Source organism: Crocodylus siamensis, chromosome 14 (assembly GCF_052110815.1).
Source record: "Crocodylus siamensis isolate JL-2025a chromosome 14, ASM5211081v1, whole genome shotgun sequence".
NCBI lineage: Eukaryota > Metazoa > Chordata > Crocodylia > Crocodylidae > Crocodylus > Crocodylus siamensis.
Genome location: NC_143408.1, coordinates 2,012,911 through 2,134,223, shown reverse-complemented (window position 1 = coordinate 2,134,223; position 121,313 = coordinate 2,012,911). Strand labels below are relative to the sequence as shown.

General features: G+C 63.4%; 13 protein-coding genes across 39 annotated transcripts; 7 read left to right on the top strand and 6 right to left on the bottom strand.

Moving 5' to 3' along the window:
* Positions 1 to 3,773: 3,773 nt before the first annotated feature.
* Positions 3,774 to 7,743, top strand: RPS15 (ribosomal protein S15). Its single transcript, XM_090027522.1, has 4 exons — positions 3,774 to 3,841; positions 4,339 to 4,424; positions 5,387 to 5,621; positions 7,579 to 7,743. Exons 1-4 carry the CDS (start codon positions 3,839 to 3,841, stop codon positions 7,690 to 7,692), a joined length of 438 nt encoding a protein of 145 aa, XP_089883648.1. The 5' UTR covers positions 3,774 to 3,838; the 3' UTR covers positions 7,693 to 7,743.
* Positions 7,744 to 9,978: 2,235 nt separating this feature from the next.
* On the top strand, positions 9,979 to 25,981 carry APC2 (APC regulator of Wnt signaling pathway 2). 4 transcript variants are annotated; one of them, XM_090027111.1, is made up of 15 exons: positions 9,979 to 10,091; positions 14,064 to 14,222; positions 14,430 to 14,520; positions 14,704 to 14,893; positions 15,080 to 15,188; positions 15,269 to 15,382; positions 15,521 to 15,595; positions 17,270 to 17,362; positions 17,721 to 18,114; positions 18,593 to 18,688; positions 18,847 to 18,986; positions 19,125 to 19,202; positions 19,441 to 19,557; positions 19,694 to 19,908; positions 20,309 to 25,981. In XM_090027111.1, the coding sequence occupies exons 2-15, from the start codon at positions 14,082 to 14,084 to the stop codon at positions 25,827 to 25,829; spliced, it is 7,374 nt and encodes a 2,457-aa protein (XP_089883237.1). In that variant the 5' UTR covers positions 9,979 to 10,091; positions 14,064 to 14,081; the 3' UTR covers positions 25,830 to 25,981. The 4 variants fall into 4 exon arrangements, with proteins under 4 accessions (XP_089883237.1, XP_089883236.1, XP_089883235.1 ...); XM_090027110.1 differs by lacking the exon at positions 9,979 to 10,091 and adding an exon at positions 11,428 to 11,632 and having other exon boundaries at positions 17,724 to 18,114; XM_090027109.1 differs by lacking the exon at positions 9,979 to 10,091 and adding an exon at positions 11,428 to 11,632.
* A 6,624-nt stretch (positions 25,982 to 32,605) lies between these two features.
* Positions 32,606 to 36,245, bottom strand: GZMM (granzyme M). Its single transcript, XM_090027795.1, has 5 exons — positions 35,719 to 36,245; positions 35,335 to 35,491; positions 34,980 to 35,124; positions 33,915 to 34,169; positions 32,606 to 33,357 (listed from the first exon to the last, which is right to left on the bottom strand). The coding sequence occupies exons 1-5, from the start codon at positions 35,795 to 35,797 to the stop codon at positions 33,199 to 33,201; spliced, it is 795 nt and encodes a 264-aa protein (XP_089883921.1). The 5' UTR covers positions 35,798 to 36,245; the 3' UTR covers positions 32,606 to 33,198.
* A 1,270-nt stretch (positions 36,246 to 37,515) lies between these two features.
* On the bottom strand, positions 37,516 to 39,504 carry C14H19orf25 (chromosome 14 C19orf25 homolog). Of its 2 annotated transcripts, none has more exons than XM_090027796.1 (3): positions 39,474 to 39,504; positions 38,857 to 39,023; positions 37,516 to 37,877 (listed from the first exon to the last, which is right to left on the bottom strand). In XM_090027796.1, exons 2-3 carry the CDS (start codon positions 38,990 to 38,992, stop codon positions 37,681 to 37,683), a joined length of 333 nt encoding a protein of 110 aa, XP_089883922.1. In that variant the 5' UTR covers positions 38,993 to 39,023; positions 39,474 to 39,504; the 3' UTR covers positions 37,516 to 37,680. The 2 variants fall into 2 exon arrangements, with proteins under 2 accessions (XP_089883922.1, XP_089883923.1); XM_090027797.1 differs by lacking the exon at positions 39,474 to 39,504 and adding an exon at positions 39,364 to 39,457.
* Positions 39,505 to 40,326: 822 nt separating this feature from the next.
* On the bottom strand, positions 40,327 to 50,925 carry REEP6 (receptor accessory protein 6). The gene is made up of 5 exons (XM_090027227.1): positions 50,574 to 50,925; positions 45,564 to 45,657; positions 44,938 to 45,076; positions 44,258 to 44,426; positions 40,327 to 41,473 (listed from the first exon to the last, which is right to left on the bottom strand). Exons 1-5 carry the CDS (start codon positions 50,686 to 50,688, stop codon positions 41,424 to 41,426), a joined length of 567 nt encoding a protein of 188 aa, XP_089883353.1. The 5' UTR covers positions 50,689 to 50,925; the 3' UTR covers positions 40,327 to 41,423.
* Positions 50,926 to 52,282: 1,357 nt separating this feature from the next.
* PCSK4 (proprotein convertase subtilisin/kexin type 4) lies at positions 52,283 to 60,578 on the top strand. Its single transcript, XM_090027906.1, has 15 exons — positions 52,283 to 52,335; positions 53,410 to 53,557; positions 53,638 to 53,733; positions 53,992 to 54,120; positions 55,431 to 55,507; positions 56,056 to 56,144; positions 56,757 to 56,929; positions 57,066 to 57,278; positions 57,389 to 57,489; positions 57,641 to 57,744; positions 58,022 to 58,139; positions 58,647 to 58,826; positions 59,109 to 59,233; positions 59,497 to 59,616; positions 59,986 to 60,578. The coding sequence occupies exons 1-15, from the start codon at positions 52,283 to 52,285 to the stop codon at positions 60,456 to 60,458; spliced, it is 2,199 nt and encodes a 732-aa protein (XP_089884032.1). The 3' UTR covers positions 60,459 to 60,578.
* Positions 60,579 to 61,695: 1,117 nt separating this feature from the next.
* LOC149853125 (CTD small phosphatase-like protein 3) lies at positions 61,696 to 66,473 on the bottom strand. 6 transcript variants are annotated; one of them, XM_090027948.1, is made up of 10 exons: positions 66,336 to 66,473; positions 65,477 to 65,651; positions 65,288 to 65,386; positions 65,036 to 65,129; positions 64,844 to 64,949; positions 64,660 to 64,752; positions 64,128 to 64,549; positions 63,908 to 64,034; positions 63,253 to 63,348; positions 61,696 to 62,864 (listed from the first exon to the last, which is right to left on the bottom strand). In XM_090027948.1, exons 2-10 carry the CDS (start codon positions 65,637 to 65,639, stop codon positions 62,802 to 62,804), a joined length of 1,263 nt encoding a protein of 420 aa, XP_089884074.1. In that variant the 5' UTR covers positions 65,640 to 65,651; positions 66,336 to 66,473; the 3' UTR covers positions 61,696 to 62,801. The 6 variants fall into 6 exon arrangements, with proteins under 6 accessions (XP_089884074.1, XP_089884073.1, XP_089884076.1 ...); XM_090027947.1 differs by lacking the exon at positions 66,336 to 66,473 and adding an exon at positions 66,095 to 66,201; XM_090027950.1 differs by lacking the exon at positions 66,336 to 66,473 and having other exon boundaries at positions 64,128 to 64,207; positions 64,487 to 64,549; positions 65,477 to 65,644.
* A 481-nt stretch (positions 66,474 to 66,954) lies between these two features.
* On the bottom strand, positions 66,955 to 74,876 carry ADAMTSL5 (ADAMTS like 5). Of its 10 annotated transcripts, none has more exons than XM_090027937.1 (12): positions 73,785 to 74,876; positions 71,922 to 71,994; positions 70,630 to 70,739; positions 70,127 to 70,187; positions 69,712 to 69,820; positions 69,485 to 69,612; positions 69,281 to 69,404; positions 68,955 to 69,038; positions 68,647 to 68,810; positions 68,431 to 68,564; positions 68,223 to 68,386; positions 67,744 to 68,134 (listed from the first exon to the last, which is right to left on the bottom strand). In XM_090027937.1, exons 1-12 carry the CDS (start codon positions 74,735 to 74,737, stop codon positions 67,821 to 67,823), a joined length of 2,418 nt encoding a protein of 805 aa, XP_089884063.1. In that variant the 5' UTR covers positions 74,738 to 74,876; the 3' UTR covers positions 67,744 to 67,820. The 10 variants fall into 10 exon arrangements, with proteins under 10 accessions (XP_089884057.1, XP_089884053.1, XP_089884059.1 ...); XM_090027935.1 differs by having other exon boundaries at positions 68,223 to 68,294; positions 68,387 to 68,564; positions 73,785 to 74,866; XM_090027931.1 differs by lacking the exon at positions 69,281 to 69,404 and having other exon boundaries at positions 66,955 to 68,134; positions 68,223 to 68,294; positions 68,387 to 68,564; positions 69,485 to 69,548; positions 73,785 to 74,874.
* PLK5 (polo like kinase 5 (inactive)) lies at positions 74,757 to 80,171 on the top strand. Of its 4 annotated transcripts, XM_090027938.1 has the most exons (15): positions 74,757 to 75,114; positions 75,439 to 75,546; positions 75,654 to 75,770; positions 75,856 to 75,985; positions 76,199 to 76,286; positions 76,361 to 76,456; positions 76,668 to 76,866; positions 76,953 to 77,091; positions 77,168 to 77,395; positions 77,675 to 77,764; positions 77,989 to 78,151; positions 78,298 to 78,427; positions 78,603 to 78,713; positions 78,893 to 79,047; positions 79,853 to 80,171. In XM_090027938.1, exons 1-15 carry the CDS (start codon positions 74,896 to 74,898, stop codon positions 80,154 to 80,156), a joined length of 2,277 nt encoding a protein of 758 aa, XP_089884064.1. In that variant the 5' UTR covers positions 74,757 to 74,895; the 3' UTR covers positions 80,157 to 80,171. The 4 variants fall into 4 exon arrangements, with proteins under 4 accessions (XP_089884064.1, XP_089884067.1, XP_089884066.1 ...); XM_090027941.1 differs by lacking the exon at positions 76,953 to 77,091 and having other exon boundaries at positions 76,199 to 76,227; XM_090027940.1 differs by lacking the exon at positions 76,361 to 76,456.
* Positions 80,172 to 81,906: 1,735 nt separating this feature from the next.
* Positions 81,907 to 92,929, bottom strand: THOP1 (thimet oligopeptidase 1). 2 transcript variants are annotated; one of them, XM_090027943.1, is made up of 13 exons: positions 92,786 to 92,929; positions 92,135 to 92,338; positions 90,405 to 90,553; positions 89,711 to 89,818; positions 88,932 to 89,034; positions 88,379 to 88,539; positions 87,772 to 87,907; positions 87,319 to 87,685; positions 86,907 to 87,108; positions 86,001 to 86,187; positions 85,451 to 85,579; positions 84,806 to 84,942; positions 81,907 to 84,563 (listed from the first exon to the last, which is right to left on the bottom strand). In XM_090027943.1, exons 1-13 carry the CDS (start codon positions 92,799 to 92,801, stop codon positions 84,405 to 84,407), a joined length of 2,058 nt encoding a protein of 685 aa, XP_089884069.1. In that variant the 5' UTR covers positions 92,802 to 92,929; the 3' UTR covers positions 81,907 to 84,404. The 2 variants fall into 2 exon arrangements, 1 of the variants encoding a protein (XP_089884069.1); XR_016439199.1 differs by lacking the exon at positions 81,907 to 84,563 and having other exon boundaries at positions 85,236 to 85,579.
* Positions 92,930 to 93,238: 309 nt separating this feature from the next.
* SGTA (small glutamine rich tetratricopeptide repeat co-chaperone alpha) lies at positions 93,239 to 101,582 on the top strand. Of its 2 annotated transcripts, XM_090027955.1 has the most exons (12): positions 93,239 to 93,378; positions 94,563 to 94,700; positions 95,113 to 95,216; positions 95,430 to 95,514; positions 96,342 to 96,441; positions 97,272 to 97,376; positions 97,557 to 97,695; positions 98,482 to 98,544; positions 99,129 to 99,166; positions 99,687 to 99,776; positions 100,030 to 100,153; positions 100,597 to 101,582. In XM_090027955.1, the coding sequence occupies exons 2-11, from the start codon at positions 94,601 to 94,603 to the stop codon at positions 100,142 to 100,144; spliced, it is 939 nt and encodes a 312-aa protein (XP_089884081.1). In that variant the 5' UTR covers positions 93,239 to 93,378; positions 94,563 to 94,600; the 3' UTR covers positions 100,145 to 100,153; positions 100,597 to 101,582. The 2 variants fall into 2 exon arrangements, with proteins under 2 accessions (XP_089884081.1, XP_089884082.1); XM_090027956.1 differs by lacking the exon at positions 98,482 to 98,544.
* Positions 101,583 to 105,104: 3,522 nt separating this feature from the next.
* Positions 105,105 to 112,312, top strand: SLC39A3 (solute carrier family 39 member 3). 3 transcript variants are annotated; one of them, XM_090027946.1, is made up of 4 exons: positions 105,120 to 105,151; positions 105,485 to 105,630; positions 105,959 to 106,288; positions 106,740 to 112,312. In XM_090027946.1, exons 3-4 carry the CDS (start codon positions 106,079 to 106,081, stop codon positions 107,478 to 107,480), a joined length of 951 nt encoding a protein of 316 aa, XP_089884072.1. In that variant the 5' UTR covers positions 105,120 to 105,151; positions 105,485 to 105,630; positions 105,959 to 106,078; the 3' UTR covers positions 107,481 to 112,312. The 3 variants fall into 3 exon arrangements, with proteins under 3 accessions (XP_089884071.1, XP_089884072.1, XP_089884070.1); XM_090027945.1 differs by lacking the exon at positions 105,485 to 105,630 and having other exon boundaries at positions 105,105 to 105,151; XM_090027944.1 differs by lacking the exon at positions 105,120 to 105,151 and having other exon boundaries at positions 105,229 to 105,630.
* Positions 112,313 to 113,205: 893 nt separating this feature from the next.
* DIRAS1 (DIRAS family GTPase 1) lies at positions 113,206 to 120,887 on the top strand. Of its 2 annotated transcripts, none has more exons than XM_090027959.1 (2): positions 113,206 to 113,508; positions 117,568 to 120,887. In XM_090027959.1, the coding sequence occupies exon 2, from the start codon at positions 117,592 to 117,594 to the stop codon at positions 118,186 to 118,188; it is 597 nt and encodes a 198-aa protein (XP_089884085.1). In that variant the 5' UTR covers positions 113,206 to 113,508; positions 117,568 to 117,591; the 3' UTR covers positions 118,189 to 120,887. The 2 variants fall into 2 exon arrangements, with proteins under 2 accessions (XP_089884085.1, XP_089884086.1); XM_090027960.1 differs by lacking the exon at positions 113,206 to 113,508 and adding an exon at positions 113,675 to 114,052.
* Positions 120,888 to 121,313: the final 426 nt, after the last annotated feature.

Here is a 121,313-nt window from a genome sequence, read left to right as displayed (position 1 = left end):
CCTTTCAGAGATTAGACTCAATTCTGCGAGTCGGCCTCAGTATGAACACAATGCAATGTCGTCCACGTGGCGGCAGTTTCTTGTACCCCGTGCTGCCATCTCTCGTTTTATTGTGTAAATAGGAAGTTTGGGCCAAGTACCTGGTTCCTGTGACGGATCCAGTCTGCACTGGCCTGGCAACAAACAGTGCTGATCTGTGTTACCAAGGAAACGAGCACATTTGAGGAGCTACCTGTTTTTTGTTGGAACCTGGCTGAATTAGGTGTAAGCTTCTGAACACAAGTTAATGGAGTTCAGTGAACGTCAAAGCTTGATGTACAGCAGGCCCCAAAGGTGGGAAAAGATGTGTCTGAGCCACACTTGTAATCTGGATCTAAACGACCTCTGTGACTGTCCCACTAAGAGGATGGTTGGAGGAAATCGCAATGAGGCCTTGATGTGTACTTCCAGATAGCTATTATATTAACTCAACCCTTTGATCGCATTTTTTTTAAATCTCTGCTCTTGACAGTATAGAGGGCAAGGGGTCTGAATTATTGATGCTGATGTCACTTTAAGTGCAGTATGAGTCTTACCTGGCTCCAGCGCACTCTTTGCATTACAGAACAGGAAGGGGCCGCATCATCACCTCATTTCTTCCCAGCAGACATTGAAGCCAAATTCTGGATCCTTGAACCGCTAAACACTCGGTCTTTTCTCCTCTGCACCCAACCACTGCTTTGTTGTTCGCCTCTGATTCTCAAGACTGAAGGACATCCATTTAACTTGGTGCTTAGAAGAGCATCTGTAACTTAAGGTAGTTTTCAGATAATTGGGGCAAATTGCAGAATGGTCAAATGTCATTTTAAATACTCGGATTGGTTTGCTTTTTGGTGAATATTTCCTAACAATCCTAGAATTAACCTTGCTACACATTATTCAACACTTCTCTTCTTTCCAGAGGACAATGTAGCCCCCTCTGCACTTTTCATTGCATTTTTACGCCCCCTTGCACACCCATCCATACACACCAAATTCTTTGTGCAAAATGATGTCTGTCCTTGGGATGCATCTGTACATAGCCATGCTAGAATAATTTCCAAGGACTCTGTAAAGTTAAGCTTGTGTTGTCTAATGATTGATGTTAAATGAGGCGTGAAAACATCTCTTACCATAGCACTCTGCCCTATTCTGTCCACATTGCAAGCAGCAGCTCAGCAGGCAGTGGTAGAAAATGAGCTGTGAAAATTTTAAAGCAAAGCTGGATCATGGCCACTTCCCCCTGCTAAAGTAGAGCAGGAGAAACTTAGATGCAGCAATCGCTCTTCAAAAGATGAAGGCCTGGACCTGAATTTGAATATCTTGACTGCGCATCCCCTTGGCCCAGTTCCTCGGGTAGTCCATGGCCTGCTGGACATAACTTGGTGCATGCTAGTTCTGCTCTTTTTGAATGAAGAACCACTGTCATCACAGGTCTTACTTTGAGAGGGTGTCCAGTCTAACCTGCTAAGTGGGCCAGATTTTTCAGCTAGGCCCTTTTAGTGGGTTGAGCACTTAAAACAACTCGTCCAAGGATTCTCATCTAGGGTGCCACAGTATCCTGGGGTGCCTTGATCCTTTCAAGGCAAGGCTTTTTGGGTAGATGTGATGCATCTTTTATTAGACCAACTGAGCAGCTGGAAAAATGTTCAGATACAGTCACCCTTTGTCAGGCATACGGAGTCTTTGCTGGTCTTGATGCTTTCAAAGGTGTCATGCCATGCTAGCACTGTTAGGTTTGCAGACATGATCCACAAGATCCACCCAGAGATTCCAAATAGTTGTGCTCCTTCCAAGTGCTTTGCAACAGTTTTTGTTGTTTCCGCTAGCGGCCCTGGCATAACGAGGAATAACAGCCACAAGTTGTTGGAGGGGAGGTTTAGATTAGACATCCATAAGAACTACTTCACGGTCAGGGCGGCTAGGATCTGGAACCAACTTCCAAGAGAAGTGGTGCTGGCTCCTACCCTGGAGGTCTTTAAGAAGAGGCTTGATGCCTACCTGGCTGGAGTCATCTGAGCCCAGTTTTTTCTCCTGCCCAGGCAGGGGGTTGGACTTGAAGATCTACAAGGTCCCTTCTGACCCCGATTCTATGATTCTATGAATAGTAAAACTGCTCTTGGAATCATAGACAATGAGGGTGAAGGGACCTCAGGATGTCACATCCAGTCCAACCCCCTGCTCTAGCCAGGACCAGCCCCAACTCCATCACCCCGGTCTACCCAGGGCTTCGAAACCTCCAAGGATGGAGACTCCACCAGCTCTCTGGGTGACCTGTCCCAGTGCTTTACTACCCTCCTAGTGAGAGGTTGTTTTTCCTGATATCTAATTTAAATTTCCCATACTGCAACTGGCCTTCCTGGAGTCAAAAAGAGAAAACTAAGAGCTGGCATTTTTCAAGGGGTGCTGCTAGTCTATCCAGGGGTGCCACAGGTAGGAAACAGTTGAGAACCCACTGCATAGTTCCTCTGAGAAGACCTGGCCTATAGCTTACATTGAATATTCTTCCTTTTCATCTATGAACTCTTTTACTAGCACTGGAACTTAAAAGTACTTTTCACAGTTTTCCTTCTTATCCTTTCGCCAAGATACAGTGTAAAAACGGTAGCATTTTACACCTGATCACTTTAAACCCACCAGTTCAATCCTGCAGTTCTGACCTGGGAATCTTGGCTTGTATGACGATTGCAGTAGTACTGAAGAATCAGGCATATTAACTTCCTAGTTTTCTGTTTTAATTTCTAATTTTAACGTGGATTTTAGTTTGCATTTCACACAGCTTGGCTGTTTTAGTGCTGTAATCCAGGCTTGCTTTTCCAGTTCTGCACTTGTGTTTCAAACTGCACCAGGGATGGTCGCCAGTCAGAACTTTTTATTTGAAAGGTGTGGAAATCTAATCTAGGTCTAGAGATACCTGCCAGCTTTCACATTTGCTCGATTTGCACATCTGCATTTTAAAAAAGGGCTCCTGTCTTGCACAAAAAGCGGGTTGTCTGGGTTTTGTTTGAGGCGTACAATCTGAAATGCAGCTCTGCCCAGCAATGAACTGAATTGAGCGGAGTGCAGAGCTGAGCAAGCGTTTGCCTGCCACACCTTGGCTCCGTGCTTGTATATGAATCAGCTCTAAAAGCGCAATGGGCTGGAGACTTTCCAAACACAAGGAGGAGGCACAAATGGCCTACTTAGGGGAACCGGACTGCAGATCTCTAGACTTCCTTGGTTGCAGAGCTCACTCAGGTGGTAGTCACGGGGGAGGGTTAGCCTTTCCTGGGTAGGAGCAAGCCAGCTATGATCTAGGCCTGCCTGGGTTAGCATGTCTTCCCCTGTGTGTGGTCTCAACCCCCTCCTTGTCCTTCGTGCTGCTTTGAAAATTGTTGGAAATCTGGTCTTTCCTTGGGAGGCAATTGGGGAATGGGGACAGTGGAGCCTGGGCAAGGGAGAAGCCAGGATAGGAGCCTGAGTTGGCTCTGGAGCAAAGGCATACCGACTGTCTCCCTCCAGCTATGGAAGCCCTAGGGACTTGGCTGCCCGCTCCCTTTGCAGGGGAGGGGGGAAAAAAAGGGCCGGACCACCAGCCCTTCTCCATGCCTGCTGGGCGAGCGCCCTGTGGAAAGGGGTGGCAGTGTCCCATGCAGCACCCACCTGGGGTAAGGCTTTTGAAAAGGGAGCGAACAGGCGCGTACGGCCCCTTTAAGTCCCAGTGAGGGCGGAAAGCCGCCCTGAAGCCGCGGTTAGGCGGGGCTTCGGCCCTTTCCCGTGCTCTCGCGATATCAAGCACCTCCCGCACGGGATCAGCCCTTTCCGGAGAGACGCGGCCAAGATGGTGGGTACGAGCGGCGCAGAGCCCGGCCCGGGATCGGGCTCCATCCGCTGCCGAGCCGGCCCCGCCGGGGCCCTGCGCTCCGCTGCGGCCTGGGGGGCGGCGCTCCCCCCGCGACGGGGCCGAATGGGGCGCGGCGGGGGCCCGGCGGGGGTCTACGCCTGCCTAGGCCGCTCTAGGCCCTGGCGGGGTGGGAGCTGTGCATGCGCACTGGGGGGCATGGAGCTCACCTGTGCAGGGCCCTGCGTGGGGCATTGCTGGGGGGGCTCGTGCGTGCATTATTTACTGGCTCCTGTTCCTGGCTTGCCCAAGGGCGAGGGCCCCGGTTCTGCCCAGCCTGGGACTTCCATTGCCAGACTCCTCCGCACCCGCCCGGCTTCCTAGCAGCTGGGGAGGGGTGGATGTGGGGGAGCTGGGGCTGGGGTGCAGTGAAGACGCCCGGCGGTGCTTTGCGGCTGCTCCCACCCTCGCCCACCTTTACTTCGTTTCCCTCCCTCCAGGCAGAAGTGGAGCAGAAGAAGAAGCGCACCTTCAGGAAGTTCACCTACAGAGGTGTCGACCTGGACCAGCTTCTTGACATGTCCTAGTAAGAACCACCCCGCAGCCACCCGGCTGGCCTCTGCAGTGGCAGCCTGGCCCCGAGTGGTGGGAGAGCCAAGTGTGGTTCCCACCAGCTCCCCACACTTGCCATATGACTTGTACAATCATAGCAAATGAGGGTGGAAGGGACCTTGCGGGGGTCGTATCTAGTGCAGCCCCCTGCTCCAAGCAGGACCATCCCCAACTACAGCATCCCAGCCAAGGCTTTGTCTACCCGGGGCTTCAGGAATAGAGATCGCACTGCTTCTCTGGGTAGCCCGTTCCAGTGCTACACCACCCTCTAGCTCAGAGAGTTTTTCCTAATGTCCCATTTAAAGCTTCCTTGTGGCATCGTGAGACCATTGCTCCTTATTGACCGTGGTTAAGCTAGTTAGGCCCTGTCATCTGAGTGGAGGTTCCCTTATTTAACCAGGATTGAAAAAATGTCTTGCCTTCACACACTTTCTAACCGCGTTAAGGGGTCAGGCTGTGTCTGGCATCTGGGGACACGATCCTGTGCATCTGGTGTAACAGCTTTTGATGCTTTCTAGATAAGCACAGTGTTGTTTTTGGCTAATCTGCGTTACCCATTGGAAATAATTACTGGTCTCTTCCTTGAGGATATTAATTTGCTTGAGAGCCCTAATTTTGGGTTAATGCATCAACAAATGGATCTGGAATCTGTGGGTGCAGAGGTTTGGTTATCAGCTGTTGGACTCGGGCATCCCAACATTGACCGTGTTTGTTGGTGTCCCTTGCTCCAAGCTTGAGGGTGGGGGGTGAGATGGGACCCTGCCCCTTGCAGAATGTGGCCTATACTAGACTGAGGATTATTTTGCCTTGTGGATATTAGTGAATGATCAAATAATGATCGTCTGGTGTCCAGGCCTGTGCTTTGATCCTTTCCTGACTGTCTGTGCTCGTTCCTCTTGAGCATCCTCAAGCTGAAAGTTCCTCCTGCCCTTTCAGTGAGCAGCTGATGCAGCTGTACAGCGCTCGTCAGCGCAGGCGTCTGAACCGGGGCTTGCGCCGCAAGCAGCATTCCCTCCTGAAGCGCCTTCGCAAGGCAAAGAAGGAGGCGCCTCCCATGGAGAAGCCTGAGGTCGTCAAGACTCACCTACGGGACATGATCGTCCTCCCGGAGATGGTGGGCAGCATGGTCGGTGTGTACAATGGCAAGACCTTCAACCAGGTGGAAATCAAGGTGAGCTGTGGGGCAGCAAAGGCTGTAGTGCTGGCTGAGAGCGAGAGAAGCTGACCAGCATCCTGATGGCTGGGTCTCTGCTTTTTCTATCCACCAGGGACTTGCTATAAAGCAAGCCATTCATGGATGTTAGGGACTGGAAGGAACATTACGAGGTCATTGGGTCCAGCCCTTCTGCACTTGGCTGTTTCGAGTACATTTTTGAGCCATAGCTAGTCTGCCTTGGAGGAGGGCTTTATATCCAAAGAGGCATTTAAAGCCTACCAAAAGTGGGGTGATTTACAAAGCAAACCCTTGTATGATTATGATCGTACCATCCAAGAAGATGCTTTCTGGCTCTTTGCTAGGGCAGCACAGCTCACAGGTGTAAGAGAAACCTTGAGACCTCCACTAAGATCAGGTGGGTTAGCAAGGAGCTTGGCTCTGGCTTTGGAAATGTGTCATGTGTGAGGGTATATTTTCCACACTCCACCTGCCAGCCAAGGACAGGATGGTAGCTTCCCTCCCCAGCAGTGGCTTGCCCGTGGGGTCACTGAGTGGATGTATTGATTATGTATTCTGTTGTGAGCCGGGGAGGAGGGTGTGGGAAGGGTGAAAGGGCTGAGAACAACCCCGTGCCCTCTGCAGCCTGTGTGACACAGGCATTTCACACTCGGCTGCCTGGGTGGAGGGGAGCAGGGGGTCAGCTGTAAAATTTAAATGATCCGTTTTGCATTAGGGTGGGAGGTAGGAATGGGGCTTGCAACTGGAACAGGGAATGGAATAACATGGGTGTGGAGTGCAGCCTCGCAACATCTGCTGTTACACAGACGGATTAAATGACGCTTCCTTTGTTCGTGGTTGAAATCTAAGTCAACCTGAAAACACATTGAAAGACTTCTGGGTGGTTCTGCCTGCCCAGCCCCTCTGGAGGTGGGAGCATGTACATTTGTACATCTAAAGAGAACAGCAAGGGCACAGAGGACAGTCAGGGTGTAACCACCACTTGTGCCTTTCGGTGTCCTTGACTGCACGTCAGTGCAGCTGGCTGCATTCACTGCAGTGACCTGGCCTCTCCCAGATCCCTGTCTGTGCCGAGTAGGCTCTCGGTACAAGTACATCATGCTAGAAAAGCCTGCGCCTAGGCTGGTACAGCGTGTATACATGCATATTAATTACACCAATAAAATGGCAGCTTGCCGGTATCATTGTGTGCTGTCAAAGGCTTCTGCAGACACCAGGCTGGCCAGAGCTTGGCGTGAAGAGTTGTGGCCAGCAGAGCTGTGTTGGCAGAAGCCCATAGTGGCCTCACTCTAAGGGAGGAGGGGGAGCTTGCTTTGTGAGGTTGGAGGCAAAGGGGTTGAGTTGTGGGTGCAAAGGGAGCCAAGTGCACGTGCTGGGGCAGGGAAATCCTCAAGTGCTTGTGCCAGATCCTTGCTGGCATCAGTGATCACTCACTTAGTCCCTCTGGACATCTGCGAGTGCAGCGTTGTGCAGGTGTCCACACCTTTGCACCAGAAACACTGGGCGCATTCTCCCAAGCACTGTGTGGGGAGTCATCAATCGGTCAAAGAGCAGGGACAATCCCAGGGAATTTGATGACCGGTCACAGCGCAAATGGCAATTTGTGAGCAACGAATGCTCAGGGCAGCAGCAGCAGCAGCAGTGAATGGCTGGAGCCTGGAACACCGACCTTTCATCGACCTCACCAAAATCTGTCTGGAGAATTTGGGGCCGGAGGAAAGGGCAGCATTCATTGACTAAATTGTTGGCCGCGAGTAGTTCCCATGCCTCTGCTTGTGTGAAACCCCCAGCAGAGGTGTCGTGGTTTTAAAGGACAGAGAGGTTTAGTTCTAAACCACCAGCCTCGTGCTCTCTGCCAGGAAATCCAGCTGACATTGGGTTTCTCTTCAGGGAGTCTGCAGGGACTTTGCTGCCTGACGCGCCCTTTCTCAATGCTCCCTCCTTTCTCTTTCAGCCCGAGATGATCGGTCACTACCTGGGCGAGTTTTCCATCACCTACAAGCCAGTGAAACACGGCCGACCTGGCATCGGTGCCACCCACTCGTCCAGGTTCATTCCACTGAAGTAAGCGATGTTTGGGGATGGCGCTTCGTATATGTAAATAAAGATCGTTTCCCAACACCGTCTGATGAGCGTTTCCTTCTGCCTTGTGACACTTGGGGCTTCTCTGAGCCTTCGTAGTTTCATAGTTTCTGGGGTCAGAAGGGACCTGAACAGATCAAGTCTGACCTCCTGCCCTGAGCAGGCACAAGGGCTGGGATCGTAATACCCCAGCCAGATATCTGTCCAACTTCCTCTTGTATGTCAAGTGGCTGGATTGGACTCAGCAAGATGAAAGCCTTGATCTTACCTAGTTTTGCACCGATTCAGTCTCATCCTTTCCTTAAGGAAAGGTCTATTTCTCTGGTGTAATCTGGTTTTACTGACCTAGAAGATAACACTCAAGTCACGTTAAACTCTGTGGCTTTATTCAGATGGTTAATTTTGGAGTTATTTGTTGTTCACTAGAGAACTTAAGATTTTGAAAGATGCTCTTAATATCTAAGTTTTCTCCCTCGGGCTATAACTGTTCCTGTACTGTCCCTACTCTTGCTGCTACAGCCAAGATGCTCATCAGTCCAGAAGCCAATGACCGATATGTTTGCCCACTGTATCCAGGGGTAGCAATTTCCAGTTGAGCTGACATAGAAAAGACTTAAATGCACAGAGCTCTGTGGGCTTCTGTGTGTCTGGCAAAGGAGGCTAGCAAGCCGTCCTGTAGGCTGGTGATACGTCGCAGTGCTTTGAATCGCAACGGTATGGGACTGACTAGGGGAGATGCCCGGCATAACCCCAGCGAGGGCCTTGTGTGGCAGGGTTTGAAGGGTAACTAGTAGATGAATGGGATTGTATGAACCGCTGCTGGTGGCGTCACATGAAACCTGGCCTGGCCTCCCACAATAGTGTGCCCCAGCAGGATTGTTTCCCCTCTTGCCTAGCAATAGGAGGGTGGATCAGCAGTCCCCTCGGGGGGGGGGGGGGGGGCAAGGCTGTCTGCTCTAAGCTCTGATCCCAGCCAGGTTCAGTGAACCTTTGGCAGCTGCTGTGTGAAACCTAGTGACTAGGATTGGGAACTCCCCCTCCATGCCCTAAAGTGATGGGGTCTTGTGTCCCTCTGGAAAGGGGCATGTTTGGGGTCCTGTCGTGGTGACGCAGGGATCATGCCTGGGCCTGGAGCATCCCGATTCCTTCGCTCCTGCATTTCAACGAAGTCTGCCTTTATGAGCTGGGGCACTAGAGCTACGCGGCGTTGAGGGTGGTTACCTCGGATGCCGCCTTTCGCGCTTGATCTTGGCATTTGGGGTGAGTTTCTGGGAGCAGGTTGCACTCCTCCAGGCAGGGCTGTGCCTCCGTGGTGGGGAGAAAGGTGCTGTTGCTCACAGAAGGGTCCAGGCTGTCGTGTAAGCCCAGTTCCTGGTGCGAGGTCTGCCTCCCTGGCCATGCTGAACACCTGCCGCATCTGGAGGCACCCGCTTCGCAGGGATGTCAGGGGACAGGTAGTAGATGGCGTGTACTGACGACTGCATTGGGGTCTATGCCCTGCAGGGCTCGGTAAGGGGCACGGTGACCTCCTGCAGGCCAGGAGATGGCCAGTTCTGTTTCCTCATGGGCATTGGCCACGTTACCCATTGCACTGGCATGGTCAGGACTGCTCCCGTGGCAGGGCTGCAAGGCCAGCCACTGCGTGGGCAAGTGGATGGACTTCTAGGCTGCCCCCGGACCTGCGGGCAGGCCTTTCTCACTGCCTCCATTTCCCCACCTGTAAAACAGCCCGTTGATGCCCCACCCCTCCTAAGTGCTTTGAGAGTGACTGAGGTCCAGTGCTGTATCAATGTGGTACTTGAATGTGGCCTCTTCCCCTAGCACATCCTGACGCTGCAGCCTGGTACGCAACCCCTGGCTGGCTGCAGACTCGGCGGCCCTCTGCAATGCCTTCCTAGGAGCTGCTGGCTCCCACCGCCTGCCAAGGGGGCAGCAGGGCCTGCAGAAAGGGACCTTTGTGGCTCTTTGTAAAGAGCCTTTTCATGCTCCACCAGCTTTGTTCTTTTCTGCCGTCTCCTGGATTCAGAGTGTCTGTCTCCTCCCCTTCCCCCCCAGCCTTTCCTCCTTCCTGAATGACTTGGCCTGTCAAGGGGCTTAAATGGTAACAGAGAAACTTGAGGTCTTTGGGAACACGAGAGAGCCAGGCTGTCTAGTGCCAGGGCGTGCCTTGGAGCCAACCCCTGCCACGGAGGGGCGAGGGCAGGCAGTTGTGGTTGAAACCTGCTGCCCTGGCACGATGTTTTGCAGGTCCCTCGGTGATGCCTCCTGCGTGGAGCCCCTTTCCCCTGCCAGGAGAGACCGTTCCTGACGGCCCCGAGAGCTGCGAGACCGAGGGCCGGGGCTGGCCTCGCTGACCAAGCTCGGAGCAGCGTAATCTCCGAGGGGGTAGGTTTGTCCGCTTCCCTAGCACCACCTTCCCCTGCCTCCAACGTACGCAGGGCGTCCCGCGCGCCGTAGGCAGCTCACGTCTCGAGTGAAACGCTGGGCTGCCCGTCTGCACAAGCACAGCCAGAGCTCCCTGGGTTGTCCGCAGCTCCGGGGACCGTCCCAGCGGCCGATGCCCACAGGAGCGAAACCGCGTGACCCGGAGGCTGCCCCGTGCGACCCGGCGCGCTGGGGTCCTGGGGGGAAGGGGGGGCCTGCAGCCAGGCAGCTCTTTGCTTCCCAGCAGGTGTCGCTGTGAAATGCTGCGGGCCCGCCTGCCGTCGCAGAGGCTGGGAGGCTCGGGCAACGTGCCCAGGCAGCATTTGCATCGCAAAGCCTTCTCTTTTCGAGGCGGTGGCGCTTTGTTTAGCAGCGGGGTCGGCGCCTCCAGCCCTTCCTGAGCGGAGGAGGCTGAAACCAGAGCCCATCGCCGGGTTTGAGTTCACAGAGAAGGGCACAAAGTTTCCTAGCAGCCTGCCAGGGACCTCGGTGCCCGCAAGACCCAGGGGGGTCTCTGCCTGCAGCTTCAGGCACTGGCTTTGAAGGGCCCAAGCCTGGGGTGGAAAGAAGATGAAGTCTTCTGGGTCCATGCCTGCACTGGGCTGATCACACAGCTCCTTCCTGCCGGCACTGTGGGCTTGTGTCTGAGAGGACAGTAGCCCCGTGCTGCTGCCGGCTGGGGGAGTTGCCCCTCCTGCTCCTGCACTTGCTTGCACTTGGCGCTGCTTAGCCCCGGTTTCCTGAGCGCGTTTCTGGGCTGAGCCGTCCCTGCGCAGCCCAGGCCGCGGTGTGGCCTGTCACAGCTGGCAAGGCAGGAGGGAGGCCTGGGTTCAAGGCGCCCCGGCCCAGGCGAGCCGGCTGCTGGCAAGGGCGGGCCGTGCCTGTGCGGCGTGCGCGGCACGGCCGGGCGGGGGCCCAGAGAAGGAGCAGGGCACCAGCCGCCTCGGGGCCAGCAGCGCAGGGGCTGCACCGGGGAGAGAGAGAAGGGCACCTGGGGAAAGTGCAGGCCATGCCCCCACCCCGCCCGCCTGGCACCAGGGTGAAGAGCAGGGCCGGGCCGCCCCGCGCAGCTCCGTGCAGCCTGCGGGGAGGAGAGGCGGACGGGGGTCACAAGGCAGCGGAGGGGGACCCCCCCTCCCGGGCAGCGAGGGGCCCGATCCTGCCACCAGCATCACCTAGCCGGGCCGGGCCTCGCACTAGGAGCTGATGCCCGCCCTGTGCCGAGCCGCCGGGGGGGCTCCCCGGCCGGGCAGGGAGGGGGCTTTGTGGGCGGGGGTCTCCTGTCCCCCCCGCAGGGGCCCGGGCGCTCCCGCTCCCCCTCCCCCCGCGGCCGGGCGCTCGCGCCACCTGGCGGCAGGACCCGGCGCTGCCCGAAAAATTCCACTCGCGAGACGCGGGGGGGGGGCGGGGGCGGGCCGCGTCCGCGGGTGCTGCAGGATGCGGGCTCCATGGGACTGCTCTGGATCCTCTCCTTCCTGCACTCCGCCTTCTCCGGGGACGAGGTGCGGGCTGCGCTGGGGGGCTGGGGGCGGCGGCCCCCTCCCCGGGCGGCCGACGCCAGCTGCATGCTAAGCAGGGCGGCAGCCGCCCTGGCGCGGGGAGGGGGGGGGCGTGAGATGCTTGGGAGGGGTCTCCTGCAGGGGACCCCTTTGTGTTGGGAAGGGGCTCGTCCCCCGCCCTTCTGCTTGGAGGGAGCGCGGGGCGGGGGCCCCGGGGCTGGGGGGCTGCTTTGGCTTGGTGGGGCGCGCCGTGGGGGGGAGACGGGCCCGCGGCGGGCGGCCGCAGCCACCTGCATCACGGGGCTTGGGCCCCTGCGGCGGCGGCGGCGGCGGCGGCGGCGCGGGGCTCCCGTTGCGTAACGGGGAGCGCGGGCGCGGCGCGGCGGGGCGGGGCGGGGGGCTCCGGCTGCCCGGGGGCCGCGGGCGCAGATGCTGCACCCCGCGCTGCAGCTGCCCGTCGCCCCCGCCGGCGTGGGGGCTCGCTTCCCGTGCGCGGCTGCCCCCGGGTCGCGCCCGAGGGCTGCCGGCTCCGGGCACCGCGGTGCGGGTGCGGGGCGGGAGGCTTTGTCGTGCCGGGGGGGGGGCTGCGGCGCGCCCAGCACCGCCGCCGCCGCCGCCTCCCAGCCGCCTCGGGCGGCCCGCCGCCGGCGCCACACCGCGGGGCCGCCTCCCAGCAGGGCCGGGGCTCTCGCGGCACTGCCCCGGCGCGCGGTGGCGGCACCCCAGACCCCGGCGCGGCCCTGGGGTGCCGCCAGACAGCCGGGCGGGCGGCCCCCGGGCCGCAGGCCGCTCCGGCCGGCCGTGGCCCCGCCGCCGGCGGGCGGGGGCGGGGGCGGGCTCTCCCCCGGGGCTGCTTTGTGCTGCCGGCTGTCTCCCCCCGGGACCCGGCCCGCTGTCGTGTCAATTAGCGCAGCTGGTAACAACAGGCTGTTTGTTTAAGGCCCCCGGGGCCGGGGCCGGGGCAGCTGCCAGCGCCGGGCGGGCTCTGGGGAGAGGGCCCGGGGGCCCGGCGCGCCGGCCCCCCCGCGGCACCTCCCCCAGCCGGCCTGGGGGCTCTCCGTCGGGCCCGCACGCCCACGCTGTGCAGCAGCCCCCGGGGGGGGGGGGCAGGCCCGCTCAGCCCCTCAGCGTCCCCTGCCAGGGCAGCCTCGGTCGGGAAAGGCGCCGTGCCACGGCCGGGCCGCGCCGATGCGGCAGCGCCGGGAGAGCGGCACTGCTGGGCACGGCCAGGCGCCGCCCGCGCCCCGGAGAGGAGGATGAGCCTCCCGGCTCCCTGCCGCGGTTTCCCCAGCCCCAGCTGCAGGGGCTTCTCCGCGGTCTCGGCCGCCTGGGAGCTGGGCAGCGCTCCCAAGGGCACCGGCATGGGTTCATCCAAATCCTGCCCGGGCCAGCGGGCATCTGCCTGGCCCAGGACGGCGGGTTCTGCTCTGCCCAGATGCAGATGCAGATGCAGCCCCCGCCCGGAGCCGGAGCCGGAGCCGGAGCCGGGCCCGGGCCCTGCCCTCAGCTCCATGGCCGCCGGCGCCCAGGCCGCGGTGGCCGGCCTTGCTGGGAGCCCGGGATGGGAGCATGACTGTCCCGGCTTTTATAGCGCGGCTGCTGGCGCATGATTGGCTGTCTCCGTAGCAACCGGAGATCCTGGACCGGCCCGGGATTGGCTGCCTGCCTTGGCAGCATCTCCAGCGCTTCTCGTGATGGCCGTGATTTATTCACCGTCGCACGGGAATTGCCCCGACGCGAGCCGGTCGAGGCTTCCCGGGCCGGAGCCTTTGTCTCCTGCCAGGGCCGGGGTGTCTGGGCTGGCCCCCGCCCACGCCACGCCGAGCTGGGGGTGCTGCCTGGGGCGCTGGGGGCTGGGCCAAGGGGCCTTTTTCTTCCAGGGCCTCCCCGCACCGCTGGGGGGGCCCGAAAGCTGAGACGCGGGCGGGGGTCCTGGCAGGGGCGCTGGGGCCAGGCACCTGGTTCTTCTGCCCAGACGGAGGACACGGCTGTGGGTGGAAGTGGCTGGAGCCGGAGGGGTCGAGGCCAGGGATGGAGCGGTGGCTGCAGCTGACCAGTGCTGCGAGGAGCAGCAGTGCAGCCCGATGCCCAGGGCACAGGCTGGGGCTTTTGCTTCCCATCCTCATGTCCCCGTGCCTCAGTTTCCCCTTGCTGCCCCTTGGCATGCAGCAGGGGCGGCCTCACCCCCCTGGATCCACGCAGCACCCGATGCGGTGAGGCTGCCCTGCTGTGGCCCTTGTCTGGCCCCCGGTGCCCGGATCTGCAGCTGTTCAGTGCCTCGTGCCTGGGGAGACTGCTGGAGCTGGAGCTGGAGCTGGAGCAGCGAGGCCCGAGCCCGGCCATTGCTGGCCCCGGTGCTCCGGGGAAGGGGCCTCGCGGCGGGTGTGCTGCCCGCACCCATCCCCATCCCCATCCCCATCCCCTGTCTCCACAGGCCCTGGACGAGCTGAAGATGTCTGGCTCCATCGCATCATACGACCAGCTGGTGCGGCAGGTGGAGGCGCTGAAGAAGGAGAACACGCATCTGCGCCGGGAGCTGGAGGACAACTCCAACCACCTCTCCAAGCTGGAAAATGAGACCTCGGACATGAAGGTGGGGCCGGAGGGGGCTTCTGCACCGCTGCCAGGGGGTGGGTGGGGGTCGGGGCCGCCCAGCAGCTTGCAGACAAGGGACAACGGAGAAGCCCCCACCCTCTCCCAGAGGTGTCTGCTTCAGGGCCTGGGGTTGCTCCCATGCCCCCAGCCCTGCCCTGGAGGGGGTGCAAGCCTGGCCCTCACCCCGCACCGGCTCCATGTCTAGGAAGTCCTGAAGCACCTGCAGGGCAAGCTGGAGCAGGAGGCCCGTGTCATGGTGTCCTCCGGACAGACGGACGTGCTGGAGCAGCTGAAAGGTGGGCGAGGGGGCTGGCTTGTCAGGGGAGAGGGCTTGTTGCCCTTTGCCCCGGGCCTGGGAGCAGCCCCCGGGAGTCGGGACCCCTGGATTCGGCAGCGGGCTCCGGTGGGTGGAAGCAGCTGGGGGTCAGGACGCCTGGGTTGCAACCCCCTGGCTCACATGTCACCCCCGCCCCGCGCAGCGCTGCAGATGGACATCACCAGCCTCTACAACCTGAAGTTCCAGCCGCCCGCCCTGGCGCCCGAGCCGGCCTGCCCGGGCCGCAGCCCCGACGGCAGCCCCCTGCACGCCGCGCCGCTCCAGAAGAAGGACAGCATGGGGGACCTGAGCCGGGCCACCATCCGGCTGCTGGAGGAGCTGGACAGGGAGAGGTAGAGGCCCTGGGGGGAAGGGGAAGGGGAAGGGGCCGGTGCGGGCGCGGCTCTGAGCTCTCCATCCGTCCTGCCCGCTCCGGGGCTGCCTGCCCGGAGCAGGGGAATTAGGCTCCCCCAGCTCCTGCCTGGGACCGGGGCTGGGGTGGGGGGCAGCACAGCCGAGCGCCCACCCTGGCTTCCCAGGTGCTTCCTGCTGAGCGAGATCGAGAAGGAGGAGAAGGAGAAGCTGTGGTACTACACCCAGCTGCAGGGCCTCTCCAAGCGCCTGGACGAGCTCCCGCACGTCGAGACGGTGAGCGCCCGCCCCGGGCCGGGGGGTCCCGGTGCCCCGAGCCGGGCGGGCGCCGCTCACGCTCTGCTCCCCCCCCCCAGTTCTCCATGCAGATGGACCTGATCCGGCAGCAGCTGCAGTTCGAGGCCCAGCACATCCGCGCGCTCATGGAGGAGCGGTTCGGGACCACCGACGAGATGGTGCAGCGGGCGCAGGTGAGCGCGGGGCCGCCCAGGCAGTGGGGACCCACGCCAGCCCCTCCCCGGGCCGCGGGCAGCCCCTGGCCGGTCCCTGCCTGCAGCTCCCCCCACCCCCAGCCCCGGCGCCCCTGACCCCTGCTCCGGCCCCCACAGATCCGAGCCTCCCGCCTGGAGCAGATCGACAAGGAGCTGATGGAGGCGCAGGGCAAGGTGCAGACGGAGCCGCAGGTAACGGGCGGGGGCCGGGGGCCGGGGGGGCCGAGGCGGGTGGAAGCAGGCAGGTCCTGGCTGCTTCTGCTCACGTGGAGCCAAGCCTTTGTGTGCATCTCGGCACCGTGAAATGGGCAGTTGCCATGGAGATGAGAAGTAGGCCACGGGAAGGGGGGGATGCTGGCTGGCTCCGCGCCGGCGGTGGGAGCGCCGAGTCCATGGAGCTGCCGCGGGGGCATCTGCCTGGCACGGCTCGCCGGCCCCTTGCCGGGGTGGGGGCACAGCCCAGACCCTCGTATTAATGCCGCTGGGGCTGGATCCACGCGTATGAACCCCGCCAGACCCGAGGCGAGCCCGGGGTGCACCAGGCGACCCCGAAAGCAGCCAGGCTGGCTCACAACGCCCTTGTCCTGCGTGGAGGTGGCTTCCCTGGTGCAGTCGAGGCTTTCTTTTAAAGAGCTGCGCCGCCGTGTTCCCGGCGCACCGCAGCGTCCGTGCCAGAAACCCTCCCATCTCCTTCCAAATACTACAACGGTACTTTTTGATTAAAAAAATGCTGCCTTGACATGACAGCTCCTCCCAAATCGGGGGGGAGCACGCCCCGGCTTGAGTCATGAAAGGAGCTGCCTCCTAGGAGGAAGGCGACGCTAGTATTTTCAGCAGAGTATTAAAATACGGGGTTATTTCTTGCTTTGGAGCAGGGGGTGGGGTGGAGGTCCCTTCCCACCCTCCTTTTCTATGAACCTCTGACTCCAAGAAAAGCCTCTCCATTTCTAGTGGGGTGCTGGCTTTCCAAGAAGGGTCCTGTTGAGCAGGGAAAGAAAGATGCCCGCAGCACCATAATAACAATTGTGCATAAAGAAACTGCCGTGCGATAGGACACAATACCATAGCATCGTTAGGAAGAAAGCCTACAACATCCTAAATCAGGAGGAGGTTCCAATCCCCACCGGACGCTGCAAAACCCTGTGGCTTTGCTATAGAAATTCTGCTTTAAAGCAAAATGCGACAGTACCGAGGCACGCACAGGACTCCAGACACATTGTGCAGCGATAACCTCAGTCTTCCCGTGCCGCTGCGGCGGTGTGCATACCCGCTACACGACACGGCTGTGTTTGATCGGGGCCCGCAGCTGAAATGGCCACGCAGGGCACGTCCACACCTTCATGAATGCGCAGTGGTTACTGTGTGTTTAATTCAGTACCTGATTAATGAAGCACTGACTAGAAGCGGAGTAACTAGAGTTACTGTGCAGTAGCACCGGCGCACGCCCTTTTAGTGCCACTACTGTGCACTGCATGGCAGCGTGTTAGCGTGTGACAGTGTTATTCGGCTACTGTGCACTGGGCATCCCGTGCAGATGCGCCCGCGGTGTTTCTAAGGCCGTGCACGGGGCTCGTCCACGCAAAGGGAGCGTTGCCCCGGCAGTCGCTCCATCGCAGAGGCCCCTGGTTGGCTTTGGAGGCAGGTCATTGCACTGAACCCCCTTGGCCCAAAAAGAGCGGACATCGGTCAGGGTCATTCACCGGACAAAGGAGCTGGAGGGGACGTAGATGGCGGCAGCCCGGGTTGGCTCGCTGGGTGCTCGATGCTGCAGCCAGACAGGCCATGGCCGCCTGCCCTTGCCCCCGGGGGCTGCAGTGTCTCCCAGGCCGGGTCCTGAGCTCCTCCCCGTTGTGTCTGCCCTTGCAGCTGTGCGGGAAGCTGCAAGGCCTGGAGGGCGACGGCAGCCTGGATGTCCCGACGCATCCCGAGGACGGCGCGAGCCACGCGGGCAGCAGTAAGGTAACAGCGCTAGCCCTGGAGGGAGTCCCCGGGCTGGGGGGACCAGCGTCCTAGGAGCCGCGCAGCCTCGGGGGACTTCACTGCTCACGTCCCAAGCCCGGCTCTGCTGCTGTACAGGGCGCCCGGGGTGCTGAGCACAGTGAGCACCCCTCGAGCCAGTGGTTGGCACGAGTGTTAGCTCCAAGGGCTGGTTTGGGGGGTGGGAGCTAGGAGGGGTTTGGTCCCTTGGAGGAGATGGGGTTGGGGGTTAAGAGGAAGGGAGGTGGGTTGTGTGGGGGGATTGCCAATGGAGGGCGAGGGCTAGTGGGGCTACAAGGGGGGCAGGGGGATGCCGTGACCCAGCAGGCGCTTGCCCCAGCAGGTGGAAGTGGTCTTCTGGCTCCTGTCCATGCTGGCGACGCGGGACAAGGACGACATGTCGCGCACGCTGCTGGCCATGTCCAGCTCGCAGGAGAGCTGCCTGGCCATGCGCAAGTCGGGCTGCCTCCCGCTGCTTCTCCAAATCCTCCACGACGCGGCGCGGGACCCGGGCACGCCCCAGAGCCCTGGCGGGAGCGGGGGCAAGGATGCCCGTATGCGCGCCAACGCCGCCCTGCACAACATCGTCTTCTCGCAGCCCGACGAGGGCCAGGCCAAGCGGGAGATGCGGGTGCTGCACGTGCTGGAGCAGATCCGCTCCTACTCGGAGACCTGCTGGGACTGGCTGCAGATGCAGAGCAAGGACGGGGGCAAGGACCCCGAGGGCAGCGCGGGTACGGGGCAGGCTGGTTCTAGTGGCGGGCGCTGGGGGTTTCTTGGAGGAGGCAGGGGAGTGGACCCCAGGGCGGCTGCGTGGGAGAGACGGGCTTCTTGCGTGCAAGGGGGATATGAATACACGCGTGCTGCCATATAACTGTGAGCGTGCACGTCTGTGGGTGTCGGTGCCGGCGTGTGATTTCTGAGCGCAGGCACCCGTGCGAGCAGGATCACACCCCAGCGTGCATCTGCACCGTGTGCATCTGTGTGGGCAGGAGCGTGGGAGGGAGCACGTGCGGTGCCTGGGGCCGTGCGTGCTCTCCTGGAGGGGCGAGCAGACGGAGGGGGTCCGGGAGGGCCTAGGGGTGGTTCAACGCGGCTCGAGCTCTGGGGTGCTGATGGGGCCCCCGGAGTCTAGCCCAGCCCCTCTCCTTGCCCTTTGCTGCCTGGGCACCCGGGACCTGCTGGCCTCACTCGCCTCTGCTCCCCCCGCAGCCCCCGTGCCCATCGAGCCACAGATCTGCCAGGCCACCTGCGCCGTCATGAAGCTGTCCTTTGACGAGGAGTACCGGCGAGCCATGAACGAGCTGGGTAAGTGCCACCCGGCCTTCGGGAGCAGCCCAGACCCAGGGCTGTGCCCCCTGCCTCCTGGTGGGGGGCCGTGGGGGCAATGCAGATGGAAATATTTGGCCCTCCTGCCATGGGCCTGGCTCCAGGGATGAGCCCGCTCTCCTCCCGCACCACCCCAGGTGGGCTGCAGGCTGTCGCCGAGCTGCTGCAGGTGGACTACGAGATGCACAAGATGACGAGCGACCCCCTCAACCTGGCGCTGCGGCGATACGCGGGCATGGCGCTCACCAACCTCACCTTCGGGGACGTGGTGAACAAGGTGCCCGTTTCGGGGGGGGAGCTGGGCACTGGAGGGGCTCACCAAGGGAAGGCAGCTGAAGGGGGTGGCAGGGCTGGCACGGAGGGCACCAGGGAGGGTTGCCCGCATGATCTGACCCTGCACTCATCCCCGTGGCAGGCGACGCTGTGCTCCCGCCGGGGCTGCATGCAGGCCATCGTGGCCCAGCTGGCATCGGAGAGCGAGGAGCTGCACCAGGTAGGTGGGCCGGGGGGTCCCACCCACCCGGGTGCATACAGGGACTGGGCTACACAGTGCACCAGGCCCTTGCACACCTGCGCCTGGACCCAGGGCCACACACTGAGCCACAGGAGGGGCCAGTCCTAGCTCTGGGCACCTCTGGGCACAGCTGGAAGTCTGGGGCTGGACGTCTGGGCTGGGAGCCGCCAGGCTGTCGTGCCTGGGGCACGCGGCCACGCTCATCCCTCCTCCCCAGGTGGTGTCCAGCATCCTGAGGAACCTCTCGTGGAGAGCCGACATCAACAGCAAGAAGATCCTCCGGGAGGTGGGCAGCGTGACCGGGCTCATGCAGTGCGCCCTGCGTGCCACCAAGGTGAGACCCCCCATGCCTGCCCCGGGAGAGGGGTGGGGGCAAAGTCCTGCGTGGGCACACGCAACCATGCACCGGCCCCCCGCCCTCGTGCCACGTGCATTGCACAGGAGGCTGACACCGTGTCTGTCCCGGCCAGGAGTCCACGCTGAAGAGCGTGCTCAGCGCCCTGTGGAACCTGTCGGCCCACAGCACGGAGAACAAGGCGGCCATCTGCCTGGTGGAGGGGGCGCTGGGCTTCCTCGTCAGCACCCTCACCTACAAGTGCCAGAGCAACTCGCTGGCCATCATCGAGAGCGGGGGCGGCATCCTGCGCAACGTGTCCAGCCTCGTGGCCACGCGGGAGGACTACAGGTCAGGTTGCTTGCCCCTGCCCCATGCAGCTGCAGATGCAGCAGGACCAGGGTGGTGCCAGATGCAAGGGTTAAAATACACTGGACCCCAGGTGGAGGCCCTGTCTCTGCTACCCGCCCCCCTTGCCGTGCATATCCGTCTGCCCCGGGGGGAAAATTCCTTCTTGACCCCAAATACGGCAATTGGGCTGACGCTGAGCAGAGGGGCAAGACCCTTCAGCCGGGAGCCTCTGGGTTGACGTCCCAGCAGGAGCACGGGCAGAGCCCGGTCCGCATCCCCAGCCTGGCCGCAGCCAGCACCCTCCTTCCCCCCCGACACATGGGGCAGAAGTGGAGAGGGGGAGTGGGGGATTCTCCCCCAGCCCAGGCAAGCCGGCTGACGGCGCCGCCGCGTCTTGCAGGCAGGTGCTGCGGGATCACAACTGCCTGCAGACGCTGCTGCAGCACCTGAAGTCGCACAGCCTGACCATCGTGAGCAACGCCTGCGGCACCCTCTGGAACCTGTCCGCCCGCAGCCCCAAGGACCAGGAGCTGCTGTGGGACCTGGGCGCCGTGAGCATGCTGCGCAACCTCATCCACTCCAAGCACAAGATGATCGCCATGGGCAGCGCCGCCGCGCTGCGCAACCTGCTCACCCACCGGCCCCCCAAGTACAAGGATGCCGCCGTCATCTCCCCGGGGTCCTGCATGCCCTCCCTCTACGTGCGCAAGCAGAAGGCGCTGGAGGCTGAGCTGGATGCCAAGCACTTGGCCGAGACCTTCGACAGCATGGAGAAGCAGAGCCTCAAGGGCCAGAGCGTGAAGAAGCCGCTGCGGCACATGGAGAGCCTGGTGAAGGACTACGCCTCCGACTCCGGCTGCTTCGACGACGACGAGGTGCCCAACGTCTCCACCGGCGTGGACACGGGCAATGCCTCCGTCCTCTCCATGTTCCTCAACTCCTCCTTCCTCCAGGGGCAGGCCCTGCCCCGGGCCGTCACCCAGAGGAGGGGTCCGGAGCCAGAGAAGGATGAGAGCGGCAAGCCGGCCGAGCCCAAGAAGCCCCCGGCGCCCGCCGACGACGTCTCGCTGGCCGCCGAGAAGCTGGCCAACAAGATCTCCACCACGGTGGCCAAGATTGACAAGCTGGTGGAGGACATCTCCACCCTGCACACGTCCTCGGACGACAGCTTCAGCCTCAGCTCCGAGGACCACGGTCTGGACTGGCAGTACGGCTCTGACGAGCTGCACGAGGCCCGGGCCCAGTCCTGCTCCCCGTGCCGCCTCTCGGACGCCGGCGGCTTCGCCAAGCGCGAGAGCCTGAGCCGGGCGCGCACGCTGCTGCGGCTGAAGACGGCCTACACCAGCCTGTCCACCGACAGCCTCAACAGCGGCAGCACCAGCGACGGCTACTGCACCAAGGAGCACATGAAGCCTTGCACCCGCGCCTCCTTCCTGGGCTACAAGGAGGAGCTGCAGCGGTGCCAGAAGAGGCCCAGCCGCCTGGACCTGAAGAACATCCTCTCCAGCCGGCCCGAGAAGATGGAGCCGCCCGCCATGCGGGCCAAGGAGCCGGCCGAGCCGGAGGCGAGAGACCTGCACGAACGGGCCAAGAAAGCCGTCACCTTCCCCGGCCCGGGCATCCAGGACAAGGAGCCCGCGGGCACGCAGGAGGCAGGGGCCCAGCTCAGTGCCGACCCGCAGGTCCACACCATCAAGCTGTCCCCGTCCTACCAGCACGTGCCGCTCCTGGAGAGCCTGGCCAAGGGCGGCCCCGCCGCGAGCAGCACGGGGGGGCTCCCGGGGACCTCCTACCCCCCGACTCTCCCGGGCAGGAAGCAAGCCTGGCTGCCCCCCGGGCTTCTGCAGACCTCCGAGAGCCTGAGCAAGATCCCGGAGAAGCTGGCGGCCCCGGCCCCGGCCCCGGCCCCGGCCCCGGCCCCGGCGGCGCAGGAGTCGGTGCAGAAGTACTCGGTGGAAGACACCCCCATCTGCTTCTCCCGCTGCAGCTCCCTGTCGTCCCTCTCGTCCGCCGACAACGTGCTGGACGGGCAGAGCCACAGCGAGAACGAGATCGACAGCGACTCCTCCCTGGAGATCATCGAGGTGGACGAGGGCGCCGCGCCGGCCGAGGAGGCCGCGGGCAGGCGGGAGAAGGAGGCGGTGGTGGAGCCGGCCACGCCCGTGGGCATCTCCCAGCCCATCGCCATCCCCTTCGCGAAGCGGGACAAGGTCTTCCTGCGGGAGGCGTCCCCGTCCCGCCCGGAGGACCTCACCCCCTCCAGCTCCTCGGAGAACTACATCCAGGAGACGCCGCTGGTGATGAGCCGCTGCAGCTCCGTCAGCTCCCTGGGCAGCTTCGAAAGCCCATCCATCGCCAGCTCCATCCAGAGCGACCCTTGCAGCGAGATGATCAGCGGGACCGTCAGCCCCAGCGAGCTGCCCGACAGCCCCGGCCAGACCATGCCCCCCAGCCGCAGCAAGACGCCCCTCTTCGAGCTGGGCGCGCCCCCCGAGAAGGAGCCCAGCCAGTTCAACATCCAGTGGGAGAACAACGTCAAGAAGTTCATGGACATCACCGACTTCAAGGAGCGGTTCCAGCTGCCCCAGGACCTGGACTCCATGGTCTACTTCACGGTGGAGAAGCCCAACGAGAACTTCTCCTGCGCCTCCAGCCTCAGCGCCCTGCCCCTCCACGAGCACTACGTCCAGAAGGACGTGGAGCTGAAGCTCCTGCCCCCCTTCCCCGAGAAGACCGGCCTGAACTTCGTGGCGCAGGAGAAGCGGGAAGACCGGCGGGAGGAGCGGCGCCGGCCGGAGCACACCTCCGACGACGACATCGAGATCCTCAAGGAGTGCATCAACTCGGCCATGCCCTCCCGCTTCCGCAAGGTCAAGACCGCCCTCGTCTCGGGCCTGCCCGCCCCAGCCAAGAAGGCCGTGCACGTCCCGGTGTACATGCTGGTGCCCACCCACTCGGCCCTGGGCGTCCCGCGGCCGCTGCGTGCTGCCCCCCGCGAGCTCTTCAAGGACGACGACTCCTTCACCGACTCCGCCGAGGGGACCCCGGTTAACTTCTCCAGCGCCGCCTCGCTGAGCGACGAGACCCTCCGCTACCCCCTCAAGGAGGAGCCCGAGCTCCCGCGTGGCTCGGGGCGGCGGCCGGAGAGGAAGGAGGCCGCGGCGCCGGTGCCCGGGCGCAAGGCGATGGAGCCGCCCCACGAGCCGGGGAGCTCGGGTGCCCTCCCGGGCCGGCAGGCGTCTTCCAGCCACTCCACGCCCACCAAGGCGGGTGCGGGCTACAAGCCGAAGGCCGGCTCCAGCCGGGCCAGCCCCTTCCCCGCCGCCGAGGGGAGGAGGGGGCCAGCGCCCCTGAAGAACGGGCCCAGCCTGGAGCTCAGCATCGTCCGGCCCGGCGGCGCCAGAGCCCGCCCGGGGAAGGAGCCCCAGGCCGACGGCGCCCCGGGGAGCCTGGCTTTCCAGTCCCTGTGCCACACGACGCCCACCGAGGAAGCCGTCTACTGCTTCTACGAGAACGACTCCGACGGCCCGGCGCAGCCGGGCAGGGACGTGCCGCGCGGGCCGGCTCCGAGGAAGGACCGCTGGGGCGGCGCGGCCCCCAGGAAGGAGCCGGAGCCGAGCGCCCGGCAGCTGCTTCAGGCCAAGACCAAGTTGGCCGCCAAGCTGCAGAGCAACCTCATTGCGGACGAGACGCCGCCGTGCTACTCCCTCAGCTCCTCGCTCAGCTCCCTGAGCGACGTGGACCTCTACGAGGAGCGAGCGCCGGCCTACAGCAAAGCCGGGCGGGCGCTGGCCCTCAGCCGGGCGCCGGAGAGAGACCGGGACAGCTCGCCCAGCTCCCTCAGCTTCAACTCGGACGACGACCTGCTGCAGAAGTGCATCGGCTCGGCCATGCCCAAGCGCCGGCGCCACTTGGCGCGGCGCAGGAACGCGGAGCGGAAGCAGAAGCTCAAAGGCGCCAGCCCGCAGAGCGGCGCCGCTGGCAAGGAGCCGCGGCCGGACGAGCCCACCTCGGACCGGGGCTCGGACCTGGACAGCGTGGAGTGGAAAGCCATCCAGGAAGGTGCCAACTCCATCGTCACCTGGCTGCACCAGGCGGCCGCCTCGCTGTCCCGGGAGCCCTCCTCGGAGTCCGACTCCATCCTCTCCTTCGTGTCGGGGCTGTCGGTCGGCTCCACCCTGCAGCTCTCCTTGGACAGGCAGGACAAGCAGCGGGCGGCGAGCGGAGGGCGCCTGGAGGCAGAGAAGGGAGAGCACGGCACGGCCCCCCAGGCGGGCAGGAAGGCGGCCGAGCCCCGGGCCGCCGCGGGCAGGAAAAGCCTGGGGCCGCAGAAGCCGATGCCCAACCTGCCGGTGGTCTTCCGAGGCCGCACGGTCATCTACATGCCCAACCCGGCCAAGGACGCGGCCAGCCCCCGGGCCACGCCGAAGAAAACCGGTGCCGCCAAGCCCGAGGCTCCCGGCAAGCCCCTGAGCCTGAGCCAGCAGCGGTCGCGGAGCCTGCACCGGCTGGGGAAGACCTCGGAGATGCCGGAGCTGAGCTTGCCCAAGCGCAGCGCCACCCCGCCGGCCAGGATCGGCAAGGCCCCCTCCTCCGGCTCGTCCCGCACCTCCACCCCGTCCCAGCCCTCCCAGAAGAAGCTGGGGTCGCCCTCCCAGCTCGCCAAGCGGCTGCCCTCCCCGGGGGGGAAAGCAGGCGGCATCTCTCCGCCGGGCCCCCCTGCCAAAGCGCCGCCCCAGAAGCCCCCGGGCAGCAAGCAGCACAAGACCCAGAAGTCGCCCGTCCGCATCCCCTTCATGCAGAAGCCGGCCAGGAAGCCGCTGGCGGGCCGCAGCCCCATGCCGGTGCTGGAGGAGCAGGCGGGCAGCGCCCCGCCGAAGCGCGGCGCCAAGGGCGTCCCGCCGGGCAGCCGGCTCGGCCTGGTGCGGATGTCGTCGGCGCGCTCCAGCGGCAGCGAGTCGGAGCGCTCGGGCTTCCTGCGGCAGCTCACCTTCATCAAGGAGTCGTCCAGCCTCGTCCTGCGGCACCGCGCCGAGCTGTCGTCCTCCGAGTCCGTGTCCTCGCTGTCCCAGAGCGCCTCGCCCAAGAGAAGCCGGGCCGGCCTGCCGGCCGTCTTCCTCTGCTCCTCCCGGTGCGACGAGCTCAAGGCGGCCAAGCCGGCGGGGCCCAGCCCGCGCCCGCCCGCGCCCCGGGCCCCGGCCAGCGGCAAAGCGGCCCCCGGCGCGAGGCTGCCGAGGAGAACCAGCTCCGAGAGCCCCTCCAGGCTGCCCGTGAAGGCCGGCGCCCGCCCGCCCGAGCCCTTCAAGCGCTACTCCTCGTCCCCCAACATCAGCCTCATCAAGAGGACCGGCAGCCCCTCCGCCGTCCTGGCCCCGAGCTCCGAGGCCTCGGCCCCGAGGGGGAAGAGCGACGAGGCCCCCGCGCCGCCCGCCAGGAGCCCGGCAGGGAGCCCGGGGCAGCCCGACAAGCAGAAGATGATGCTGATGAAAGGCACCTGGCGAAGGATCCGGGATGAAGACATCCCGCACATCCTCAAAAGCACCCTCCCCTCCTCGGCCCTGCCGCTGGTCAACACCGTGGAGGCCGCCCCGGGCTCCCAGCCCCCCGCCCAGCGGAAAACCAGCGACGCCGTGGTGCAGACCGAGGACTTCTCCACCACCAAGACCAACTCCAGCACGTCCCCCACCCTCGAGGCCCGGGAGATGCCCAAGAGCTGCGACGCGGAGGGGCTGGCTCCCGGCAAAGGCGCCGTGCCCATCTCGTTCAGCCACGACGCGCCAGCCGGCTCCGTCGGGCACTTCCCCTCCAGCAGGCACAGCTCCCCGAGCCGGGCCGCCCGGGTGACTCCCTTCAACTACGTCCCCAGCCCCATGGTGCTGCCGACCGTGAGCGACAAATCCGTGGAGAAAATTCAGGCTTGAGCCGCCGCCAGAAATGCGATCTCTGCCTTGTCTCTGGCTATGGGGGGAGCGCCGCAGAGCCCCCCGGGCTATCGCACGTCCACGGGAACAACGCTCTTGCTCATAGGCAAAAGGGGAAAACAGGAAGAAGCTGTTTCCACGCTTAACTAACAAAGGAGGAACTTTTGCATTGATGTGACTGTTGGCCGGGACAGCTGGGGTCCGTTTGGTTTGGGGGGGCAAGACCCTCGGAGCACAGCAAGGGGCCGTTTGCAGTGCGGGAGCCTCCGCGCGCTCCCCCTCTTTTGTGGCCCTGGAGCCTCGGGACGGACCTGGTGGGGCCTGACCCCTCCGTGCTCCGGACAGCTCTGCTGCTGGCTGCTTCCCTGCGGGGTTGGCCCTGCTGAAGGCTTGTCCAGCAGCGCTGGAGCCGCTCGCGTTGCTGGACCTGGGCGCCTCTCCCGTGCTCAGCTGAGCGCCCGTTGTCCACGCACTCGGCAGCAGCCATCAGCCGGCGTCCCGGGCTCCGCAGTGCCGTGAGGGCGGTCTCCGCCCTTTCGCTGAAGCACATTGGGGTTTTCTGCCCAACGAGGGGCTTCCCCGATTCCCCTCGCTCGCTCCCAAGGTCTCCCGGGAGGTGGAGATGTTCAGAAGGCCCCGGGTCCGCGGCTCTTTCGATGGGAACCGGACAAGAACGCTTCAAGCAAAAGCCTTAATCTTTAGGTCTCAGCTGCATGCTTTCGCTCACCTATCGGCACCACTACCCGAGTCTATAAATAATCTCAGCTCAGTTATGAAGACGCCTTTGGAAACCCCGCTCTGGACCAAAGTGAGACGCCGGGAGAGAGAGAGAGCGGGGGAGAGAGGCGTGGGGGGGACGGATGCCCCACTTGGGGAGGCAGAAGGACTCATGGGATCTGCCGTGTGCGCCGCCAGGCCCCTAATTATGGTGACGGGCTAATCCGTTAATGACTAACATGCTGCAGCTTCGTTTGCGCTGGGCGGCACCGGCGCTGGGGGGGAGCGGAGCAGCACTTCATTATCGCGGGGGGGAAGAAGACTGTTGTGGAGCTGCACACGGGAGCGGGGACCTGGGGAAATGAGAGAAGAGGAGGAAGAGAGACCAGGCCAGGGGAGGGGAGGAGGGCGGCTGATTCTGGGGTGCACCTCGCTGGGGTATCTTCCCCAGCCTGGTCCTCCCCGGGATGCAGGCATCATGGGCGGGGGGGGCCGGCTGCCCTGGGAAGCTTCAGGCCCTGTGGGAAAATTCCCCCTTCGGCTGCTGAGGCCGATTCTCCCGTGGGTTTGGCACCGGCACCAGGCCAGACGCCCAAGAGCTGCTGCCCATTCGCCCCCCACTCTCCCCTCCCCTCCCCTCTAAGCCACCGAGTCCCGCGCACGGCGCAGCCTCTGGGCCCTTCCCCGCGCGACGAGGACCAAGGGCTGGGAGCGGCTCAGCGACACCGCAGGCAGCTCGGCCAGGCAGCCAGCTCCCGGGAGCAGCGAGCGCGTGTCACTCCCAGCTCGGGCAGAAGGCAGGGGAGGGGCTCACCTTATAGACTAACTAAAGCAGAGGTGGGGCTCGAAGGTGCCCGGCTGTAGAGGGAACCCTCTCCAAAGTGATTTAGGCGCCTGCCTGGGGTGGCAACGAGAGGGAGGAAGGCAGATGGGGAAGGCTCTTCTGGAGCAAGCCTCCCAAGCACCCAGCTCCAGGCCCTTGGAAATGCCACGTTCACACCTCACTCCGGCCTCTAAATCTCCTAAACCAAGGGTGGGGTTCAGGTCCATACAGCTCAGTCTAGCTCGGGGGCCTCCGGCCCCTGCATTGCCCAGGGTTTGGGGTGAAACCTTCCTTTATTTATGACAAACAGGCTTTTCTTTCCCTCTGAAGCTTTCCAAGGTTTTTCCCTCTTCCCCCACTCGCAGTTTTGGGTCTTAGGTGAAAGTGGCCGGCGCTGGCCAGGGGGAGGCATCCACGCCAGAGCGGAGCAATGCCGGGAGCATTTTTTCCGGCTTGTTCCTGTTGCTGGTTTCTTTTCCCCCGGTAAATCCCAGAGTCCTGGGGCTTAGCAGCCTCCCGGCAAGAGGCAAAGGGGTCTCGAGGGACTCAGGTGTGGCACAAGTCGCCGCAGCAGCTGGCAGTGCCCTGGCCCAGGCGCTTCCCCTTGCCCCCTGCTGCTGACGGGGTCCCAGCCCCAGGCTCTTGATTTGGGGACTCGAGTCCACTGAGAACTGGGCTCCCCCACCCGGCGCTCCCCACCCAGACCCCCACCAGCCACTGGAGGTCTGAGTGAGTCGGGGTCCTGAGCGGCTGTACCCAGGTGACCCCCCTTCGCCCCAAGCCAGCCGTGCCATCTCCCCGCCGGCAGCAGGGTGGTCCCTACCTCGGTTGTGGATGCAGCGAGCCCTTAGGTGCTAGCCCAGGCTCACAGGATGTGGGCGCCTGCCCCGGGGGACTCAGCAGCACCCGGACCCCCAGCCCTGGGATTTTTAGTCCGGACCCTGGTACGGGGGTGCAGAGGGGAGCAGCAAGGACAGGGCATTACCTGACGTAGCAATGGGTGCAGCAGCAAGGCAGGGCTCCGTGAGGGACCCGATTCTGGCCTGCCCGCAGACCCAATCCTGCGCAGGCCACGGTTGGATCGGGTGGGTCTTGTTCCAGATCGGCTGGGCCAAGTGATTGAGGCACAAGCCCCTGCCTTTCCCGTGGGCTCCTCTCTCTCTCTGTCTCTCTCTCTCTCTCACTCAGTCCCCCCACCTCCATCGCCCTCCGTCCTAGCTGGCGCTGCCGTTCGTTACGCTGCACCAAGGGCACGCGGCGCTGCGCCGTGAGCCGCCGCCAGCCTCAGCCTCCTGCCCCAGCCTCGCCAGGCGGCCGCCCTCAGCCCTACCGCACCGCAGCCTTGGTCCCGGCCTCGACCCGGGGCCTCCACCAGCTCGGCGGCCCGGCGGAGCCAGCCCGGCCTCGTGGCTCGGCCACAGCTGCCCCCGGGAGCTCGCGCCCGGGGGGTCAGTGCTGTTGCAGCTGCAAGATCGGGTCTGATGAGGACGGTGCAGCGATACGGGCACGCCCGCACCACGAGCGGGCACCGGAGCCCCGCGTGCCAGCCGACGAATTCAGGGTACAACCCGCTGTAGCAACGGGACGACTGCATTACCTCACCGGGTTTTTTTGCCTGTAGCCACAGGTTGAAGAGCCTCCCCCACCGCCCCGGCTCTTGCCATGGCCGCGCGTCCTCCTAGCCGAGACCCTCCTTCTCCGTGTGACCGTTGGCTTCTGTCCTCTTCTGTTGAGAAACGTGCTGGGTTTTGAGGTGTCCTGGGTTTTTTTTGCTACTGGTTTCCCCTTGCCCCTGCCCCGCCGCTGTATGTATGTACTAAGGATGTTATTTTCCTGGACAGTATTAAAATTAAAAGCAAAGCGGTGTAAATAGGAAGCTGGGGGCGGTGTCTTTATTGGCGCCGGGGATGCGCAGGGGCCGCGTGCACGGGGCAGGAGGGCCGGGGGGCCGCGTGCACGGGGCAGGCCGCGGGGTGCGGGGCCTGGGGCGCTCCCGGGGCGGCCGCTGCACGGAGCCCAGCGTTTGCTGGCCGCCGCCCCGAGCCCACGGCCGCAGCCTGGCCGAGGCAGGCCCGAGCGCCCAGGGCTCGCCCGCACCGCCTGCCCGGCTCTGCCCGTGCTTGGGGCCGTGCGGGCACAGGGAGCCCAGGCTGGGCCAGGCTCAGACCACAGCGGAGCCCATTGCACGGGCTTGAGCCCTCAGCCAGGGATGCAACAAGTGTGTGTGTGTGGGGGGGGGGGGGGTTGCGCACTTAGTGCCTGAGCAGGCAGGGGCAGGAGCAACCCCCGGGGAGTCCGGCTCCTCCCAGGGCTGCAATTAGTGCCTAACCGGGCCCAGCTGGAGCAGCCTCGGCTGCAGAGCCTCAGCCAGGCACAGGCTGCAATTAGTGCCTGGCAGGAGCCGCCTTCGCTGCGGCCGGAGCAAGGTCCTGCTGCACCCAGGCCTCGCGCAGAGCCGGGGCAGGTGAGGGCAGGGGCCACGAGCCAGGGAGCCCTGCCTCTGCCTGGGGGTCGAGCACCCCCAGAGCCGGGCGGGTCTGCAGTCGAGCAGGGCGCCCAGCGGTCCTTCCCCAGCGAGAGGCAGGCCCCGGCTCCCTGCAGGGCTCCCAGGGCAGGCCCAGGCGGGGGCACGGCTCCCTTGGGGCGCAGGGGCCGAGCCGCAGCCAAAGCAGCCTTCTTTCTGCCTTGGACCGGGGGGCGGGGGGTCGTGATCCAGCGCGGGGCAGGGGCCCTGCCAGGCGGGCAGAGGCGCTCCTGCGCACCCCCGGGGGGAGCACCGGCCCCTTGGCTCAGCGGGCCCCCCGGCCGGAGCAAGGCTCTGCCCCCAGCGCAGGGCGTCCCACGGCGGGGGTCACCGGCCTGCCCCTCGCGCAGCTCCTCGCTGGGGCAGGGGGCGGCCTCCTGGCACCCCTCCCCGAGGACAGCAGACCTGGCTTTGGCCCAGCGCCCGCCCGCCTCGTGGCCCTTTGCCTTTTGGGGCCCCAGAGGCAGCTCCACCGTGGTCTGAGCCAGGCCCCGGGGAGGGTATGTGGGCAGGCGGCCTTCCCTGGTCCCCACATACCCGCACTCTGCGGGACACGGCTGTTCGGCTCCTCGAGGGCAGCCCCAAGCCCAGGTCTCACCGAGAGCCGGGGGCCGGGGCACAGTGCTGGGGGGCTGGCCTCCCTGGTGGCTCTGCACCCCTTGGCTGGGCTCGTGCCCCGCAGTGGTCCCTGCTGAGCAGCCGGAGAAGACCGGGTGGACGTGCCGCACGGCTTCACTATGTCCAGCAGCTCCTATGGCTGGAAACAGAGGCAAAGGCAAACCACTCAGCGTCCAGCCCGATGTCTCCAGGCTCGAGCACGAGCGGCCTCAACAAATCCTCTCCGGCACGGCGAATACGACGGCCCTTGGCCCCCAGCGGTTGGGCAGAGCAAGAATGAAAGCCAGGCCCAGAGGACGCCAGCCCTGCGCAGGGCCAAACCCACTGGCGTGTCCATTTGGAAAGAGTCAATAGGCCCAGAAGTGAGAGGCTGGGCCAGCCGGGTCCTGTGGGGCATGGTGCTGGGCCTCCTTGTGCGGGTGCTGAGGTCCTGGGTTTGGGTCCAGGCCTCTCCCTGTTTTGTAGGGAGGCACCTTCCTCTTTCCCTGGTGGGGCCTGGCCGCTCTGGCTCAAGGGGCCCACAGCAGCCCCAGCTTGCAGCCTTCCCTGGCACCCCGGTGGCAAGGGCACTACCCCAGGTGGCAAAGGTCAAGCCCCAACCTGGCTGGAGCCCTTGAGTCCCTCGCTGCTCAGTGAGTCCCCACATGGAGCCTGTGATGGGGAGTGGGGGGGAGGCCTGGCTGTCTGTGTCCCTGCCTGAGTGGCGCAGGGGGGGCAGAGGTTGCTCCTTGGAGGTTGCACCTTGAAGATCAGGAGTTTTCCAGTTTCTGGCCTTGCACCCCCCAAAAAACCTGACCAGCACCAGGTGGTTCCAGACCTATCCAAGTGGGCTACAGCTCCAAATCCCCTCCAGCTTTCAACCATTATCACCTCTGAGCAGTAGCTATTAGGCAAGCACCGGAAGGGGAAAACAGTTGCATGGTAGGCAGGGGCTAGAGGATTCAAGCCTTATGGGGACTTGAACCCACCACCCTTAACACCAGCAGCAGGCTCCCAAACCACTCTACCCATGGTCCAGCCAGATGCTGCTGCCCTCCCACGGGCCTCTTCACCCGCCTCGCCAGCTGCTCTGCAGGCAAGCAGGCACCAGCTCTCCACCCTGGCACTTAAAAGGGACCACGACTTCAATCCACAGCCCTAAGGCAGGGCTCCACCACCCACCAGCCCCTCTCCTCCTGAGCCCTTGCCCCACTGGCTGCACCAGGCCCACAACAAGGGAGCCCCACGGCAGCTGCACCTGCCCCCCGCTCAGGGCCCGGGGCAGTGGCAAGGGTCAAATTCCACTGGTTTCACCCCCTGGGGCATAGTCCCTACATCTCCCGTGTTGGCTGCTGTGGTGGGCTTCCCCGCACGTGTGGGCTCTCCTCTCTCCCCCCTGCCTGGGCAGGGCCCTTCTCTTCCGTGGCTCCGGCTGCTAAATCCTGCAGCAACAACCAGCGTGCAGCGCCCCCCAGCACTTGAGCCTGGCTGGGGGCAACAAGAGGGGCTGCCAGGGCAGGTGCCCGCCCGTGCTCGCCGGCTCCTGTGTGTCCTGGGGGAGACATTCATGTACCTGGGGAACAGCCTCCACCCACATGCTCACAGCACCCTCCACACCACAGTCCAGCCCAGCCTAGGGTTTGCCTTCTCCTGACTCCAAACCCTCCTGCCTTGGAGGCTGCGACGACCCCCAGGCATCTCTCCCCTGGGGGGCAGGAATAAAGCGCTGCTTGGAGCCAGGCTTCTGGCAAAGGAGCCTCTTGCTCCCGGCCTGCCCCCCACCCCACCCCAACCGCCACCCTGGCAAACGCCCCAGCTGAGCAACCCTCCCCTGCCTGGGCTCCGGGGCTGCTCACCCTGGGCATAGGCAGGGGTCCCTGCTCTCCCCGCCCGGACACAGCCCGGAGCCCTGGGCAGCAGGACCTCGCTGTGGGCACTGTGCGCTGAGCACCACACCCCCCCTCACAGACCCCCACAAACCCCACACCCACGCCTACCCACCTCCTGCAGAAACCCTCCCTCGTGTGCACACCCCCCCACCTCCCACAAACCTATACCAAACCCCCCATGCCCCTTCCCCCCACAATATACAAGACTAAGACTTCACTTTCAGCTATTATACAATCACTTCTATGTACGCTACACAGGTGTAAAGCAGGACAAAAATATTTTTTGAAATCAAATTAATGAATGTTGTAGATGTGTGATTTTAAGAATATAATTCGGTATTTTTCTGGTTCCAAGATGACAAAACCCCTTACTGAGGAGTACCTCCGGGGGCAAGGGGAGGGACTTCTGGTCCCAAGATGGCAACCAGGGCGTGGGGCACCTGTGAAGGGGGCGGGTCTACCTAAGTGGCCCTCAATACCTTGCCAAAACTCAGTAAGTGGCCCTCCGCCCGAAATAATAGCCTGCTCCTGGCATATACCCACATACACATGCATGCACACACACCTATGCATACACAAGCACCCATGCACACAGACACACATGCATACACATGTGTAAGCTTGCGTGTGCCCACACACAGACATGCATGCATGCACAGATGCACATGCATGCACATGTGTGTGCTCATGCACACATACACCCCCCCCCCCCGGCCATGCTGTAACCCTCCACTCAACCCAAAATCACCCCCTGCCAGGAACTGCAGGTCTGAGCTCTGCTGCCCGCTGGGGCCACAGCGAACGAAGCCTCTGGCAGGGTTACCGGCCCTTCAGGACCTTCTTGATCCAGGCCTTGTAGGGGAAGACGGCCGTGGCGACAGGCGGCTTGAACACGTTGATGCAGCTCTCATCTGAGAAGGATATCACGCCGGCCGCCTCCGCCTTCTTCCCACACACCAAGGGACCCCCGGAGTCCCCCTGCAAGGGTGCGGGAGGCAGGCAGTGAGCTGGAAGGGGCAGGGGCAGCACCCCTCGGCAGCAGGGGGGGTGCAGAAGAGGATGAGGGGCATGTTGCCTCCGCTGGGCACAACCCACAACACAAGCTGGGGCAGGAAGGCCGCTCAGGCTTGTTGGCTGCCCCATCCTTAGCCTCTGCTTTGGGGAGTGCAGTACAGCCCAGGGACCCAGCTCTACCTGCCCCTAAATCTGCCAGAAACCGTAGCCTCCAAGCTCCCAGCTGCAGCTCCTGAGCATGCCAGGGAGAAGCAAAGCTCTGGGGTTGAACCCAGCAAGCAGGGGTGGCATGAAGCTGCCCACAGAGCAGCAGCCCAAAGGGACACCCTCAATCCCGGCTGCATTTCAGGGTTTTGGGGGGTGCAGAGGCCACCCCCTGCTTGAGCTCCCCATCACCTCTCCCTGCCTATGAAGAAGGCTCCAAGCCACTAAAACATCAGGGTACCAGGGCAGTGAACCCTCAAACTTAGCTGTGTCAGGGGGAGCACTGCATTGCCCACTCCCCACAAGCCCATCATCACCTTGCAAGGTGCCGAGCCTCGAGCACTCTGGTAGCAGGTCATGGTGGGGGTCAGCTCGCCGTGCCAGAACCGGCTGCCGTTGCACATGCGCATGTCCAGCACACAGACATCCAGCTCCTTCAGCACGGGGGAGAGCCGGCCGCGCTGCTGGGTCAGCCCCCAGCCAGCCACACTGCACCGTGTCCCAGCGCCCCACGCCTTCTTGGGCAGCGCGAGGAGCTTCGTCTGCCGGTTCTGCTTCACCTTCCTGTTCAGCTGTGGGCAGGGGGCAGAGGCCTGGTCAGGTGCCACGCGGGGGAGGCCCTGAGTCTGGGCATGCACTGGGGCCTCTTTGAGCCATCCAGGGCTCGGGTCAGGAGAGGGGTGGCTCTGCCCCAAGCAGAGGCACAGATGCGGGGTAGATATGGGAGCTTTGTGGCATCCCGCCTGGCCAGGCTCAGCGAGTGTTAGCAAAGAGCAAGGGGTAGCAAATCCCCAGCCCTGCCCCAAAGCCTTCTCCCAGCATGGGGCAGCTCCACCGCCCACCGAGGCTGCATTTATACCGTGCACCAGGAAACTTAGAGCACCCACTCATGCTACCCCCAGGCTGTGCCCCCATCCTCCCCTCTCTGCGATGCCAAGGGGCTTGCAGCTGCGGGTTCACGGGTTCGCGTGAGGAAGAGCCCACGTGGTACCAAGGTGTGGAAATGAGCAGCGGGAAATGACTCAGGGCTGGGGTGGGGAAGCCACAATTTCCTGCCCTGCTCTGAGCTGCAGCTGCAGAGAGCTGCCCCCCGCACCCCATCCCCTCCTGCCTCCCTGCCCACCTCACGCAGCCCCTCCTGGAGACACTAAACGCCCTGTTTGCCTTCACCCGTGCTAACGTGGCTTTTCCCATCCAAGCTCGAGTGCAATGCTGGCCTGGATAACCTCCCTGGGTCCCTCCCAGCCCTGCCTCTCATGGGTGAGCCCCAGCTGGGGAAACTAAGGCAGCGGAGCAGAGCAATGCACGTGGCAAGGAGACACCCTCCTCCCTCGCCCCAGACCCACGGCTCTCCAGGCGCTCGCAGCTACAGGTCCAGGCACCTTCAGCAGCATGATGTCGTTCTCCATCGTCTTCTCGTTATAGTCGGGGTGCTGGACGGACCTGGCGATGGTGAAGTTCTGCTGGTAGGGGGGGGCCTCGTCCAGGCTGTGCAGCCCCACCACAGCCTTCAAGGGCCCCTTGTTCCTGGGACACAGAAGCAAAGCTCCCTCGCACGAGTGACCTCCATGCCAACCGCCTCCCCTGCCGATGCTCCCCCCAGGAGGAAGCTCACACCACCTTTCCAAGATGCACTCCCACTGCCCTGGAGCACCAAGGGCAGGAGACAACATCCGAGTCCCCTGCACATGGCGGACGAGCCCCCGGCTCAGTCCTTCCCCTTCCCTGGAGCCTCACCCTGTCTGATGGCAGTGAGCAGCAGTCAGCACCCAGCGTGCGTGCACCAGGGCCCCCCCACAGCTGTGCTTGCCGTTGACTTGAAGAGACACCATGTAGGGCCTGGAGTGCGGCTTGGCTTCCCGGCCCCCGATGATCCATGACTGGAGCCGGCCAGCTGCAAAGACACAGGCCCACAGGCAGCCCACCCCTCTTGGGGCTGAGATCCCCACGGCCACCCCAGCACCCACCAGCTGCACAACCCTTTACTGGGGGCCTGGACAGGCCACAGCAGGATCCCGGAGGCCAAGTGAGCAAATGCAAGCAGCAGAGATGGACCTTGGCTCTCCTCATGCCCAGTCCAGCGTCTTCATCCCTGGGTTCACCCCACCACAGTCCACTCACCAGCCTCCCCAGGGTAGAGAAGCAGGAATGGCAGCAGGACCAAGCTCACAGCCGCCTTCATGATGCTGCTGAGCTGCATCCGACTGAGCCGTGCCCTCAGTGCTCTCACTCACCTCCCCCCAGCTCATGCTTCCTCCCACAAAGGCTCTGGGGCATGGGGATGAGATGGGGAAGACGACAGTTTAGGGTGTGAAAGTCTGAAGGGTGTAAAAGCGCAGGGTTGGGGGGGAGGAGATGTGCTACCTGGCTGAAAAGCAGCAGCCAAGGGCCCCCGCGCAGGGGAAGGGAAGGCAAAGGAGCCTTTTTGGGGCACCGCTGCTCTGACCCAGTGAGAAGAGGGTTGCTGGCAGGGTGGAGACACCACCCTTCTCCCCCCAGGGCTCCTGCACACCTGAAGAGGTGGCATTGCCTCCTAGTCAGAAAGGAACTGAGACCCCGGGGGTTTTACTTAACAACCTTCAGCTGGCTGGGCACAGGGTGCCAGGAGACTCCCACCAGCACCCAGCCCTGGCCCGACCCACAGCCTCACAGAGCAGTGGGACCGACCCACAGCCAGGGCAAACAGCCGCTGGAGGTAGGGCGGGAGCGTCCCAGCTGGGAACAGAGCCAGCTATTGGCTCCTGGTAGCAACTTCCCCAACCCCTATCCCTTATCTAACCCTGCTCATCAATACCTCTCCCCGCCCCCCACAAAACCTCTGCCTTAAAGAACTTGCAAGCAGGAGGCGGGTTTCTGGAGAACTGCGTTTTAGTGACAGCTTCTTACTGAGGTGCACGACGCCATGGCCCTGGGCCTGACTGCCCCCTGTGCACTCAATGACCCATTTTCACCCTCAGCCACACGATCTGCTTGCTAAACATCCTGGTGGAGCCCAGAATAGCCCCCGGCGTCCTTCCCTGGTCATCCCCACAGCAAGGCCTCTACTGAAGCTGGGATGCCCAAGGAATGGGGCTACACCACAAAGCCGGGTCTCTCCAGTCCCTAAAGACCGACACTGCTCTTTGCTTTGGACATCTTGGAGGGCACTGCAGTCCTGGCTGTGCTTGATGATGCCTTCACCCTCCGCAAGCTGTTCAGGAGCTTCTGCTGGAAGAAGGCGCTGCGGTAGTCCAGTTCGTTAAGGTGCCTTAAAACCAGAGGCACCTGGTGTTTCTTTATGTCCACGTACACTGGGATCATTTTTGTGCCTTCCTGCTCAATCACGTGATGCAGGTTCCACTCCAGGACCCGCTGGCACCAGGGGTCAAGCAGCGACTGGGCCGAGAGGATGATGATGGCGACCCGACTGGCCTCGATGACCTCCGTGGCTTTCAAGGCCACTGATGTCCCAGCCACTTGGTCCTGGTGCTCCACGTAGCCCCGGAAGCCGTGCTCCATCAGCATCTTGGAGATGCGGGAGGCCACGTCGTCATCATCGAGGCAGTACCAGATGGAGAAGTCATAGGTGAACCGAGGGTGCGAGAGGGTCTTCATGTCAATGATCACCCCTGGCATCTGGGGCAATGCCGAGGCACTCATGGCTGCTATCCCAGCCAGGTCAGGCTGCAGTTTCCTGTCTGGGAACCTGGCAGGAGGCTGCACCTAAGAAGGGCCCGTTCCAAGAGGCCCTTTCGCTCCGAGCAGTGAGCCTGGGGCAGCCCATTGGCAAAGACCTCCCCAGGCAAGTCCTGTCACTGCCCCACACCCACTGCCCCCAGCATTTCCGGCCACTATGAGAGGGGCACTCCTGAAGAGCTGCCTTCCCAGGGCCTGGAGAATCCAGGGATGACACTGCAATGCCCAGCACACCCACAGAGGCAGCTTTCCAATGCTATAATTTAACTATGGACATAAGGAACAATGCCAAAGACCTTGGCAACAGGCACACGCTGACAACCGCTTCAGGGTATGGAGCTGTGCTTAAAAACCCCGGCTATCCCCAAGTGCATGAATGCCTGGGCTGGCTCTGCAGGGCAGACTCCCTCAGACAGCCTTCTGCTTCATCTCCAGGACGTTCTGCTCCAGAGTCTCCCCTGCCTGCCTCAGCTCCTCACACTTCTCCTTCAGCAGGCTGCAAGCCTTCTGCAGCCGCTGGTTCATCTCCACGTAGGCATGGCTCTGCCGATACAGGCGCTCGCTCTCCTCTTCCGAATCCTCCTTCTTCCCAGGGGCTGCCAAATCTGGAAAGGGCAGAAAACAAGAACTCAGGGGTGCAGAGGCCTTTCCATGCACAGCTGCGCGTATGATACCATGATCATCAAGGTGGGTTTCCCACTGGCAGGGGAAAACCACAAACGTGGCAGGGGGCAGCACCCCGACTGAGGTAATACATAAGTACCCCCCACTTTGACTTCCAGTGGGAGAATCCTGGCTACACGCTGGCTTTACGGAAATGGGAGACTCCTCCCTAGCTTGTTCCTGTGGCTGTATGACTGAGGGCAAGCAAAACTCAGGGGCATCCCAACCCTCTGGGCTTGGACCTGCACGCAGGATGCTGGCCAAAGGATTTGGAAATATCTGAAACTCCAAGCAGGAGTGGAGGATGCTTGCCGGTAGCAGGGCCACATGTGGTTCTTGAATGACTCATGGATTTGGTATTGATTTGACTGAGATGACGGGGACATGAAAAATTTTCCTTAAGAGGAGACTGAGGAGGATTGAATAACAGCCTTCAACTCCAGGCTGCTCGTGTCCCTCTGGCCGAGGGAGCAGCTGGGCCTGCCAGCCCCTCTGCACGCACACTCCCGCTCCTTGTGTCAGACAGGTGTTTGCTGAACTTCTACTGCATGAGTTTCTGCCTCTAGCTCAGTTAAAAGCTGTTGGACAAACAGCCCTAGAAGCCACAGACCCATTTGCTCCTCAGAGCTGGTGCAGCACAGGACGTGGCAGGGGCAATTCCTGGGGCCCTGCACCCAACTCCTGTGAAGAAAAGGAGGTTTATAAAAGCAAGCAGGGGAGCTGCCCCCGGGGTCCCAGCTCAGGAGCTCCAGGCCCCAGCGGACCGCGCGTCGCATCCACCGAGCACCGAGCAACTCGCGTCAGCCGAGCCGCCAGAAAACAGCGACTTTCAAACCTCGCTAGAGAGAGGCCACACGGTTTACGGGGGCAGGTGAGACCCTGGGGGCGACAAGGGCAAAGACCGGGGACGGCACCCGCTACCTTCGCTGGGCTCAGCTATGAGGGCGAACACGGGGTCCGTGGGCCGCGCGCTCTGCACGTCCTCCAGGATCTGCTCCACCGCGGGCGGCGCCGGCCGGGTCGGCAGCACCACGCGCTTCTTGCCTTTCGTGCTCATCACGCGCCAGCCTCCGCCCGGGAGCCTGCGCCTGCAGCGGGTGGGGCGCCGTGAGCGACCTGACCCCAGGCCCCCCCACGACCTGCTACGTAGCGCCCCCCCAGATCCCCATGGCCCGCCATGATCTCATGCCCAGACCCTCCAGGGACCCCAAACCCCTCCTGATCCCACACCCAGGTTGCTTAATGACCCCCACCCCATGACCTTATACTCAGAGCCGTCCTGATCCCACACCCAGGTTGCTTAATGACCCCCACCCCATGACCTTATACTCAGAGCCGTCCTGATCCCATACCCAGGCCCCCCAGTGACCCCATGCTCAGACCCCCCATGACCCCAGAACCTCCCCACGACCCAGCCCCCCTAATGACCTTATACCCTGATCCCCAGGCCCCAAACTCCTGCTGATCCCATGCTCAGCCTCCTCCGCCAATGACCCCCGACCCCCCACACGCTGCCCCGCGCCCGGCCGCCAGCTCACCCCCAGCCCGGCCACCGTATCGCCGACCTCGCCCCACCTACCCGCACTTCCGGCTCCTTCCCCTGCCACGTGACGCCGGCGAGACCCTCCCTCCACCAGCCCCGCCCCTGCGCGCTCTTAAAGGGGCCGAGCCCCGGCGGCAGCGCCTCCCGTGGCGGGGGTACCCGTGCCGGGCGCTCCCCCCCGGCGGGGGAAGCAGGGGGACCACGTAGGCGAGCTCCCCAGGGCAGGTGATTGTCTCTGGTATGTCCTCCATCGGAGGTCTATATTGAGCAGATTCTCTTTGGTGTTGGGTGGTGGAACGGGAGCGTGCTCCATCCACTCCATGCATTGACCTGGTATTGCAGTGCTTCCAGGACCGGTGCAAAAAAAAAAGCAGAAAAAAAAAAAGCTCCCCCCCAGCAGGGCAGCATTAGGAGGGGGGCTCTGCATGCATCCATTTCCACCAGCCCCCTTGGCAGTGCCCCAAGCACCCCAGGGTGCTGCAGTGCCAGCCGGCACCGGCCTGCGGGCGGGACTCAAGGATGGGAGGCGCCAGGCGCCTGCAGGGAGATGCCAGCTCTGCTCTCGCCCCGCCGGGCAGGAGCGGTGCCAGCCGGACTCTGGCTGGGCAGGCCCCCAGCATCGGGGATGAAGAGACTAACGGTGGCAAGCGGCTGCCGCCTCCACGTCCAAGGGGCTGCGCACTGCCACGTGCCCTGACCTGGTGCCCTGGCACCGCCGCCGCCCCCCGCAGGCAGAGGGGCTTCAGCCTCTCGCGCCAGCCCTGGACCTCACCGCCGGGAGCAACACAGACTCAGCACCGGCCTGGGCGAGAGCTGCCTTTGTTCCAGCTTGCACGAAACAAACAGCCTTGAAAGGGCAGAACCAGATTGATTTTATTTTTAAAAAATAAAAGACAGAGAACCAGCAGCTAGGATATCGAGACGGATGGAGCTGCCCACAGGAGCAGCTGGAAGGTTTGGGAGCCCCGTGCGCCCTCCAGGATTCGCAGCTTGGCGGGAGTTTGTCCCCAGCCGGCCCCGAACCCTCGCCGGACAGACATCACGGGCCTGGGATGGAGGCGGGGATGGGAGCACTAGAGCAGAGCACAGACGGGACGTGGTGCAGATGGGGCTTTTCACATCCGGCCACCAAACCCTCCCCGGGAAGGAGCCAGGACCTATCCCCCGGGTGACAGAGGATTGCAGAACTGATGCAAGCACATCCCCAGGACAACCCCGCCATGAGGCGAGTGCAGCTCAGCGCCCCGAGGGGGGGACGCAGACTGCCGGGAACATTGCATTCCCGCTGCCTGGGAGACACAAGAGCTGCATACGGGATGCACCTGTACATCACAGAGAAGCTGAGCCGAGTGTGTGAGACCTCCCCCCCGCCCACATGCCGAGGCTGCAGCAGGGAGGTGGGTGGCAGGGGCTGACCACTCATGCCATGGCCATTTATCTTTGCAAAAATGCAGAAGCCCCGTCCGTACTGCAAACTCTGCATGCCCGGAGCGGTCCGTGCTGCACGGTCCAGGAGAGCAGGCTGGAAATCCTCCCCCTCCCTGCAAGGCAGCCAGGCACGGAGGACTCGGCACAGAGCCCTCCGTGTGGCATGTGAGCCACATGGACATCAGGTCAGGAGACCACCAGCAGAAGGGCCAGGGCAGGGGGTGGTGCGCACCAGGCTGCTCAACATCTAGGGACAGGGACCAGCCCAGCTGCAAAAGCAAAGAGAGCAGGGGCTGCGATGCCCCGGGTAGTGCCAGGGCACGCAGAGGATAGGGGCTAGAGGGCTGCCCACAAATGTCCACGCTGGAGACCGGACGTGCTGGCGACAGGAGCTCCTCAGGGAGGGGAGACCTGGCGCGGCGACGACGGGCTCCCTCTCTCATGGTGGCTGCTGGGCAGAGCTGGGCGCACGAAGTGGGTCGGGTCTGTGCTTCGGGGGCTGCGGGACATGCCGTCTTCACTTGGTCTTCTGGGAGTCCAGGGCAAGGTTCACTGCTCCTCTGGATGCTGGGGGAAGGCAGAGACAAGCAGCACCCGACCCCAGTGTTAGAGCATCTCTTAGTACTGGATTAGCACCCCGAGCCCTTCCCCCTTCCTGCCCACCCCCACAAAAGGGAGGCCTGGTCTCCTGCGCATGAGGGCAAAGAGACACGCCCAAGGTCGCAAGGCAGGGCGGTGGCAGAGGATGCCGGCACTGCTCCAGCCGCCTGGCGCCACCTCCCTTCCGAGCTGGGAACCAGACCCAATTCTCAGCAAGCAGCAGCTTGCCATAACCAGTAGGCAACACTTGATCCAATACCCCGGGATTAGCTCCTTGGACACCCTGCTGCCCTGACAAGGCCGAGGGACGAGCTTTGCGCTGCCCTTGGGCAGGAGACCAAGTCCGGCGAGAGCCATGCCCAGGCCCAGTCGTACCCTGGTGGGCAGAGCCCAGCGTGCCGTGCGCATGCCGGCCAAGACAAGAACAGCGTTCCCACGTAATCCCCTTTAGAAGCAGCCGGAGGCCTCCTAATCCAGCACTAACACCGTGACCTGCTGCCTCAGCGGCTCGGGGGTTAGCGCCGGGCTTGGGAGCAGACCCCCTCCCCTCCAGGGAGCCAACGCCAGGGTTATGCTTTGCTGGACCCATCCCCAGGGGCTGGAGCAGGTCAGCGAGGCAGGGCTTCTGTCTTGGGACATCCAAGCGCAGGTTGGACCGGCAGCCAGAGGGCAGCAGGCTGGACTCAGTGGCTTTCCAAGGTCCCTGCCAGCCCCATCCCTCCTCCACGTCCCTTGGGGCTTCTGCAGGACCCATTCACATGAACCGTCTACCCGCCGCCCAGTCCCCAAGCAGTTCTCCTCCAGCTCCACAACACTCATCACGCTCTCAGCTGTATCCACTAGATGTGCAGTGAGCCCACCGGGCGCTGCCAGGACGGATGCCAGAGAAAGGCCCTTCTGGCACCAGGCTGGGGGGCTATTGCAGCACAGGAAGGGGGAGGCAATATCACCCAAGCCTGGCTGAATAGTGCAGGGAGCCCCGGGCTGCTGTTCTAGCCGCACTTGCAACGGGCTAGGAGGAGACACCCCGGGGCCGGCGTTTCCGGCTCCCCTGCTCGGGTGTGGGTTTCCCTTGGGCAATGGATTTCCGTTCAGATGGGGAAATGGGCCCCCAGAGGCATCCTGTGGCCAGCTCCTACCCCGCACCCAGCAGCTCGTGAAAGGGAGGAGAAGGGGAAGAGCCTGGCCTGGCCCCAAGAGCTAGAATAGGGCACTCGACTCCCCTCCCTGGGACCGGCCATCATGCAGACGGACGCTGCCCTGGCTCACGCACCCCGTACACGTCTCTGGCATCATAGCACAGAGACCCCAGCCACAAAGTGTGGGTCTGCTGCATGGCATGGAGCAGCTCCACCAGCCATGGAGGCGCTGGGGCTTGGATGCATGGACAGGACCCCGGGGAGTAAGGGGCCACAGAGAACGGAGACATCCCACCCCACCCCCAAGGCACGTGTGGACAGGCAGGGGCTTTGCGGGGCTCTTAGCAATGGGGGATCCGACTACAGAGGGCGGTTCTAGACTACAGGCCTCTGCTACGGGAGACTAGGCAGGTGCGCGCTATGCTCCACCAGTGAAGGAAGAGAAATGGCCAGTTAGCATGACCGCGGGGGAGAGGACGTCCCCCAGCACCCTCTGGGAGGTGCCCCAGGACCCTCTCCTGTGCATCTTACCCTCGAGTTCTCCCTGAGCATGTCTACACATGCAATTCATGCTACTGTGCAGTAAAGCCACGTAAATTTACTGCACAGTAGACTAATTTACTGCACAGCAAGTGCCTGCACGTGCATATGGTGACGCTTCACTGCGCAGCAGACCAACCTACTGCGCAGTAAAGCATCTTGTGTAGACACAGCCACTGAAATAGGACCTCAGGGGTGATGCACAGTGCCAGCAAGAGTGCTCCCTCAGCCCACAGTACAGGGAGCACATGCTTCCCTGACCTTAAGGCTTTTCCCCCATAGCGCACTTAATCCCAAAAGAAGCTGTCAAGCTGAGTCCCAAGTAGGGTGGGCGGATCTGACCACAGCCCGGTCACCGCTGACCTTCAGCTGGATTTGAACCAGTCACCAAAGCAGCTCTGCAACAACTCAGCCAGCCCCTGAGCTCTCTGCCGTCGCACAGGGCCTAGCCTGCCACAATCCAGAGGATCTTTTGCTAAGAACCTGCTTGGATGCTTCGATGCAGGGGATGCCAGGCTGCGACCCAGACACCGCTAGGAAAAGGCACTCGAGTCCCTGGCAGCCGGCGGGGAAGCAGGGGTGGAGGCAGTCATGCTCAACGGGCCCTCGCTTCCTTCAGCCTGGCCCTTTGCTGGGGGAGAGGGATGGACCGTGGGGGTTACATACAGACAGGCTGAGCTGGGGCTGAGGCGCCGGCTCAGACGTCAGCTGGGCTCTGCTGCGGACCAGAGTCCGGAGGACTGGACGGAGTGGCACAAGAGAGGAGAAGAGGCAAGAGATTATGAAGAGGCCCCGGTGCCACAGAGGAACCAGGCAGGCTCCAGCCAGATGCGGCACAGGGGGAGGCAGAGACGTAACATCTGTCCGAGGACAAGGAGCTCCCCCCGCCACGCGCGCACAGGTCCTGCTCCCAGCCCAGGGCACGGGAGGTTTCTAAATCTAGAGCTGCTCTACGTCACACCCCAGCTGGGCAGGGCGCTGCACATGGCCACGCTGGCGCAAGCCGCCCGCCGCCCTGGCCCTGGCCGCAGGCCTGGGGATAGGCGAGCGAGACCCGCACGGGGCACGGTACCTTCCGTGGCGATGGTGGAGGCTGCGTCGAGGGCCCTGCCACTCAGGCTGCTGATCACGCTGTCCACGGTCCGGTGGTGCTTCAGGAAGCAGGGCCGGATGACCCGCTGGTACAGCATCTGTGAGCCGTTCCAGGAGACGGGAGCCATGCACCAGAGCAGGAACAGGCACTGCGGGCAGAGGGCGTGCTCAGGCCATGCTGGACAGGGCTGGAAAGCCCTCGCTCGCCGGCCGTGAGCAGCGTGGACATGGCCTGCAGGGAGGCGTTTGGCCTGTCCGGCTGGATAAAGGACAGAAGCACCGAGCAGCCCTTTCTGGGCATGGGACCATAGCGCGCACCCAACAAGGGGCGGTTGCATCTCCAGAGACAGCTGGCCACTTCTCTTCTGGCACGGCTCTGCTCCGAGGAGACCAGGGCCAACACGGAGAGCTTGCACGCTTCTCACCCCAGGGCTGGGATTCAACTTGCTGGAGCTACTGGCATCTCAGCTGACTTGGTTTGAGCACCCAGGTGCCAAGAAGGGAGAGGACCTCATACTGGAGTCATCTCCGCTAGGGATTGGGACACTTAGAGCTATGGAAAAACCATCTCCAAGTCGAGACCCAGTGGCTCCATCCCCATCTCCATGCTCCCAGGGCCATTTCCCCTCCTACAAGCCCTGCCGCACCTCCCCGCGTTACCTTTCCAAAGTAGTAAAACGGTAACCAGTAGAGGAAGACGTCGGAGAAGAACTCGGCCACGCTGAAGACGCCGTACACCACCCAGTACGTCAGCCACTTGGTGTCATCCTCCTTGCTGGAGCTCTCGATAGCTTTGATGCTGGGGGCACAGAGATGCTGTTGCATCTCCCACCTGACAGGGCTGGCGGAGGGGCATGCTAGAGCCATTTCAAGGCTTGCTAGGGTCTTTGGGCACGCGTCGCGGGTGCCCGCTTGAATGCCCACTGCCCAAAGGACATTGCTCCAAGGGGAAGGGGCTGGAGACAAAGCCCGCACCCACCCTGGGGCCAAACCCAGTGGAGCCCTGCGTTTGTGCTTGGCACAGCCCTGCAGGGAAGCGCCCCCGGATCCCCAGCATTTAGCATTTGATTCTGCCGGGCCACCATCACTAGCGCAGGGTTTCTCCGGCTCTCGGGCAAATACACCCGCCCAGCTACTCCTCCCACTGTGCGCAGCTGCAGCTGGGCCTCCACGTAGGGCCCTGTGGGGTCCCCCTCGAAGCCCCCAGCAAGGAGACCTGCCCTCTCCTTGGGCAGAAAGCAAAGGCACCGAGGCTGGAACGAGGGCGCTTCCGGCAGGGCACTTACGAGACGTAGGCAGGGTAGGCGAAGCCGATGAGGTTGCAGAGCAGCGAGGCGCCATAGCCAAACACAAGGTAGAGCCCCACGAAGGTGATGGAGCCTGCCAAGAGAGGGGACAGTCACGCACGGCCTGGGCAGGAAGGGCACCGGGGTGGGGGGTGCTTCAGGGAAGAGACACCGATGACATCCGGACCGGGAGATGTGCAGGGACCCGCATGGATGGCCGTGCCATGTCGTCTGGTCATGACAAAAGGCCGTTTTTGGCTCGGGTCCCTTCCCATCCTTGGCTTTTCTAAGTCAGCACACCCCCCCCAATCAGCCTGGCTCTGGCTCAGCCAGGGAGCTTGGAGACCCACCTCCCCTCCGTCACTGGAGATTAGCTCCAACGCCCTGAGCGGGGCAGCGAGAGCCATCACCTGCTCACTCCAATCGTCACAGCTCGGGAGCGTTTCTGGCCACCGTCTCACCGTGCAACGAGGCATGAGAGTTTCCCCGCCTGGGGGTGGCGCCTCTTCTGCAGGGCTGGCCAGCATCAAGCCAAGATACTCCAAGAGCCTCCCCTGGACGGGGCTGGCTTGCTAGGTTGCCACACGCAGACAGTGTCACCGAGCGCAAGACTGGAAGATGCTCGGATGCTATGAAAACCCTGCCTGGGGGCGGAGAGCTCAGTCAGTCCCCAAGATCATTTTCAAGCATCCTTTTAATCGCCTCCTTGCCAGGACTTGCTGCAATCTCCTTCCCCGTGGCAGCAAGCCTGGTCTTGTCATACAGAGATAAGTCCCTGGCATGAACCTTTGATCCTGGAGTTGCCCTCCCTTTGCCTGGGCTGGGCAGGGATTGTTGCCGGGTTTCCGGGGGTAAAGTTTGGCCAGGAGGACTCTGGACCGGCACAGGGGAGTCCTCTAGGTTCACTAGACATGTCCAACATCAGGCAAAGCAGGGATGGAGGCAGTGCCCGGCATCCCACACCAATCCCTCCCAGGATGCTCCTTGCAGCTGGCGAGAGGGCAGCTCGCCTGCCAGCTCTTCGTTTAGCCTCTGCCACCAGTGATGCCAGGCACCAGGAGCCCAGGGGTCCCTTGGGGCCAGCTCTCAGCCTGCTGCCCCCCAACAGCAGAAGGAGACCGACTGCCGGCAGAGGGGCGCGGGGGGTAGGAAAGGCCACGTCCATCCTCCCCCAGCAGCTGTCAGAAGCTGCCGCTGCAACCTCAGCTCTTCAGAAGGAGCGCTGCGGACGCCTTCACCCCGGTGACCCAGCACGCAGGCCACGGCGCACGTGCAGGTGGAGAGGCTGCAGGATCTGGGCAGCGATGATCCCCAGGGCGGGATAACCACCACGGCCCCGGCCCTCCCAGCTGCTCCAACACCGGCCTGCGCAAACGCCCCAGACGATGCGCTGGACTCAGCCAGGGAAGACCATGCCGGTCACTCAGCTATGTCCCCACACCGACTCCACCCCGTGGGTGTACGCGGCTGGAAGGCCTGGGCTCGGGAGCACGCAGCCTTGCATGCCCCGCAGGGGAGCAGGCATGATTGCCACCGACAAGGAAGAGGTTTTTGGGAGACATTAGCAAGAAAGAGAGCCGAGATGCGCCCTTGCCGCTAATGAGCCCCAGACTGGCCTGTTACTCGAAGGGGAAGCGTGCCCCTGGCTGGCTTCGACGTGCCAGGGGATCCACCGCGGCTTTCAGACTTCTGCATCTGAACAAGCGGGTGCCGCTGGTCTTCTGGCGGGAATGAGGGAGGGCCATAAGACAAGGCCGGCGGCTGCGCTGCCCCCACTCTAGGCCAGGGCCTGGGGCTGGCAGGTCAGGAGGCACGGCCAGGCAGACAGGACGGTCACGGCACGGAGCAGCCAAAGGGCAGCCGCTCAGCGCCCGAGCTCAACTGCTGCTGCGGGGCGCATGCTCCAACCCTGGGGCTCCCACATCCTTGCCAAGCGCACCCATCCCCACTACTGCCTGGGCACGAGCTTGCCCAGGACAGGTTCATTAACCCCCCCAGCCCTTGCAGTGAAATCCTGTCTTAGCATTAAGCTGCATACGTGCAGGCTGAGCTGCCTCGGACCACAAGCAAAGCGCCAGCGCCAGCGTCACGCCTCCCCGGAGGGTTCAAGGAGACACCCGGGGGAGGGCGCACGTGGGGGTTCGTTATCTCTGCAATCCCGGCAGCAGAGGGGCAAGGTTCAGGGCCAAGCTCTCGGTGCCAACCACAGCCCCAGCCTGGCTGTTCACGACTCCGTCACAGACGGGCATCTGACGGGTTGCCAATGATATGCAAGCCAGAGGCTGCGTCTATTAACAGGACACAAGAAATCAGCCAAGCAACAGCCCCCAACGCAGCTGGCTGGAGACAGCGCTCCATTAGCTAGTCACAGGAGGAAGCCGACCTGCCCTTGGGCCCAGAGAAACCCGCACCACAAGCACACGGTGCCCTGATATGCTCCTCCTAGCCTCTGGACTGTGAGGGATTTGAAAAGGCACAGGAAAGCTTCAGGGCTTAGCTCCGTCTTGCTTCAAGATTAGACCGAAACCTTCCCCTGGGAGGGGCACGGGGCACTGCTTCCAGTTGCCCTCCAGCATGTCTGGTGCTGGCCGCAGTCAGGGTCAAGACAGATCTGTCCTGCATCCAGCAACTCCCACGTGAACACCCCTGAATCAGAGGGAGAGCCGCGAGAGCAACCGTCTCCCTGCCCAGAGCTTGCCATGCTGAGACGACAGCTCTCCCCTGCAAAGGCTTCACCCAGCACCAGCCTGGATTTTCTGAGACGGGTTTCAAATGGATTTAATGGGCACAGGGAAAGGACTGCGCAAGGTGCTAGCTTTTCTTGCAAGGTGCATACCCCAGTCGGCTTAAGCTCCAACCCTGGAGCAAGTCCAGAGGAAAGAATAAAAAAGCGAGCAGCCAGGTGAGGTTACACCTGTGCATGTGCAGAGCTTGGATTTCTTTCCTCCTTGCAGATCTCCAGGACCTGGTTTCGAGCAGCCAGGGAAGCAGCCCACACAGCTCAACCCCGTGCTGCAGCTTTACCTGCTCTTCCAGTCCTGCTCCTGTCCCCAGGTAGACATGATCGTTTGCCGCAATGCTCCTTCCAGCTGGAAAGCCAGGCAGCTGCAGGGCCCTGCCCAGTGCGAAGCCCTGCTGTGGGCAGCAAGGCCTCTGCCTGCCCCATGCACACAGGGCATGGATTTCTCCCACCCCGTTGGAAAGCATCAGTGAGACACCAAGAACCCCCCTGGGAAGCAGATAGATCGGCGTGGGTAACACCATCCTGCACCCAGCTCCTTCCAATTCAGGGCCTGGGACTGGATCTGAATCCTGGACTCAAAGACTAACACCATGCTTAATGCAGACAACTCTTGTTTAGGGAGAGCAGGGTGGGAAGGGGAAAAAAGGACAAAGTTGAGAAAGATCCGACTGGTAACGATCTAAGAGCAGTCCACTAGCAGCCAGGAACATCATTATTTAGTCTGGAGAAGAGAAGACCGAGGCGGGGGATTGAACAGGAGCCTTCACCTCCCTGCAGGGAGGCTGCAAAGAGGATGGAGCTGGGCTGGTATCAGTGGGGGCAGATGGCAGGACAAGGAGCAATGGGCTCAAGCTGCAGCAAGGGAAGTTGAGGTTGGGTATTAGGAAAGTCTCATGAGGAGGGTGGTGAAGCACTGGGACAGGTTACCCAGAGAGGTGGTGGACTCTCCATCCTTGGAGGTGTTTAATAGACAAAGCCCTGGCTGGGATGATGTAGTTGGGGCTGGTCCTGCTTGGAGCAGGGGGCTGGACTAGATGCAACCTCCTGAGGTCCCTTCCAGCCCTCCTTTTCTATGACTCCATCCCCCAGCAACAGCTGCAAGGCAGGGGCTCAGCTGCTTTTGTAATATTCCTCTTCCCGCGAGCAGTGTGGTGCCCTGCCCAGCACGGCACAGGACCGACCTGCGGGCAGAGACAAAGGCGCTTGCCACGGAGCACGCCAGATGCTCTCCGTGGTCCAGGGACCTCAGTGTTAAGATAAAATGAGCATTTGCATAGAAGCTCGGGAAAGAGACCCTCACGCTTGGTGTGCGGAGGCCGACTTAAATGCTGTTAAGTGTGAACGTTCGGGAGAAGCAGGTGGCAGCACGCCCGCATTGTTTGCCAGCAGCTTGCTGGAAAGGAGCAGGAGCGGGGAAAGGACACTGCACTTTGCACAGCAGCTTCCCCAGGTGCTACACGCAGCGGTTAACAGCCAGGAAAGGCGCAGGTAGAAGTGAAACAAGGAAGCACAGCATGGCACAGGATTGCAACAACAGCTCAGAGCAAAAGTGGCCCGTGGCAGGGGCTTTACCGGCATAAAATAGCTCAGCCTTGATTCTGGCCAACCTCTAGGCCAAGCCCCGAGCGGCAAGAGGCTCCAGCCCCCTGGACTAGCACGTCCGCTGGGGCAGAAGGCAGGACAGAGCAGAGGGAAGCCAGCTGAACTGGCAATGAGCAATTTAATTATCCCCTTTCCTTTAACCAAACCTGTCCCAGGGGCTGGAAGGGGAAAATTGTGAGCGATCGCTTGTGGGCTTGTTCGATTCCCACGGGCGGCTGTAATCTGCTGCCCATGCACAGCCCCCCTGACATAAGCCAAGTCACGAGCAGTGCAACCCTGGCCTCGCCACTGCTCTGCCAGACAGCCATGGGCACTTCACTGCGCCCCCATGCCGCAGGTTCCCCAGAAGAGAGCCTCTTGCATAGGGTGCGGGCGCGGAAAGCCACCGAGCGAGATCCAGGGATCCTAACAGCCGCAAAGCCCCGGCTGGAGTTGTTAGCCCGCGGGCGGGAGCGCTGGGGAGCTCAGGCCCCTGCAGCTGGGCAGGGAGGTGGGAGCCGGGGGGAGCCCAGAAGCAAACGGCCCCATCGGGCGGGCTGCCATCTGCCCCTGGAAAGGCAAGCGCTTGCACGGGAGCCTGCGGGGGAAGCAAGCCCAAGCAAGCCGGGCGGCGAGCAGCGCAGCCCGCTCCCACGCGCGCCCGGGGGGTGGGGGGGGGGGCCCACCTGCGGCCAGGTAGGTGCGCTTCACGCCGGTCTTGGCCTCCAGCCGGCCCAGCAGGTCGGTGAGCGCGCTCGGCCGCTCCAGGAAGCTCTGGAAGCGCTGCTGCAGCGAGCCCATGGCCGCCGCCCCGAGCCCGCAGCCGCCGCCGCCGCCGCCGCCGGAGCCGGAGCCGGAGCCGCCCGCGGCGCCGCCCCCCCCGGGCGGCCAATGCGGGAGCGGCGGGCGGGCGCGCGCACCTGCACACGCACACACGCACAGGCACGCCCACGCACCCGGCCCGGGCTCACCGGCCCCCGTCACGCGCACGTGCGAGCCGGGTTAACCTCCCGCCTCGCAACTCCGCCGCAAAGCCTCCTGGGAGCGGGGGCGCCCCGCCGGGCCGCGTGGGCGTCGCCATGACGACCCCGGGTGCGAACACGTGCGCCCGCGCCGCGGCAGAGGGGCTCGAGGCGCGCGGGGGTGAAGGGCCGCCGGGCGGGGCCGGGGCCGGGGCATGGCGGGGGCGGCCCCGCACCTCCTCCTCCTCCTCCTGCTGCTGCTGCTGCTGGCGCTGCCCCGCGCCGCGCCCCGCGTCTACCTGAGCAGCTGGGCCGCCAGGGTGCCCGGGGGCGCCGCCGCGGCCCGCCTGCTGGCCCGCAAGCACGGCCTGCTCTTCCTGGGGCAGGTGAGGGCCGCCCCGAAGCGCTGCTCGGCTCCCCGCCCCACCCGCGGAGCCGCTCCCCGGGCGGCTTTAGCCTGCCTTCGCGCGCGTGGGCAGCAAGGAGGGAGGGCCTGCCCACCGGCTACACGCAGCCCGAAGCCTGCCTCCCCAGGTGGCAGACCTCCGGCTGAGCTCGCCTCTGCCTTGCCCTCCCCGCGCGGCGGGCAGGTGGATGAGAGAACTGCCCCGGGTCCATCTCGTCGGGGCCCAGGGTCACCTGCGGGGAGAGCGAATGCTGGACGGGGGAGTGAGCCCCAGGACCGGGGCTGGTCTTATCCCCCCTTTGATTTCATAGACATCAGGGCTGGAAGGGACCTCGGGAGATCATCGAGTCCAGCCCCCCGCCCAAAGGGCAGGAAGTCAGCTGGGGTCACAGGATCCCAGCAAGATAAGCATCCAATTTACCCCTTTGTTCCTCTCCCACTTGCAGCCTCTAGCATTTGAGGCCTGCAAGTCCCAAGTCAGGGCAGCAGCTGCATCTCTAATGCGCTTCCAGCAGCATGTGATGGCCATTACAGATGAACCTCTGGGCCACGAGAGCAATGCCCCACGCCGGGCTAATTAGGAGGTCCTGATGCAGCCCGATGCATTTGGCTCTCGACAACGGGTTCTTTCTCCCCCACAAACCCATCATCTTACTCTGCCATTTTGCTTCCATTACTCCCCTCCTTTTCTCTAACGAATCTTTGTCTAAGAAGCCTTTACCAGGAGACGGTTTTTATTTGGCAGTTCAGCATCACCGTCCTGCTGCAACACAAGTTAATGGCTTTAAGTGGTCTCCAGCATCCCCAGTGTCTACCGGCATTGACAGGAGATGCTTTTTACAGTTCATGTATCTTTAAAAAGAGGATCCATATAACGAGGCCGTAATGAAATAATCCGAGCGTCTGGCACCAAATCTGCACTAATGCTGTCGCTAGAGGATTAGCGGCAAAGGAGAGGGCTGAGATGTATTGTAAAGAGAGCTACATCGCCTTCTCGTTCTGAATGGCCCGCAGGTGCTTCCCTAGCATGTGCCACAACTCAATCGGGATCCAGTTCGCCCTCTCCGGCTATGTAATCAGGTCTGCAGCTGCCACCAGAGTCACTCACCTCTCCTATTCTCACCGTTGTACCAAGGCAAGCCGTGCCACCAACAGACCTCCCACCTTTCCTGGGATTTTTCAATCGCCAGACACAAATGTGGAATGAAAAGGGAATTGTGCACTCCTGCCTTTGCTCTCTTGTTCGTGTTAACGGAGATCTGGCTGGCCGGGAGCTTGCGGCCTCAGAGCGTGCCAGTTGGTGCACAGGACTATTGCTATGTAGGCCCTGACAAGCTTATTATTGGAGGCAGCTTGGGATTGTCACCTTTGTTCAGAGATTTATTAAGCCTTATTCCTGCAGGTCATCGAAGGGGAGCCCTATTACCATTTAAAGCACCGAGGCCTGGTGCAGAAATCCCTGAACAGACACTGGGGCTGGCACGTGCGTCTGAAAAGGGAGCCCAAGGTGAATAAAATCTCACTTCTTGCTAGGCTGGTGGGGGCCAAGCTTTTGGTAGCCCTGCCCCATCCCCAGCTTCTGCGGATCCGCTTTCCCTGCCTGCTCTGCTTTCTGCTCCCTGCCCTGCCTGCCACTGTGCCGCTTGTCCGCTCCCCGGTCCACTGCATACCACACACACAGGCTGCCCGTGCCACTTGTGCGCGTGCCTCCGGTTGGCCACCCTTGTGCTAGGCTATTTGCTCATGGCCTTTTGCCTAGCCTACAGGCCCTAAAACGTCAGCCGGGAGGTCCTGCCTGCAGCACACAGCTTGTGGTGGAGGTTCAGCCTGGCCCCTTTCCTCCCACCCGGGTCAGAGCTGCCCAGTTATGCCTGTGCGTGCTACCATGCAGGCACAGTTTGGACGGCATTGCTAGGCTGGCAAGCCAACGCATGTAACCATCAGCCAAGGGGAGCCAGAAGGGATGGTGCAGTATGACCCCGTCCCTCGCACGGGGGTGGGGAAGCGCTCTCCTTTCAGCGTGCCTGGGGGTCAGACCTGATGCACGAGGACAGAGCAAACTGCCCGTTTCCCAAGAATCGGTCTCCTAAAGGCAACGCTTGGATGCATTTGCTGCGGATGCCCTGGCTTCTTTGATGCCTTGTCCTTCAAAAGGCCAGCAGACCTAATTGGGAGAGGAAGTGATGGGCAGTCCTTTTCTGCGGGCCGAGGCGTGCGGGCTCTTACAGTTCTTTTACGTGGATCCTGGAAACGCAGCCTCCGGGTATACACCAGCTCTTCCACCGAGCACATAAAGCATGTGGTAAATACGTGGTGAGGGATGGCATCTGCCGTGGAGGAACGTGCAGATTTGGCGATAAGGGCTGACTGCTTCTGTCTTAGGTGCGCTGGTTTGAGCAGCAGACGCTGAAGAGGCGAGCAAGAAGGACGGTCACGGTGGTGCCAACAGATCCCTGGTTTCATCAGCAGTGGTACATGGTAAGGCTTTGCCCTCCCTGCTCCCTCCCCTGCCCCAGCCCCTTCCGGCTCTGCCGCCGTGGTCGGAGGAAGCACGTGCTAGTGGTGAGAGTGGGCTACGGGGCGCCAGGGCTCCTGGTTTCCATCCTCCACTCTGCTTCTGGCTGGATGTGGGGCTCCCTGTTCTCCCCAGCTCTCAAATCGCAATGCCAGCCAGAAGCAGCTGCTTCGAGGAGCCGAGAAGGCTGGCCTCATAGATCCGCCTGGCTCTCGTTGCAGAATAATGATGTGAGTCCAGACCTGAACATCCTCGCGGCCTGGAGCAAAGGCTACACGGGTGCGGGGGTGGTGGTCTCCATCCTGGATGACGGCATCGAAAAGGACCACCCTGACCTCTCTGCTAACTACGTAAGAGCAGCCTGGTGCCGCCGGTGCCTTTCACGGCTGGGTGGTTTGGGATCCAGCGGCGGCCAGCTCTTCCTTTACCAGGGCAGAGACTGGGAGCTGGAACTGGTCAGGGCCCCATGTCCTTGTCGTGGCGGGGAGCCCTTACTGGCCCTTCCAGTCAGGAGACCGAGTCTCTTCCCACCGAACCCTCCCAGCAGGGAAGGGGGTGATCGTGTCCTGGCCCTTTTCAAAGGCGACACAGCGAGAGTCGATTAAAGGAAGCTGCAAAACCAGTAAACACCAGATCCCTCCACGTGCACATGTCTCCCCAGGCACGAGGGGTGTGGGGCAGTGGTTAAAGCACTGGGCTGGGCCTCCAGTGACCTGGCTTCAGTCCCTGACTGCCACAGCTCTGCTAGGCAGGTCTTATTAGTGCCTCAGTTTCCCCATCAGTGAAATGGGGGCTATGACCCTGACCTCTTTTGTCAAGCACCTCGGGAGGCAATGCTGAAGAGTGCTGGTTGAGAACTGGGAGTGTCTGTCACACCTGGGCTAAACAGAGCAGCACCCGTTTAACCAGTGTGGGGATTTTTTTTTTTATATATATATTTTTTACACAAAAGCCTATGCAATTTTTGGTCTTCAGGACACACAGCGGCTTTAGCATTCAAGCTAAGCTGCAGTGACCCAATACAGTAATCTGCAAAGTTGCAAGGCTTCAATTAAACCCTGTTTGTCAAACCGATGTGCTGTTCAGCCCTGTGCAAGGCATTGCAGACAAGGCCTCGGCGCCCCGGTTGGATTGTAAGAGCCAAGTGCTCATCTGCGTATTGCTAGGACGGCAAGACCCAGAGGACTCCACTTAGGGGAAGAAGCCGAAAATTTATGGCTCAAGGCTCTGCTTTCCTGCCTTCAAAGCCAGGGGTATGGTTTTCCATGTGCAGGCAGAGGCTGCAGAAACGATCTCTGTAAAGAGCTGCCGAAGTCTGGAGCGCCGCCTGGAGAAAGATTTTTGTCTCTTTAATGGCTCTATTTTGGGCAAGGGTGTGTAGAGCAGTGATTCCCAAATGAGGATCGCAAAGTCCCCCAGATAAGCTCCGAGATTTCGGTAGTGATCCAGGACATCCAAACTGTTCCGACTTGCTGGGGGCTTCCCAGCTCCTTTCCAACGGCGGGGTTGGTGGTTTTCCGAAACGCGAATGAAAACGTGGAGCTGATGTTTTCCCGGGGGCCCTTGAGCCTAGCGAGGTAGCGAAGCACGGTGTAGAGAGAGCGCGGCGCACAGGGTAGTGCCGACGGGCTTCTCACCCCGGCGCTGCCTTTTGCTGCAGGATCCCTTCGCAAGTTATGACTTCAACGCTAATGACCCCGACCCGCAGCCGCGTTACAACAGCTGGGATGAGAACCGGTGAGTGCTCCGGCCGTGCCGCTGCGACACCTGGCCTCCTCGCACATCTCTGTGGGTCAAGCTAAGCTCTTGGGTCTGTCTCCTGAGGCTGGCTAGGAGGCTGCACTGGGGGCGGGAGAGGTGGAAAGAATTTGCTCCCTTTGCAATGATGGAGTCACGTTGGGGTTGTGACTGCATGCGTACTCCCTTCCCAGGGGGTCCTCTCTGGTATCGTTCAGGAGGGTCCTGATCCTGCTTTAAGCAAGACTGGGCCACAAAACAGGCTGGGCGGGCGCTGTGTGCCTTGAAAGGCCTCGGCCCACAAGCCCAGTTGTGCCGGAGCAGGCGGCCCAGCGAGACCTCTCTCGACAGACTTGGGGGCCGAGGGCCCCGGGTCCCACAGCCTCCGCAGAGGGCCGTGGGGTGAGGGAAGCAGTGGGGTCCGTTGTCTAAGCTGACGCGAGGACGAGTGACCCCGAGACGCCGGAGAACAGCTGTTGCCTCCTTGAGTTGTGCTGAAGCGAGAGGCATCCCGAGCGCGGTGGCAGTCTCCTGGCTCTCCCCGACAGGCACGGGACGCGCTGCGCCGGAGAGGTGGCGGCCCTGGCCAACAACGGGATCTGCGGCGCAGGCGTCGCCCACAACGCGCGGATCGGAGGTGAGCAGCCAGAGCCGGGCTTCTTGGGATGCGGGGAGGGTCCAGGAGGCAGCCCAAGAGTTGGCCCGACTGGCCTGCGTGGGCTTGGGCTTCGGGGCCCTTGCATCTCCCTGCCGGCCGCCGAGGGGAGGAGCGGCAGGTGCTCGACTCCGTGGGAAGTCTGTTCCCGCCTAGCAAATGCAGCATCCCTGCAAGCCGGCCCTGCTCGAGCGACTGCCTGTGGGTGGAGGCCGAGGCCGCGAGAGGGCACTGGAGTAGCAGCATCCCTTCTGGGGCCGCGGGAGCTGCGTTTCATCAGGAGCCACGCTGCACGGTGCCATCCTGGCAGGCTGAGGACCCGTGGGCCCGGCCCTTGCGGCCACGTGGCTCCGTGCTTCTTAAGGGCAAACACGGTTCGGAGGCAGCGACCTGCCTGGTTTAGCGCCTGGGAGATTGGTACGGGGGCTTGAGCTCTGCTACCAGCGAGGAGGCACTTCTGGAGGCTCTGCCACAAGCAGGCTGCCGTGATGGGGCTGTTTTCAGGGCTCCTGCCCCAAATCCTCATGGGGGAGTGCAAAGCTTTTGTTGCGAACCCGTAGCGGGGCGGCACCGATGAGCCCGGTGTCCTTCCAGGCGTGAGGATGCTGGACGGCCCCATCACGGACATCGTGGAGGCCCAGTCCCTGAGCCTGCGGCCCCAACACATCCACATCTACAGTGCCAGCTGGGGCCCGGAGGATGACGGCAAGACCGTGGACGGGCCAGGGGTGCTGGCCATGGAAGCCTTCTATAAGGGGATAGTGAACGTAAGCACGGCCTCGGGGCTGGGGCTGCAGGAGCCCGCGGGGAAGGCTGCCCCGTTGCAGCAAGGGGCGGGGGCAGCTCCGTGGAGGGAGTGACCCCCCCACACCACGAGCGACCCACCTGCCCCCCTCCCACCAGGGCCGGGGTGGCCTGGGCTCTGTGTTCGTCTGGGCCTCGGGCAACGGCGGCCTGCACTACGACAACTGCAACTGCGACGGCTACACCAACAGCATCTACACGCTGTCTGTGGGCAGCGCCACCGAGAACGGCAGGGTGCCCTGGTACAGCGAGGCCTGCGCCTCCACCCTCACCGCCACGTACAGCAGCGGTGCCCGGCAGGACCGGCAGATCGTGAGCCCCTTGCCCCTCCTCCTCCTCGCCCCTCTGCCGCAGCCTGGCGCCCGGGGCGTCTCTGCACCCCCGCGCCCGCCCACCGCCCTGACCCGCCTCCGCCTCCGCAGGTGACCACGGACCTGCGCCACCGCTGCACCGACAGGCACACGGGCACCTCGGCCTCCGCGCCGCTCGCGGCCGGGATGATCGCGCTCGCGCTGGAAGCCAAGTGAGTGGCCAGATGCAAAGTGCTTGCATGCCCCTGTTAATTGAAACTCTGCCATGCAGCGGGGTCCCTTTGCTGGTTTGTCTGCTGAGGCAGCTGAGGACCGCGCGCTGGAGACCAGGCGTAGACCGCCCCCTCCCCCCCTTTTCCCTAGCCCTGCTCTGACCTGGCGGGACATGCAGCACCTGGCGGTGAGAGCCTCCCGCCCAGCCCACCTGCAAGCCGACGACTGGGCCGTGAACGGTGTTGGGCGCAAAGGTGAGGGTCGGACGCGGCCTTTTGGAGCTGCAAGCCATGGGCACGGGGTTGGGTCGTCAGCCGCCCAGGACCCGGGGTCCTCTCCACTCCTGCTCCAGCCAGCTGGACGCCTGCTTAGCCTCTCGGGCTTGCTGTGACAGGCAGGTGGCACTGGGGGGATTTGTTGGACACCTCCTCCTCCACAGATCGGGGAGCAATAGGCCCGTGTGAGTTAAGCAGTCCGATGCCAAAGATTTTCCTGGGCTCTCCCCCTGAGCGACCATCTCTCTCTTCCCAGTGAGCCACCACTATGGCTACGGGCTGCTGGATGCCGGCGCGCTGGTGGACCTGGCCAAGAAGTGGCCCGTGACTCGGCCTCAGAGGAGGTGCTCGGTCAAGGTCGTCTACTCGCCCCTGTAAGAGCTGCGGCCGGCTGGACTCTGGCCTCGAGCCACACGCTGCTGGGGGGAAGGCCTGGAAGAAAGTCTGTCCGTGCACGGAGCAGGATGGGGAGTGGCTGGGGAAAGCCTGCTTAGGGCTGGGGCGGGTAGCGGGGTCCCGAGCGTGGCACCACCAAGCTACAGCCCTTCGGGAGATGAGGCTGGGGCTGATTTCCTGGTGCCGTTCCCTTTAGCGACCCAGCGCCCCTCGAGCCAGTCCCCACCTCGTTCAGAAACCTGCCTCCTCTCCAAAACCACCGTCCCAGCGACTTACCTTGGGGGGCTGCCCTGTCGGTTCCCATTCCCCCTACACTCCTGCCTTCACCCTGTGCTTGCTTTGGTCCCAAACCAAAGCACACGAGAAGCCCGAGTTGCAGCCTCCCTGGTCCCCAGTAACTCGCCCTAGGGCGCGCCCGGCCCCCTGCATGGGGAGCAGGGACGGGACGGGTTGGGTCTGGACCTCCCTGTCCTGTCTCCCGGCAGAAAGATCGGCTCGAAACTCTCCGTCAGCAAGAACGTCTCCAGCTGCACCGGGAAGGCCAAGCACATTCGCTCCCTGGAGCACGTCCAGGTCCGGCTTTCCCTGAGCTACAGCCGGCGAGGGGACCTGGCGATCTCTCTGACCAGCCCCATGGCCACCAAGTCCACCCTGGTAGCCGTCAGGTGAGGAGAGAGCTGGGGGTGGGCTTCAACTCGGGGCGGAAGAGACGCCGAGTGGCACCAAATCCACAAGCCGAGGGAGGGCTGCTTGAATGCGCGTAGTGCCGCGAGGGGCGCAGGATCCGTGCTGAGCCCAGCACAGCTGCAGGTGGGTCCTGAGGCACCGGCTGAGCTGAGACCCCTCCAGCAGGGGTTGGGGTGGTGGGGAGGCATCTTCTCCAGAGCACATGCCTGATGCCGGTTTCTGAGGCCCAGCCTGGCATCTGCTGTGCCCAAATGCCCCAGGCCCTACGACACCAGCAGCCAGGGCTACACAGACTGGGCCTTCATGTCCACCCACTTCTGGGACGAGGACCCGCAGGGCACCTGGACGCTCTTGCTGGAGAACAAGGGCGATGCCTACAACACTGGTGAGCACCATCAGGCCGGGGCTGGCACCGAACTGTGGCTGGAGGTTGGGGAGGATGAGACAGCCAAGGCCACGTGGCCAAATGAGCCAGCCAGCAGGGATGCACTGGGCTCTTGAAAGCCCCGAAAGGGCTGGCCCCCGTGGCGATGACGCCCACTCCTTGCTCCTGCCACAACGTGCTTCTGGTGGTGTCTTGCTGGGACCCCCCAGTGCCGAGGGCCCCGGGCTCCCTGACCGCAGGGGCTCGGCCCCTTTCCCCCACAGGCTTCCTCACCAGCTTCGTGCTGCAGCTCTATGGGACAGAGGAGGACATGAGAGCCAGGCAGGTGGAGGCCGCCGTCGTGAGCAAGTGCACGCGGTACGATGCCCAGGGAGCCTGCACGGGTGAGTCCTCCCGCCAAGGCAGCTTGCCTTTAGGGGCTTACCCCCTGCGTGGCAGGCCAGCGAGGAGGTCCAAGGCAACACTGCTCCCGGGGGCCCGGTGCAGTCACCGAGTGGCTCTGGGTGCTGCGCCGCTCGCAATGCTGGGATCACCCCCACCCCAACCTGGGAGCGAGGCCTCTCTGCAAGAGCCCATTGAGACCCATCTCCAGCCGGCTTGAGCAGCTCCCAGACGTGCACAACTTGCATTGCACGCTGCGGGGGGGCTTCCTTGGACCCCCCATCCCGAGCTCCTCTCACCAGAAGTGCCAGGCATGGCAGTGAGAGGGGATGCACCCTCCTTCCCCTCCCAACCCTGCCGTTTCCCCACAGAGTGCAGCAGCCCCTTCTACGCCTTCCAGCGCCTGTGCCTCTCCTACTGCCCTCCCCGCTACTACACCCGCATCCGAAGATCCCTGGGCACTGCCCGCCCCGTCGGGGTCTGCACCAGCTGCCACCCATCCTGCTACACCTGCCAGGGGGACGGCGCCAGAAATTGCACGGCTTGCCCCCCCTTCTGCACCTATGATGAGCGCGCCCACACCTGTTCCTTGCCGACTTACCCCTCCCCACTGCCCGGTGGGGACGGAGGCACGTGGAGTGGGGGACAGCGTGCCATCCTGGTGCTGCTGGTGCTGCTTTGCGGGGGTCCCGTCCTTCTCACTCTCCTCTACGTTGCCTACCGCGTGGCGGCCCTTGCCCGGTCCAGGATGCAGCAGGTAGCGCCTTGCCCTCCAGACACGGCTGCTGACATGGAGCTGCCCAGGCAGGACTGCGCTAGCGGAGAGAACAGGACTCGGGACTGAAAGGAGCCCACGGAGCAGCAGGAGTCTTGGCCACCAGCATAAGGCAGAGCTGGCCCCCCTGCCCCCCGGCTGTGCCCTGTCTTCTTTTGATACTACCCCTCCCTGCAAAATAAATTTGTTCCCACTCGGAGCTGTCTGTCCTCAGCATCAGCCAGACCCCGGGCACATCTGTGCCCTGTAAGGCCAACATGGGTAGGACTGGTGGGGGGCTTTGCTCTCCTCTTCCCTGCCAGCACAGCCTTGCTTCCCCTGTCTCCCTTGTCCACCCGTGGCAGCACCAGCAGCAAAGACCTAAAGGGCTGAGACAGCTGTTCCCCCCACCCCATCCCTGCTGCATTGCACACACCTGGGGCCCTTGCAAAATGCAAGTGGGGACCGAGGGCCAAAAGCCTTGAGTTCCTCCCTGCCTGGCCCCACCAGCGCCTGCTGGGGGCAAGACACAGGCACCCCGTACCTGAGCCGTGCGAGGGTGGAAATGGCTTTTATCCTGCTTGGAGGGTCTCACCCCCATGGCTGGAGGTGGTGCCAGCTAACAGCGTGCAGGAGGCCAGGGGCCTGCGGCCCAGCACTCCCCGAACCCGGGCGGGAAGGGAAGGGGTTATAGGCAGCGATGCACCACTTGCCTTTGATTTGCGAGTGTGTCTGGCCCAGGTGTCACCTCAGGGTGGCAGGGGAAAAAAAAAACACCTGCCCTTTCCCCCGTGAATCCCCGTGCTCATGGGCTTCCTTTCCCCCTCTCCAGCCCCGTTGGTTTTCATGGTTAAAGCCCCCCGGCCCAGGGCCCGGCTGCCCAAGCGAGGGGGATTAGCAGGACACCGGACACCAGACACAATCTTCTCCCCACCTGGCTCCGGGGGGAAGTGAGACCTGCGCAGATCCAAGGCACTGCCCCACACCCTGGTGCTCAGACCAGCCTTGGCCAGGCACCCACGCCAGCTGTGCCACTGGCCCACAGCAGGGTACCAGGGTGGGGGGCTGGGATGCAGGAGTGGAAAGAGGAACGTCCCTTCCAAGCGTGTCTGTCGGGCACGCCCCTGGCATGAAGCGGCTGGTCTGCGCAGGTAGCTGCGGGCTGGGCATGATAGCAGGGCCCTCAAGGTCTCGAGTCAGAGGCTGCTCTGCTCACGGGGCTCTGCCCGGCACCACCAGGGGTGGGGGTGCTCGGGGGGGGCCTTCCCAGAAAGGGGGAAACTGAGGCAGAGCACAGAGGGAGGGCGCAGCGGCAGGGTTACGGCCATGCGGAGACAATGGTTTATTCTTTGAAATATAAAAAGTTAAAAGGAACAGTTGAAGCGGACAAGCCCTAAAGCCCAGCAGGGGCCCCCAGGCAGCCGGGAGGAATCCCTGCCCAGCCCAAGGCAGCTGCCTCCGACCCGAGGGCGTAGGCTGCAGGGAAAGGGCACCCGGCCCAGCTCCAGTTACTGCAGCACCGGGCGCGTCGAGGTTCAGGCCCCGGCCGGGTGTAGGGTTCGGACGGTGTCGGCAGGGTCAGACTGACCGCTGCCCACGTGCTCCAGTCCCACGGGGCAGAGGCAGCTCGAAGGCCCCACACCCACCCAGGCTCTCAGCAGCCCCTTCACTCCCAGCTCGGATTTCTTCACAGCCCCTTATCTCCTGCCAGGCCTCGCCCCAGCCCCGCTCCAGGCATGGCACCAGCCAACCCACCCCATGAGCAAGCCAAGACTGCTCTTAAAGGGATGGGGGGGGGGGGAAGGCAGACGTGCCTAGGGCCCCGGGCGCTGGGAGCTGGGACCTGCTGGGTGAAGACACACCCAGGCTGCAGGTGAGATGCTCCTCCAGCACAGAGACATGGGGCTGGGAAATGGGGGCCCCAGCCCAGGCCAGCTGCAGCGAGAGGCTTAACAAAAAGTCAAGGGGGCAGGTGTCAGGCCCAGCAGGAAGGTGTAGGGCACTGATGCTGGGCTCCTTTGCTAGCTGCTGGCATCAGTTTGGCTCTAGGTCTCCCCCGGCGGCAGGGGGCAGGGGAATGGCACTGCTCAGGGAAAGAGCAAGTCTTGGCTACTGCAGTAAACCCAACCAGCAGCCCCCAGCCACTGGCAGGCCCAGGACCAAGTGCCCTGAAGGCAGGGGCTGTTCCCAGCACCAGAAGACAGATGAGGCAGAGGGCAGGAGCTTGGTGTCATCTCCCGGAGCAGGGTACCCCACGACTAGGCTGCTTCAGAGATCCCTGGCTTGCAAAGCCAGAAGGAGAAGAGGCTGCAGGACTGCAGGCCCGTGCTTCCTCTGGAGCAAGGGCAGTGCCAGCGCCTGCCCAGCTGCAGCTCATAGGGGTTAGGGCAAGGCTTTGGCCAATGCACCTCCCGTGGGGCCCCGGGGTCAGCCTCAGTCCTCAGCCAGCAGCCTGCAGAGCCGGTACCTCCTCCGGATCTCGGGACGGACGTCACTCTATGGAGGAGAGGCCTACAGTTGTAAAAAAATCAAGCCCCTCGCTCCTGGGGGCAAGCATCCACCTGCATGGACCCACCTCCACAGTAGCTGCAGCCCCCACAGAGGAGTTCAGGTCAGCAGCAGCAGGTTGTTATCTTTCTGTGGCCCAGCCAGGCATGGGCCCAACCGGAGGGAGACCAGAGGGGTCGGTGCACTCTGCAGGCACCCAACTTAGGCATGTTTTCCTTGGGAGGAGGGGAGTGGAGGGGCAATAGTGTCCCTGCCAGGGGCGAAGGGGGCACACAGGGGCTGCTCCAGATCAGCGATGCTCCGAAGCGCAGAGGCAGGAAGGGGCACAAGAAGGGGCAGCCTCCCCACCCAGCACAGGGACTGCCCCCATCCTTACGGCCTGGCTCAACTTCTCCAGCACGGGGATGAGCCGCAGCAGCTCCTGGTCCTGGGGGTCCCCGTGCCAGCTGGGGATTGGGATCCTGTTGGAGACCTGGGGAGAGAGAGAAAGCACACCACCCACATGAGAACCAGCTGCTGCCCAGAGCAGAAGGGGCAGACCACTGGTGAGGGGAGCACCCCCTTTACTGGGCGGTGGGCCCTGGCAGGGCCTCTCGTCCCCAGCCCGATCTGACCTTCCCAAACAGAGGAGCCAGGCACGACTGACGGGACACTAGGTCACTGCCTCTCGGGGACCCCAGCTGGGGAAGGTTGATCTCAGGATCCCAGGCCTGCGGATCAAGGGCTCAGCTTCGCCCGGAGCATGAGTGACCCTGGAGAGCTCCCCTTGATCCCTCGGAAACTTGACCCAGGTCCCAGGTGGGGTCGACATGGCGCCACCCCAAAAAACTGTCCCCGAGAGCCTGGCCTGGTGCCCTCCCACAGGCCTGCAGGACACAGCTTTGCTGCCAGGTTGCACCCCAGAAGTGGGCACATTGCAGGAGGGTGGGATGGATTGGGCCACCCACCTCCACGGTGCCTGGCGTAGCAGGACCCTCGCCCCCTCTCCGAGCCCAGCATCCCCTACACCCCCACCCAGCAACACCAGTTACCTGGTAGGGGTAGGCCTGCAGGGAGTGGTCCAGAGCCACGGTCTTAGCCAGGTCCCTCCCCAGCACGGCGAGATCTTTGAGGTAGTGGCCCCGCACGCAGAGGCAGTCGTCCTGGTACAGCCGGTGTCTGCAAGGGAGAGGACCCAGGACCCACCAGATGTGGCAGAGGGGTCGGGTGGGGGCTCCCACCTGCCCTGCCCTGCCCTGCCCAGGACGGCACCTGATCAGCTTCTTCTGAGGGTCCAGGACCTCCAGGATGCGCTCTGTGTAGTCCAGCTTGGCCGTGGTGAAGATAAAGATCTCGGGGGGGGGGGGGGGGGAGGAGAAGAAACAGTCGCTGGGGGAAGGGCTGGGTGACCCCCAGATCCCATTGGGGTCTGGACACGCTCTGGCTGGGCCTCGGGTGGGGAAACTGAGGCCCAGCAACGAGCAACCTCGCAACACCAGGGGTGCGGCGCCCATGACAGCAGGGCCCAGAGCTCGGACCCCAGCAGACAGCCGAAGCAGTGGGGTACGGGCCCTGGCAACCCACTCCCAGGCTTCGGGTCTCGGCGCTGCAGCCGGGTCGGGGACAGGTACCTCGTAGGCCTTGAAGAGCGTCTCCAGGAACTCCTGCACGTGGGGGCGCAGCTTCATGTGCACCTGGGGGAAGCCAAGCACCGGAGCAGCCAGCCCCCACCCCCAGGACCCCCGCAGCAGGCAGCTCGTGCAACACTAACCCGGGGGATAGGGCAGGCGAGGGCGGCACCAACCTGGTAGCGGTCGCCCTGGAAGTCGGCAGGGAAGGTGCAGTCGGCATCCGGCAGGCGGTCGGGGATGAGCGAGCAGCAGACTAGCGTCCCCTCCTGCGAGCGGGTGCAGCCTCAGACGCCCCTGCAGCGAACACCCCTAGCAGTGCCCCGGGCGGGCGCTGGAGTTTACTCCCACCCCACTCACCAGCTCCAAGACCAGCGTGCTCTCGGGGGTGCTGCGGGTCTTGATGGGGACCTCCTTCCTTGGGGGCCGCGGGCTGGACGCGGAGGGCAGGTTTTTGGGGAAGCACCTGGGCGGGAGGGGAAGAGGAGGGCAGGGCTGGAGCCAAGCCGGGCGCGCAGCCCTGCCCCTGCGGGGAGCGGGCTCTGTACTCACAGGCCGGCGGCGTCAGGGTCGTTGGGCTGGGGTGGCAGCAGGCCCCCGAAGTAGAGCCCCTCGGAGGCAGGCGGGGCATGGGGGCTCGCAGGGCCTGCGGGGACAGGACGATGCTGGGGATGCACCAGCCTGGCACCTCCCAGGGCACAGGGGCAGTCCCAGGGGTGATGCCCAAGGGCCCAGCACCTCCCAAGCCCCTGCTCCCGCACCAGTGGAGGGCCCAGGGCCCTTGGCCATCAGTTGGGCTCTTACCGTCTGCTCTCCGGGGGCGAGGAGACGTGTTGTCCGGGCTGGATGGGTCCAGGTCGAAGTGCACCTGTGCCACGCGGCACTTGGCTGGCGTCACGGGCTCTGCGGGGGTCACGGGGAGTGCTCGTGGGGCCGTGGGAGCAGAGCTACCGGGGCACAACGGGCTAGCAGCCCTGCCCGGCCCCTACTCACCCCCAGCTCCTTCCTCCGGCGGGCCTGGGCCCCGGCTCCTGGCCCGCCATGGCGTGCTGGTCTTGGCGGCCGGTGGCTCCACATCCCCCAGGTCTGTGCCGCTCCCCCTGCGACGCTGCGGCCTCTTCACCCGGGGCGTGATCTTCCCCGAGCGCAGCAGCATGGCTCACGGGCGCTGCAGGGAGCACGCGGGGCTCGAGGCCCAGGGCTCCCCATGGGCCGCGCACCGCGGTGCCACCCCGTGCCAGGAGTGCTCCCAGCCAGCCAGCACCCGGGAAGCGGAGGGGTCGCCCCCGTGCCATGGGGAGAAGGGAGAGCCCTGGCTCTGGCTGTGGGAGGGCGGCCGCGCTGCAGCTGCCCAGGCCTGGGAAGGGGCACGTTGCTCTACTGCATGCACATCCACCCCCCCGCCCGCTGGCGTATCCGGGGCAGTGCCCAGCACCACGCTACAGTGCTGCAGCCACTGATCCAGGCCGAAGCGGGGGAGTCTTGCCCCCACTGTCCTGCCCCCCCGGGGGAGGGGAGGGGAGGCTCCGAGGACACAGCAAGAGCTTCAGCCGCTCCCCAGGCAGGGCGACAAGCCTCCTGCCACCCCTCGCCCCAGCCTGGGCAACCCACCTGCTCTAGGCGCCTGGGGAGAGGCAGCAGGCGCTCATGGCGGGGCAGGAAGCCAAGCCAAGCCGAGCCGCTGCCGGGAGCGCGCGGGCGAGGAGCCGGCGGCCCTGCCCGGCCGAGCCAGGTGCATTTAAAGGCAGAGCCGCCTGCTCCTGCAATCAGCCCGATGCCGCGCACCTGCGCCGCGGCCAGCCCCGCCCCGCCCCGCCCGGGGCACCCCAGGGTGGCAGTGTGCTTCGCCCACCCTTAGCCCTCTCGCAGCTCCCGGCCCCTCATTGCTGGCCCAGCCCCGGGGTTTACGGGCCCCGCCAAGGCGCTGCCCGAGCTCCGGGCTCTGTCCCGCAACGGCGCCGTCTGCGGCTCGCCCCCGGGCCCGTTGGTGCGCCCGGCCCGCTCTGGAGGCGCCTGGGATCCGGGGACGCTGTCGGTGGACCGGCTCCTGGCCGCCGCGGAGGCGGCGCTGGGCGCGGCAGGATGCCGGGGAGACGGTGCCCCGCTCGGCGGAGCCGCGCCGCAGGCAGCCAGCAGGGGCGCCCCAGTCCGCGCGCGAGGCAGCGGGAGCCGCCGGCCGGGCCCGGGCCGTGCACGCCCTGTCCGCGCCGTGCCTGGCGGCGCGTGTGCTTAGACCCCCTGGGCAGCCGGCCGAGCGGTCAGCAGGGTGGGAGGGGGCGAAGCGGGGCTGCCTGGTGCCGGCGGGGTCCCCGGGCTCCTGCGCCCCGCGGGCTGGAGGCGCCTCGCTAGCCCCCGCCGCCTGCGGGAGCCGGGATGCGATCCTGAGCACGGGCGGCAAGGCCGGCACGTGCAAGCCAGGCCTCTCCCGCCCCTAAGGGGACCGCGCCGCCAGCACCCCGTTCCCGGGGGCGCTGCTCTCAGCCGGCTCCCCGCCCCAGAGTCAGCTGCATGTTGGCGCCGGGATTAGCAGCAAACAGGCCGCGGATGCCCAGCGGTGCACACGGCAGGCTCCCGCCGCGGCGGCCGGCGGGGCTGTGCCCGGGGCGTCGTCGGGCTCCCGCAGCCTCCCGCGCAGACGAGCCGCTCTCCGGGAGCCGGCGCCAGAGGAGGCCGCTGGCGGGGCCGGCGTCCAGCGCCCCCCCCCGCGGTGTCCCGGCCTCTCGCGGGGACACCGACTTCCCCCTCAGGCAGGGCAGCCCACGCAGCAGAGGGTTAAGTGAATACCACAGCAACGGATTTTTATTCTTTTGGCCAAAAAATAAATTAGGAGAAATATAACTGCAGTTCCCAGGAAGGAAGAGCTGGGGTGCGGGGTCCAGGGCAGCGGCCGTGTCCGGCTTCTCCACGCATCCCCCTCCCCCCCTCCAGCAACCGGGGGCCTGGGGCCGGTCCACCAGCGCACCCGCCCCCCCGGCCAGCTCCCCCTGGAGCAGCTCCCTGGAGGAAGCGCAGGGCTGGCTGCGAGCGCCAGGCGCGGGCACTCCGCCGCGGGGGGGCTGGCCCGGGGCGCCGCGCGTGTGCCGCTGCGTGCTCTGCGGGCTCGTGCGCGTGTCCGGGCGACCCGGCTGGGAAGGGGCGGGTGCATCCCCAACGTGCGCGTGCCCCGCGGGATCCGCAGTGCACACGCGTGCGTGGGCGCGGGGAGCAGGTGGGAGCCCCCCAGCCCGGCCGGCCAGCGGAGCGTCCGCCCTCAGCCGAGCCGGGGGCACCCACCCGCGTGCCACAGCCCTGGCATCCGCCGGGGCCGGGGCCGGGGCCGGGGCCGGGGCGGCTCGGCTCAGGCCGGCCGGGCGGGCGCGCAGTGCCGCGCGGCGCGGCGCAGGTGCCGGTCCTCGCGGGGCGACCAGGGCCGCGCGTAGGCGCCAGGCGGCAGCAGGAGCCGGTTCCGCGTGTGCTCGTAGTTGACGTGGCGCCGGGCCATGAGCACGTAGTCGCGGCGCGGGCGCAGCGCGGGGCAGGCGCAGGCGCGGGGCGCCCACACGTACTCGCGGCGCAGCAGCGGCCCCGCGGCGCGGTACACGTGCTCCACCTGCACCTCGTAGCGCGTCTCCTGCCCCACGGGCCGCCGCGACACGACGCGGGCCTGGAAGACTGGACGGGGGCCGGGTCAGCGCCCGCGCCCGGGGCAGGGCCGGGGCCGGGGCCGGGGCGGGGCCGGGCCGGGGGCTCGGGCTCTTACCGAAGTCGCTGTGGCAGTAGTGGTGGAGGCGCTGCGACCGCCCCTTGGGCGCCGGGCACCGGCCGCACCTGCCTGCGGGGCAGAGCCGGGGTGAGCGCGGCCGGCTCGGGCCGCTGCCCGGGACAGGGCCGGCACTGCCGCGGGGCCGGGCGGGGCGGGGGCACCTGTCTGCGCCGCCTCCTGCGCGCGGCCGGGCGCCGCGCTGGGCCGGGGCGGGTCCACGTGGGCTTCCCGGGGCTGCGGCTGCCGCAAGGGGCTGACGGCGGCCGGGCGGTGCCCGTCGTGCCCCCGCGGCAGCCAGAACTCGTACTCGATGCCCGCGTCGGGCTCCCGGAGCAGGACCTGGGCGGCGGCGGGGGGCACAGGCTCAGGCCCGGCGCCGGGAGACGTGGGGTGCCCCCCGCCCGCCCGCGGCCGCGCTCACCGCGACGTGCAGGTCCTCCCGCGTGGGCCCGGCCGCCTCCAGGCTCTCGCGCCCGTCGGCGGCGCGGGCGTAGTGCACCCGCGTGCCGGCCGCCTCGTACGCGCCCGGCGGGTCCACCGCCCAGTCCCCGTTGATCACGTGGCGCTGCTCCGCCGTCAGCAGCGCTGCAGGGAGGGCCGACCCCCCCGGAAAAGCAGCCCGGGTCAGGCGGGGCGGGGCGCGCACCCCCGGGGCTGTGCCCGACCCAGGAGGCTGCACGGGGGCGGGGTGGCCAAGGAGCCCGCACCCCCGAGCACCGTCCCTCCTACCCAGGTAGTTGCGGCTCCGGTCCGTCACTTTGATGTGCGTCGCCCCCGCCGGGATGCGCGTCACGTTCCTGTAGCCGACGTGCCCTGCGGGTGCGGGAAGGGCAGGAGGGGTCAGTGCCCCACGCCGCGGACTGCAGCCTGGGCGGGGGGTCTGGGGGCATGCACGTGCAAGCGCGGGGAGCGGGGCCCGAGCGCAAAGCCCCCCCGGGCTCGCTGCGACACGCTCAGCGATGCGCCGCGCCGCGCCGGGCGGTGGCGGCAGGGCCGGGCAGCGGGGAGGGAGTGAAGCCAAGAGCCAAAGCATTCACCGCTGGGCAATCAATCACCGGAGGGGGGGAGCGCGGCCCGGAAGACCCGCTGCACCAGCACGCACGACTCGTTCCTGCCGCCGCAGCGCCCGCAGGCGTCGGGCCGGGCGCCGGAGCCCAGGATCCCGTCGCAGCCCGCTGTCTGCGGGGGTCGGACACGGGCGTCACGGGGCAGCCCCGCCGGAGGGGCGCCTGCCCCTGGGCACCCCGGCCCGGACCTACCAGGCACTGGCCGCTGATGCAGAGCTCCGGGCCGTGCGGGCTGCAGCGGGTGCCGTCCAGCACCCTGCCGAAGGTGTAGTAGAAGTTGTGCCCCGCGGCCAGGCAGTTCAGGTCGCAGCGGTTGGGAGCTGAGGAGAGAGCGGGCCCGCCGCCGCCTCAGGGAGGACTCGGGCGCGGGGGCTGGTACCACGGCGCGAGGAGGGGCGGGGGCGGGGGCCGGCACTCACCGCCGTAGAAGGGGACCCACTGGTACCGCGCCGGCTGCCCCGGGATGGGCGTGGAGTCGTACAGGGCACACTGCATGGCCCGGAAGGGCACGGAGCCGCTGGGGCACGCCTGCAAGGGGGGCGGGGGGCGCAATGGGGCTGGAGCCGGGGCTAGGGCCCTTCCCCTGGGCCATCCCGAAGTCGGAGCAACGGAGGGTCCCTGGAAGGACCGGGCGGGGGGGAGACACCATGGAAAAGGAGCAGGGCCTGGGAGTCGGGATCCGGTCACCCGGGTCTACGAGTCGGGAAACTGAGGCACGGAGCAGCCAAAGGACTCGCCACCCGCCCCAGGCCAGGGCCTGGTGAGCAGGGGCGGCGCGCAACGCACTCCTTGCACAGGCGCGCCACGCCGGCGCTGCCCTGCGCCCGTACTCACGTGCAGCTGGCACACGCGGTACCGCCGGGGCTCCCCCTCGCACAGCTCCTCTCCCGGGACCCTGCGGCGAGACGCGGCGGCGGGCTGGGTCCCGAGCCGGCCCCCGGCGGCTGCCCGGCCGGCTCCCTGCCCACATGCTCAGCACCAGACGAAGAGGAGGAGGGGGCCGGGGCCCAGGGCGAGATGCTGCCCACGCGGGGGGAGCAGCAGCGCCCGGGTGGCTGCGGGGGCAGGCACGGCCCTCCCACGCACGCTCACACGCAACCCCCCCGCATGCCTGCACCCACGCAACCTTCACATGCACGCTCACACTGCCCCCCCATGCGTGCACACTCGCGTGCACGTTACCCCCAGCACAGGCGTGCGCACCCACCCGCCAGCCCAGGCCTCGGTTGCCGCATTTCCGCCGGCGCAGACCGGCAGGGAGCGGGGGCGCCCGCGCCCCCCCGGGCAGTTCCCGCGCCGGTCCGCCCCCTGGGGCCCGGGCCCCTGCGCCCACTCACCGGAGGCACCTCCTGCTGCGCAGCGCCACCCCGTCCCCGCACGTGCTGGAGCAGGCGCTCCAGGCCCCCCACGGCGTCCACGCCCCGCGGCCCGGCTCCCGGGTGGCCCCCTACTTGGAGGAAGACGACGGGGTCACTGCCCGCGAGCCCTCGGCTTGGCCGTGGGAGCTGGCCGGCCGCGTGACGTGGCCCGCCCGGCGCCGCGCCAGGGATGCTCTCCAAGCCTGGGCCCCGGGGGGCACGCCGGGGAGTGGGGGGCGCTCGGGGACCGGGGCCGGCGGGGGAGGCTTGGCCATCGCCTCGGCCGGGCCAGGGACTGTTTGGGGTTGCAAAGAGTGCGTGCTGCTGGGCCCGTCCTGTCAACAGCCCCCCCCCCCCCCCCGCCTCGGGTGTGAAGTCATCTGCAACCAATAAAATCCCCCCACCCCACCCGGCAGGGGACAACCCCCCCTTCCCTTCCCTTCCCGGGCGTCCGGCTTTCCGGTTCCCATCTCCTCCGCTGCACCCCCCCCCCCGTGCCTGCTTCATCTGTGCCCCGACATTTGGAGGGAAGATCAGCTCGGGGTGCCCCCCGCCCCCCTCCCCAGCCATGGCGGGGGGGCAGCGGTGCTGGGAGACAGGGGGAGCTGGAGGAGGGAGCGCCAGATGTGGATGGGCGCGCTCCCAGGGCGCGGGGGCGGCGCATCCCCGGGGCCGGAGGGGGGGCGGCCGAGCAGGAGCCCGCACCCCCGGGGACCTTGCCCAGCTGCGGCCTCGCGTCCCCGCTCCGCGCCGGCCCCACGCAGCTCAGCCCCCCGGGGAGCTCCCGGGCCCCCAGGCGGGGGGGCGCCCAGCTGCAGAGCCAGCCCCCGGGCACCGGCCTGCGCCTCCCAGGGCCCCGCAGACGCGGGGATTACAGAGCTGGGAGTAAACAGCAGCAGCCGGCCGGAGCTGGCAGGGCTCCCCGCCTGGAGCTGGTGCCCAGCCCCCCCCAGAGCAGGGGGTGCGACCCCACCCCCCCAGCAGCTGCGAGGGGAGGCCGGTCCGGGGAGGAATGAACCAGGCAGAAGAGGCTATTTCCTGTGCGACGGGCCGGGCCCCAGCGCTCCGCGGCGGGGACACGATCCGCCCCGGCTCCTGGGCCGGCTCCGGCCGCCCGGCCCCCCGCGGTCCTTGCCGGGGGTGGGGGGATTCACGCGGGATCGCTGGCGAGCTGTCACCCTCCCCTCGCCGGGCCACGGCGGCTCCCACGCGCCAGCTCGCGCTCCCGGCCCCGAGTGGGTGCCCCGCCAGGCCTCCTTGCCTCGACTTACCTGAGCGCTGCCGATGCGCGCGCAGCCCAAGCCGAGCCAGGCCAGGAGCAGGAGCCCCGCGGGGGGGCCGCGCCTGCGAGGAAGCGGAGGTTGCAGAGAGCCCTGCCCCAGGCGGCAGCACCCCCGCCCGGGGCAGCCAGCCACAGGGACGCCTTGTCAATCCCCCCAGCTTCCTACTGAGGCTGAGTGACTTGCCCGAGGTCACCTGGGCTGTCAGTGGCAGAGAACAGAGCCCGGCTTCCCCCCCGCTCCGGGGCCTGGCCCCGGGTGCTCGGCACCAGGCCCTTGCTGCCCCCAGGCAGGACCACGCGCCCCGGGGCTGCCGGATGAAGCGATCTCGAGGGCTGCCCCGGGCCTCCCGGCCGCCGCTCCCCGGCGAGACGAGGCACGGACAAGATGAGACACAGCCGCCCGCCGGGAGGGGCAGTGACGCCGTGGCGGGGCAGAGGGCTGGCGCCGGCTCCGGGGCAAAGCGCAGGCACCCCCGTCCCTGGGCTGCAGGTGGGCACCGGGGAGATCTGAACTGCAGGGGCCCAAGCAACGCACGCTGCCTCCGCCACTGGTGCCCCGTGGCACCCCGGGCACATCACCCGCCCTCAGGCTGCTTGCGGAGGCAGGTGACTGGTCCCTTCCCCAACCCCCCCACCGTGGGCAGGGCCAAGCCCCGGCCCCTGCAGGGATGGGGGGCAGCAAGCAGCGAGGCCAGAGCTGCGGCAGCCTGCTCCCCGGGCCCTGAGCCACAACCAGCGCCGGTCCCAGAGCAAAGGCCCGCGGGGGTGGGCCACGGGCACCCCGGCCCCCAGGCCCTGCCGCTACGCCCCCCCGGGCCAGGCGGCCTTTGGCCCCGGAGGCGTCGCAGCCCCTTGCTCGGAGCCGGCGGCACGCCAGCTCCCCGCTGCGAGGGCCGCCCGAGCCCGGGACCCGTCACGGGCCAGGCCGCAGCCCCTCGGCCCGCACCCGGGGCTCGCCCGTCGGGGACGCGGGACCCGGCTCCAGGCTGGGCAAGGGCAGCTCACCCCGCCCGGCGGGGCAAGGCCTGGCAGGCGCCCGATGCAGGAAGCTGTCTCGGCTAAATCCCTGGCCGGGGCTGGGGGGATTCACGCGGGATTGCTGTCACCCCCGGGTGCCGGCCCCGGGCAGCGGCTGCGGGGGGGGGCGCTGCCCCCTTCTTGCGCGTGCCGGGGGGGGGGCGGCAGGGCGGCCGGGAGGGCTGCGGTCCGGCGCGGCGCAGCGGGGGCTGGGGAGAGGTCCCCTTTGATCCGGCAGGCTCCAGTCAAGCTGGTTTTCTCCCAGCCAGCCCGGCCCAGGGCTCAGCCCCCGCGCCGGGACGCTCCACCCCGGAGACAAGTTTCCTCTTGCACCCGAGAGACGCCGGCGCTTGTGCCCTCGGCAACACGCCGGTGTGCTGGGGGGGGGGGCAGGGGTACGGGGGGCCTCAGTGAGCCGCGAGCTGGGGCGGGGTCCGCGCCCCCATGCCAGCACCTGAGCTGCCCCCGCCCGAGGCCGGCGCGCGGGGCCGGGGCGGCGCCGTGTCCGTGTTATGACAGCGGCTACGCAGCAGAGAGGAAGGGGGGGGTAGGATGGGCTCCGGGGGTCCCGACTCCCGGGGTCTTCCCCCGGTCTGGGGGGTGCGGGGTGTGGGGGTGACTGGGGCGCACTCCGGGGCTCCTTCCCCAGGTCTAGAAGGGGAGTGCACGCGTGTGCGTGGAAAGGGGGGGCAGTTCCTGCTCCGAGTACAGGGGGCTGGGGGGGCAGGAGTATGGGGGTTACCCCTGGGGTCTTTCCCTAGCCCTGGGCGGGCCGGGGTCCGTCCCGATCCCCGCGCCTGCCTCAGTTTCCCCGGCCCGACCGCGAGCGGCTTACCCGGGGCGGGGGGGGCCCATCCGGGCGGCCGCGGCGTCCTGCCCGCTCCCACCTGCGGCGGCGGCCGACGGAGGCGGCTCCGGGCGCGGGACGCGGGGGCGGGCGCGGCGGGGCGGGGCGGGGCGGGGCGGGGCGGCCCAGGTGCCGGCCCCCCCGGGCCCGCCCGCTCCAATCAGCCCCGGCCCGGCCCAGCCCCGCCGGCGGCCCGGAGCCGGGGGCGGTGCGGGGAAGCTCCGGGGACCGGGCGGGCCCGGCTGAGCTCCAGGGGGGCTCTTGGGCTCTCTCGGTGGGGCCCGGGCCGCAGGCAAGGGGACGGGCCCGACCCCCGCGCAGCACGCAGTAGCAGAGGCGGGGGCGGCCGCGTGACGGGCGCTCGGGGAGCAGCGGCGTGGCCCCGCGGGCGGCTCCGGCGCCCCCGGCACAGCAGGGCGGGCCCGCGGCGTGTGCCAGCCCGGCCCGGGAGCCGGCCCGGGTGACCGGGGAGCGGGCCCGCGGCGCAGCCCGGCCCCCGCTGTCGGCCCGACGCGCCGCGCGTGGCCCGGTGGGCTCCGCGCCCCCCGCCCAGCGCAGGGGCCGAGCGCAGGCGGCGCGGGTCCGGTGTCGCGCTCGCATTCCTGGGGCCTCGCGTCACCGCCCGGCGCGGCCCGGACACGCCCTGCGGGGCCGGGCGGCGGGGCACGGCCACAGCGCGGCCCTCGGGAGGGGAGACTGAGGCAGGCCGGGGCGGGCGCCTCCTGGGGGCAGCCGGGCACTGTCTGGGCGTCCAGCTCGCCTGGCAGGGCCGCCTTCACCTGGCACCCGAGGTGCCCCTGCCCCCGGGCCAGCCCAGAGCCCCGGCGGACGTGCCCAGCCCACGCGAGCGCGGCTGCGAGCCTAGCCCCCGCCAGCGGCCCTGCCCCCAGCCCTGGGGACTCTCTGAGGGGCGGGGCGGGGGCTCCACCCAGGGGTGACATCGCCGCTCCGGGCTGTGGCGTCCCCGCCGCACGGGCTGCTCGGCAGGCAGGAAGAGGTTAACGGCGCGGAGCGGGGGGGCACGTCTGCTCCGCCCCGCGGCTTTCCCTTTCGCAGCCCGCGGCCCCTCCCCGGCACGCGGCGTCTTCCTGGGCATCCAATGGGGAGCGGCGGCGGCGGGGGGGACCCCGGGATTATAAGGGGGGCCGCCCCACCGCCGCCGGCGCACAGCGCGGCAGGTGCCCTCAGCACCGGGGCGGGCGGCATGGGGCGGCTGGAGCCCGGGGGCGGGGGCGGGCCGGAGGGCCAGGTCCCGAGCTACTTCATCCCGGACCCCGGCACGGGCGTGCTGTACCGCAGGGGCCGGCTCCTGGGCAGGGTAAGGGCGCAGCGCAGGGTGCTGGGACCCCCGCGGGCACGGAGAGAGAGACTCGGCGCAGGGGAAACCGAGGCACGAGGGAGCAGCCCCTCCGCCAGGGTCACCCCCGAGCGGCGAGGGGACAGCGCCTGGCTCGGGGACACTTCTGCCGATGCGGGGGGGGGGGGTGCAGCCCGGCGGCCGTGCCTCCCCCGGGCGTGCGCGCCCCGGCTGGCGGCTGGGCAGGCCCGGGCAAGGCGAGGCCGCGCAGGCGGGGCGGGGGCGGGGGCGCGGGGCGCGGGCGCGGGGCGCAGCGGGCGCCGCCAGACCCCGGCCTGCCCGCAGGGCGCTTTCGGCCGCTGCTACAAGCTCACCGACGTGGCCACCAACAAGGTCTACGCCGTCAAGATCGTGTCGCGGGCCTGCGTGTCCCGGCGGGGCGGCGGGAGCAAGGTGAGCGGGCCGGGAGCGAGCCCGCAGCCCGCCCCGCCGTCCCCGCCGGCGGGGACTCCCCGGGCCGGGCTCCGGCCCAGCCCCAGCCCCGCTCGCCTGCCCCGCAGGTGGAGCGGGAGATCGCGCTGCACAGCCGCCTCAGCCACCCGCACGTCGTGGGCTTCCACCGCCACTTCGCCGACCGCCACCACATCTACATGGTGCTGGAGTACTGCAGCCGCCGGGTGAGCCCCCGCCCCGCGCCCGCGCCCGCGCCCGCCCCCGCGCGGCCGCCGCCCCCGCGCTCACCCCGCCGCTCTCCGCCCGCAGTCGCTGGCGCACGTGCTGCGGGCCCGCAAGGCCCTGCCGGAGCCGGAGGTGCGCTACTACCTGCGCCAGGTCATCGCGGGGCTGCGCTACCTGCACCGCCAGGGCATCCTGCACCGCGACCTCAAGCTGAGTGCGTGGCCCAGGGCGCGGCACCGAGGGAGTTAAGCCCCCGGCCCCCGAGCCCGGCGCAGACGGGCCTGGAGAGGGTTAAAAATACCCCGGCGCCCGGGCCGGGCAGACGTGCCGCGGCGCCGAGCTCCCGCGGCGCCCGGGGGCCGCCGGCCGCCGCCACGCGCGTGCTCGGGGGCGGCCGCAGGCACTGACCGCCCTCCCGCCGCCGCAGGTAACTTCTTCCTCACCAAGAGCATGCAGGTGAAGATCGGGGACCTGGGCCTGGCCACGCGCGACGACCCGGCCGGCCGGCGGCGGGGGTGAGCGCGGCCGGGGCGGCGGGGCTGCGGGCTGGGCTGCGGGCGCGGACTCACCCCGCTCCCGGCCTCCGCAGGGTGGTCTGCGGGACCCCCAACTACCTGGCGCCCGAGGTGATCGAGAAGCGGGGCCACTCGGTCAAGTCCGACATCTGGGCCCTGGGCTGCATCGTGTGAGCTGGAGCGGGGGCTCTCCTCTCTGGGGGAGCCAGCCCCTGCCCCCCTGGGGGGACTTGTGGGATGGGAACACGGGCTGCAGCGTGGGGGGTGCCCCAAAACTGGGCAGGTAGCTGGGCTGGGACATGCAGCCCCCTCCTCGGGGGCCTGGGGCGGGGGCTGGGGTGGCTGCTCCTGGCAAGGCATTGACAGCCCCCCGCCGGGCAGGTACACGGCGCTGGTGGGCAGCTCGCCCTTCGACATCACCCGCAAGCAGGAGATGTACCAGTGCATCCGGGAGGGCCGGTACCCCGAGCCCAGCCAGCTCTCGCCCAGCGCCCGGAGCCTCATCGCCCGCCTGCTGGCCCCCGACCCCGCTGCGCGGCCCAGCCTGGACGAGGTGCTGCAGCACGACTTCTTCACCCAGGTAGGGCAGCGGGCACTGGGCGATGTGCCTGTGGGCGCGTGTGGCGACCACCCCGAGTATTCACACTCAACCTGGCCGCCGGCCAGGGCTTCACGCCGGACAAGCTGCCGTCCCGTGCCTGCCACTCGGTGCCGCTCTTGGCTGGGCCCAACCCGCTCAGCAAGCTCCTGCAGAAGGCGGCCAAGGTGCTGTTTCGGGGGGCACCGTGCCAGGAGCCCCGGGCAGGTGGGTCCAGCATCCCCCCCCGGCTGCACCAAGCACTGCCTTCGTCCCCTCATGGCCCGTGCCCATGTCTTCGCAGGTAGCCCAGGGCCCAGTGAGGAGCCGGCGAGTCCTGCCGTGCCAGCCCAGCCTCCACCCAGCCCGGCGGCGGGGGCATGGGGGGCTGTGGGTCTTGGCTCTGCTCCCCTCGGCCCATTGCCTGGCCAGGCAGAGTGGGCAAACATCCAGGCTGAGCCCCTGAGTGAGGAGCCCGGTGGGGTCCCCATCTGCCTGCTCGCGAAGGGAGCGCTCAACTTCAGCGCCAACTGTGAGTGGGGGCACGGGACTGGGCACCGGAGAAGGGCACAGTGGGGTTGGCTCTGAGCTACAGCCTGGGCCCCCTCAGCATTGGGGTCATGGTGACATGGGGACCCCAGGACAGCTCCTAGGTCCTGGACATCCTGGCATAAGGGGAGCAGCCCTGTTCACGGCAGAGGGCACGTAGGCTGGCTCTCCGGGGGGCACAGGGGACGAGTGGCTCTGGATACCAACCCTGCAGCCTGGCAGGAGTGGGCCGGTAGTTGGGACTCCGGGTTCTCTCCCCCAGCCCCTGCAGCGGACACGGACTGGAGCCTGGAGAGCCCAGTGGAGTTGGTCACCGGGGTGCTGCGGAGCTGCCTGGAGAACACGCCTCTGGGTATGGGGAACCCCGGAGCCCGAGCTACGCCGCCAGGCCCTTTTCTGCCCAGGCACTGGGTGCTCCCTGCAAAACTGCTGGGCCCCAGGACGGGCAGGGGGAGCCCGCAGCCAGCGCGCCAGTGCCTGGGGTCCAGCCGGCGGCAGGGGAGCACTGCTGTGGGGCTGGCACAGATGCAGCAGCTGTGCCGAGGCTGCCACCCATGCCCACCCCTCCGCTCCCAGCAGCCCCACGCAACCCCCTGCCGTGCCAGGCTCGGGTCCTGCCCTGGGTCACCAAGTGGGTTGACTACTCCAACAAGTACGGCTTCGGCTACCTGCTCTCCGACAGCTCCACTGGCGTCCTGCTCACTGACGGCACCCACCTCGCCCTCTGCCCCCGGCAGCAGTAGGTACCGGGCACCCCGCGGACCCTGCACAAGCTCCCCGTGGTAGTGGCCCTTCTCCCCTGGCCCAGGCTGCTGCAGCCACCCCCAACTCCCACCTGGCCCTGGGCCCTGCTGCCTTCAGCCCCATGCCCCTCATCCCTTCTAGGTGCATCCACTACTGCCCCAGGCTCGGGGAGGCCGTCTCCTTTGCCCGTGGGGAGGTGCCTGGCTCGCTCGCCGTGAAGATGGGCATCCTGCACTTCTTCTCGCAGTACATGCAGCAGAAGCTGCTGGAGGTGGGTGCGGGGGCCGTGATCAGCAGCAAGTGCTGGGGCAGCGCAGGAAGCCCCCCCAGGCTTGCTAGCACGTGGCTGCCGTGGCCCACGCTCCTGGCCTGCGCTGTGTCTGGGAGCTGCCAGGGTCGGTGCCCACTGCACCCACCAGCCCTGACGCCGCCCCCACCCCACGCAGGGCGGGGACCTGCCGGCAGGGCCTGGTGATGGGGTGGATGACCTGTACCTGCTGCACTTCGCCAAGTCCGACCAGGCGCTGCTCATGCTCTTCAGCAACCAGACCCTGCAGGTACCCCCCTTTCTATTCCCCGCAGCTCCTCCGGCCCGGGGCAGGGTCCCCAGACACACGTGGCATGACTTTGATGGCCTCGGATGTGCCCCCCTTTTACCGCAGGGCAGGAGGGGCCGTGGGGGCTGGCACCGCAAGCCCTGCCGCAGCCTCCCATGCGCCCTCCCCTCTCCCTGCAGGTCAACTTCTACCGCGACCACACCAAGCTGGTGCTGCACTGCGCAGGCCCCGAGCCCATCCTGACCTTCGTGGACGGGGAGCGCCGCAGCGCCGCCTTCCCACTGGCGGCCCTGGCCGTGGCGGGCTGCACGCCGGCACTGCGGGACCGCATGGAGTATGCCCTTGCCCTGCTCCAGCGCCTCTAGACCCCTCCACCACCAGCCGGCAGGCAGCTCCGGGGCCTGCATTGCCCTAGGACCCCCTGCTGCTGACGGGCTTCAGGATCCCTGCAGCCTGCCCCAGACTCCAGCAGCAGCTGCCAGGGGGAGGAGGAGTCCCGGGGGCAGGGGGCCCGGGGCACCTCCTGCTGGGAACTGGTTCCCAATCAAGCGGTGCCATGGGGGAAAGGGGGCTGGAGTGGAGATGGCCTGTGCTGGGGGGCACGGGGGTCTACCAGGGCAGGAGCTGCCCGCAGCACGTGCTCAGAGCAGGCCGGGAGGCACTGAAAGCAAAGGGGATGTGATGGAGGGTGCAGGGGGAGGCAGCAGCTTTCTGGAGGCTTGATGCCACGGTGAAAGCGAAGGAAGCCAGGTGTCCGAGTGTGGGGAGAGGAGCAGGAGAGCCCTGGAGAGGAGAGGGGATCTGGAGCAGTCAGCAGGGCAGGGCCGAGGGCATCCCGTGATGGTGCTGGGAGGAGGGGGCAGGGGCTGTTTAGGTGGAAGGAGGGTAAAAAGCGGGGCAAGCGGCAAGGGCCAAAGGGCAGTACGGGCCTGGAGCAGAGGCCGGATGTGGGGCACGAGCAAGGGGCAGCAGTGGTGGCAGGGTCCGGTCCCCACATGGGTGGGAGGGCCCTCGTTCCACCCCAAACTCCCCTGCTCCCTGGGACAGCTGCTGCGTGACTCTCCCTGCTTACCCGATCCTGGCACATCTCTGGGCATCTGCATCTGGAGCTGGCAAAACGCTGCCGCATGTTTCCCCAGGGCTTCGTGCACGAGGAGGCCGGGTGCGTGCATGCTGGAGCCATCCGACAGGCTGAATCCGGGATTCACAGGCTTCTTAATTAAACTCATGTCTGCCATTGCACATGGCCTCTGTCTGATTCGGGCCCCGAGCCAGCCACGTCCCATCCACACTGGCCTGGGCCTCACGATTGCCAAGCAGGAGCAGGTCAGGGGGCAGAGGCCAAGTTTGCTGGAGTGCGCACATGTGCATGCAGGGCTCACATGTGTGCACGCACCTCCATGTGCAGGGTTTGCACACCTGCTCCTCCAGGGAACTCGCTAGGGAACACTTCCAGCACCAGGGCCTGGGCATTGGGACTGCGCTCGGCCTCTATCCCAAGCAGCCGTGGGCCACCAGGGTGCTGCAGCCTCCCCCAGATGCGGGGTCTTGGGGTCGCCGTGGCTTGGTCCAAGGGTCTGAGCCCTGCACAGCCCCGCTTGGAGACGGCGCCCCTGCCCTGCCCTGCCCGTGCCCGGAATGCAGGGCACCGTCACATGCCCTTGTTCAGAGATTAGCCCCTGAGAGCGACAAGGTCCTGGGGACGAGCCTATCGGGCCCTTCACAGGGACATGGCAGAGGAATGTGCCATGGACAGCAGACGGCCCCGTTGCAGGGGCACATCCCACACCAGGCCCCCCACGACCATCCTCTGGAAGGAACTTCTCTGCTTTGTGCCTCGGTTTCCCCACAGCTCAGGATCAGGCCTATGCCCTCTGTGGGAAGGGACCTAGCGCGAGGCAACCAGACTGCGCTTCCCTGCCCTGCCTCCATGTCCCAGGCTGGCGGTGATCCCCGGCCGCATGCGCTCCAGGCTAATTGAGATGCCGCTATTTAAATGGCAGATGGGTATTAAAAGCCCAGACTGGTGGACTCAGGCTGGGGCTGCCGCCCGCGCGAGCTGGGGGCTAAGCAGGCACCTGACATGTCAGTCCCCCCCACCAGGCTACAGCAGGAGGCTGTTGTGCCATGCGCGCTTGCATGTACGTGGTTGTGCATGCATGCACGCCTGCCTGACGACATTCATGCCTGCGTTTGCACGTGCACACGTGTTTTCGCAGGCACAGAGCTCTTGGGCTGCAGGAGGAGTCAGATAGGGACTGTCAGGAGTACGAACAGCAGAGCCCCGCTCGCCCGTGGGGGGCGGGTGCTGGGTGGCTGCTCTCCAGCTCCGGGCCTGAACACAATGCCAGGGTCTGTGCCAAGAACACAGGCAGGGCATGTGCAGCGATTGGCCGCCCCGGGGGGACGGGACAGGAATGCCACGGCCTCCCCGGCCAAGGTGATCCCCCCCTGCTCTGGGGCCCCAGCTTTATTTCCAGCACAGACGCCGGGAATCCAGCGCCACAGCAAGTTTAGCTCGGGGCTGCCAGAAAAGGCCCCTTCCCCGGAGGCTGCAGGGGCGTGTGGCTCAGGGGTGGGGGAAGATAAAACCTGATCCCCACCCTTCCCCCCGCAGCTACTGTCATAAACGGCTGCAAAAATAGAGCCCGGGCTGTTTTAACCACGGCCCAGCACGCAGCCTGGTAAACAAAGGAGCTGCACAGACCCAGGCAGCTGGGAGCAGCAGTAGCTTGGGACCACGGGGGGGGGGGGAGCAGGTATGTGCTGCCCCCTGCCGCACAGATGCTGCCAGCAGCCCTGGGCTCAAATTATAGGCAGGAGATAGATACCTCTGCAGCCCGGCTGTAGGACGTGCTGGTGGGAGGTGGATCAGAGCCGGAGGAGCAGACAGGCCCAGGGCTGCCTCGGTGGCTGTACAGCCATCATGGGGGGGGCTCTGTCCCAGGCATGAATCAGCCTAGGATATGGGTTCAAATTCAGCCTCTGCCGCTGCTTCTGCAGGCGACCCTGGGCCAGTCCCTTGCTTTCTGCCTGCAAAACACAGTTAGCGGCAGCCCCCTCTCCCAGAGGAGACATTCACCAACAGCAAATCCAGCCCTGCTGAGATCCCTAACCCCAACTTGCCCCTGAGCAGTGGGACAGGTCCCCACCACCACCTGCTTCCCCAGGCAGGGACCGTGCAGGGCCAAAATCCGCTTACGAAAACCTTTTATTGGTGCCAGGACTCATCTACAACCCGATCGGCAGGACAAGCAGGGGGAGGGGAACTAACAGAACCGCGCCGCGGTGACCGCGCACGCGGGTAACGGAAACACGTCGGACCTCTCTGCCGGCAGGGCGGGGGCTGAAGACAGTGCAGTGCAACAAAGGACGTCCATCAGTCGTCCCCCGCACCCTGGTGAAGCTACGCCCAGTGCAGCCATCAATGCCAGTTTGCTGCACGGGCAGCCTGGGGAAGGAGGGGGCCATCCCCCCATTCTGGCGGCTGAGAGGGGAGAGAGCTCAAAACACAAGTCCTGTAAAACCCCAAAACTGTTACATTTAAAAAACAAGCAGCACCCACAGCACCAAGGGGGCGAGGGCCGAGCCTGGCAGGGCACCCCCGGGACAGACGCACACTCACGGCTAGAACAGGGGGACAGGGAAGAGACTGAACGCAGGGAAAGGACGTGGTAAGCACCAAGAGCCGCTTCGCCCACTACATACCACGCTCCCGGGTCACGCTGGTGGTTGGGGACACAGCCTGCCTGGCAGGACCCAGGGCCGGGGACCTTCCAAGGGCAGGCTTTGCCAGAATAGGGCAGAGCCATTTGTTTGCTGCTCCCTGTCTTCCTAGGGCCCCTGGACAATGCCTCAGTCAGGCTTCCACCTCAAGGGGATGTGAGCACCTCCTATGCCGTTCCATGCACAAGCGTGCCCAGATCCAGGAGAAATGGCTCAGATGGGAAGGAAAATCTGAGCCAAGGCAGCCCTGAAGGAAGGGTCTTGGTGAGGTGCCCTAAGGAGTCCATCCCCAGGCTCCGCAAGCTGATATCAATCCCATGCCTGGGTGCTCATCCCCTCCCTGCCTTGATCTGTCTGTGGTGACAGGTTTCCAGGATGCAGCAGAAATGCAGCAACCAAAAAACAGCCACCAGATCCAGGGCTCCTTTGATGCTCACGTGTGAGCAGAGGGCAGGTGGATCCGTCACGTCCACAGCCCCTCTCCCGCCCTGGCGATAGGGCTGTCTGTACCCGAGGATGGGAGGAATCTGGGGGAAACCGGGAAGCATCAGGGACAGCCTAGGGGTCCTCCCAGCTACAAGGAGCCAAGCTCCCTGCTGCCATCACACACAGAAGCATCTCCCCTTCCTTTTGCCCCAAAACTGGTGCTGTAGAGCCAGGCTGCAGAGAGCTCCTCCCTTCTTCCAAACAGAACAGCAGCACAGGAAGAAGCCCCAGGTACAGCCTGGCTTTTGGAGGCGGGGGTCCTCCAGGCAGGAAGGCAAGAAAGAACAGGGCATGTTTTCCAAAGGCTGGATGCCTTTGGGTGCCAATACTGAGCTGTATCAGTCCTGCCTCCCTGGCAGACCGCGCACCCTGCAGCTCCAGGTGAAATCAGAGCTGGCAGAACCAAAACAGCATGAATGCAACGGCCAAAAATCCAGGCGCCTAAGGGCAGCAGGCATGTCTGGAAATGTGCCCGCATGCCTCCTGCCTCGGCCGTTCTCAGGACGAGACGGGGGAGAATGTCAGGAACTGTTTTGTGACCGCGCGGGGTGTGGGCTTAGGTTCCTCCAACTCTGCAGCCCAGCGGTGAGTCCAGGGCTGGCAGGCATTCAGGGCACACTCAAAGGGGGCAGAGTGCACTGCTATGGACTGATTTACTGCCTCCAATCTCACCTTGGGGTGGGGAAAGGTGCTTGAATAAATCTGACTATTTTTCAACCCCTTTCAATAAATCAAGGACTGCAGCGAAGGGTTAGAAGTCAGGCTTAGCATCCCAGCAGCTGGAAGCCAGCAGGATCCCTGCCTGGAGCATTTCCCCAATGCTCAGTCCAGCAGCAGCAATTCACAATCATCAGCTAATCCGTGTTCCCAATCCTTCTCCACCCTGTACCTCCTACTACCCTGGACACGAGGACAAGGCAGTACAGGAAAGCTCCTCCCTTCCTGTCCCAGCACTTCTGATGGGGAAGGAAGGGAAAACGGCTATTGCTGGGAAGACAGGGAGGCCAGGAAAGGGCAGGCACTCTGTGGGAGGTGCTTCTCAGCTGGCTCTCAATCAGCACCAGCGGAGATCCCTCCTTAACGAGCCCTCTGGGTCAGTCTCAGCCGGCCAGTGTCACAGAGCCAGGCTGCAAGCTGGGAGGTGCTTGCTGCATAAACTGGTGAATCAGCTCTTTCGCCAACCCCCTCCCTTGCTGAACCCGAGCCAATCTGTGACCTGATGCAGAGCAGCATTTCGGTGTTACAGTAGTGTTTCCCCCACGCCCAGGGAGGACACCTGCAGCTGGTTCATGGGGCTTGCATCCCCACGACCTGGCCAGCCCTGCCACCCCGTGCCGGAGCTCAAGGGAAGGATATGGTGGCAGGGTCATCCGGCGGGTGTTCGGGAGGGGGCTGGCACAGCTCGGCGCTCTGGCTCTGGAGAACAAGTACACAGACGAAGGTGCTGGCGTCACTGGGCTGGGCAGGGTGGGGCAGAGCTCAGCAGGCCGAAGGCAGTGAGTTGGGCTCCACCTTCAGTCCCTTGCTGGCGAGGAAGGCGTCCTGCTTGGGCTCACGACCAAGGAACTTCCTCAGCATGTCACAGGCGTCCACAGAGCCGCCAGGGTGCAGGATGCAGTTCTTGTAGTCCATGCCCACCTGCACGGACAGAGGTAGTGAGTGGGGTAGAGAGGGGCAGGACTGGGTGCATCCTGTGGGTCCCAGCCTGCAAGCACTGCACCTCCTCAGCTACAGGGGGTTTTCCAGCATGCTTTGTGCTAGCCAGCTGCCCACTCCACCCCTCTTCTCCAGCAGGGCAGATACAGGATTTCTCCCAGGAAGGGTGTGATATTTATCCCTGCTTTTATTCAGCTGCTTTTACCTTTCTCGTTTCCCCTCACCTTACAGTTCATGATGCCCTCCTGCTTGAAACGTGTGTGGAACATGTCCATGGAGTACACCTCGCTCCAGAGGTAGCCATAGTACTGGGCATCGTAGCCTCCGGCCAGGTGCCCAAATGTGGCTGGCATGTTTGTCCCTGGGGAAATGCGACAGATGGGCAGTGTCACATTTGTGGATCTCGGCAGGAGCCAGAGCACGATAGTGCCCTGAGCATCGGGGGGAGACATCACTGCTCCCACCACATGGGGTTTCCCCAGCCCAAGCCCCTGACCCACTCGCCCACATTTGGGGGTGGGGGGGTGGTTTCCATGGGGAGTGCCAACTACATGTGGCACTCCGGGGTCCCCCCTCCACTATGTGCCAGGCACTGAGGATGCAGGACTGAGATCCGCTGCCTTTGTTGGCTGGGGAAGTGTCTGGAGGCCTCACCTGACTCCAGTGCACCCAAGCTTCTGGGTAGAGAGAGACGCCTGCTTCTGCCCTGGTCAGGCAGTGCTGGACCAGTGAAGAGCCTGCTCTGGGAGATGCCAGAGCACAAGGGCCAGGCCAGGGGCAAAGCTCCTTCCCTTGATCCCATCGTTAGAGACCAGGCTGGCCATGCCAGGCAGGTCCTGCAGTGGCAGGGTTGAGGGGCAGGCAGGTACCTGGGGTGGCAGGGATGCCCAGCACCTCCTTGCATAGGCGGGCGAACACCTCAGCAGGGTCTACCTGTGTCTGGGTGTGCAGCACCTGGTCTACCTTTGCCAGGACGATCTGACGCAGGTTGAACAGCCCTGTTGGGGAGGAAGTAACAGTGTGACATGTGGTGTCTCTGTGGGGGTGCAGGCATCTGCACAGCACTGGGCTCAGGCTGGCTTCAAGTGCCTGTCCCCCTTCCACTATCTGCCAATACCCCTCAGCTGACCCCTGCCCGCCCCCAGCTTGGGGTCACCCTGGCAGCCCCAGCTCCCACCCCAGGGTGCCCCCTGCTACTTCAGCCCTGGGTCCTGGCCCTCAAGCCCCTCTGAGCCCTGCTAGCCCTCACTCTGCTGGCAGTGGTGACATAGGGGCTCCTTCCCCACCACCCTTCCCACTGGGCAGTCACAGCAGAAGGGCCAGGCTCTGCTGTGACCCTTCTGGTATTCCCAGGATGAGCCTCTGGGGCTGAGCAGACCCCCTGCCAAGCCCTGCACCTCTGCCTGAGCCAGCACCTACCGGTGTTTGCCTGCCGGGACTGGATGAGCTTCTCCAGCAGCTCGTCAGGGAGGGGGCTCCTAGTCTTGTAGTGCTGGGACATGCGTAGCAGTGGCTCCTTCTCCCACACCCAGTTCTCCAGCATTTGCGACGGCGCCTCCACAAAGTCCCGCTCCACGTGGGTGCCACTGAACATTGCGAACTCTGCCTGGGGGGGGTTGGGACAACATGCATGCACCACTGCAGCACTGACCTGTGCCAGCTCCCACAGGGCTCCAGCTTTCCCCTCCAGCATGGCCACGGTCCTCTTTCAAGGACCACCCATACACACTGTGCCCTTGTGAATTCCCTACCACTGCAGCACCCAGGATACCCCTTGCAGGGCTCTTCCCTGGCTGTAGAGCATGTCAGGGGCCAGAGCAGATGTTCTTGTAGGCTTTGCTGGATAAATGGCTGCAGAAGGGTCTGTAATCAATGCCCAAGGGCCCTGTTCTACCCTGCTCCAGTGAACACCCCATGGGGCACAGCAAGGAGAATCCCTCCAGCAAGCAGAACAGCCCCAGGTGCCCGTGAATAGGCCAATACTGCTGGCCCATGAAGAAGTGACCTAGTGTGTCATGGACAGAGGAAACCGCTTGTACCCAGCCAGTGCATCACTTCCCACCGCTGCTGGTTACTGCCCTAGCTTAGCCCAAGACTGAGACAGATGGAGAAAAGGGGGCTGCAGGTGAGGGTGGAAGGGCATCAGTACAACAGTGTGCATGGAGGAGCGCTGGGGGCTGTGGATCAGGATTGGGGTGGGGAGAAGAGTTGGCTGATTTGTCAGGGCAGGTCTGCCCAGCCTTGGTTCACACTGCCTGGTTCCAGGGGGAGGCAGCGATGGGCCAGCACTGTGCTTTTCCCTTCCCCACCCTGGCTGAGCCTCACCTGGGAGCAGAGCTGATGCATGACGTGCCCAAACTCATGGAAGTAGGTCTCCACCTCATCATGCTGCAGCAGGGAGGGTGCGTCGGGCGTGGGCTTGGTGAAGTTGGCCACCATAGCGGCCACTGATATCTGCCGGCTGGAGTCTGCCAGCAGGCAGCCAGGCTGCAGGCCGAAGCAGGCTGCGTGCCCGTATTTCCCTTCCCTGAGTGGGGAGAGGCTGTCAGGTGGATGCACCCTCAAATCAACCATAGCCTCTTCATGCCAAGCCACCAGCCAGGGCTGCAAGTGCCCTTGGAAGATAGTGAGAGCTGGAGGGTCTGCTACTTCCACTACAAGATGCCCTCAGCCTCCTTAGGAGTGCCCCCCACCAAGGTGCCACCTTCCCCTTGGCTGCAGCTGGGGTGGGGCTCACCTTGGGTACAGATCCAGGTAGAACTTGCCGATGGTCTCCCCCGAGGCACCGTCCTTCACTGTGTAAAGCTGGACATCCTCATGCCACACCTGGGCGCCCTCCTCCAGGTGGAAGCTGAGGCCCAGCAGCTCCTGGTAGATGTCGAGCAGGCCTGCAGTGACCACCTGCATAGGGAAGTACTCCTTCAGCAGGTTCTGGTCCACGCTGTACTTTGTTTCTTCCACCTGGTTCATGTAGTAGCGCATGTCCCAAGCATTGATGCGGTCGTCAAACACCAGGTCCCGTTTCTCACACTCTTTCTTCTTCAGCTCCAGGATCACAGCCCGCTCCTTCTCACCCAGAGGCTTCAGCTTCTGTGCCAGCTCATCTGCAGGGAGTGAGAGCTGAGTCACAGCATGTGGGCAGCACACGCCCAGAGCCACAGCCCCCACCTCTGAGCAGAGAGAGCCCTACCAAGGAAGGAGGCAACGGTCCTGCTGCTCTTGGCCATGTTCATCTCCAACACAAAGTCAGCATGTGTGTTGAAGCCCAGGAGCCCAGCTTTCTGAGCCCGCAGGTCCACCAGCTCCTTCAGGATCAGGCAATTCTCCTGTGAGCAGGATGCAGCAAGGGTGAGGGTCATGGAGGTGGGAGCATGGGACAGGGGGAGACACTTGCCCTGCAGAAGGAGGGAACAAGCACTCCTGGAAAAGCACCAGCCAGCAATTCTACCCATGCCTGGCCTGCAATCTTGAGATCCTCTCTTGGATGCAAAGCCTACACAAGGATTCCCCACACCCACGACCAGCCATCCAGGACCCAGAATAGACCTCATTCCCCACAGCCCACACTAATTCCTTTGCCAGCTGCAATGGCTGTTTGCATGACATGGAGTCTGCAGCCTGCCACGCACATGTCCCACATCACTGGGCAAGGCTGGGAAGAAACAGTGAGCTCCACTCCCCTCCTGCTGCTCTCAGTTGAACATTGGACCTCAGGGCTCCAGGTCAAGCAGAGTGTGGCACAGGACGAAACTGCTGGCCTGGCTGAGGCAGTGGGGGCAGCCTCCAGTCCTGCCTACCTCCTTGCACCGGGAGTTAAACATTTCTTCCACTTTCCTCCGGGTCTCAGGCACATAGCACTTCTTCAGGAGGGGAAAATAGTGTGGGTACTTCAGGGTGACCTTCAGCTTCCCATCGTCTGTTTTTTCCAAGGAGTTCAGGAAGTCCTCAGGCAGCCCCGCTAGGGAGAAGAGGACAGAAAAATGCAGCTGACTGCTAGAAGCTGTCACTCAGGCACCACCCAAACACTGCCTGCCACAGCACTCTGCTCCTTCCCTGGCACAAACCAGCTGCTCAAAGACTGCATGCAGGTATAAGAGGCCTCTGGGATAGGCTTACATGGCAGCCACTGCACAGCAGTTCCTGGACCACAGCAAGCCAAGGCTGGGCTGCCAGTTAATTCTTCCTGCAGACTGCAGCGGGAAGTGGTTGCTGGAAAGGAAGCTCCAAACAGGGGCTGCAGCCCAGACCCCCTCTTTGAGTGATGCACACGCCACGGCAAGCCCTAGGCTGGGGAAAGCACAACCCCCCCACCACAACCCTGTCCCTGTAAGTACTGAGCCTGGCCCTCACCAAGCTCCTCCTTGGAGAAGGGCAGGAAGGTGGTATCCTCATTGAGATTCTTATTGAAGTCAATGCAGAGCAGGCTCAGCTTCTTCTTAATGGTTTTGATTTTCTTTGCAAAAGAAGCAAGTGGAGATGAGCATGTCAGGCAGGGGAGGCTGAGTGGTACCTCCAGCTGGGCTGGCAGTTTTGCAACCCCAGCTCCCCCATGTTTGCTGTGGGTATTTCTCCAAGCAGGATGGCACAGTGCTGGCTGTATGCAGAGCCCTCAGCCTCAGTCTGGCTCGAGTCCACCACCCCCGGCACACCTGCTGTTGGCTGGCTAGAGCAGCTGCAGGTGACCAAGGCACATCCAGCCTCAAGCTTCTCTTCTTTCTCCCTCACTTCTATTTTTAACCCACCTCATGCCCTCTGCCGCTCGGCCCAGCCAGCTGCCGCTCAGTCCCTAACTGAGAGGGCTGCCCTCACCAGCTCAGGAAACCCAAGCCAAGCCTGCGTGCCATTTCCCAGCGCCAGCCCCTGCCTGCAGGCCTTAAGTTACTGTCACTCCCAGTTGGGAGCTGCTTTCCTGCCAATGCTGCTAATTAGGACTTCTCACCCCAGGACCCATCCAGACCCTTGGAGAAGTGCAGGAAGGGAAACCTGGGGCAAACCCCCCCAAGGTCACTCACTCAGCAAACTGGTGAGGGAGCCAGGGATACAGGCTGCCTATGCTCTGGTCTAACCACTAGACCCTGATCTTTAGCCCCATGGATGGGCCCAGACGGCTTTAGTTCCAGCCATCTCACCTCCTGCGTGTCTTCGGGGAGGTGCAAGCCATTTCTCTTGCCCAGCTTAATCAGCCTCTCCAGGTATCTCTGGGCTTCAGGCCTCAAGGATGCACTTTCCACTTTCTCCTGTAAAACAGACAGCCAGGGGCACTAGGAAAGGAGGCAGCAGTGCCCTGGAACCAACACTGGCTTGCCCACAGCCAGGGAGCTGACTGGGCAAGGCCTACATACTGTTGTAATGACTGCTGACCCCGAACAAGGCGGACGTCTCCTGCTAAAAGGACGAGACCTGAGAGCATAGTTACTGACAGGTCAATTCAGATGCAATCATTGCTTTCATCAGGGAACCTTCAAGGCAGTTTACAGATTTAAACCCACCCCCAGCCTTCAGAAGAAGCTGGTCAGCATCACTCCCCTTACTGTGCAGATGGGGAAACTGAGGCAAAGAGTGTGAGCACCTACCATTTCAGAGCCACAGAGGGAGTCAGAGCTGACAACAGGGCCTAGAACTGAACCCTCTGTCCTTCACAATGACAACTTGATCCTGTTACCCTGATGGGGCAATTGAGCATTAAACTGGACTTAATAGAGTCCCCTGGTACACAGAAGGGACTCACTGGCCCCCTGGTCCTCCCAGAAGCACTCTGCAGACTTCCTAATCAGACACTGAGCCCCTCTTGCCGTGGGCATGTGTTACCCCCATGCCACAAACCTGGAGCCAAACGATTCGCTGGTACACGTCCTGCCTCATGCTCATCTCCACGTCGAACTCCGAGAGCTTCTTGTCGGCCTCTGTGCTCGCTGTACGGATGTCTTTGCAAGGGGAGACGTGCTGGGGGAAGTCTAGCATGTTTCGGTGAACTGGAATGACAGAGCCAGGGGCTGAAGCTGTGGCAGGGCAGCTGGCCTCATCCTGATACCACACAGGCAAGGGATGCTTTGTGGAGGCAATGAAAACTGACAGCCCTGCAGGCTGACAAATGAGCCAAGTAGGAGAAGGCAAGTGATCCCACCAACCTGCCTCACTTCTGACCTGACAGGACCTCCCTCCCCCATGGCCTGCTCCGTCCCCAGTCTCTACAGTGATCCACTGGAAGTGGTGCAAGTTCCTTGGGGCAGGATTCTTGCTGTCTTACTGGTCTGGAATATATCACACAACCTTCTGGCTCTGTGGAAATTCAAAGATTTTAAGGCTGGAAGGGACCTTGCAAGATCATCAAGTCCAGCCCACCTGCACTAGGCAGAAAAGACAAATGGGGCAGGTGACGCCAGCGAGGTGACCGTCCAGTCTCCTCTTAAAGATTTCCAGGGTAGGTGACTACACCACCTCTGGAGGGAGCTTATTCCACAGTCTGGACACCCTGACTGTGAAGAAATTTTTCCTAATGTTGTGCCTGAAATGGTCTTCCAAGAGTTTGTGGCCATTACAACTGGAGCCCCAGTGAACAGCTGTTCGTCGAGCCCTTGATGTACTCCCCTGATGTGGCGGTCAGCTGCTACCAAGTCCTCTCTCAGCCTTCTCTTTTTTAAGCTGAAGAGACACAAGTCCCTCAGCCTTTCCTCATATGGCTTGCTGTGCAAAAGTCCCTGATCATACGGGTGGGCCCTTCTCTGGACTCTCTCAAGCTTTCGCACATCTTTGTTGAAGTGCAGTGCCCAGAACTGGATGTAGTCCTCCAGTTGCGGCCTCACCAATGCCGAGCGGAGCAGGAGAATCACTTCCTTGGTTTTACTGAAGATGCATCTGTTGACGCATGCCAGGGTATTGTTAGCCCTGCTGGCTACAGCTCATGGTCATGCGGTGGCCTGTTATTATCCCTGTGTCCCTTTCATTTGTGGTGCTGGCCAGTCTGGCACCACCGAGCCTGTAAGTTGGGGACTGTCCATCCCCAGGTGGAGCACTTTACACTGCTCAATGTTGAACTTCATCTGGTTCCGATATGCCCCATTTGCCAACCTGTCTCAGACAACTGCTCAGCATTTAAGATCCTACAAGGGGAAGGCAAAGTCTGTGTGGTTTATCTACCCTGACATGCTGAGATTGAGCGGGCATTTTGCTGACATCAGCTGCATTCATAAGCCTAGTGCAATTATTCCGTGCCACACGAGCCCTAGCTCCTAAAAACAAATATGTAGGTTAAAATAGAAAAAGGGGCTCAGATAGCCATGTGGACAGGTGTCAGCTCATAGGAGCTGGGGATGGAAAGGGTCTTTTATCCTAGTGGCAAAGAGGTTTCGCTGCCAGGAAGCTTTTCATGACAGTCTCATCCCGTTCCCCCTAGTTAGAGCCCCCAGATACAAAGGCTAATGAGAGGAAATCTGGAGACAGGCTGCAGCGGTTAAAGAAGAGAAGAGATGATTCCACAGACCAAAGACCTGAATCGACATCCAGCTCCTCATGAGAGCTGCCGAGATTCAACTGCGTCCTGTGCTTCCACGTACCCGTATACTCCACCTCCACGTCAGCCAGAGCCTTGAGGGTGTTCTCGTAGGAGACCTCGCCCTGCTCCTGTGCGCCCACGCGGTCGTACACCTGCTTGGTCCTTTCCACGAGCTCCATGGTCATGTTCTCGATTTGCTCAGCTGTCAGGTTCCATCGCAGCCGGTTGGCGACGGGGCAGTGGGACTGGTTGTGCACAACGCTGCCTGAGAGAGCCACAAACAATGCTGGGTCACCAAGGGGAAAATTCACCAGCAAATCTCCTGGTGGGGCGGGGGGCAATGGACAGGAAAATGCAGGCAGCATCGCAGACCGCTGCAAGCAGGAAACCCAGTCAGGTTCAACCCAGGCGCGGTCAGAAACCTTCCAGCTGCCGCCGACAGCCCCCTCCACGTCCGGCGACCGCTGAGCAGACACTCAGCCTGCTCGTTCCCACCGCCCCCACGTATGGAGACAGGCTGAGAGACCTGGGCTTCTTTAGTCTTTGCCCCCCTTTACTCCCCACTGGCTCCCATCCTTCCCCTTTGCCCCCCACTCTGGTTCCCATCCCCCCTTTTGCCCCCTCCCCCACTGGCTCCCACCGCCCCGTGCCCCCCCACTGGTTCTCATCCCCCCTTTTGGTCCCCCCGCAGCGGTTCCCACCCCAGGGGTACCTGTGGGGGGGGCCATGCCAGTGGGGCCTGCTGGTGCCGTGCAGGCGGCTCCACGCTCACAGGGACATGTGTCCTTAGCCACAACCACAGAGAGGAGGGGGTGGAGCAGGCAGGGGAGGATTCTGGGACGCTGGAGGACTGGCGCGGGGGGAGAGCGGGCGGACCTCGATCCTCAGATGTGGGGGGGCAGTCTGGGGAGATGCAATAGCATCACCAACCCCCGTCCCCCGCCCCCCGCCCACTCCAAGCCAGGGCAGGGGCCCAACCCTGGCTCCTATTGGGTATGCGCTGGGTGGGGGGGGCCCACGAAGTATGGTCCCCCCCAGCAGGGGGAGCCAGCCATGTCTCTATGGTACACAACGCGACATATTGCCTCGTCTCCCACAACGTCTCACTAGCAGCACTTCCGCCCCTATGACCTCACTTCCCGTTCCGCCAGGGAAGAGGACGGCGCGCAAGCGCAGAGGAGGAGCGGGCGCCTTGGCGCCTGCGCAGTGTGGCGGAGGCCGAGGGGGCGGGGCCGGTCGGGTCGTCGTGCGCCTGCGCAGTGCGGTGCGGGCTCTGCTGGGGCGAGCGCGGCTCGGAGGTGGCTGGTGAGCGGGGGGGGGGAGAGGGGCGGAGCTGACACCCTCCCCCCGAGGGGGCGCCCGGGGGGGATGCGTGTATGTGTATCCCCCCCGGTGGGGCTGTGTTGCGGGCACGTGTGCGTGCATACGTACATGTGCGTGTCTGTACATGTGTGCATACGGGCGTGTGTGAATGTGTGTGCACCTGCATGCACGTGAGCATACGTGTCCTTGCGTGCGTGTGTGCCTGCCCACACGTGCAACTCCATGTGCGCGTGTGCGCACATATCCACGCGTGTCTGTGAGGGTGCACGCGTGTGCACATCTCCTCGCTCCAGTCCTGCTGCGCGTGCAGATTTCTCCATTTTCCCCAGAGCGTGTCCAGGCAGGACCGCACGTCCTGCTCCGCGCAGGGACGGACGGACGGATGGCGGCTTTTCCGGCCCCGCCGGGCCCCGAGGACCGAAGCGCGCTTCGCTGGGCATCTCGGCGCGGCCCTCAGTCACGGCCGCGCTGTTGGGTTTTCATCCAGCAGGGTCGGGGTTCAGCCTCGTTTCTTTGCGGGGAAAACCGGGGCGCTGAGCAGCCCCCAGGGCTCTCGCGAGCCTGCGCGCAGCCGGGAACCCAGCAACAGGAACAGAACCAGGTCAAAGGCAGCAAATAGGCCGCCCGCCACATGGAGCTGCCCTTGGGGACCTTCAGGCGTCCGCTTGGGGAACTGCCAGCGACATGCGATGACTGCCCATGGTGCAGCGCAGCGCAGGTGTCTTGTCATTGTGGGGGGGTGGATCCTGAATCATGTTGGGACCAAAGCAGTGATGGCTGACTCTGCTCCGGGGTGACCCGTGTCGCTTTGCAGGACACTGTCGTGATTATTTTTTAGTTGCATTTTGGTTGAAACTCAGCTGATCCTGTCTGGCTGCCTGCTTGGGATGCTCCAGAGGCCCTTGGGTGTGAGTTCGGAGTTGTGCAAAAGCTAGAATAACTGGAGTGCATATGGGTTAGTAAGCACAGGGGACAGCAGATGCTTCTCCCAGCTCTGCTGTTGAGTTTCGGCTCAGCTTCTCCTGAAATGCAGAAGAGTTGCGCAGCACAGGGCTCCGGTCTAGCCACAGCTTTGAGCCTTCGGTGTCCCACGTTGCCCAGTCCTCCCCTGTCAGGGAGCCTCGCTGTTTTGCCGCGTTACTTATTGCACCCTCCTCCGGCTGCAGACACTTCTTCGGGGGAAGTCAGAGAGTAGACGTGCGGAATGGCGGACAGAAAGCGCCTGGCCTATTCCATCATCCAGTTTCTACATGACCAGCTGCAGAACGGGGGGCTCTCTCCCGACGCCCAGGAGAGCTTGGAAGGTAGGCGGCTGTGTGCTATGCCCTAGCCCTGCCTCCCTCCCTGAGCTGGGCTGCCCTGTCCAGGGCTCAGCATCTCCGATGGGCTTCTTGCTTGGTTGTGCAATTCACCTCTGGCCTAATACTGATGGTTTCCTAATAACCATGTCCTGCGTGAGCCCTCACAGCTCTTGGTGTGTCACAGGGAGAAGAGCAGCTTTCCAAACCACTTGCTAGGGGAGCAGCCAAAAAATATGACCATGTCCTGAGCTCACTCTGACCAGTGCCAGCTGGCTAGTAGTTGTCCTTTAGCAGCAGGACTGGGATTTTTCCCATCAGCATCCTGAGTCCAGACTCCAGGGGAGTGGGGTGGGGTTGAAACACAGCTCTAGAAGGCAAGAGGAAAATCTAAGTGTCCCCCTCTTTCCCCACCCAGTTGCGATCCAGTGCCTGGAGACGGCATATGGTGTGTCCATGGAGGATCAAGGGCTGGCCGTGTCTCAGACCCTCCCTGAGATCTTTGAATTTGCTACAGGAAGGGTGAGTGTCTTGCGGGGCAGAGCTGTGGATTCAGGATTGCTGTGAAAATGGCACATGTGGCTCAGTTTTGAGGCTGCACTGTCCCCGTGGGGGAGTTGGTGCTGGTGGCGTTTTGCTATGAAGGACCCAGCCTTGCAGGGGATTGTAACGTTGGTTTGTAGCAGATGCGGGTGACACTAAATTATGCCTTTCTCTGCCCTTGGTGTTTACAAGGAATCTCAGGACAGCAGGACGAGCTCCGAGCCAGTCACCCCTTCTGAAGAGGATGTCACTGAAGCTGAACATCTGAAGACTGAAGGTTGCTTGCTTGAGGGAGCCGCGTGGGCTGGGCTGAGCATGGGTGTGGGTGATGGAGGGGGGTATGCAGAGTAGAGGGAGGGGTCCCCTCACAAGGGGTCGGGGTGTGCTGTGCCGGAGCAGGCGCTTCTCCCTGTTCTACACAGTTCCTTCTGAACTGGGGTGTGGAAACTGGGCGCCACGATGCTTGCCATCTGTGAAGAACCGAAGGGCCAGATCTAAGCCAGTGCAGGTACCACAGGTGGTAGGATGTTGCTGCCCTGGTCACGGTCCTGTTGGGAGCCTGCTGGGTTTGCCCGAGCTGTAGCTATAATCTGGAAGAGTGTTGGGGAAGTTGTTACCTTCTCCTGGTGCACAGTTTGCCTCCTGTGTGGCTCCACTTTCCTGCCATGTTAGAGCAGAATGGGCCCTGAATGGAAACCCTGCCCATTCTCTGACAGCCTGGCTTGATGGGTCTGTGGCTGGGAGTAGTGAGAAAAGCAGTAGTGAGAAGCCTCGATGGTGCCTTCAAAATGGGGAAGTAGAATCCATGTGCAAACTGGCAGGTTCCCTTCTGACATGGCTGGTAGCTTAGAAGCACCGTCATACCAGGACCAGCACGGTTTCCACAACAGACTTATCTGCACTGTGTATGAACAGATCTCCTGCTTACTTGTGTTCTTAGGCACTGGGAACAAGCTAGAGCTTTCAGTCTTATATCCCTGCTCCTTTTCTCATCGTTTTCTTTTTTCTAAACAGCCGCTTGGAAAGCTTGAGACCCTGCATCATCGTGGTGGGGTTTTGCCAAGTTTTAACTTATTATAGCAACACTATTTTTTTCCTTTTCAGGAAACGAGCAAATGAAGGCTGAAAACTTTGAAGCTGCCGTGTCGTTCTATAGCAGAGCGATCGAGTTAAATCCATCCAATGCCGTGTATTTTTGCAATAGGTACTGGCAGGGATCTTGGTCCTCATGTTTTAGGCTCTGTGCCTTTCCCTCTGTTGGTAGGATGCTAACCTGGCCAAACCCTTGATCTGACTCCTATCGGGCTGTTCTTGGTTTAGCAGAATCAGAGGGTACATGATGAACTTTGTGCTGATCTTCTGTCAGCCGTGTGAAACTGGCCACTAAACAGGGCCTGGGTGTGAAAACTAGCTCCAAGAAGCACTTTGAGCTATGGAGTGGTCCATCATGCTGCCTGATATGATGTAAAATAGCTCTTTCTCATCGAGGTAGGCAGCTTGGATTGGAAAGATCCATCATACCAGAACAGCAAAACAAAACCTGAGCAGACTGAAGGGATTTTTCAGAGAGGTTCATGCGCTGCTGTGTGCCCAGCACGCAAAATAACTTACAGGGTTCGGCAAAAGGCGGTTAAGTGGGAGATGTTCGTTGACTGAAACAGACTTTGGGACAGACCTCTTTCCCCCTAGCTTAAACACACAGTTGCTGTAATGGCATGTGTGCACATGGCTGTTGAGATAACCTCATCACACACATCCTCGACTCCTAGAACATGAGGGTTGGAAGGGACCTCAGGAGGTCACATCTAGACCAATGCCCTGGGGCCATCCCCAACTAGATCATACCAGCCAAGGCTTTGTTCAAGCTGGGCCTTAAAAACTTCCAAGGATGGAGAATCCACGAAGTCTCTAGGTAACTCGTTCCAGTGCTTCACCACCCTCCTAGTCTTTTCAGGGGTGCAGGTGCCCAACTTTTTTGCAGGGGACCTGGAGCAGAGTTCAGGCCCAAAAGCTCTTTCTATGCCTTTCCTCCAGGGCTGCTGCCTACAGTAAATTAGGGAACTACGCTGGAGCAGTAAGGGACTGTGAAAGAGCCATCAGCATCGATCCAAGCTACAGCAAAGCCTATGGCAGGATGGGGTAGGTCCTCGGCAGTGCTTCTCTTGGAGAAGCTTTCACCTCCAAATGGTTGCAGGGTCTGTGATGGTGACACCCATCAGTGGTGTTCTACCCACGCTGCTGTGCAAAGCATAGCTGGTGCTTGCCTGTCCACCTCTGGGTATGTAAGTCATTGTCCTCTCTTCCTTGTGTTGCTGGCAGGTTGGCCCTTTCCAGTTTAAGTAAGCACACAGAAGCTGTGGAGTACTATAAAAAAGCCCTGGAGCTGGATCCGGATAATGACACATACAAGTCAAACCTGAAAATAGCCGAACAGAAAATGAGAGAGACCCCCAGTCCGGTATGTTTCTCCTTTGCTCTCCAAATAAGCTAAGCAAAGCATCAGGATGTTGGGGAGGGAAGAGATGTCTTCACTGTTGAAGTCCAGCTGTCGGTCATTAGTGTCTCACTAGGACATGGGTACTGTTGGCTTGGGTTAAGTCTGGAGCATGGGTTTAACATGAAATTGGAGGAAAAAGAGTTCCTAGAGTCTACCGTATTCCTACTAATCACTGAGAATAACTTCCTTACAGTGCCCTGAGCTCAGGCATGATAGCTGGGAAATAAAACTGACTAGAAAAAGCAAAACTAAAACATTGAGTATAGCTGCCTGAGACAGCATTACCTTTTACTGCCATTTAGTTTTAAGAGGAAATATTTGAAATCTCTCCCTTTTATACCAGTCATAATTAGCATGAGGGAAGGGTCTTTTGTAGTCTGATTTTTACCTTAAATATCACTTGAAGAGAAGAAAATCTTGCTGTAATGTGGCCTTAAAACTAAAGTCCTGTTTTGGTCTTTAGTATAACTGAGACTCAATCTTGCAAGCCTTAGTGTATGTGGGTGCTGGATCTTTGCAAGAGTATAAACACAGAACCTTAAGTCAGGATTGTGCTTGGCTTTGTCATGGTTTAAGTGGCAAGACTTTATGCAGAACAATTTGCACCTGTAGCAGAGAACAGAATAAGCTGCATTCTGCTTTGAGGCACACCCCTTGGATCAGTGGCAGGGGACATCTTAAGGCATTAGGAGGTGCTCTGATTTGTCCTCGTGTCTGACTGCATGGCGTTGTGCTTTCCTCTTGCAGACTGGAGGTACGGGAGGGTTCGACTTAGCCGGCTTGCTGAACAACCCCAGCTTCATGAGCATGGTGAGTGTGTGTGTGGTAAAGCATGGTCAGTTTGCATTGGATCTGTCTGGAATGAAGCAAGCAGTGGGCTTCCATTCAATTCAGACCCCTTTGCAGAGGCTGAATGTGCATCTTATTAAGGCTACAGAGCCAAGCCATACTTGGAGGCTGTTCACTGCAGTGCAGGAGGGACGGGAGCACTCTGTGTTCCCAGCTTTGGCCTGGGCATTGTGCTATTTGCACCCATGTTCTGCTACAAGTGAAAATTGTTCTGCATAAAATCTTGCTCTCTGGCAGTGCTTCCCTGTTAACACAGTTTGAAGCATTTTTGTCATTGGGTTGCCAGCAGAGTCCAGCGGCCCATCGATTGTCTGTCTGCACAGGTGTTTCTGATGGGGTTGGGGTGGTGCAGGTACTAAGGTGACAGTTGACAGCCCAGAGGTTGCAAGTTTGAGGCTAGAGTAGAAGCACTCGCTGCGCAGCCATGTCAGAGTCCAACGAATCTACAAATTCTGCTAAATACCGTGTGACAAAGACAAAGACACGCAAAGAAAGGATGGCCGGGAATATGAGCTGTTTTCTTTTTTTTTTTTCTTTTCAAACAGGCATCTAACCTCATGAACAACCCACAAGTGCAGCAGCTGTAAGTACAATCCCACCTCATTCTTTCTCCACGTCACTGTCTTCAGGCTTTGGGTGAGGCTGGGCGTGGGTACTGGAGGGAGACTTGGGTTAGAAACACAGCTGTAGGTGTATAAAAGCTGGTTCTGCCACTGATTGCTTGTAAGACCTCGGGCAGGCCCCTTCACATCTGTTTCTGTTCCTCACTGGTTGAAAAGGGGTAAGGAGGGATGTGAGGATAAATTCATGGATGTCTGTGTGGTGCCCACATGTCTAAATGCTCAAATGAGGCTCCTGAGGGGTTGACCAGGGGTTCAACAGTAGAAATAAGGGTGAGGGATGTGACTCTGCTAATCCTACCAGAGATTGTGGCTTTTCATGCTGCTGTAGAAACCTTGCCTAGGATTCACATTTAATCCCTAGCCAGTAAGTCATTTCTCCTCTCAGTCATGAAGCTAATACATAACTCGCTATCCTCGTCCCTCCTCAGGCTCAGTGACATCTCTCTTCTTTTATTCTGAGCAACTGATGATTTTTTGCAGCATGTCTGGGATGATTTCTGGTGGCCATAACCCCATGGGTGCCACGGGCACCAGCCCTTCTGCAAACGACCTCGCCAGCCTTATCCAAGCGTGAGTAGAACACAAGGCTTTTGTTCCCCTCCAACCACCTGCATGCATTTCAGGTGCCTTGGTCAAAAGTCAAAGCATCATATGATAATAGAGCACCTTCAGCAGAGGCCACCTCATCGCTGCTTCCCAGTAGCCTTTTTCCCACTACTCGTATAGGGCAGGCGGTGGTTCTGCTGCCTGGGGTCTTTTGCCCTGGGAACAGCCTCTGCGCTCTAGGCCGTCCTGAGTTGTGCGGTGTTTTCTCTCTTTCCAGAGGCCAGCAGTTTGCTCAGCAGATGCAGCAGCAGAACCCAGAGCTAATAGAACAGTTACGAAGCCAGATCAGGAGTCGAACCCCTAGTGCCAGCAATGAGGATCAGCAGGAATGAACGTACCAGGTGTGATTAAGTTCAGAGCCCTGTGCTCCAGTGGACCCGGGCTTGATGCAGGGTTCTGTCCCAGGCTATGGAAGAGCTGCCTTGGGTTCTTGAACAACTGACTTGCCCTGTTCTCTCTGTCTTTGCCCACTTGTCAAATGGTCCCCACATCCCTGCCCCTTGGAGAGGGGTAGAGGGTTGGCATTGTGAAGTGTGTGGAACATTACTGCTGCACAGCTTGCTTACGTACCCTTTGCTGGCCAGCAGACAAAGGAGGCCTTGCTGTCTGCAGTGCAGGGGGATCACTAATTGAATGTAAGAGGGAATTAAAGTGTAATTCAGTTTTAACATGAAAAAAATCTAGAAATGTTTTTTTAACCTAAATTGACATTTTAATTGAACTGAAGGGGGAGACTTTAAAAGAAGGCAGCCCTGTAAGTCGTCTTGTCTCCCTGTCTTTGCAGTGCTGCCCGTGGGAATTCTGTCCTTCTACCAAAACTGGAAGCCATGTGTGTGTTGCCATTTCTCAAGTCGGAAACGTCCAAGAGGAAAACAAACAAGCAAACAAAGGAAGGCCGGTCCCCCTGCACCTGCATGTTAGAGCCGGATTCTTGTCTTCTCCCTTGTGTCTTTGCTCTGCTTCCAAATCCTTCCCTTTCCCTTTCTGGAAGATCCAGCATGGTGCAACCACAAACCAGCATCCATCGCCTTTTCTAGAAAACTCTGAAAATGACCTTGTTCCCTGGGGGGGTGCTAACCCATTCCTAAGGATGAAGTGCTCTCCGGTGTCAGAAGTCTTCACCCTCCTCGTCTCCCTTCTCCTTTGAGGGAGCTTTCAAGTCCCCTCTCTAAATCCTTCCATTGCAGCTAAAAGAAGCTGATGTTCTAACCCAGCCCCTGGGTGGTCATCACCTCCTCGCACCCAGGTGCTGGGGCCCGTCAGTCAAGTTCCCTGCATTTCTCATTCAGGTCGGTAGTAATGTCGGCAGTTTGTCCACGTGGGGTGATGTCAGTGGATACCTCTGAAAGGCTTTTGTGAAAGTGCGTGTGTTTTGGGGGCAGGCTGCATAGTGCAAGACCACTCTCTGTGACTACTTCATACTGAGCATCTTTTGATACACTTTCCAGTTTGTTTTTTTTGCCAGCGATGACAGTCTGTCTAGTGTGTAAAGAAAGGAAGAAATCATGGCTCTATCTTTGTAACTCTCTCTGTGAGGTAGTGGGGTGGGTGGAGGGGGTGGGAGAGGGGGAAGGAGGAACACTGGAGTCCTCTTATCTATTTTTAACAGTTGTTGGGGGAATTTTTTGTTGTTGTCTCTGCATGTGAGCGATTAGGAGACGGGCTTTGGGGGTAGTGAGGAAAGGGAGACAAGGCCGATTTTACAGGGACTCTAGACCCCTACTGCTTGGGGTTATGACCTGGGAATAAAACTGCTGTTTGTGTCTGTGAGATACTGAGTGATCACTGCCTGGGCTGAGGGACTGACAAGGAACACTTGTGCCCCAGTGTGGGCTGCATGAGAAGGGGAGGAGACGAGCATAACTTGCCTCAGCACCTCTAGAGTCACCAGCCCTACTAATAGCCCAGCTGTGGGGTGACTCCCAGGGGTTAGTGAGTCCCCTGAAGAGTCTCTAGGAAGGGTTTTTATAAAGCTGGGAGTGACAACATGTAATATGGGGGTGGGAGTGTAAAGGCAGTGCTGGAAGGTGCCCTGTGGGGTTTGGGAGCCTGTTGGTGGGAGGGAGGGAGGGAAGGGAGATGTTTGCAGATACCTGACTAGGAAACAGAGGTTTATAAGCACTCCTTTTTAACATGGCCACACGGTCAGTGTATCTCACAGAGAATAAACTACTTGGACACTCGGCTTTGTCATCCCTTTTGTCCACGGAGCACAGCCCTAAGCCGCAGGTGCTGAATGCCTGGCACAGGCTCTTCCTTCAGGTTCTCATCCTGGGATTGATAGTGCCCGGGTCGCCTGCTGCAGGGGCCTGCACCAGAGGCTGGCAACACCCTCCAGCCTCCCTGGGTTTTTACCTTCCCACCTCCCCTTCTAGATGCTTGTTTTGCTGCTGGAATGTTTCCTCCTTGGTGCTTTCTGCCACAGCAGGGCAGGGAGAGCCTTGGCTTGTTTCTGTTATAATGAATAACGAGCTGGCAGGTAGAAGGCTGTGGCTCCTAGAAACCCATTTCTCCATCTGTTCCCTGGAGTCCCCTTCACTGGATACTTCGGGACATCCTGGTCTTCTTTGCGCCATGCTGCCTCTCCATCCGTCCTGTGTCTGACGCAGCTCAGGCATGGAAATTAAGCTAGCGGATTCCACTGTTTCTAGCTGAGAGTCTCGAGTTCTCGTAGGTGGCAACTGTACTGCAGCCTTTTGGGAGTGTTACCACTTGGAGCTTGACCTGGTCTCAGCAATTCTAATTCATGACAGCTGCCAAAACTCCCAGTGATTCTTGCATGGACAGCTTCTCCACTGCAGTTTAAGGGTAATTTTCTTGATTGTTTTAAAGGCATCATCAAGTTGCATCTCCTCATCCTGTGTGGAGATGTGTTCACAACCCATGTCCTAGATTTCTGCCAAGGAATGGGATGGATGTTCAATGCTATTTATTTTCCTTTGCGGATCTGGGGGTTTCATGTGGCCAGTCCTGCTCCTGTCCCTTTGTAGAGCAGGCTTTCCCCTGTCTCTGTGGTGCTCTCGCAAAGCAGTACTGCAATGTTCAGTGGAAATGGAAGCAATGTTCAGACTAGGAGCCACCAGGCACTGGGACTTAGGGGCAGGTGTGGATTTAGTTTCGAAGTGACTTCATTCCACTTTGGGGACAGCTCTCTAGGTGTGCCCTGACAGGTGGGGGGAAGGATTTATAGACACTGCAAAACACAGCCAGGAGCAGCCTTCAGGACAGCTCGGCCATCCTTGAGCCCAGTCGTAGGGCGGTGGTAATGCTAGCATTGCCCAGGCAGGGCTGCGCTCTCTCTTTCCCATTCTTGGAATGATTTTCCTGCTCTGAGTTGTGTGTCTTTCCCTCTGGGTCTCTCTTAGCTCCATATTTATTTCCTTGTGCTGTTTGGCAGTTACTTAAAGGAGACGTCAAACTCTGTGTCATACGGCCGGTATCCAGCTCTGCGGGAAGGGTATGTTTGAGGGCCGACTTGACAATTTTAAGACTGTTTTTAGCTTTGATCTGCCTCTTCCCTCCCCCACCAGAGAGAAACCCTTTCTAGGAAAGGGCTGTGATGCAGTTTCCGATGCAGCCCGTGGCACCGGCCAGTCGGTCCTGGCTCTGCTCCTGGGGAATTTCCTCCGCAGTCTCTCACCAGCTGCGGAGGGGCCTGGCAAAGTAAAGTGCCATGTTTCGCTTTGAGAGTCTTAGTCTTTGGCCTCTCCTCTGTGTGGAGCGCTCGGTGCTGTTGGGCAGTTTCTCCTGCGTCCCATGGAGCTCCTACCATTCACGGCTCGGATGCAGCCGCTGCAGTGCTGCGTTCAGACAGATGCATTAGGCTTTCTGTTTATTTGTGAACTAAAATGCCGAGCTAATGTATTAAAACCCATGATGAGTGAAGCGGAGCCTGGCTCTCCTACTTAACTACTCTTGCGTAGTGGCCACCAGCTCTCTGGGTCACTCTCCTCTTTTGATACGAACCTGCCAAGCAGCAGCTTGGTGACACTGCAGCTTTTTTTTTAACCTTGCAGTTCATGGACTATTTCTTGGTGGCAAAGGGTCCTGAGCTTTGGCAGCCGGTGGGCTGCACGTGCAGTATGTACCACCCACAGAACTGCGCTAGGCTCTCGCGTATTGCTCTTGTTCTTTGTACACCACCCCCCTCTCTCTGGCACAAGAATGCTATTTTGTAGTTCAGAGCCTGAAGCATTGTTTAATAAATACTCATGTTCCTGAATGAGTTCTGTGGTGGTTGCTGTGCATGGAAAGGCTTCTTTTCTGCAGCTTAGCCGGTCTTTGGCTCCGCTGCCCTGTGCAGAGGGTTGGTGGGGGTGGTTTCCGTTCCTTTGTGCTTTGACTCTTCCTCATTGCTGCTTCTGGATGCAAGGTTCAGCTGGGTGGGGGTGAGGGAGTTAGTGCCTCCTCTGGCTCTGCCACCAGCTCAGATCTGCCCTGTCTCTGCAGTGCCCAGTGTCTGCTCTCTAAACACTTGTGTCAAATTGCCTTCTGGCCCAGGGGGTTGCCCGAGTCCAGCTTCTGAAGGTTGGGCTCCCGGGGCTTTCTCTGCATATTCCTTAGTACAGGGCATTCCCAGGGGCATGGTGGGTCCGGCAGCTTTACACGGAGAAGACGGAGCCTTGTTTTGTCTCCATCCTAAAGCTGTGAGCTGCCCCTTCGGCTCCAGTCGTTCGGTGATGTGCTGGTTGGGTCGAGAAGTGCTTCTTAGAAGGCACTGGCAGTGCCCCCTGGACCTTCTGCAGTGGCCCCGGCAGGGGCTTGACCCTGTGCGGTGATCCCAGCAGGGCAGCGCAGCTGGTGGAGCGGGGTTGATTTGTTTCCTGTCCCTACCGCCCCTCCTGCACAGCCTCCGTTTATCAACGGGAAGATTTTTGTCTCCATTGTTTTTTTGCAGACTGCCAGGCCTGGAGCCAGCCTGGGGCCAGGGCCTCGGCTGTTGAGGGGTCTCCTTCCACCCCAGCCCTGCTCCAGGGTTTCCCCTGCTGTGGGGGCAGGGGCGCTGAGCACCTCGGAAGCCAGTGGGAGCCCCGCTCGTGGCGTTCAGCACCGCGATGCTGGGACAGCGCTGCCCCCTCCCCCCCCGGCCCCTTCCTGCCCGGCTCGTGTTTCCGCCCGGGCCCTTTTCGCGGCGCGCCGGGGCCGCTGCGGGGTGCGGGCTTTCGTCTGCGCACGGGTGGGCGGGGCAAGAGTTGTGACAGGCGGCGGCTTCAGCCAATGGCCGAAGGCGGCTTTACTTATGGCGTCATAAGCCGCCAATTGTAGGCGAGCTCCGGCTACGGAGGGCGGAAGTGGCGGCCGGTGGGGGCGGGGGCCGGGGCCGGGCCGGGATCCCGCGAGTGAGTAGTGGGCACCGCGCCCCCCCCGCCGTGGGGAGACGATCAGGGGGGCGGGGCGGGAGGTGTGGGGAGTATGGGGTGGGTTGAGGGAGGTTGCGGGTCGGGCGAGGTAGCCTGGCCTTGGCATTGGCCTTGGGCGTGGGGGACCCTGCGGCTGGGGCAGGAGGGGAGAGTGGCGCTGGGGGGGTCCGTTGTCAACAGCGTTTGCCTGGGCCCCTTGGCAGAGCCCCCCCCTTGCGCCTCGCATGTCCCACCGGCGCTGCCACACTCTCCCCAGGGGTTGCCCCCAGCCCGCAGCGGGCAGAAACCGTCAGGACTTTGCTTCCCGTGTAGCTCGGGCCACCTTCCCCTGTGGCGCTCGCAGCAGGGGCTGCAGCCGGGCCTCAGGCCCTTCGTGGCGAAGGGCCTGGACCCAGACCCGTGAGCCTGACTGGTGCCAGGCAGGAAGGAGGCCAGGGTTCTCACGTGAGTCCCGCCAGGTGAGCTGTCGGACTTCACCCTTGTTCTGTGGCAGCGAAGCGCCATTCCCTTGGGCATGACGCGGCCCGAGAGCAGGGCCAAGGCTGTCTTCTTCCTGATGCCTCGCGCCGGGGCTGGAGCCGGAGCCGCTGTGGGGTTAAATCGCGGTTTGCCCCGCGTCCTCGCCTGCCTCCATGCCCGCACAGCGTGCCGCGTGCTGGCTGCATCTGGACGGTGGCCGGACGGTGCCTGTGCCCTGTCCAAGGTGCCGTCTGGGCTGAACAGCGCTCTGTTGGGTATTATTCGCATAATTAGGGCAGCTAGCACTTCGTTTGCTCCTGTCTGCAGCTTCTGTGCTTGGTTCATGGCTCTTGTCCACGTGGCGTGAATGCCAGTGTGACGGTTGAAGCATCTCTCCGAGGGACGCATCTCTGCGGAGGCCCTGCCGGGGGCCCTCTCCCAGAGGACATGATGAAAATCCTAGTGGCTAAAGTCCTTTGTCTGCTGGGCGTCTTCATCCTCATGCTGTTTGGGTCCCTGCTGCCTGTCAAGCTGATTGAGGCAGACTATGAGAAAGCTCACCGTTCCAGAAAGGTCCTCGCCCTCTGCAACTCTTTTGGAGGAGGGGTCTTCCTGGCCACCTGCTTCAATGCCCTGCTCCCAGCGGTCCGGGAAAAGGTAAACTGTGTGTGCATTTAAGGGGGTGGTATTGAAGCTTAAATGCCCCCGTGCAGTCAGTATCAGGAGTGCATGTTGTGTGGAAACCTCCCTCTCACCCTGGACTGACCAGATTTTGGTCTCCCTAGCAAAATCCCTGACCTCCTCCACCTGAACTCAAGGAGTAGCTCGTAGCAGTAGTAATAGGCTTTTTTCCTCTTGTATCGAGAGGGACAGATGCATACACACTGTGCCAAAGGTTTATACCTCCATGTAATGTTTAGAGGCTTGTAAACCCTGTGAAGCTCCTTGAAGTCACGTAGAAGCTTCATGTTACAGCTGGGTGAATGGTGGGGCAGCTTCACTGTAAAGGGTTTGATAGCGAAATGCTTGGCAGCATAAGGAGAATCCCCTCTGGTGCTTGGTGAATGACATAGCTACATTCACACTGGTTTTCCTTCCTTTGCTCCAGCTTCAGAAAGTCCTCGAGCTAGGGAACGTGACAACGGACTACCCCCTGGCCGAGACTATCATGCTGGTGGGGTTCTTCATGACGGTCTTTGTAGAGCAGCTCATCCTTACCTTCCAGAAGGAGAAGCCGTCCTTTATCGACCTGGAGACCTTCAATGCCGGCTCAGATGTCGGGAGTGATTCTGAGTACGAGAGCCCCTTCATCGCCGCCTCCCATGGGCGCACACTGTACAATGAGCACAGCCACCACTCCCACAGCCATGGCCTGAACATCCAGGAGCTCTCCCGCTCCAGGCCCCTGCGGCTCTTCAGCCTGGTGTTTGCCCTGTCAGCCCACTCCATCTTCGAGGGCCTGGCCCTGGGCCTGCAGGAGGAAGGGGACAAGGTCATGAGCCTCTTTCTGGGGGTGGCCATCCACGAGACACTGGTGGCCGTAGCGTTGGGCATCAGCATGGCCAAGACCTCACTGGCACTGAAGGATGCCGCCAAGTTGGCTGTGACAGTCAGTCTGATGATTCCCTTGGGCATTGGCATTGGCATGGGCATTGAGAGCGCCCGCAATGTGGCCAGCAGCGTGGCTTCCGTGGTGCTTCAGGGCATCGCAGGGGGGACCTTCTTGTTTGTCACATTTTTTGAGATCCTGGGGAAGGAGCTGGAGGACAAGAACGACCGCCTGCTGAAGGTCCTCTTCCTGGTGCTGGGCTATGCCGTCCTGGCCGGGCTCGTTTTCTTCAAGTGGTGAGGGCAGAGAGGAGACCCCAGCTCCTTCCCCTCGTAAGTGGTGCTAATAGCCAGCCCCCTTTCCAGCCCGTCCCGGGGACGCAGATGCCAGCGCCAGGGTGAAGCATCCGCATCCAGGGTGGCAACACATCGACCTGAAGAGAGAATGGTTCCCCCAAGGTCAAGGGAGAAGAATCACACAAGGTTTCATGCGACTGTCCCCACATGCTGTATTAGTGGGGTGGGGAGAGGCTTGTACAGAGGCTACTGAAAATAATATTTGTAATAGTGAGTAGGGGCTTGAATGCTGCTTCCGAAGGGATCTCAACAACTGTTTGGCACAGATCTGCCTCCCCTCCCACCCCCGGTTAAGAATCCGGGTCTGCTCTTTTCCATTTTGGGCTTCACAGAGTGAAAGATGACAGAGAAACTGCGTGGAAAGCAGGTGGGGATAACGGGTTGTCAGACTGCACTAAGCAGCTCTTACCAGCTGAGTTCTGAGCAAAAAACCTGCCTGTATTAGTTGCCAAAAACGTCAGCCGTTCTGGGATCCAGTAGATGGGATTCTGCACTACAATCCTCTCTTAGCAGAGCTCCCATCAACCCCTGTCAATCCCTGGGGACTGCAGTTTCTCAGTAGGTGACTAAGCAAAGAAATAAGGCCATAAGCTCCTTTTTTTATCCCTCCATGCCGTGTTCCCTTGCGATCTCACCCACTCGCTGCGCTTTGCTGATGGAATCCTTAGAAGCTTCATTAGCATACTGCTGGCAAGGCTGGGATTTCGCATCCAAAGGCCCTTGCGTGGCACTGGCAGAGCCTTGGCTCCATGGTTCTGAGCTTGTTCATGTTCCAGCATGAGTGTGTACACGGAGTGTTTAGCATTTGTGTTGTCTGCAGCAGCATTGGTGCTGGCAATTGCAAAAGGGTGGGTCAGGGTTATCTGTTCTGAGGCACTGAGTTAGAAAGATCATGGGGCAGGTCATCTCTCAGCTCCTTTCTGTGGGTCTCTGGACATGAGGGTAGAGATTGCGGAAGGGATGGTTGCAGTGTTCCCAAGCACAGGCAAGCGTGCAGGGTCCCTGCAGTGTAGAGATCTTGCTTTCAGGCACAGCGCAGATCTGGGAAGTCACTGTGTTTTGAACTGTAGCATGATCCTTCCGATCTGACCTGAGTGAGAGACTCAGATCAGCCTTTGTCCTGGGAGTCTCCCCCGTGGGATGTCTCTGCAGGTTTCTGCCATCGTTGTGGGGGGAGGGTGCTGTGTGCAAGGGGTGCTCATGCTATCTCAAAATACCCACTCCCCTTTTGCTCCGCAGATCTTCAGCTTAACAAATACCCCACCCTCCACCCCCCTTTCCAGGACCATGAGAGCTCATGCATTTTAATTAGCAGTGGCTGCTGGAAAATCACAGGCTTCCGAAGGCAAGTTCAGCCCTTCAGCGCTGCTGATGGAATGATAAAAGCTCCAATGCATCTCCCATCGCAGTAAACAAGATGGCAGTGGCTTTCCGCGGCGAAGCTTTACAAGGAGCCAGGATGAGGGGTCGGGACAAAGCGGCTGATCCAGCATCTCGGCTGCGGGCGAGTACATTTGTCCTGTATGGTGACACGTGAGGACTGGCTGAGGATTTCTGCCGACTAGCATTTCAATTGCTTCAGGATGCTGCAGCTAATTAATCTTACTCTGAAGAGATGGGGTAGGAGGCAATTTGGGGGCCTCAGCTGACACTAATCAGCTGACACTGATTCAAATGCTGCTCTGCAGAGCTGCACCATCCTCTTCACTGTTCCCTCTTGGAGCCCAGCACAGTCACCACGTCCCCTCCTGGGCTGTCTTGCTCACTGCCCAGAGCTCTTGGGGCGAGAAGGGCCAGTGCGTGTTGCAAGAGAATGGCAGGCCTAGGTGATTCTGGGAAACATGGCCCGAGCTGAAGGGGCTAATGGGGGGAGAAGGGCCTGGGCCTCTGTGTGCTCCCCAGAAAGGTGGAGCAGGGGAGTCGGGCCCTGGGCTTTGGATTCTTAGCAGTGCCCTTTGCAGCTTGCACTCATGCCCCTTCATGCTGTCAGAAGGGTCTCGGGGTGGATGGGCTGTAGTAGAACTGGGAGCTGGGCCTAGAGCACTGGACATCCACCCTGAGCTTGGAGATAGACCAGCCGCCTCCCCTGGCTGTCCTTCCAATTTGGTGTTAGCTGCATAGATCTAGATGTGGTCTCTTTTTTAAAAGCCTCCCCCCACCCCCCCCCCACACACTGTATGTGTATTGACCAAGCCCATGGTTTTCATCCCCATGTATCTGCCCGACACCTGTGGGGAGCAGGGCCCCTGAACAGGCTTTAAGGGGAAGCTGATGAGGCTACAAAGGGGGTGGTTCGGATGCTGAACCTTCTGTGTAGAGCAGATGGGCCGGCAGCACCTTTCCTCGCAAGCTGCTCTGCCCGCTCCTGGGACTGGCTTGTTCATGCAGGTGCTCCATCCTGTGGTAGGAAACTGCAGCATCTTGGAGGCAGAAGCACAGACTCTCCCAGCGTTGGGCCTTCAAGGGTGTTTTTTCTCCTCTCCTGTGCTCAGCCTCCTCCTGCTGGCAGAGTTGAAGCTACAGCTGGATCTCCGTGTGGGAGTCACTGCCTCTCGCCCTGCCATGTGTGCGGGGCTGTCGATTCTCTCCAACGTGGGCAGAGACAAGGGGCCATGGATAAACCAGATGCAGCGTTTTGGGGGGACATGACTTTGGAAAGCAAGTGCAGAAGAGGTCTGGCCCCTCCCAGCCCCTGCCCCCATTCCCTGGGGGCAAAGCCGGAATCCCCAAGGTTTTGTCCAGATCGGAGTCTCTCCAGGGCAATGCACCACTGTTGGCAACGTCTGACTCTGCTTTCACTCCCCTGTGCTGCCAGCACCTGCAAGAGCTGATTGGATCCGCTGTGTATTAGTCGGAGCCAAGGAGGAGATTTGGTGACTTCCCGCAAATGATCCAGGGCCCAAGGGATGCACTGAGTCTCGATCGATAGCCAGGTCTAAGCCCAGGAGTGCAGCGAAGCTCCAGCAAATTGCAGGAGCATCCATGGGGGATAGCTCCGCTGGCCTCAGCACCGTGCCAGACAGCAAACTCCTGGTCTGGAGCCCTTGAGCCTCTGTGGAGCTCGTGCAGCAGGAGAGAAGACCCACATGCCTGGCCTGGCTCCCACAGGGGTTAGTGTTCCCTCTCCTTGATGTCCACACCCTGCAGGGGTGCATGCGTGCCCGAAGCCACGAGTGTTGCTTTACTCTCATCAGCTTCAGCCAAGCTGCCTGGGAGCACCTTTGTCTACAAGGCACCAGTTGCCAGATTGCATTTTGCAATGTCTTGGTGTTGACCGGAGGGCTCCAAGGTCAGGCAGAACTGGGCAGCCGCTGAGCTTAGGAAGGCTTGTCCCAGTCCAGAAATCACCTGGCGGTGGGCCGGTTTCCTTCCCGGGCAGAGCCTGGCACAGAGCTCGGTGGTTGTTGACACGTGGGCGTCACTTCAGCCTTGGCCCTCCAGGTCCCATTTCTTGGACCTACTGGGAGCACCTGGTAAAGGCAGGAGGTGCAGCTTCCAGTGCCCTACCAGTGATACCTGCCTGTGTAGTTGGAAAACCCTCTCCTTGCTGAGCACAGCCCTGACCCTCCAGCCGGTCCTGCATGGGCGTGGGCTCCAGTGCAAGGTGGCCTGAGGAGCAGGGGCTGTAAGCAAGGGGCCAGGAGCTGCGTGCACAGCAGGGCACCGCGAAAGCGCGGCCATGTATCCAGCTGCCTGGTGCTCTCAGCTGCCCTGACAACCTCCTCACCCACTGTACGCCCTCGGCAGGGAGCGGGGTGACTGTGTTTTCTTGCATTAGCCACGTGTGACTTAATTCCCTTGTCTGTCAACAGCACCAGCAGCCAGCTGCTGTGACGCTAAAGCCAGGAGAGCCTTTGCTAAATGACTTCTCCAGTGCGGCAGGACTCTGTTGTTGAACTGCTCGCGTCCATGTATGAGCCATGCATGTGGGATTGCAAGCTGTGCACCTGCCTCCTGGGAAGGGAGGTCTTCCCTGCTCCTTTCTTTCACTGGGGGTGGGCTAGGCTGGGCTGTCTGGCCAGTATTAATTCACAGAAGGCATCTGTGGGAGTGCGGGTTTTGAACGGGCAGAACTCAACTGGTCGCCTGGCTTGGAAGAACCAGGGCAGGCTGAGCAGCTGTGGGCACTTGCTTTGGCAGGGGTCTCTCCGTGGCAGTCTCAGCTCAGGGACCTGTCTGGATTTGTGTCCCCTCCAGCCCACTCCTCAAGAGTCACGGCATGGACTGTCCCTCTCTCAGCATGGAGGAGGGGGCAGAAAGCCTGGTGCCAGGCTGGTGGGGACCCTGTGTTGCCTGGAGGGGGCATGGGGCAAGCATGGGGTGGGGGTGCCCTCTGCTGCTTCCTGAACGCCCCCTCCCCAGCACCATCACGGAGGGGCTAGTGCAGAACCGGGTGCCCACTGGGGTTTGCTCTGGGGCCAGGCACTGGGTGAGTGGAGGATGGCCAGCCTTTACCAGCTCCAACCTGCAAGTGCATTGAAAGCCCCTCTGGTCCAGCCTGGCCTTGAGCCCAGTGCTGCCCACTGCGGGGGGGACCTGCCCTCCACTCCCCTCCTGGCGTGTCCTGGCTCGGGTTTTGGGGACCTGCTTGCATGGAAGTGGGAAGGGGCCGGGGAAAGACTCTGTTCTGCTGTGACAGCCTGGCGCTGGCAGGACCGGGGAGCAGACTTTCCCCACACCGGGGATTGAACGTGGGGCTGGTGTCCAGGGACTCTGCTGCTGCTGCTGCTGTGTCGGGAAGAGGCCGAGCCTCTGCCCTGCCAATAAAGACTCTGTCCAGTCCTTGCCGTGCCTGTTACTGTTCGTAGGGGTTCAGCACCTGCCCCCCCCAACCCATGGCTTCTCGGGGTGCGTTTTGTACATAGTTCAGGCTGCAAAGGACCCCCAAAGGTCCCTGCTGGAGGCAGGAGCGGCCTCCAAACCACCTTCACCCGGGCAACATGGCCTGGCACCAGCACGCTCCGGTGACAGGCCGGCCCTGACTGGCCGGCACTCAGTTCAGCCGCTGGGACTGATTCCCACGGGCACCAGCCCGGGGACGATCCTCTGCTGGCATCGCCCCGCGCTGCGCAGGCATGGGGCAGAAAGGCAGGTCCTGCCTGGGGGGGTGACCAGGAGCTGGGGCAGGTCTCAGACGGCGAGAGGGACCCAAGGTGGGATACAGCCGGCCTGCCCCTGGCTGTGAGCCTGCCCGCTAGGGAAGAGGCAGGCCAGGAGGCAAGCCCGGCAGGGGCCTGGATGGGCTTGGAGCAACGAGGAGTGGCGCGTGGCACTGGCCCGCGCAGCCAGGCCAGGGGGCGAGGGCAGATTGTTGCAGGTCCCAGCTCCGGGTGCGATGCGACAGAAAGCCTCCCCCCGTCCCCCCGGGCCCCTGCCTCGGGCTCCGGTCCCGCTGTGCGGGGCAGCCGGGCCCTGCCGGCCGCCCGGGATGTCCAGGCTCCTCCGCTGGCAGCTATTAATAGCAGCTGCAGATTTTAATTGCCATTGCGCCAGCGTTAGCGTGAGTCATGCCGCCGCTGGTCACCGGGGCTGGGGGCGCTCGGCCCCGCGCTCCCCGCTGCCCCCCGAGGCCGAGCGGCCTCCCTCCCGCCGGCCCTGCCCCGTCACGGCACCGCGTCCCGGGCTCGGGCGGGGCTCTGCCGCTGCTGCCTGTGGCGCCTTGGGCACGTCCCTGCACCTCTCCGGCCAGAGGGCCCGCGTCCCCCTGCCCCTCCGCCTGCGGCCGGGCTGCGGGGCCCGGGGGCTGCCCGGGGTCGCTGCGGCCCGAGCGGGCGGGGCGGCGCGGGGGCGGGGCGGCGCACCGGGCGCTCCTCCCCCGGCCGGAGCCGCCGCGCCAGGAGCCGCCGCTCGCCGGGAATGAGCCCGCCGGGCCCCGGCCCCGCTGCCGCTCCCGCGCCGCCCCGCGCCCGGCCGGCGCCCGCAGCCGCCATGCGCTGAGCCCGGCCGGGGCCGCTGCTGAGCCGGCGCCGCAGGCAAGAGGGGCCGGGGCGCGGGGGGCGCGGGACCGGCTCCATCTCCACCTCCACCTCCACCTCCACCTCCACCTCCCCTGATGCGTCGTCCGGCCCCGGCCCCCCCTCCGCAGCCCCCGGCCCTGCGCGCAGCCCGGCTGTCCGCCGCCTCCCGCACCCCGTGTGTCCGGCCCCCCCGGGCCCCGGCTCTCCATTCCTCCATCCCCGCCCCCCAGCACCCCCGTCCCCGTCCACGCGTCCACCCCCCCCCCCGCAGTGCCTCGGGCCGTGTAGCACAGCCTGGTCCCCGCCTCGCTCTCCCCGGCGCGGGGGCACCTGCAGGGCCGGGGGCGGTGGGGGCCCGCCGGCCACGGCAGCGTGTAACAACAGCCCGGGCACCCGCAGTGGTGATGGGGGGGCGGGCACCTGGCTGCCATTTCCCCTCCGCCGCTACGACTGCCTCACGACAAGGCGCCGGCAGCCCGGCAGGAGCTGAAGGGGCCGGGGTGGGCGAGGGCCGCTCGCCGTCCGGGTGGCGTTTCGCCGGCAGCCCGCACAGAAGCCGGTGAGGAGGCGGGGGTGCAGCGGGGCACAGGCGAGTGCGTGTGCATGCGTGTGGCACGTGTGCCTGCGTGTCCGCCCGGCCAGCGGGTTGCAGAGGCGCCTGCTGAGCGAGACCTCCCCCCGCAGCGCGCGGGCAGGGGTCACGCGCACGCCAGGCCTGCTTGCCCGGCGTGGGAGGTCAGACCCGGGTGGGAAAGCAACGCGGCTGCCACGGCCCCGCCAGGTCCCGCGGCCTGCCCGGAGCCGGGGCGGAGCGGGAGCCAGAGCTGTGCCCCGGGCTCAGCCCCAGGGCACGCAGCCTGCCCCGGCCCTGCCTGCTCGGGCTCCCTGCGCCGGGGCCGGCCGGAGCCCTGGTTCCCTGGCCGGCCCTTGCGACCGCCTGCAAGGCAGCGGGGCCTGATTCTGGCCCCAGCAGCCGGCGGGCAGCCCTGAGAGCCGGCCCGGGCCGGGCCCCCGCAGCTCGGCGTACGGCCAGCCTTAGCGGCACGGCGAGCTGCGGGGCGCGCTGGGCGGAGGTCGCAGCGCAGAGGGCTCAGAGCGGGAGCAGGGCTGGCGGCTTTGGCTGGCCCCGTCGCTCCGCCAGGCCCGGTCCCCCGTCCCTGGCAAGCAGGAGGCCCGTGGCCCTCACCCAGGCCAGCTGCCCAGTCCCTGCTGTGCCCATGCTGCCCCCACGGCGCTGCCAGCGCCAGCAGGTCTTAGAAGAACCGAGGTCTGTTTGTGGGGCAGCTGCAGCTGGGGTGGAGCGAGGTCCCCGGGGCCAGCCCGGGCACTGGGACCAACGTAGCAGCAGGAGCTTGGGGCTCTGCACAGGCTGCCGGGGTGCCCCGACCCCAGCATCTGCAGCACGTGGCGAGAGGGCTCCTCTGCTGCTCTGGAGGGTGGCACAGACGGGGGGCACAAGTCAGGCAGGCAGCCTGCAGCACAGCCTGGTGCAGACCCTGGGCTCAGATGGGCCCGGGATGGTGGCACTGTCCTTCCCCTCCCTGGAGGCGTTGGCACCGCATGGCTCTGCCCTGGCGCAGCAGGGCCGTGAGGACTGCTTGCACCGGCTGCCATCCCGTGGCCTGCCTCCCTCGGCCTTGCCATGCCCCCGCGGCCAGCCTGCAGCACGTGGCTCAGCGGCAAACGCCTTCCCCGCCCCTCGGCCTGCCCCGCTTTGAATGCCCACGGCTTCACCCCGGCTCTGCTGGAGCGAAGCATCGCACGCACAGCAGCGTGCACATGCACACGCTCGCGCTGCAGGCCCATGCTTGCACGCGCACACGTGCCAGGGCCTGGCTCCCAGCCGCTTGCCTTCAGTGCATGCTGGGCGGTGGTGGGGAGCTTCTGATCCGCGCTGGGGGCCTGTGGGCTGCGGGTGCCGGTGCTGGCGCAGCGATTCCCCAGGGAGGCGATTAACAGCAGCTCCTGCTGCGCCGCGTTGTTTGTCCCGGGGTCCCCGGGGCGGGAAGCAGCAGCTCCAACGTGCTGCTCGCCGCGGGCGCGAGGCACACGGGCAGTCCTGCAAGGAAGGGGGCAGTGCTGGCAGCACGGCAGGGCCTGGCCCAGGAAGGCAGGACATCCTCTCCGCGCCCCGGGGAGCACCCTGCCCCTCCAGGCTGCTTCCCTTGGTCGGGTTTCTCGCAGGCTTCGCGGGCAGGAGCTGCCTCTGAGCTTCTGCAGGCCCTGTGCCCAGGCCCTGATCTGTGCTGGGGGCGTCTGCACAGGTGCTGAGCCCAGCACGGGGTGGGTAGACGCCCTGCCAGGCCAGAGAGCCCACTGCATGGTGCAAAGCAGCCATGCTCCCTGCCCAGGGCTGAGCGCGGCCACGGCTCTGGAGCAACCTGCAGGGAGCCGGGGCGAGTGGGAGGCTCCCCGTGCACCTCGCCTGGGCTGGGCATCGAGGTCTTCCAGAGAAAGGGCTGAGCTGTGCGGAGGCTGCGCAGGGGCTCCCAGCTGCCCCCACCCCCCGGAGCCAGAGCAGGCAGGAGCTGGACGCCGCGGGGGTGCAGGGCCCATCTACCTGGGGCCGAGCCCCCCACATCCCCGGGCCCGGCAGGGCAGGAAGCCACTGAGGTCCGCCCAGCTGGGGCGATGCTGACTTCCCAGCCCCGGGGGCCGCAGCCTGTTCGCCAGGCCGGGGCTGGTTCAGCCAGCCCCAGCTCCTCTCCCCAGCCGGGTGCCCGCAGCTCGCTTCCCCCGATCAGCAGTGCCAGGTGCGGGGGCTGGCCCCTCCCGAGACAGCTCTTCTGCCAGCTGGCCCCTGCGCAGGCCGCCCGGCCGTATGGCGGCCCCGGGGCAGAGCCTCCCCTCCCTGCTCACCTGCCCCAGGTGCGGCTGCAGCGCCGGCAAGGACTCATCAAGGGCAGGAGGTGCTGGGTTTGTCCCACCCTGGTCCCCCGTGGGCAGAGCTGGGAGCTGGGTCGGTCCCCAGCTCCTGCCCGGCTGGGGCAGGCGTCTGTGCAGCAGCAGTGCCCCCGGGGCCAGGCCGGTGGGTGGGCTGGGGCCTCTGTGCTAGGGCCTCGTGTCCGCGCTGGGGGTTGTGAAATGGTGATTCATGTCCTGACAGCTCTGCAGCACCACGGGCGAGCCGGCGTCAGCGCAGCCTCGACCCGCGCTGGCTCCTGAGCTGCCGGAGCTGCCGAAGGACCGGGGGAGAAGGGAGAGGGCAGGCGGGAGCAGGCAGCGCCTGGGGCGGGGGGTGGCCCTGTGTGGTGTGTCCCCCCCGGAGGTGGCCGCATGCTGGGCTTGGGGAAGGGGGCTGGGAAATCCAGGCTGTCAGAGGAGAGGCTGGCGCTGGGGTGAGGGGGCACCTGGACCCCCACTGACCCATGGCTCCCCTGGAGCCCCCTCCCCTGGCTGGGCTGCAGGGCTGGGATGTGCCGCCTCCTGGCACGCACTGCAGCTCAGCAGGTGGAGCTGAGCCCAGGGGCTAAGGGGCTGGCTGGAGGCTGGGGTGCTCGGGGAGGGGGCCGGCCTGCCTACCCAGGAGCTGAAGCCGCTGGGGGAGTGGAGAGAGGGGGTTGAGACCAGCCCCAGGCCTGCTGCAGCCTCTCCCCGGGGCTCCTTCAGGCCAGGAGGCAGCCTCTAGCCCAGCCCAGCCCTGGGGAATAGCTGCAACCTCCCCTTGGCTCCGGCTCCCTGGAGGTTACTCTAGAGTCGTGGCCATGCTGGGTAGGGAGCATGGATGGTTACAAGCCCCCTGGTTTCTTTGCACTGTGGGAATAAAGAGCCCTGCAATGGGCCTAGCAGGGCACCTAGCCACCAGGCTGGCCAGGGCTGGGTGTGCAGGGGGTCCCTCCTGCTAGGGTGCACTGGGATGCCCTGCAGCCACGGGGCTGCTACGGCGAGGAGACCCCACGGAGCCGGGGCCGGCTGAAGAAGGGGCCGGGCAGGGCGGCCGGGCCGTGGGCTGCTCCGACGTGCCCTGTCCAAGGGCGGGTTGGGCTGGCAGGAGGAAGCCCCATGCCACTCTGCATGTTTCTTCATGCTTCCCCCACACGTGACAGGAGCGTGTCCCTCTCTCTCCCCTCCCAGGGGCGTCCGCATCCCAGATCCACGATGCCAGAGCAGAGCAACGACTACCGGGTGGTGGTGTTCGGGGCGGGGGGCGTGGGCAAGAGCTCCCTGGTGCTGCGCTTCGTGAAGGGCACCTTCCGTGACACCTACATCCCCACCATCGAGGACACCTACCGGCAGGTCATCAGCTGCGACAAGAGCGTGTGCACCCTGCAGATCACCGACACCACTGGCAGCCACCAGTTCCCAGCAATGCAGCGCCTGTCCATCTCCAAGGGGCATGCCTTCATCCTGGTCTTCTCCGTCACCAGCAAGCAGTCGCTGGAGGAGCTGAAGCCCATCTACCAGCAGATCCTGCAGATCAAGGGCAGCGTGGAGAGCATCCCCATCATGCTGGTGGGCAACAAGTGCGACGAGACGCAGCGGGAGGTGGAGACCAAGGAGGGCGAGGCGGTCGCCAAGGAGTGGAAGTGCGCCTTCATGGAGACCTCGGCCAAGATGAACTACAACGTCAAGGAGCTCTTCCAGGAGCTGCTCAACCTGGAGAAGAAGAGGAACATGAGCCTCAACATCGACGGCAAGCGCTCCAACAAGCAGAAGAGGACAGACAAAATCAAGGGGAAGTGCAGCCTCATGTGACGGACCCGCCGCGCCCGCGGCCTCCTCTCCTCCACGCCTCCCTCCTCCCCGTCTCCCCCCAAACGTCGGCCCCGCAGCTCCGGGCAGCGCTGCCCTGTCCCCCCGCCCTGCCCGCCTCTGCATCGTATCACTGTGACTGCACCGAGGAAGCGGCCGCGCACACGGGATCTGGCCCTCGCCGTCTCCTCTCCGGCCCCGCGGCGCCCGGCCTGGAGGCGCGTTCCGGCAGTAGCGGGGCAGGGCCCAGGCTGCGTCCAGCTCGCTCCCAGCAGCGAGCTGAGGGCCGCGGGAGGCCTCCGCCGGGGAAGTCCTGAGAACCGTTGTGTGCGTGGATGCTGCCCTGCTCCGGCGTGGACGCTCCCCGGCACGCGTGCGAGTCCCGTGTCCTGGCACGAAGCACGCGGAGGCCGCGGCCAGCTCCTCGGACTCTCACCCGGGCGCAGCAGGGCCCCTGCCTGCCACTGCAAACCAAACCCCACGAAGGAGGGGGCAAGCACTGCTCTCTCACCCGTGTCCCGGCCGCCCCTCTGCTGTGCCGTCCCCGAGCACCGCTCTGCTCTACACCTGCTTTCTTGTCTCTCCGAGGCCTGGCAGTGAGCTCGTCCGCCCGGGGCGGGACCCTGCCCCAGCACAATGCCCAGGTCCCCACGGCCCGGCCGGGACTGGGGCCACACTCAGGTCGTATGCACAAGAGACCAGAGACTCGTCCGTGCCGGCGCTGAAGCCGAGCTCTGTGTGGGCTCCCGGGGCGCTGGGGCACGAAGGGCAGGGGGCACCTGCCGCACATTGGGCGAGGGTTGGGAGGCAAAGGGGAGAGCACGGGAGCAGGGTGGGCAAGGTGGCAGATGGCAGGGCGCTGTGGGCATGCTGGAGGGGGGAAGAGGGCAGTGGAGGCTGGAGTAGGCCCTGAGGCGGCAGCAGGAAGGGTGCTCCGCCCTGGGGGAGGGGGTGCTGGACGCAGTGGCCAGCCAGCGGTTTCCTCCTGCTGGGGAAGGCTTTGCGGCTTCCAGGGGGGAGCTGCAGCCAGGCAGGGGCTGGTGGGATGGGAGCAGGGCTCGGGGAGGGGGTGGGCAGTTGGGGCTTTGCAGGGGGGCATTGGTGCACACTCCCCCTAAGCAGGGCCTGGCATGGCCTGGGTGCAGAGGGTGCATCCGTGGGCCGGCAGGCGACTTGGAGGGCGATGGGGAAGATGGGCCTGCACACCTGCGTGCCAGGGGGCTGCCGGTATACCCTGCATGTACGACTGCCCCGTGCTGGCACTAGCACGTGCGTGGCACATTCCTGGTCCGATCGCTGCCCGTTTGCACGCCAGGTCCCTTCTGTGTAGGCATCACGCGTGTGCTTTCAGACCCAGGCCAGGTCCTGAGAGGGGCGAGGCTGCTGGCAGGGTGAATGCTGGCCTGGGGGGCGCCCCGGGCACCTGCACGGGAGGGAACACGTCCCCTCTGCCCCCAGCACGCAGCCCTGCATCCCCCAGTCCGCAGGCCTGTCCCCAGCCTGCGGGACCCAGTCTAGCCCAGCCCCACCCGCAGCAGTGAGGCCCCGGCCTGGCAGCACCCCCAACTCTGCACCCAGACCCCCCCCAGCCTGAGCCCCCCTGCTGAGCAGAGCCTGCCCCTGCACCCCCCCTCCCCAACCCCGCGCAGCCCGGGAGCTGCCAGCCAAAGCACAACGCAGTGGGTTCTGCCAGAGCCCCGTCCTAGCACAACAGGGGCGAGCACGCACGGGGCACCCCGAGCCAGTCCCACGGGGCGGGGGCAAAGGCCAGGCCAAATGCATGCCCTGCCCTGCAGCCCGGTCGGGTCTCGAACTGGCCCCGACACCCTGCCCCTCTGCTCTGCCCCTGGCCCGGCTCTGCTGTGGCGTATGCCCTCGGTCTCCGGGTTGCCCGAGCCACCCTGGGTGTAGGGGCTCGAGCTGTGGCTCCCTGGCGGGAGGCGCCTGCTTGCTTTGCCCCGTGTCCCAGGCCCAGAGCGGGGCTACAAACCTGCCCCAGGCACCTGCTACAGAGCCCAAACCCCCCAGGGTGGGAAGATCCCTACTAGGGGCAGTGGGAGCAGTGCTGGAGGGTCACCCTGGGGGTTGCCAGCCGTACCCCCCTCGCACCCCCTGGGGGATTTGGCCCATATGAAAGCCATGCCCAGGCCTCGGGACCTGGCATGGACCTGCCTCACCTGGGCTGCCCCTCCACCCGCATGGGGCCAGTGAGGGAGCCAGCCGCCGAGGGCAAAGAAAGGGGTTCACCCCCCAACCCATCTGAACCCAGCTCAGTCTGTGTCCCGGGGGGGCAAGGGGCTGGGACCACCTCTGCCCCGTGCCAGGCTGGTCCCGTGAGCCACCCCCAGACCCTCCACGAGGCCAAGTGCAGGGGCCAGGCAGAGACTCAGAGGATGCACTGACCCCCCGGCCCAGCCCCGCGGCTCTGTTTACACGTGTACATTGCCCCGACTGACGGCCGCGAGCCCCCTTGACCCTCCCTGCTCCAACACCAACATCCCGACTATCGTATGGTGCTTCGAACCTCCCCCGTCGTCCCCTGCCTCGTCCACCCCGGTCCCACGGACTCCTCGGACGCCAGCATGAGACCAGGAACCAGCTCCCGTGCATTACTGGCTTTTTAACACGATCCGGGCAGGAGCCAGCGACATGACGATGTAGCCTTTACTCTAGAAATAGTCTTCCTTCAATAAACTAACGGCTCCTGCTCCCCGCTGGCTCCGCGTGCTCGCTGCCTGCCTGGGGCGGGGGCTGAGCTGCCCCCCTCGCTCTGCCCCGGCTGCATTGCAAGGGCTCCGGCATTGCCCACTGCTCTTACCCCTGCCCCGCCAGCCCTTGCACCCAGCTCCCAAGTCTCCTCCTAGCCAGACATGGCAGGGCCCCATCCATGCTAGAGCCCCCAGCATGGGAAGGGCCCCTCCATGCACTGGGACTTGAATTCACCCACCAGGGATCCTTGGCCTGGCTCTGAGTGCGATGCAGCGGCCACCCGTGCGAGGAGCAGCCCGGTCTCTCTGTGCACCCTCAGCTCCGCCCCACGCATGGGCAGGAGCAGGGTGAAGCTGCACTCGGCCCCGGGGACGTTGGCCCCTGAAGCCCCTGCCATAATAATGTGGGGTGTGTGGGGC

Excerpts from the sequence above, each read along its gene's own strand:
- RPS15 (XM_090027522.1), top strand. Across the intron at positions 4,425-5,386 it reads CAGCTTCTTGACATGTCCTA|TGAGCAGCTGATGCAGCTGT; the intron begins GTAAGAACCACC and ends CTGCCCTTTCAG. Across the intron at positions 5,622-7,578 it reads TCAACCAGGTGGAAATCAAG|CCCGAGATGATCGGTCACTA; the intron begins GTGAGCTGTGGG and ends TTTCTCTTTCAG.
- APC2 (XM_090027109.1), top strand. The coding sequence starts at position 11,579 with ATGGGACTGCTCTGGATCCTCTCCTTCCTGCACTCCGCCTTCTCCGGG. Across the intron at positions 14,894-15,079 it reads GAGGAGCTGGACAGGGAGAG|GTGCTTCCTGCTGAGCGAGA; the intron begins GTAGAGGCCCTG and ends CTGGCTTCCCAG. Across the intron at positions 18,689-18,846 it reads GCGAGCCATGAACGAGCTGG|GTGGGCTGCAGGCTGTCGCC; the intron begins GTAAGTGCCACC and ends GCACCACCCCAG.
- GZMM (XM_090027795.1), bottom strand. The coding sequence starts at position 35,797 with ATGCAGCTCAGCAGCATCATGAAGGCGGCTGTGAGCTTGGTCCTGCTG. Across the intron at positions 35,125-35,334 it reads GCTCACTGCCATCAGACAGG|GAACAAGGGGCCCTTGAAGG; the intron begins GTGAGGCTCCAG and ends TCTGTGTCCCAG. Across the intron at positions 34,170-34,979 it reads ACGACATCATGCTGCTGAAG|CTGAACAGGAAGGTGAAGCA; the intron begins GTGCCTGGACCT and ends CCCTGCCCACAG.
- C14H19orf25 (XM_090027796.1), bottom strand. The coding sequence starts at position 38,992 with ATGAGCACGAAAGGCAAGAAGCGCGTGGTGCTGCCGACCCGGCCGGCG. Across the intron at positions 37,878-38,856 it reads CATAGCTGAGCCCAGCGAAG|ATTTGGCAGCCCCTGGGAAG; the intron begins GTAGCGGGTGCC and ends TGCCCTTTCCAG.
- REEP6 (XM_090027227.1), bottom strand. The coding sequence starts at position 50,688 with ATGGGCTCGCTGCAGCAGCGCTTCCAGAGCTTCCTGGAGCGGCCGAGC. Across the intron at positions 45,658-50,573 it reads GCGCACCTACCTGGCCGCAG|GCTCCATCACCTTCGTGGGG; the intron begins GTGGGCCCCCCC and ends CTCTCTTGGCAG. Across the intron at positions 45,077-45,563 it reads GCCTACCCTGCCTACGTCTC|CATCAAAGCTATCGAGAGCT; the intron begins GTAAGTGCCCTG and ends CTGTGCCCCCAG.
- PCSK4 (XM_090027906.1), top strand. The coding sequence starts at position 52,283 with ATGTGCCACAACTCAATCGGGATCCAGTTCGCCCTCTCCGGCTATGTA. Across the intron at positions 52,336-53,409 it reads CTCTCCGGCTATGTAATCAG|GCCAGCAGACCTAATTGGGA; the intron begins GTCTGCAGCTGC and ends GTCCTTCAAAAG. Across the intron at positions 56,930-57,065 it reads TCTATAAGGGGATAGTGAAC|GGCCGGGGTGGCCTGGGCTC; the intron begins GTAAGCACGGCC and ends CCCTCCCACCAG.
- LOC149853125 (XM_090027948.1), bottom strand. The coding sequence starts at position 65,639 with ATGCTGCTGCGCTCGGGGAAGATCACGCCCCGGGTGAAGAGGCCGCAG. Across the intron at positions 65,130-65,287 it reads TCGCCCCCGGAGAGCAGACG|GCCCTGCGAGCCCCCATGCC; the intron begins GTAAGAGCCCAA and ends CTGTCCCCGCAG. Across the intron at positions 64,950-65,035 it reads GACCCTGACGCCGCCGGCCT|GTGCTTCCCCAAAAACCTGC; the intron begins GTGAGTACAGAG and ends CCTCCCGCCCAG.
- ADAMTSL5 (XM_090027927.1), bottom strand. The coding sequence starts at position 74,737 with ATGTCACCCCTGGGTGGAGCCCCCGCCCCGCCCCTCAGAGAGTCCCCA. Across the intron at positions 70,740-71,921 it reads CGCGCATCGGCAGCGCTCAG|GGGGCCACCCGGGAGCCGGG; the intron begins GTAAGTCGAGGC and ends TCCTCCAAGTAG. Across the intron at positions 68,811-68,954 it reads CCGGAGCCGCAACTACCTGG|CGCTGCTGACGGCGGAGCAG; the intron begins GTAGGAGGGACG and ends CCCTCCCTGCAG.
- PLK5 (XM_090027938.1), top strand. The coding sequence starts at position 74,896 with ATGGGGAGCGGCGGCGGCGGGGGGGACCCCGGGATTATAAGGGGGGCC. Across the intron at positions 75,771-75,855 it reads TGGAGTACTGCAGCCGCCGG|TCGCTGGCGCACGTGCTGCG; the intron begins GTGAGCCCCCGC and ends CTCCGCCCGCAG. Across the intron at positions 76,287-76,360 it reads CCGGCCGGCCGGCGGCGGGG|GGTGGTCTGCGGGACCCCCA; the intron begins GTGAGCGCGGCC and ends CGGCCTCCGCAG.
- THOP1 (XM_090027943.1), bottom strand. Across the intron at positions 87,109-87,318 it reads TACCTGGATCTGTACCCAAG|GGAAGGGAAATACGGGCACG; the intron begins GTGAGCCCCACC and ends CTCCCCACTCAG. Across the intron at positions 86,188-86,906 it reads TGCATCAGCTCTGCTCCCAG|GCAGAGTTCGCAATGTTCAG; the intron begins GTGAGGCTCAGC and ends AACCCCCCCCAG.
- SGTA (XM_090027955.1), top strand. The coding sequence starts at position 94,601 with ATGGCGGACAGAAAGCGCCTGGCCTATTCCATCATCCAGTTTCTACAT. Across the intron at positions 94,701-95,112 it reads CGCCCAGGAGAGCTTGGAAG|TTGCGATCCAGTGCCTGGAG; the intron begins GTAGGCGGCTGT and ends TTCCCCACCCAG. Across the intron at positions 97,377-97,556 it reads AAAGCCTATGGCAGGATGGG|GTTGGCCCTTTCCAGTTTAA; the intron begins GTAGGTCCTCGG and ends TGTTGCTGGCAG.
- SLC39A3 (XM_090027944.1), top strand. The coding sequence starts at position 105,397 with ATGTCCCACCGGCGCTGCCACACTCTCCCCAGGGGTTGCCCCCAGCCC. Across the intron at positions 105,631-105,958 it reads TCTCACGTGAGTCCCGCCAG|CTTCTGTGCTTGGTTCATGG; the intron begins GTGAGCTGTCGG and ends TCCTGTCTGCAG. Across the intron at positions 106,289-106,739 it reads TCCCAGCGGTCCGGGAAAAG|CTTCAGAAAGTCCTCGAGCT; the intron begins GTAAACTGTGTG and ends CCTTTGCTCCAG.
- DIRAS1 (XM_090027959.1), top strand. The coding sequence starts at position 117,592 with ATGCCAGAGCAGAGCAACGACTACCGGGTGGTGGTGTTCGGGGCGGGG.